A 144179-nucleotide genomic window follows, 5' to 3' on the forward strand; every position below is an offset into this window, starting at 1 on the left:
GAGAAAACTGATTAGTATTGATCACTCAAATGTCATAGTATAATTGGCTTTTTCTTCAAAATTACACCAAGAGAGATCAAATGAATCCTGCTTCAAACTTTGTTTTATAAGTCACTGTCTGAGTCATTAATTAGTCACTTTGTTATCAATACGGCAAGGTATATTCGCCTGAATTAAAAAACAAATAAATACAATTTGCCTCAGCGGATTGAAAACCAGAGGGTTTACTTTGGTGTTTGGATAGATTTAACTATTTCTAGTTTTTACAGTGGAGCAGTCGGTGGCATCTCGATGGAAGATTGAAACATTCAGCATAAAGAAATATTCTGTACAGCAGTCAGGAAAACCCTGGCACAAGACGAGAGAACATTAATTCATCTACTTGTATAATAAGAAAATATGCATGACAAACACTTAATGAATCTGTACAAAATATGAAGACTACCCCCTTCAAAAATACCTCATTACAAATAAAGCAACGATTACGCATTTATACGATCGTAACCCACTTAATTTTATTTATTTATTTTTTTGATGATCCTGGAGTGTTACACATACACACCTAATGAGGAAATCTTTGGAACAATGTTCAAATATTTATCATTCCATTTCCTTCTGTCTGTAACAGGCTCCACTACTGCCATGTGAAATCACTCTTTCAACACATATCCCTCCCAACAGCTTAGTCTTGAATACACTCACTCCCCTCCCCCTCCCCCTAAAAAAACAACACAAAGCTCTAAATGAGCAAACCCTTACTAACTTCACATATCACCATCTTATAGAATTTCATTTTACATTATTCATAACTTACCTAGAGGAAGATTCTCACAGATTTGGGAATGTAACGCACAGATGCTTAGCAAATAGTGCCAAAAAAAGCAGTTCTAAAACCATTTCATCCACATTTTGAGAAAATGGGATTGGCTTAATAATCACCAAAGAAAACAAGGACTACTCATAAACTACAAATTTTTATCTCCTTCATTTTACTATTTTGATATCTATCTACCAACATTCATAACATTAAAAAGAAATAAATATGTCAACCATGTCAATGTATGCAGGCAATCAGTCGAACCTTCAAATGCACAATCAAACGGTTTCCTGAGGTCTCCAGCCACAGTTGTTACACAATATCCCGACTCTGACAGACCTGTATTTAGCCAAGCTCTCTCAAAACTAAAACATGACAATTCTTTATTTCGAACAGGTCTCTCTGCACCAAAACATGGTAGTTCTATATGTGACCAAGGACTCTCAGCACTAAAACATGATAGTTCCTTATATGGCACAGGTCTCTATGCACCAGAACGTGATAGTTCCTTATCTGGCATAGGTCTCTCTGCACCAAAACATGACAGTACTGTAAGTGGTCAACTAAAACATGACAGTTCCTTATCTGACCATGTCACTCAGCTCCAAAACATGATAGTTCCTTATCTGGCAAAGGTCACTCATCACTAGAGGATGACAGTTCCTCACCTGGCCAAGGTCACTCAGCGCTAAAACATGATAGTTCCTTATCTGGCAAAGGTCACTCAGCACTAGAGGATGCCAGTTCCTCACCTGGCCAAGGTCACTCAGGGTTAAAACATGACATTTCCTTATCTGGCCAAAGTCATACTTATTACATCTATGCCTTTATCTAAAATTTGTTTCAGAAGTATTTGGTGTTACTACAGTAAGAACATGCTCATGAGTGTGAACAAAGTTGACTGACAATGACTCTTGACTAGTGTGAGATTTGCGGATCAAGCACATACATTTACACTACTATATAGATGGACTTTAGGGACTCGGGTTAACAAACTGTGTACATGTATAAAAGCCCTTCAGTGCTGTCTCTGGCTCCAGATTCAGCATTGTAGGACCATGTTAACAAACTGTGTACATGTGTAAAAGCCCTTCAGTGCTGTCTCTGGCTCCAGATTCAGCATTGTAGGACCATGTTAACAAACTGTGTACATGTGTAAAAACCCTTCAGTGCTGTCTCTGGATCCAGATTCAGCATTGTAGGACCATGTTAACAAACTGTGTACATGTATAAAAGCCCTTCAGTGCTGTCTCTGGCTCCAGATTCAGCATTGTAGGACCATGTTAACAAACTGTGTACATGTGTAAAAGCCCTTCAGTGCTGTCTCTGGCTCCAGATTCAGTTTTGTGGAACCATGTTAACAAACTGTGTACATGTATAAAAGCCCTTCAGTGCTGTCTCTGGCTCCAGATTCAGCATTGTAGGACCATGTTAACAAACTGTGTACATGTATAAAAGCCCTTCAGTGCTGTCTCTGGCTCCAGATTCAGCATTGTAGGACCATGTTAACAAACTGTGTACATGTATAAAAGCCCTTCAGTGCTGTCTCTGGCTCCAGATTCAGTTTTGTGGAACCATGTTAACAAACTGTGTACATGTATAAAAGCCCTTCAGTGCTGTCTCTGGCTCCAGATTCAGTTTTGTGGAACCATGTTAACAAACTGTGTACATGTATAAAAGCCCTTCAGTGCTGTCTCTGGCTCCAGATTCAGCATTGCAGGACCATGTTAACAAACTGTGTACATGTATAAAAGCCCTTCAGTGCTGTCTCTGGCTCCAGATTCAGTTTTGTGGAACCATGTTAACAAACTGTGTACATGTGTAAAAACCCTTCAGTGCAGTGTGACCGTCACCCCCATCCCATATCATCCCCTCCCCTCCCTTGCTTTCCAACACCCCAAGTCTTGTGTAGTTTTCTTTCTATCACAAGAAAATACCATTAGCTAACGAGCAAAGGAAAACTGAAGTCAAATAAAATATACAATATACATATTTTGTCACCATTTGTCACGTCTGTGTGTTTGAGCTTGTCAGTGAAACTGCGTAGATAACATAGTTTTTAGGTGCACTTTTACTACAACAATTACTAAAAGCAAACTTGCTTTAAGTGTAAAAATTTACGTCTCCCAAGGTCGAATTGATGAACAGATCATTGTGATAACTTGTACTCTCAGACTTAAAATCTCTTGCATTAACACTTCCAATCACAGACTAAAAAATGGACATTCATGTACATGTGAAACGTTTGAACCCCTCACTTTAAATTTAAATTCAATTTAAAGCAACATTATTCACAGCATCAGCAACCTATGAAAAAAAAATCCCATTTTAGTTAAGTGAATAGGCTGTCAAAATTTACCAATTTTCTCACTAAGCAAGATGTGTTGTTGTTGTTGTATCATGGGTACCAAATTTTGCTGAAGCTACTGTTGTTGTTGTTGCTGTCCCAAGGTGACGCATCATCTTCTCAGAAAGACTTCTTTTCGTTTCTTTTTTGTTTTTTTTTTGTTTTTTTACAGAAAGCTTGTCAACATCTCAACAAAATTCACATTTTCACAAATGCAGTAAATGCACTACTTATTTTTGTCCAATCGTACTCTCTTTGTTACACGGCCACATGAAAGGCCCATAATAAAAATAACCCCAATTATGGTCACCAAAACACCAAGGAAATAATTTCTGGATGGCGAAGTGGACATTCCTTCCATGACTTCCTTCAAACTCTCTGGTGGAGCAACCTGGGGACAAAAAAGACAACAAAAAGATAAAATAACAAATCAATTAATCAATTTGAATCATTTTTTATGTATTCCTGTTATTATCACAGAACATCTACAATAAAAAAAGTTACATTGTGTTGTCCAATTATTTTACTACCCTAATTCCTCAACCTTCTTTGCACACAAAAGGGCATTTCAGTTCAACTTATGCATATTTTTAACCTGAATTTCAAGGCAAAACCACTCTTTAGTTTGGCCAATTTCATGGCTTCACGGAATGTATCATTTTACAAATGAGTATACTCAGTATAATGCCTTCAGAATATTCTTGAAAAAACACCTTACAAATATGCAAAATGGCTGAAGAATTACAGTAAATCCAACATTTTTTTCTTCTTCATAAACTTTTTTTTTGTCTCCCACGTCATAAAATTATAGACAACACACCAAGTCAAAAAAAACATCCTCACAAGGTAAGTTGTTTTTTTTCCCTTCGGTGTAGGTGTTTCCTCGACTGTTTTCGATAAGGTAACTAGTTACGCCAAGTTTTGGGTTAGTCTTGTTTCCAAGTACCCTAATCCTACCAATTTTTGGGACAGATATCAGTGGTTCTAAAAGCAGAATATTATACATAAAGATATGAGTATGTTGTTCATTAGATGAACAAACCATGCGAGAAAACAGTAACTAAATATTCCTGCTACAATTAGATGTATAACGGCTAAAAAGAGCAGACCACGTGTCCCAAAAATTAGAAGAAATAGGGTAGGTCATCCTGTGAAATCTCTCAGCATTACGTTTAGTCACGTGATCATATAGACCACATTTCTAAATCAATGTTGTACGACGAAACCTAGCTCGAGTCTCCCTTGCACACCTAAGACAAACAATCTGATTGGTCACAACAGCCCCTCCTTACCTTTGCGGCTAATTCCCACATTTCTTTCCTCTGTTGTAATTTTTCTTTACAGGCTGGTGTTATTCTGACATTGTCCTCCAACAACGACAACAGACACGACATAACTGTAAAAATGTAAGGTAAACCCGGAGGTTGATTGTGAGAATACAGTAAGGCTTGCTGAAATTAACACTTTTATATCACCTGTACAAGAAATATTCATTTATTTCACAGTTGTTCAGCACCACACTCATGACACTGTTCTGGAAACTGTTCTGCCTGTAGCAGTAAATCACCAACCTTTGGTAAACGAGCTTCATGCAAGACCAGACAAGTGAGCACCTTCACCTGCTTATTGCCAATGAGCTCATGGAAACAAAGAAAGCAGAAGAATATCGAAAATGGCCCAGAATGAGACACTTTTAATAAATGTATGAAATATATGTGTAAAACAAGAAAAGTAATATAGGCAATCAAACTTTCTGACTATAAAGTCCATGACTTTTTTCACAAGTTTTAGTCAAAAATTCCAAAGCAAATTCTACCTTGAGTACCACAACATTGTTGGGTAATCTTCAGTGTGATTAGAGATAACACCACTGAAAATATATCTGGGCTTTACTAATACGAAAAGCATGAAATGCTTAGATGATATTTGTTCTTGATGGAGGTCAAAATTTCAGAGCTGGATATCTAGCTATATAAGACTTTTTCAGACTTGGAAAATCGGGAATCAAATTCCAGAGCTTTGCTGGACTTCACTACTCACCTTGCCCCTGTCCTGGTTTGACGTCAGAACAATGGTGTCGGATATCGCTGACGCAAGCCGAGTGTAACAGTGGATCTATGTGTACATCTATTTGTCCCTCTGCGATTATTCGGGACACCTCCTACAAAAGAAAAACGGTTTGTTTCTTGTTTAGGAATAACCCCATTCACCACAACAATTCAGTCAAACCAAATATTTAAGTTAGTTCTAATAAAAGTAACTCTCTATTTAGGATAAAAGGTAAATGCAGTTCTCAATCCTTTAAAGAAAATGTTTTTCAAGGATATTAAAGGACCAAACATCCTATGTTTTTTCAGCATTTACCATGCAGTTAAAGTATAAATAATCTTGTACATATTTATTAATCGTGGATACTATTTTAGTAGGTTATTTATATGACTTTTCAGGCTTAGGGCAATACGATATTTAATGTTAAACAATCATATACTTGCAACATGCTCAAACTTATCCCAAAATCAACTCTTTTTCAAGAACTTTTTCAAACAAATTTAAAGACTTTCATGGATTTCATGGACCAGTGGAAACATTATAATATCCCCAGATCCCTCATATTGAACTTGATGTTACAAAATATCATTAATCCTGTATTATAGGCCAAGAAAACTTGGTGTTTATGACAAGTATTACAAAAATAGGCTTATCTGTGTATAGGTCAAGAAGACTAGGGCCCAGTTGTTTGACAGTGTATTAGCTAATACTGGTATTAGGTCGCATTTTACATTTAATATTGTAGCCTAACTCAGCATCCAATCCAGTTCTCCAAAATTCAAGTATAACAGCAGCAGTTTTACTGAATATTTAATGCAATGGTACACGATTTGTTTAAGACTAAGTACAAAATTGAAGACTTGACAAAGTCAAATCTGGTACTGAGTTTAAAACCAGTTTTGAACAACCGGACCTTCGTGTTCATGACAAATTTTACAAAAATAGTCTTATTTGTGTATAGGCCAAGAAAACTTGGTTTTCATGACAGCCATTACAAAAATAGGCTTATCTGTGGCAAAGACAACTTTGTGTTCATGACAAGTATTACACAGGGGAGATGTGTCCTCACCATAGCACAGGTGTCCTCCTTAATCTTCTTCTGTTTGAGAAGTTTCTTCAGGCACTCCTCCACAGCACCTTTCTCATCAGGAACAGCTTCGTTTACCTTGTTATCAGGTTGCTGTACCAAGGCGTCAGCACACTGCTCCTTTATCTGAGGTAACATGTAGTCAACCACATATCTTGAGTATTGATAAAACAGACACATATATGTACATCTCTCTCAACTCTTGTGTTGTGAAAATGTACACAAGACAAGAGCTATCTTTCACTGTGAAAGTTTTCAAAATATTTTATGATCAATTCTAGTTACAAGCCATTCTGAGTTTGAACGTGATCTCCAACGAATTTTGTGTCAGGCCATCGGAAGAGACTTGTGAAAGCTGGCAACAACTTTTATGTTGCCACCAAGGCCAACACACAGTAAACGTTGGGGAATATACACTCGTGTTACTGCCGGTTGTGAAGAATATGTGTACTATTTTGAATGCTTTATAGAGTTATACTCATAGAAAAATAGAATGTACATACAAAATTTTAACTTTATATGTGTCATAGTCGTAAGGAAGGTGTGTACAAAATTTAAATTATGCTTACTTGACTGAATTAGTCATAGCAGTAGATGTGTTCACGGTTGTATTTTATCTATTTATCTGATTCATGTTTTATGCTGTAGTGAAGAATATTTCACTCATACGACACCAGCAATCATTATGGTGGGAGGAAACCGGGCAGAGCTTTGTAAATGTACTGAACTACCTTGGTTAAATAAAGATATTATTATTTTTACATGTTCAGCTTAAAACATTTGGAAACATTCAGTTAAATTAAATTTACCGTATCTTTACAGGCGTTAGCCAGCACAGGATCTTGCCTATAGTCCAGAGCTGCATCATGGATTACCTCCCTTATGTACATCTCACACTTTTGCGATAATCTCTGCAATGTAATAAAGTTACAGGTTTTAAACTGAGTAAGTGTTAATGAACGCGCAGCTCATCCAACTTTACAACCATTTGTGTGACTAATCATGCCAGAATTTATTTATTCATAGGACTGGTGTTTCACACCGCACTCAAGAATATTTGGCTTATAAGACAGTGGCCAGCATTATGGTGGGAAGAAACCCGCCACTACCCACAGGTTACTGCCAGACCTTCCCAGGCAAGAGATAGAACTATATTACCTCCATTGCCAAATTACACAGACATGTACATGTACTCATTTGGCCTGATTCTGAGGGTCTACTGATCTTGGAAGAATGTTTTGAGCTTCATTTGAAAGGTTACAAGAGGATACTCTCCTGGAAAAATTTAAGTTCCAGCATCAAAGGTAATATTTTGTTTAAAATACTTGTTAATAAAAGCACTTTTCTGGGGAAATTTTTAGCGTAACAGCAGTAGGGTGGAAGTGTTTGCTCAAGTCTTGATTCAATGACATTTCTTGGCTAAATGATTTTGTCATTTTCTAACAGCAAAATGCTTGCTTCCTGTTTAGGCATAAACAGGGGAACTATTCCGCCTGACTTACATTAATCTTAAACTGTTTTTTAAGACAGGCTATGACTTTGCCTTCCATCAAATCACTTGGTGTTTTGGCCAGAGCACTTCGACAAAACTTTGGTACATCTTGAGTGCAGGCTTCCTGAAGTTGTGGGTTGAGTCGATAATCTGCAAAACAAAATAGAAATCAAATGAGTAACATGTATACTATTTTGATTTAAAATTGTTATTAAACACCACAGTCAAGAATTTTTCATTTATACTACGGCTATCAATTTTATGGGTAAAGGAAACTGAAGCGAATGGGGTAAACCACCGACTGTTCATAATTTAGTGAATGTGATGTACAGATATGTACACCGCAATGGTGGAAGACAAGTGATCCTTAACGTACCTTAGACGGCGCAAATGACCTCACAAGTGATGTGGAGCGCTTATTATAATTAAGGTCCAACCAAATTCAGGTTTGAACTTGCACTTCATGCATCATACAGACTGTGAAGCAAGCCCCACTAGATCACAGCCCATCCCCATCTTTATCTTTGTCCTCTAATCTACTGACCTTTGTTTTGCATGATTTGTCGCTCTATGACAGTTCGATGACATCTCTGGTCAAAGTCGTCTTCTGTCTGATGTTGCTTCAGACAGTCCAGAATCTGATGAGGCTCCGAATGGGGGCAGTAAACCTGAGGGAAGAACACCACCAAACAACAGATGAGAACAGTAACCCTATGATAATAACATGAAACAATTGATGAAAACAGTAAACCTATGATAACAACATGAAACAACTGATGAGAACAGAAAAACTACGATAACAAGATGAAACAACTGCTGAGAACAGAAAACCTATGATAGCAACATGAAACAACTGATGAGAACAGACAATCTATGACAACAACAGCACCAAACCCTTTGATGAGAACTGTAACCCTATTAACACAGTACTACCAAACCTTTGATGAGAACAGAAAACCTATGAAACCAACAGCATCAAACAACAGATGAGAACAGTAAACCTATAAATACAGCAACATCAAACAACAGATAAGAATAGTAACTCTATGAACACAGCAACACCAAACATGAGATGAGAACAGCAAACTTATGAACACAGCAACACCAAATGTCAGATGAGAGCAGTAAACCTATGAACACAGCAACAGCAAACATCAGATGAGAACAGCAAACTTATGAACACAGCTACACCAAACATCAGATGAGAACAGTAAACCTATGACAATAACAACATCAACCATCAGATGTGAACAGTAAACCTATAAACACAGCACCACCAAACATAAAATGAGAACAGTAAACCTATGACAACAACAAAGATCAGATGAGAACAGTAAACCTATGACAACATCAAAGATCAGATGAGAACAGTAAACCTATGACAACATCAAAGATCAGATGAGAACAGTAAACCTATGACAACAACAAGTACACAAAACATCGAACAAGAGCAATAAACCAATAACACCATCAACATCAAACAGATGAGAACAGTAAACCTATGACAGCAACAATATGAAACAGATGAAAACAATAACCCTATAAATACAGTAACATCCAACAACAGTGATCAATCATTCACCATAGGCCAAACACAATAACCACGAATAAAAACAAAATTGCAACATGATTTTACAACTATGGAGAATTGATGCACAGTCTGAAATTTGTGTGAATTTACAGAACAGAATATATCAGAAAAATGTGCATATATTTAACCTAAAGCTAGCTTATTGAGTTACTGGGAATACTAGTGCTACAGAATAGTGAGAAGACCATAAATTTCGTCCATAGACTAACATGACCATTTTCCTGATTCTGAGAGTTCTAATGATATAGCAAGGTGTATTGAGGTTTGTTTGGAACATGGGATGATATTCTACTGGAAAATTGTAAGTTTCAGCACCAAAAATAATATTTTGTGACATTCACTTGCCACTAAAAATGCACTTTTGCGGGCGTAGTTTTATGTCATTTAGGGTACCTTAAGATTTCAGACTTTTTGCCTTTTTCCACATATATAGTTGTAATCTATTGTTCCTTAAGACACAAGCCGCCAAATTACAATTTAAGTTAATTATAAGGACATTCATTCTTTCAAACACATTCTGTATCAAAAAATACAATGAGCTTTGTTACCTTTATCATTTTTTTGCAGTTATTCATCAGAGCATAATCTGCTCCTTCTTTTACCTCCACCTCCTGTAAATACAACAACAGACGAGGATTGCTCACTGATCAAGTAATCGTTTGATCTCTGTGACTGATGACTTCGATTCACCACTTACAGATAAAACATGACAGCAACAATAATATACATTTATTTTGTTATTTGATTTATAGTAATGGAAGCATGGGAGGTAACTCAGCACAGTTTGGTGGGGATAACGGAAGTATGGGAGGTAACTCAGCACAGTTTATATAGGAAACTTGGAACCACATATCAGTCAGTCGGGCAGGTTTATGGGTGAGGACAACGCAAGTATGGGAGGGAGCCCTCCACAGACCAAAGGAAACTAGGAAGAAACCTTTTACCACATATCAGCCAGTAGGGCAGGTTTATGGTTGGTGATAATGGAAGTTTCGGAGGTAGCCCTGCACAGACCAAAGGAAACTAGGAAGAAACCTTTCACCCCATATCAGCCAGTCAGGTCGGTTTATGGTTGGTGATAATGGAAGTTTGGGAGGTAGCCCTGCACAGACCAAAGGAAACTAGGAAGAAACCTTTCACCATATATCAGCCAGTCAGGTCGGTTTATGGTTGGTGATAATGGAAGTTTGGGAGGTAGCCCTGCACAGACCAAAGGAAACTGGGAAGAAACCTTTCACCACACATCAGCCAGTTCGGTAGGTTTATGGGTGGGGATAACGGAAGTATTGGAGGTAGCCCTGCACACACCATAGGAAACTGGGAAGAAACCTTTCACCACATATCAGCCAGTCGGGCAGGTTTATGGGTGGGGATAACGGAAGTATGGGAGGTTGCCCTGCACACACCAAAGGAAACTAGGAAGAAACCTTTCACCACATATCAGCCAGTCGGGCAGGTTTATGGGTGGGGATAACGGAAGTATGGGAGGTTGCCCTGCACAGACCAAAGGAAACTAGGAAGAAACCTTTCACCACATATCAGCCAGTCGGGCAGGTTTATGGGTGGGGATAACGGAAGTATGGGAGGTTGCCCTGCACAGACCAAAGGAAACTAGGAAGAAACCTTTCACCACATATCAGCCAGTCGGGCAGGTTTATGGGTGGGGATAACGGAAGTATGGGAGGTTGCCCTGCACAGACCAAAGGAAACTAGGAAGAAACCTTTCACCACATATCAGCCAGTCGGGCAGGTTTATGGGTGGGGATAACGGAAGTATGGGAGGTTGCCCTGCACAGACCAAAGGAAACTGGGAAGAAACCTTTCACCACATATCAGCCAGTCGGGCAGGTTTATGGGTGGGGATAACGGAAGTATGGGAGGTTGCCCTGCACAGACCAAAGGAAACTAGGAAGAAACCTTTCACCACATATCAGCCAGTCGGGCAGGTTTATGGGTGGGGATAATGGAAGTATGGGAGGTTGCCCTGCACAGACCAATGGAAACTAGGAAGAAACCTTTCACCCCATATCAGCCAGTCAGGTCGGTTTATGGGTGGTGATAATGGAAGTTTGGGAGGTAGCCCTGCACAGACCAAAGGAAACTAGGAAGAAACCTTTCACCAGATATCAGCCAGTCGGGTAGGTTTATGGGTGGGGATAACAGAAGTATGGGAGGTAGCCCTGCACAGACCAAAGGAAACTAGGAAGAAACCTTTCACCACATATCAGCCAGTCGGGCAGGTTTATGGGTGGTGATAATGGAAGAATGGGAGGTAGCCCTGCACAGACCAAAGGAAACTAGGAAGAAACCTTTCACCACATATCAGCCAGTCGGGTAGGTTTATGGGTGGGGATAACGGAAGTATGGGAGGTAACCTTGCAGAGAAGGAAGGAAACTAGGAAGAAACTTTTCACCACATACCAGTCAGCTGGTCAGGCTTAAGGCAGGACGAAACAAAAGATATAAAAGGTATGTGTACCTTCTGAGGGAAACTAGGAAACCTTTCATCATATATCAGCACCAGCTGGTCAGATGTATGGGACGTACATGTAACAAAGTATTTCTTGTGGAAATATAGGATCAACCTTTTAATAGATAGACAGCACTAGCTGATACGACAATTAAAACGTTTTTATCATCAAATAAAAATAATGTATAAACTGAAAAGGCCACTGCACAAAATAAATGTACACAAAAAGGATGTCTTTGTGTCTGTGACACAACAAACAGGGATATATCAAAGGAGAAACTAAAATCTTTGATATGCACATGAATTTCACAGAACTCAAATTTTTGTATGCACATCAGCTTACCTCTCTCACAAACAACAATTTTTTGCAGGGTTTTGTTAATTTCTTCTGGTGCTTCTTTAGACACTCAATCACCTAAGAAAGAAAATCAACACCTGAACAATTAAGGTAAGTTTTTGGTGCATAAATTTCTACTACACATGTACACGCAGATGTATAACTAACTCTAACAGACTGTATTATATTCAACAAAGTTTTGTGACCATTAGCAGTATTTTTTCTCTTTGCTCTGGCAAAATTCTGCGAACACCTAATTCAAAATGTATGTTTCATATGTCTTAGTCCATGCTGAACATTGTTCACCACCACAAAACACTGCCTTCAAAATAGCTAGAGGCTACATTTTTAACAGTACAAGATTTAGATCAAGTTTGAAACCTGGCCAAGCTCTGTCAGAATATCTGATGGTTCACCCAATGGCAACTGGACATCTGAAAGTGTCCACCTAACATCAGAATATCTGACAGTGTCCACCTAGCATCAGAATATCTGACAGTGTCTACCTAACATCAGAATATCTGACAGTGTCTACCTAACATCAGAATATCTGACAGTGTCCAGATGACATCAGAATATCTGACAGTGTCCACATGACATCAGAATATCTGATAGTGTCTAGATGACATCAGAATATCTGATAGTGTCCAGATGATATCAATATATCTAACAGTGTCCACCTAACATCAGAATATCTGATAGTGTCCAGATGACATCAGCATATCTGACAGAGTCCACCTAAAATCAGAATATCTGATAGTGTCCAGATGACATCAGAATATCTGACAGTGTCCACATGACATCAGCATATCTGATAGTCTCTAGATGACATCAAAATATCTGACAGTGTCAAACCTAACATCAGAATATCTGACAGCGTCCGGATGACATTAGCATATCTGACAGTGTCCACCTAACATCAGAATATCTGATTGTGTCTAGATGACATCAGAATATCTGACAGTGTCCACCTAACATCAAAATATCTGACATTTTCCACCTAACATCAGAATATCTGATTGTGTCTAGATGACATCAGAATATCTGACAGTGTCTACCTAACATCAGAATATCTGAAAGCGTCCAGATGACATCTGCATATCTGACAGTGTCCACCTAACATCAAAATATCTGACAGTGTCTAGATGACATCAGAATATCTGACAGTGTTTACCTAACATCAGAATATCTGACAGCGTCCAGATGACATCTGCATATCTGATAGTGTCCACCTAACATCAGAATATCTGATAGTGTCTAGATGACATCAGAATATCTGACAGTGTCCACCTAACATCAGAATATCTGACAGTTTCCACCTAATATCAGAATATCTGAAAGTGTCCACCTAACATAAGAATATCTGACAGTGTCCACCTAACATCAGAATATGACAGTGTTTAGCTGGCATCAGAATGTCCAGCAGTGTCCAAAAAAGAGGCTTAATTTCACTTTTGACAAATGCATTGACCTCATTTAGGGTGCTTAAAGATGGACACATCTAAAAACATTTACATGTAGTGTGCATCCTTGAAAATGTAGCTTTTCTAACATCCCCCTCAATAAGATTTACATACATTATTTGGGACAACAAAGTAGCCTTGTAAGACCTTAGGGTTGCCCTCTGCCCTCAGATAGCTCAACACTTTTTCTATGATTTTATACATAACAACCTAGGGTCATGTTTGAAGTTTGGAGACAACTATATCCTTCATGTAAGACTAACCTTGGCTCTACCAGGCTCAATATGGTCACAGAATTCTTCCTTATCTCTCTGACAAGCCTTCTTCAGGTCAGGATCAAGTTCAATATTTTCAGACTGCAAAGACAAACACAGTTAATTAATACACCTGCATCCATAAAAAATCTTGTTTGTTATACAAACAAAGTGAGGCAGTTCAAAATGATGCACTTCCTGCAACTTTTTACACGATCTGAGCAAGAATATGGACAACAAACTTTGCTATAAACATAAAAATTAAATTTTTATTGTTTAACTCATTACATCTATGGCTATTATCAATCTGCAAACTTTTTGTCCAATGAAGAACTTAAAAACATCCCTAGTGAGTACAAAAAATAGACCTGTCAGATAAACTAGGGTTACTATCACTTCTCTCGCCCTCCCTTTATCACTTCCCCCTCTCTCCCTCCCTCTATAACTTCCCCCTCTCTCCCTCCCTCATTCTATCACTTCTCTCTCCTCCCCCCTCACCCCCACTCTATCACTTTCCCTTCCCCTCCCTCCCTCCCTCACTCTTGCGCACACACTAAATCCACCATGACCACACTGCCCACTGCTGTTTGGTACTAGATACACTGTCTACTATGTCACCATACACATAATTAACCCAACATGGAAACACAAAACAAAGTTCTCACCCTCTGCAGAAGTTCAAACCTCAGCTGTCTGCGACATGGTTTTGTTATCCGATGCTTTTCCTCAAACAATGTATCATTTCGCACGATTTCGCTCAGGCAAGACACAACATTATATCTTTGGACAGAGGAATTGAAAGTCATATAACATACATGTATCTGATGACATATGCTAAATGATTCAGTGAATTAAGAGTCACACAGAGCCACTTCATTTTGCAGAGAAATACAACAAATCACATACAAATACCTACTTATAAAATGTTCTATAATATCTTCTACATCCTGCCCCCCTCCCTCCCACCATGATGTACAAGTTTTCAAATATTATAGATGGAAATATATTATATCTGATGGCAATCATAAGCAAAAAATTATGTCTTATTTCAAGTGCTTGGGGGAAAATAACCATATTAAGGTCAAATGCAGTGAACTGATCCGGCACTACACATACAAGTGATGAGTAGGAAATTTTGCTCCACTGTTTTATCACTGATCTATATGAGAGGACTTACTTGGTCTTTTTATCTTTACAGTAAGTCAGCACTGACGTTTTACAGTTCTCCTTGAACTTGTGGTTGAATCGAAAATCTTTCAATGATGTCTGAAAAAAAAAAAAAGATGAAACTTTTTTTCAGTTAGTTAAATTGAAAACCTTTCCATGAAATATGACAAAAGAATAGACAGCTTGCAGAGTGTATAGCCCTATCATACTTATGTAAGGTTTCAAATACCCTACATCCTCACCAAAAATGCATGAAGCACATGTTTTGCTATATAAGAGAAATATTATCTGACCTAGACAGGTTATTTTACAGTTCATATGTGCCCATACCTGTACAATACATTTGAGTCTTGCAAATCACATGAATTATCTTTACAAACTGTGTCTAAAGTTCTACTTTACGCGCTAAATTTATTGAGGATTTAGAGCATCTCCTGTACAGATTAACAGGAAAGTGCCATGATGTATTGGCCTTCTTTATTTTGGGAATAAGTTGAGGCAGCAGATACAATTGCTATTAAACATCGCTGATAGATTTCCTTATGTATTTATTTATTCAATAATTTATTTATTTATTTGATTGGAGTTCTATGGCCTACTGAAAAACATTTCAATTTGTGATATGCGACAGCGGCCAGCATTGTGGTGGGAGGCCTAGCATTGCATGGGGAAAACCTATGACCATCTGCAAGTTGCTGGCAGACCTTCCCACTTAAATGTATGACCAGAGATGAAGTCAGCATGAGGATTTCTACATAGCCAGAGTGTAAAAAAACTAACCGGAGGGAGGGAGGAGGGGAGGGGGGGGTCGGTCGGACGGATTGTGGCCCAGTGGTTAGCGTGCTAGAGCTGCAGAATGACCCTGGAGGAGTCTCTAACCACTGCAACTCGTGAGTTCAAGTCCAGCTCATGTTGCCTTTCTCCCCAGCTTAATTCGAGGCACAGTCTCATAAGTTAAATATTCCTGAATACAGCATAATCATATAAGTGCTTAAATAATTTAATCTGCCAGCAACTTGGGGATGGCCGTGAGTTCCTCCTGTGCTCTGAAAGGTTTCCTCCCACCATAATGTTGGTCGCTGTCGTATGCGTGAAATATTCTACAGTGTGGCATAAAGCACCAATCAAATAAATAAATAAAAATACTCTTATCTCAAGTATCCAAAGAATTATGTCAACGGACACCTGAAACAAGTCTATTTACATGAGAACATTAGTGATGAGGCCAAGCCAAAACAAACCCAGGTGTGTTGCATGGTTTCAAAAGGTCAAACTTGTCTAGTGGTGGCAGTGATGTGAGTGAGTGTAGGGAGCGGAACTTCACTATGTTGTGAAGAGTATACTTATTGTTATTATTATACTAATACACAGCCCTGAGAGCTCTCCCTTGCTCTTGGACATTCTCAACATCTACAGCAACCAACATCAAGGAAGAAGGAACTATTAATGTAACACAAAAGTTCCCATTGACGCTTTCTCAGTCGATACTTATTTATTTATTTGATTGGTGTTTAACGCCGTACTCAAGAATATTTCACTTATTTGACGGTGTCCAGCATTATGGTGGTCTTAAATAATACAATATTTAATTCTATTCTCAAGCCATGCTTTTAGTATCTGTTCTACGTTTCTCACAAAGATGTTGCATAGGGAGAGGTTTCAAGTAAATATGAACTCACAAGTTGATGGTGTTCTATCCCAGCAGCACATTTGCCATTCATTTCAGCATGGTTTTTGTTCTCAATAAGACACTCCATGATGTCCTCCTCATCTTCCTCATCCAACATATCCTGTGAATGTAATCAGAACATCAAAGTAACATATCTGGTGAATGTAATCAAAACATCAAAGTAACATATCCTGTGAATGTAATCAGGACATCAAAGTAACATATCCTGTGAATGTAATCAAAACATCAAAGTAACATAACCCGTGAATGTAATCAAACATCAAAGTAACATATCCTGTGAAAGTAACCAGAACATCAAAGTAACATATCCTGTGAATGTAATCAAAACATCAAAGTAACATATCCTGTGAAAGTAATCAGAACATCAAAGTAACATATCCTGTGAATGTAATCAGAACATCAAAGTAACATATCTGGTAAATGTAATCATTTCTGTGAAAGAAATCATTAAATCAATTCTACATATCCTGTCAATGAAACCTATAAAATCAATCCAACATATTCTCTGAATGTAATCAAAACATCAAACTAAAACACTTTGTTAATGAATCAAAAAATCAATTAGCAGACACAACAATTCCTCAGTGATTACGTAACAAATCTGGAGGACTTCATCTGGGTCGGTATTTTTTTTACCCAGACACTTTAGCCACTCATCAAATTTTGAAGCCAATACTATTTTTCTCAGCCATACTTTATCAGCAGCCATGACTTAATCTTTCTGACCAACTGATTGAATGGGAGCAGAATCCATATGACTCTTGTAGGCCTTCATCCGTAATTCGTCTCATATGTCTTGGTGTACCGCAGACTTGGTTTCTACTAGCTATATCTGGAGTTTATTCCATGCTACATTTAGAACAATTGCCCTCAAAATAATGGGCCAATGTTTGGGAGCGTGTTTTTTTTTTTTTTCGTTTTTTTTTTTCAACAATCAACCAATCTGTGTAGGGTCCTACTAAAATGTAATTTCCTCCATCAGTTTGAATTTGTTAGAAAATAAATTCGTAAAATTAGTTCATTTAAATGGAGAAATATGATCAATACATTGAAGTAACACAGTGTGACAGGAGAAAACCAGACTACGTACACATTTATGTGACTGAAAACATTTTGAAACATTTAATTTTATTTGTAGATTTCTGTCAAGTAAAATCGCCGTGTGACTGTGTTGTTGTTGTTTCGCCGAGACAAGGACGTTTGAAATAAGAGTAAATGAACGTTTTCACGAGAAAAAAAATTCACTAACAAACCCAGAAAACTCTCATGCCTGAAAAGCACTAGGAGAACTTCGCCAGGTAGTTTTTGTTTAGCACTAGTACATTTCTTAAAGTAACTTTTTCTTTTCGCCAAAAACGTTCACACTTTTTCAAAGTTCATCGACGTTTCAAAAAACTGTTCTAAATTTGCGACAAAGGAGAGCACCAACAGAAGCCCTGAGAATGTGCATCAATTTGGAATGAAAATGGTTCTGGACAACACCAGGTTCTGTTCCAAATTTGATTTGATGCTCACTGATTTCAATCCCTATTAAATTTATTCTGCTACCCTCACACCAGTGTAAATGGAAGAGTGAAACAGATAATTATTGTTTTGATCACTCACTGTTTTAGCACTTCAAACAGGGAAGAGATTGGAAAAAAAATAAAATAGCCTCTCAAAGGGCTGTTTGGACACTCTCCGCTCCCAGCTTACACTGGTCTAAGTGGAAGAGTGAAATTATTGCTTCCATCGCTCACTGTTTTAGCACGTACTTCAAACTAGAAGAGATGGAAAGAAATAAAATCTGGGCATACAGCTCAAATAAAATAGCCTCCCAAAGGGTGGTTTGGACACTCTCTTTCACATTTCTGGCTAACCACCTGGTGTAATTGAGAGAGATATTTTCCCACCTGACAGAAGATTTTAATCATGGGCATACATGCCCTCATCAGGATAACGTCCAGGTTAATGTCAGCGTCTTCTGCCTCTGTGAAGTTACTGACGGCCTCCTGACAGTCCCCGGTCAATTCATCATACCTGTCCTGTAGACAGCGCAGCTCCTGAAAACACAGCAGTTAATAATATGTATCTTTTTTCATTTAAATGTTCAGATTTCATTTAAATCATTAGTGTTTTATACTTGAACTATATGAATTCTATTTCACTGTTTAAATAAAAAAATAAAACAGATGTAATGCATATTATTTATTTATTTTTTTTTAATAATTTATGTTATGCTCTGACAACATGAAAGCCTTTTTATCTTTTGTGGTTCAAAAGAAGCCACTGGCATAGCTGTCAATCACTGTAGAGCACACAAATCAAGATTTACCTCTCCCTGGCCAGTTCCCTCAGAACAGAATTGACCTAGATCCTGTATACACTGTTCTTCTATCTCTGGCATCAAGTTGATGCTCATGGCTCTCGTCCTCATCACACGTTTCACCTCGTTACGACAGCTGCGCTCCACCTGGTGCAACAACAACAACATTGGCAACGTGCAATCAGAGATACATTAGACTGATTGAATAATTGGTATTTAATGCCGGGTTCAAGAATTTTGCACTTAAGAGCAGTGAGAGGTGAACACAAAAATGCAGCATCCTTCTTCAAGGACAACACAGTCTCAGTGATTCAGTGCATCCAACATCTGGGCCAGCAAAGGCCAGGAATATATCAGGCAGTAGGTACATGTAACTGACACAGACAGTCTCAGTGATCCAGTGCATCCACCATATGGGCCAGCAAAGGCCACAAATACATCAGGCAGTAGGTACATGTAACTCACCCAGACAGTCTCAGTGATTCAGTGCATCCACCATCTGGGCCAGCAAAGGCCAGAAATACATCAGGCAGTAGGTACATGTAACTGACATAGCCAGTCTCAGTGATCCAATGCATCCACCATCTGGGCCAGCAAAGGCCACAAATACATCAGGCAGTGGGTACATGTAACTCACCCAGACAGTCTCAATGATCCAGTGCATCCACCATCTGGGCCAGCAAAGGCCACAAATACATCAGGCAGTGGGTACATGTAACTCACCCAGACAGTCTCAGTGATCCAGTGCATCCACCATCTGGGCCAGCAAAGGCCAGAAATACCTCAGGCAGTGGGTACATGTAACTCACCCAGACAGTCTCAGTGATCCAGTGCATCCACCATCTGGGCCAGCAAAGGCCACAAATACATCAGGCAGTGGGTACATGTAACTGACACAGACAGTCTCAGTGATCCAGTGCATCCACCATCTGAGCCAGCAAAGGCCACAAATACATCAGGCAGTAGGTACATGTAACTCACCCAGACAGTCTCAGTGATTCAGTGCATCCACCATCTGGGCCAGCAAAGGCCAGAAATACATCAGGCAGTGGGTACATGTAACTGACACAGACAGTCTCAGTGATTCAGTGCATCCACCATCTGGGCCAGCAAAGGCCACGAATACATCAGGCAGTGGGTATATGTAACTCACCCAGACAGTCTCAGTAATCCAGTGCTTCCACCATCTGGGCCAGCAAAGGCCACAAATACATCAGGCAGTGGGCACATGTAACTGACACAGACAGTCTCAGTGATCCAGTGCATACACCATCTGGGTCAGCAAAGGCCACAAATACATCAGGCAGTAGGTACATGTAACTCACCCAGACAGTCTCAGTGATCCAGTGCATCCACCATCTGGGCCAGCAAAGGCCAGAAATACATCAGGCAGTGGGTACATGTAACTGACACAGACAGTCTCAGTGATTCAGTGCATCCACCATCTGGGCCAGCAAAGGCCAGAAATACATCAGGCAGTAGGTACATGTAACTCACCCAGACAGTCTCAGTGATCCAGTGCATCCACCATCTGGGCCAGCAAAGGCAACAAATACATCAGGCAGTGGGTACATGTAACTGACCCAGACAGTCTCAGTGATCTAGTGCATCCACCATATGGGCCAGCAAAGGCCACAAATACATCAGGCAGTGAGTACATGTAACTCACCCAAACAGTCTCAGTGATCCAGTGCATCCACCATATGGGCCAGCAAAGGCCACAAATACATCAGGCAGTGGGTACATGTAACTGACAGACAGCCTCAGTGATCCAGTGCATCCACCATCTGGGCCAGCAAAGGCCACAAATACATCAGGCAGTGGGTACATGTAACTCACCCAGACAGTCTCAGTGATCCAGTGCATCCACCATCTGGGTCAGCAAAGGCCAGAAATACATCAGGCAGTGGGTACATGTAACTCACTCAGCTAATGACATCTGAGCTTGTGGTAGTCTGTGCTCAAACCAGCATATACCATAATGGTATGTTTCTTACTTTACTCATTATAGTTTTTTTAACCGGTATTTCAAGAATGTTTCAAGAAAGCAGATTTTATGACATTTTCTTGTCTCTAATTTACAAGTTTTTGTTACAATATTTTGCTCAACTGATCTTTCATCTGACCTTATCGTGGTGTACGATATGTCTGTACAGACAAGGTAGGACAAGAGGGCCCGGGTCCAAATCCGTAGATCCCTGAACAACCCATTTGTCTTGTGCTCCACACAGTCGTGCAGCATCTTTGTGACAGTGCTTGTACACACGGTGATCCAGTCTGTAACAACAAACACAAAACAATGATGGATTGACAGACTGGCTGAAGTAATGTCCCCTAGGACTTCCTGAGAATTAATGGAGAGTAGAGAAAATCGTGTAGAGAAAATATTTCAGCACTTTCATGGATTCTACAGAGATCTTACCAATCCAGAATGTTCATTCTCTGTTAGTTTTAGTCTCAGTGTCTTACGTACATGCAAACAGCCCTGTCCTGTAGCCTAGGTCATGTCTAGTCACAAAGCACTGTACACACAAACACAAAATAGTCCTGCCTTAAAGTCTCTGGTCACAAAAGTACTGTATTTACACACACAATATTGTCTTTTCAGCTGCTTAAAGTCTCTGGCCACAAAGTAGCGTATTTCCACACAAACAACAATACAGTTATGTCACCTATTTGAAGTCTCTGGCCATAAAAGTACTGTATTTATGCACACAACACTAATGTCTTATCACCTACTTGAAGTCTTTGGCTACGAAGGACTGTATTTTTTACACATATAGAAAAATTCTGTTTTTCCACCTACTTGAAGTCTCTGGCCACAAAATACTGTATTTCCAGCAAATGTTCAGCACACTCATCATCATTGTCCAGAATGTCTTTCTCCAGTTTCTCCATCAAACAACCCATTACTCTGAAATAAAAATTACATCCATTTAACAAGGCATTCAGACAACACTGGTAGCTCACCTGATTGAGTACTGCAAAATGTTCAAGTCAGGTGATCTGTTCCAATACTGACCTTTAAACCAAAATGCGGTAGAATTATACTGTCATACACAGATATTATTCTCTAATAAGATCTTGTCATAAAATCAACAAGAAAGGCTGTTTACTGTATGCAAAAAGATTGTACAGCAGTGTCTTTGTATGTTATAGAATTCTGTATCGTTGCTATGGCAAAAAACGTCATTGTGGGCAGCGGTCTTTGATGTGCAATTTGCAAACTGCATTTGGCAATCCGTGTACTATGGGGGAGCAATCGCAACCCTGTGAATAGCTGAGCAAATGTTGAGCTATGATAGTAAAAAAAACTTCCTTATGGGAAGATCAAGCACCAACTCGCTAGAGTGACCCTTCATATACAAATCACTATCCACAACTGGCTATGATTGGCTTAGCAAATACTGACAACAGTCACTGCCACAAATATCAGTTAAATTTGGCAAAGTACATGAACATAAACCTTGTACAAAATAGTTTCCTGAAAACGTAGCTATAGAGACACTGTGCCAGAAACTGTAGCCCTGCATAGAGGGTTTCTAGAGAAGATTCTACTGAACATCAAACACAATCAAGTTTATATAACAGGTAAATGTTTACATTAAAAGTCTATCAATCGAAATGGACTACAAAACATTCAGAAAGCCACTAAAAGTTCAACCCTTCATCAGTAGGTCCTTAACCCTTCATTTAAGTACATGTATGTACATTACACACCACACTATACCTGAGACTAGAGAGCTAAAAAAACAAAAAAAAAAGTTAAACCGTGAATCCATGTATGAGAGCTCATTATACAGGAGCTGAAATAAAACAGGTTAACCGAACACCAACACAATTCCCCCTCTCACGCTACTTCGTACCGGCGAGGTAAAATTGTCAATAAAGCCTGCTTTTCTTTGTAGTGAGCATCTTTTTGACCCAATGGAAGTCCATACAATGAGTAATTGATCACTTCACTTGTTTGAAAAGCGTTAGAAGTTAGTGTTTGTTAATGAATTTATAACTGTAACGCATGCTACATTAATAAATTACTTACATGGGTTTTATATTCGATGGCACTTATTTTTGCGGAAATGTGTTTGCCTCCAAATCCGCGAATGTTAGTACCACGCGAATAAAAAGGCATTTACAGTATTTGCTTTCAGCACTACTAATTTCCGTCCTAAAAATGAGAAGAATTAGGGTATACATATTTGGTTGTGCTGTCTTTTCTATAAAATGAGTACCACTGACCTAGCATCCCCTGCTGGTATGTCCCCACAGTATTTGATCACAGAATCACTACAAGCCTCTACCAGGGATTGGTCGATGCGAAAATCCTCTCCAACGTCAGCCTCCTTTAACAAATCCTCGATCTAGGAACACATAAGAAAAAAAACATGTTCTTCATCTAAGACCACATACAAAACACAAATCTCAATCTGACAACAGATACAAAGCACGCGTCCTAAACCTTCTTACAAATACAAAATGCAAATCCTCAACCTGATAACACAAAAAAATACATTTCCTAAATCTGCAAACAATCTGCAAACAAATAATGTACAAAACACTTGTCCCAAATCTCCTTACACATACAAAACACAAGTCCTCAATCTGATGACAGAGACAAAAAATACATTTCCTAAATCTGCAAACACATACCAAACAAGTGTGCTCAAACAAAGAACATGAAAAATCTCTTCTTATAACATACACACCAAACAAGTCATCAACTAGCAAACAAAAACTAGGTCTCAATCAGACAAAAGCTCATTCCCTTCTGAAAGAAAGACAGAAAAAACATAGCTGAAAAAAAAACAAGGAAAGAACCACAGCTGTTTAACACAAATGATTAAATGACTGAAAAAATCACACATGTTTAACGTTTCCATATTTGAATGTATGTATATAGGCTTGGGTTTAACATTGTACTTAACAATTTTTCAGTCATATGACGATGAGGAGGCGGACCCTCTAACCATTAGGCCACAGAAGGGGTTGATTCAGTATTTAACACACTCACTGCTCTCATACAAATCTCTCCGAGTACATGGTCATGTCTCTCGCCTGGTTTTCGCCGTGCCTTGCTCATCAGGCAGTGAAGAGTTTTACCTCCCGCCCCTAGGCCATCACAGAGGGTTCCGATCTCGTTTTGACAATCCACAACAATTTCTGGGCTGATCTGGTAATCAGACATCAAACTTTTTCGCCACTCGGTCATCTCTGCTACACACTTACCAGCGACATGTCCACCTGAAAAGTATGACAGTAATGAGTGTTGACATATCATGCAGGCTTCATACAAGTATGCCCGGTAGATGTACTTAAATAAGTCAAAACTTAAAAGCAAAAACAACAAACAATGTAATCTGACATATTCATGAATAGGGGAGAAAACACACCTAAACAACCACAGCCATTTCTTTCTGATGTGCTTGGTAATTCAACAAATCAATTTTTGCTAAATGTTAGAATAACTGGAAACACAATGTAGGGAATTCACACCCCAAGCACTTAAGACAAGACAGTGTTTGGGTGACACTGCAAGTACACACAGCTACGTTCTCGGGTTATAGAGATACCTCGCACCCAACTGATCTAAATTGATAGCATGGTAGCAATTTCGATTTTCTCACCCTCTGAGATGTCTCAATTATGCCATATAACAAAGACAAAAAGTTCTGTTGGTATGTGGGATACCTTATCAATGCATATATACATTTAGTCCAGTGTTGCTTTCTTTTTAGTTCCATTTGTTTACTTACCTATTTCCCTGGTACTTAACTTCATACTCAATAATTTTCAGTTTATTAAACAACAGTGGTCAACAGAGACTCCTGATTTAAAGTCTAATTGGGCAGGAAATGATCTGCCGTAAAGAGATCAAAATTAGTGCTGAATTTGCGCATTTTTCAAGTTCCACTTTCAATGTATTATGATGAAACTGATATCAGAGTTTAATGTGAAGTTACTTTTTTCACACTTAAGGTCCGGTTGGCCTCCGTGATCTGTTGGTTCCTGTTTTCTTAAGGCCTATTGGACGAAGCTTCAGGACAAATTTGTATGAAGATACTGAGCCATTAGTTTCGAAGATCCTGTGGACAAAGTTATATTACATCTATATGATGGCTGATGGATAACAGACAACAAACAGGACACACTAGCATAATACATCTGCCCTATTTCATTGTTTGGTGGGGGTGGAGCAGAAGACACAATGAACTGATCAGCCCGGCTAACCTGTTTTCTGGACTCCTTCCAGACACAATAAAATGGCAGCACGCTTGGCAAACATCAGGTTAGGACCTCCTCCTAAACACTTGTACTGCTTGATATCCTCGTCACAGGCATCAGATAACGTCTTGTCTGCTTTGTAGTTTTCGCCAATCAGTCTCTGTCGTATGATTAATCGCTGCCGACACTGAAAGCATAAAATCCACAGGTTACTTTATTTATATGATTATTTACTCAGTACATTACCTGGCAAAGTCCATGTGCCTCGTGTATAATTGTTCATTGCTGTATGTATATAGGGTCCCGCCGAATTACCTCCCCTGTGGTCACTCTTACGTTTGCAAGGTGCATATTCAAGAGTAAACCTCAGAAAATGGCTAAGGGCTGGTTTCAGAGTTAAAGATAACATAAGCATAAGCTAGCTGAAGACTCTGATTAGTTTGGGACAGATTTTAATTTTGTAAACTTATTCGGAAAGTCCAGGATAAACTGTACAATATTTCAAAAATAGTTTCGCCTAATATTCTGTGATTCCTTGTGTCTGGCTGTGATTCTTGGTAACTTGGCGCAGCTGGGGGGCAGTGAGAGGGGGTGTGTGTTCTCGTGATAGTGCACACGTGACAAAACAAATAAATACACTCACGCTTCAATGAGGAACAAGTACCATATCTACATGTCTACTACCAGAATGCACGTTTGACATAAGGTCCCCATAACCAAGTCGTACCAAAACACACGGAGGGAGGTTAGACGATGGGTCGGTAAACAATAGGCCTGCACTGACAAGTGAACAAGTCTTTCACAGCATTACCACAAAATGTGTTTAGTCTAAAGTAAATGCGTGTTTGAAGATAATTCACGAAGATAAATACAACACTTAACTGCTTCAACTTACTAGGATTAGGTTCAGCTCTTCAGGTTTGTTGTATTAAGAAAATCCTTTTTCTCGCAATTTGTTCTAATCAAAAATCGTGATTATCAGAAGCCCTGACGATCTAACAACTGTGTTCATTATACTGAAACTTGGGAGGGGGAGATGTCAAATTATAATCAACTGAGTACCGGTATTCAGATATAAATGACTGAGTTGCACTAATATCAGGGTTAATCCCACCTTTCACACAGCTCTGGCTGTACTCTTTGAAGTATTTAGACCCGTCAATAACAGTAGAGGTCCGACCCGATCACCTGGTGTTTTATGCAATTATTTTAATTTCTTTTCATTGTGAATGAATTACGTGGGTTGTATAAATGACTAAAATACGTCACTATATGACTTTACTGAAATGGTTTAGTAGAAATAAAATCAGTCAAAATAAATCTCAAGAAAATGTATATGTTTTTCACTGGGCACATGGCTGTAAGCAAATTTATAGACCTCGGTCTGCTAGTCTAGATTTGGTGGGAGATTTGATAGGCCACTATTTCAAGGGGGCGGGTTCATGAAAATAAATTCATCTGATTCATCAGCATTGAAATCGGTAAACTGTCAGTTATGTCTAGGCATCATCTGATTCATCAGCGTTGAAATCTGTAAACTGTCAGTTACGTCTAGGCATTTACGTGCATGTGACTGAGTTCTCGGTCAAGTGCATCGCAATCGGTTGCCACAAAAATGCGAAAAACAAAGCTTGAACACATGGTACATGTAGTTTCGGAAACATTGTCAAAGTGTGTTTTCTGTGTTTTGCTGAAGGTACCTGATTTGGTAAGGTGATAAAATAGAATTCATCTGAAATGGGAGGAGACTTCGATTGTAACTAAATAACCTGTGTGTGAGCCGTGGTAAACTTCGCTGCCATTTTACAGAAAAATCAACGACTGATACTTACCACTCAGACCTATATACCGCTGAAATACATTTGTATGCCGATTTGTTAAATCTATTTAAGGGGGGGAACACAATTCCCAGGATAACTCTATTGCTGGGCTACCTCAACGAAATCTGAACAACTAAGCATTCATCCATTTAACTGAGGCATGCAAGTGTTTTTAATTATTTATTTGATTGGTGTTTTATGCTGTACTCAAGAATATTTCACTTATACGATGGCGGTCAGCATTATGGTGGGTGGAAACCAGGCAGAGCCCTGGGGAAACCCACGACCATCCGCAGGAATCCTGCAAGTGTAGCCTGGCAAATTTAGCCTGTCAGCCAAGAGGTAATACGTCTGTTTGCTGACAAGCGTGGACATGCTTTAACAAATTTTCGGAATTTACAGGTTTATTGCAATTTTCGCTTGATACTGTCTTCATCATAATTCAGGAGTAAAAAATAAAAGTGTGAGTGATCGGCAAATCTTCAAGCCTCTCTGTCAAGTAGTTGACCCCATGCGATGCGGATTATCAATACCTAAGCCTTGATGAAATTTAAATGAGGGATGTCAGGGGATGTTGAGTAGTTATCCTCATATGCCATGCTGCCTCAACTCAGCCGGTGTGACAGTAGATAATGGGAAAGATTTCATTTACTGCAAATTATTTCACGGGCCCAAAAAAAAAAAAACAAAAAAAAGTCAACGACCAACTGATCCAACCTTGAGAACAATGGCTTGTTACACACAAAAAACACTGTTTTAATGACGGTATACGTGGACTAGTGAAAGTGTAAACACCCTTATCTCAGTCCCTGCCTAGGGAGTTCACCGCATGTGACGAGGGGCAACAGCTATACCATCACTGGGGATTACTGCACAGCTGGGGGTTTATCACTTTCCCTTTTCATCTCCACCAGCAACTCAAATCGAATGAATTTTACGGCTAACTCTATGTGAAAGACGGTATGTGTTTTATTACATCCATTTTGAGGTAATTTAAAAATGCTGGAGCTAATTAAAAAGACAGCTAAAAGACAGCTTCGGTGAACTCCGTCAAATAAATTTATTCTACCTAAGCTGAAAAATATCAATTTCATTTTACATCCCTCAAACACTGATATGTTCTTTTTATAACAATCCTTTGCCTAGAAAAATATTTTTTACAGTCATGATATAACCTCCATAATACATGCTTTAATAGGCCAGGTTCAAACTAATCTCGCATTACGTCATGGTCGCTGTCCTCTAACAAGGAAGGTAATTCAGAGCCGGCCTAATAAAGTGTTTAACACAAACCTTTAAACCTTAGAAGCATTCCTCACAATGCCTCACAATACACTATATACAACAGCAGTCCGTTCCATCAATGAGCCACAAAGATAATTGAATTGCTGTTTTACCACATAATACTGAATCAAGGAATTGTGTAACGAAAAGTCTGCAGAATTTGATGTTTTAACACGTAATACTGAATCAAGGAATTGTGTAACGAAAAGTCTGCAGAATTTTATCTACACCATGGTGAAAAGTTGCCAATATTATGAAACAGAGACCATCACATGAAATAAGGTCAGGTTAACAACCAAAGAAACAAAATGTGATCTGAAACATGATTTCAGTCACACACGTCAATCCATTGATTCAGGAAATTTATTTTTTTTAACTCTGGTTTCATAGGACAATCTGACAAATATATCTGAGGTGATTTTCAAGCTTTACATGGTTAGCTTTCATTACATGTACATACACAGAAATTTGCTTGTTAACAGCTAGAAACTAAAACTGGTGTATAATATTTATGATTACTGTACCTCCTCAGACATGTCTCGCTCAAACTTGTGTCTGAACAGACACTGGTAGATTCGTCCCCCACCACTAGGTGTCTCTGGACACAATCGCTCTCTATCATCACGACACGCATAAAATAGCGGCCGGTCAAGATGATAATCGTCTGCCTGAAGCTCTGCGATTCGCATCATCTGGAAGCGACAGCTGCCATTCAGTTTCTTGATGTTGTCTTCCAAACAGCCTATCACAGCCCCATGCGAGTGTAATTGCTGGAACAACAACAATAACAGCATGTTATAGAAGTACGTATGACGATGGGCTTTAGGAACCACATTCTTATTGTTAAGGAACTAGAACATCACCAAAAATTCTTGCATGACCTCATGCTAATTAAAAGTGGAAACAATAGAAAACAAAATTGTTTTGACAATTAAGGAAAGCAATTTGACTATCTTGATCGCGGTCATGTAACCCTGCTTTCTTGACACTGGGCCAGCTCTTTGAGGCTAGGATTTGGGGGTTTTCTCCAATTTTCAAGAATTCAGATAATCCGTGAATTGGATAATTTGGGGCAAATACTATCCAAATGAACCACAGAGTCACCCAATATAGGGCATCAAACTGTCCTGCATGTCAGGTGACACGAATTCCCTCATCCAACAGAGAACTTACAGCTTCCTGCTCAGCTTGCAAGGAAGATCCAAACCGGCCACATTTTGTAGCAACAATATCAGTGTGACAGCTGTCCAGCAATGGTTTCAACAAGCGATAATCACTGAACACGATACTCTCCATCTTCACTAAAAACTGTCTGCAATGTTGCCCAGAAATATTGTGCTGATTTTCCATTAAGCACGGAATTATCTGCCCTTCTCCAGCTTTCAGTTTGCGGCATTCTTCAAGCTGAAACAAAAGACATATACTGTATGAATTCAAACAAGGCACTTTTAAGGTGAAAATATCCCAGTATTCATAATTAAATGCTATGTACAAAAACTCTGACTTTATAAACCAGTCCTTCACACATGTATCTACATGTATGTGATGCATTTAGCTTTATGTGTTATTGTTTGGCTGCCACTGGTTTAACGTCGCTTTCAACATTATTACAATCATATCACGACAGTGTGTCCTTGTAGCAGGTCGAACTCAATACCAACATGATCTAGTGCTGGGTCACTGGAACACCATGCCAAGGACATCAGCTAAGAAGCCCCAACAAGTCACTCTATGACGATAGCGAGTTGACCAGGTACTTCATCCATTTCTATAAGATGAGTGCCAAGCAAGGTGGTACTAAAATTACGAAAGTTACAAAAGTTCTAGGTATGACTTGATTCAGAATTAAACCCCAGATTCACTGTTTGTCAGGCACATGTTCCATCCACTACGTTAAAGCAGCCAGAGTGTTTTGTGAAATATTGCCAACAAAACAGTATTTCAGATTCAAAAAAGACAGTTTGCATTAAGGAAATACATTTTAAAAAGAAATGTACAGGAAGAGAAAAAATTCTGTTTCCAATCATGAGAATCCTTGCATCGTCTTGACTTCCATGCATCAAGTTCCACGAGATCCATGCATCAAGCCAACACACTTGTCAAACCATATAATGGTGCTTAATGATGTTGTTGTTATGACGTTTAAGTCATGCAGCAATAGTAACCATTTTAAGAGTTCATAACTCAGGGTGAAAAAAACCGGTGAAGTGTCGTGTCTGATGTCGTTATCATTAGGTGTTAGTAAAACAGCAATAGTAATCATAACTAAGAGTTCATAACTCAGACTGAAGTGTCATGTCTGGTGTCTATCCTGATGTTCTAGTTACGCAGCAATAGTAACCATATCTAACGGGCCCTATAAGGACAAACGCCATTTGACCCTTATGGCCCAGTATTACAAAGATGTTGCAGTGCTTTACCAAGAGCATTTACATCTACCATTGTGATGTATTTCTTCACTCTATTTAGTCATGGGAGTTAATAATGCCAGGTGCATGTTGCAACTGCTTAATGAGTCAGGGACCTGGCAACCAAACAGACAAACAGCAACAAAAACAGCAGCTTTCAGTGACTGGAATTTTTGGAGACACCTTCATACCCCTAACAGTGCATGAGCTTCTCTCAACATTTGTGTAGAAAAACACAACTTTTCAAAACAAAAGCAACTTTCACCCAACAACTTTCACTTTCACTTCAATAAAACTAGCTCATGCTGGCTTCCTCTTTGGTTGGAAATGGGAAGGTCTGCAACCTGCTGATGGTCATGGGTTTCCCCCGGGCTCTGCCCGGTTTCACCATAATGCTGGCCACCATCGTGAAATATTCTCGAGCAGAGCATAAAACATCAATCAAATAAATAAATAAATCAATACACCTAGATACATGAACATGTGTTGTAGCCGACTGCAATTGCAAATTTTGAACAAATTTCAGCATGTTTCAATAGTAAAACCTCTGAGTAGAAGGTGCTATCCAATTAATAAGTGAATACCATGAATTTACCTGTCCTCATTAAAGCCACTCACCATTTCAAGGTCATGTTTACACACTTCCCAGGAGGCCGACTCAAACCTGATGTCTGTGGTCAAGTTCTTTTTGTACTGCCACAGAAACTGTCCACAAGAGAGAGAAAATGGATATGATGCACAATTACACAAAAAAATTCGGCCACAAATACGCTTTTACTTCGTTATATTACCTTTTTATTACAGCAAACCATTCAATGTACTATTCTGCACTTAAAATCTTTCAAACATTTCAGCTCTCATAGCCCTCTGATTTGATAATGGTATCTTCTCTGCACTCTGACTAAGAGCTTTGTCTATCTATATGATTTTATTGAGATTTATAGTTTTATAGTGATTTGGATTATAAAATTACATCCAATATCCAACATCGAATGATGTTTATTTCATTGTCATAGATACCATGCCTCAGACTCTCAGCAGCTAACAACCCTTTAGTAAAATCTTCCATGCATTACAAATATAACACTCAAGGTATCCTGCTTTTTCAACCTTTTCAGGAACCTCAGCAAACAAAATTTTGAAACATTCTGAGAGAACTATCGGGTGTAGAGAAATATTGTGCACAGTTTTATGAAACTTGCAGCTTTACTGACACAAACTACTCATTTTAGTGTTATTGTGATAATAATAGTTTGTATAAATTCCACTGTAAAAAGTGCTTTAGTTTGAAAATGTTAAAGATTAACAGTAGTTATATCTCCTAACAACAATGTTGTAATGGGGCAGGTTTTCGATGTCAATAAATACACAAATCATACTCACATGCTGGCATTCTAATGTGACTTCATTGGGCTGTAAAAATACAAGAAAAAAAATTCAATAAACATACTGACTGATTTCTTTCTTCATTTGATAACTACTTCAAATAGTTCACTTATAAGATGGTGGCTGAACTAAAAAATAGTTCACTTATAAGATGGTGGCTGAACTAAAAAATAGTTCACTTATAAGATGGTGGCTGAACTAAAAAATAGTTCAGTCATATGACTGAAAAATTGTTGAGTGCGACGTTAAACCCCAAGAACTCACTCACTCACTCACTTATAAGATGGTGGCTGAACTAAAAAATAGTTCACTTTTAAGAAGGTGGCCAGCATTATGGTAGAAAGAAACCAGGCAGAGGATGGGAAAACCCAAGACAATCGGCAGGTTGCTGGCAGACGTACAGCCTGAGAGGAAGCCAGTATGAACTGGACTTGAGCTCGCATCGAGTGCCATGGTGGGAGACTCATGGGTTGAACATACTGATCTGCCTTCAATCAAACCACAGGGTTTACGCATAAGACTGTACAGTCAATTTTTGCTCAGTGCTAACTACTTTCTGGTAGTATTACACGCAAGTTTAGAACGGGATGGACGAAACCAAGCAATGCTACAGACAAATCTCGCACACGATGCAGATGGCAGTGTATTACCACTAATACAAGTAATCAACTATGAAACCATACCCGACTCAAAATGTAATGTTTAGTGACAAAATTACAGAACAGAGCACCGTGCTGCATTACATAGAGCATCAGGTGGCTTGTAGATCTTGGCGCCATCTTGGTGGCCTTCTCTTAATACTCTGCACATGTACTAATATGCTTAGATACTGTAACTGAGCCCACTTTCAAAACATTTGCTACTAGATTTTGACAACTTGGATGCTAATTTTGAATCCTGCACAATCATTCTCTAGAGAAGTAATTTTGTGACTACAGCTCATAATATTTATCAATTCTTATAAAAAAAAACAATAGCAACTCTAACCATTAGACCACAACCCGCTCGCTGAAAGCCCTCATGATGTTACATGTGTGTTTATGCAACTAGGTTGTCTTTATTAAAACACTGTGTATTGTCTGAGTTCATCTCTAGAAGGGTTAATTGAGAAACTCACTATTCAAATCAGCTGAACTCTTTATGTATACACATGACAGAACACCTTATATGGGCATCCAAACTTTTTATACATGGATCATTTCACACTCCCTAGAGCGTATATGTCACTCTCTACCCTTCGCTTCACTGACACCAATAGTAAATTTTGTCCAGAAATCTTTAATAACACCAAGATCACTGGGATCACAGTGATGAGGCAGGAAGTGGTGTCAGAGAACAAAAACAATCCGTCTCAGCCTTTGTCTCTAATAATACTTTGTACACTTGACATTATCTTTATCTACAGTATGTACAGTATGATTCTATAAACCAAAAACCAACATCACACTCAAGGTATGCAGAATTTGCCAGGGAACCAGATTACAGTAATATGTGTACATATGTATACATGGTCATAAATTTATTATCTGTCAATCACACTATCTGTAAACCACAAACAAGAAAATGCCTCTTCATTACTCTACTACAACAAAACATCAGACTGTATGACGACTAAATTATGATTTCTGTAAACTTCAGCAAAATACAAGTTAGGGTTGTGATTCAGAACAAAGGTTACGAGAAATCTGGCAGTCAGCTAACAAGCGCTTTATTTTAAATGCCACCTTAAAATGACATCAGGTAAGTTTTATGGCAACTGCACAAAATTTTGCTTGAAATGTCTTTTGTTATAGGGGTTAAATATTACTATTCCTCACTCAGCTTCATAGAATTTCTTTCATGATACAGGTGAGGATATTAAAATTTTTCACACACATCATGATCACGTAATTTCTCTTAGAACTGGAGTCGCTCATTAAATACAAACATTTAAGTCCGAATAGGGAGTTTTAAAGAGACTACATTTACTCTATTAGAAACATTAAAATTTCGCCCGAGTATATTTTTAGAGACAAATAAAATATTACTTTTGATACATGAATAGGTAGTTCTGAAGCTGAAACTGACAATTTTGTCACTAGGGAAACAATCAACATTCTTGAAATTTGTAATAAGACGAATATTTTCGTTCAAAGAGGCAGATCCAGTGGTTTCAGTATTTCATGTAGGCTTTATAGCAATGAGCATGGTTTCTAGTTCTTTAACATTTTTAAAACAGGTTGATATAATCCCACCAAGTAAACATGTACATGTACATAAACACAACACATACCATCAGCTCTGTATGTAGATTGTGACTGCACATGTCAGAAATGTCAGGTCAGAATTCATGAATGACAGAACAGTAAAAAAAAAAATAAATAACTGTAATGATCTGTCACACAATACAGTTTTCAATGATGCATACAAAAATAATAAACAATGTAAGAGAGTCACTCTGAACAATAAAGCCATCTGGGAGATCTTGCTATGGATAAATGTATTCAATAGCATCTATTACAGGTGATATACATCTACATGCAGATACAACTTCACACACATATAGATTTCATTTATGACACAGTTATCGGTTTTAATACATCTGCTTTACACAACGAATAACTGGTAGTCACTACCTCTATAGTTTCATGCATCATCACTGATAACGATGCTGTATTTAAATATGTACATGTATATTATACCAATACCTGTATACATAATGCATGGACATACATGTATACACCTGTGTTAACCCATACTTCCTGAAACCTTTGTTTTATTTTTGTGAGATTTTTTCTTTGTGCCACTGGGTGAAGTGTCAGAATGGGCCACGTGGCAGCAGTGGAGCATTTACCCATATCCTGGACTGTCAATATGTGTTCATGTACGTGTGTGCTGAAAGCGTGTCTTCCTTCTTGCTGTAATATAGACTACAGCAGCCCCTGCATTCTGTGAGGTACTTTTATAATAAGGAATGTGGACTTTGTTCTTGTATTCATCAATACATACATGAAAAGTAATACAACACTACACATCCTTCTCCTTCCAGTAAATAGTTTTTTGTCTTTTAATTTGATTGTTGTTCAACACCAAACTCTAGAATGTTTTACTTCATCATGGTTGTTAATTTCATGGTTGAGGGAAACCCAGAGTGTCTGAAGTGATAAAACCACCAACCTTTGACAAGTTAATGACAAACCTTGCCACAATGACATATACAGTCCCTTAATAATCCAATAACTGGGACCTAACTCAAAAACAGTACTGAAACACATACATGTATGACAGTATCTTGTATCTTTTTGTCAAGATTAACCAAGGCGTTGATCCTAAACAAGGCCAATATTAATATTTTTTACATTCACATTTGTACGTGAATGCAAGATTATGACTGCACATGAAGTAGGCAATATTACAAAAATACTGTGTTGATACACAGGAGTCAGAATCCAAGCATGATGTGTTTGCTATGTGGTAGACACAGTATACAACACTCTGGGCTTGTTAATGCCTGACATGCACCACCTGTGGCCTATCGCTCAAATAATGGACACAATCATCATAAATGTGACTCAAATACTAACATGTATTTATTTATTTTATGGTAATTTAATAATGTGATCCTCGAGAATGGTTGACTTTAATATATCACCTTTAGGGGGTGAAGAAACTAAAGTGCCTGGCATAAACTGACGCACTTTTCCACTTATACATGTAAGTGATGTAAAAATTCATGTATGCTCAGAAAGAGAGTGGTCTTCAGGAGAACACAGCTGACTCCTTATTGTCATGAAGGTCCCACAAGCCATGAGAGCGGCCCAATCTACGAATTATCTGCCCAAGGTTAGTTTTGAACATGTAACCTTATCTGTTCTAATGACTGACAGCCTGCTTCCTTCTAATTCTAAACGATATGTACACAATAAAATAATAACGGATGGAACCACATATGATGGTTAGGCTCATAAAATAACATATTGAATTTAAGTTCATACTATTAATTAAGAAAAATTGTTTCTCAAATACTTTCATCATCCCAACATCCTATGATTTCCACCACTTTCAAGGATGATCCAGTTTTAAAAGTTGTACAATCTTCATGTGACGATTGATCTATGATAAATATATTTTCAATTTTCTGTTCATTTGAATGTACATGTATAAAAGCAATAAGATATTTAATATCGATAATTCAGTTATTTTCTAGGACCAAAATACACTCTTATGCAAGGCCTTTGAAAGTCTTTAAAATCTTTTAACAGAATTCAAACACTTGACTAGGATTTCAATGGCCAATGTTAAACTACAGTATATCAAAAGGGCAAAGTATGTTTTTTTTTAATTTAACCACCAAAACTGAAATTTTAAAAAATTTACATAAAGCTACACATAATAACTTGTTTCCATCTTAGTATCTAGAGAGTAAAAGTAGACAAATATGGTCACTGGATTTCTGTAACATATGCAAGGCCTTCCCAGGCTTTAATACATGTTCAATGAATGTACATTCTGCACTGACAACATCAAAGAAGTCAAAATCCTTATCAAGCAATCGGCCGTGAGGGGGAAGGTCTGGTTGCAACCTGTAGATGGTCGTGGGTTTCCCCTGGGCTCTGCCTGGTTTCCTCCCACCAAAATGCTGGTCACTGTCGTATAAGTGAAATATTCTTGAGTATGGCGTAAAACACCAATCAAATAAATAAACAAATATAAATATAACGCAATCTGGTCTGGGATGTACTGTAATTCTTCAACCATTTCACATGATTGCAATGTGTGTAGTCAAGCGTACTCTGATAGCATAATTCCATGTAGGATGATAAGCTTTTATCTACTGGGAAGCCCTGAAATTGGCCAATCCAACCAATGTAGTTTTGTCTCCAAAATCAAATTAAAAGTGTGCATGAATTGCACTGAAAGTTGCTGTTTCATATTAAGGTAATCTATGACCCTTGAACGTGCATCCTCGAAATAATTCAGAAGCTATTACATTTTACAGGAAGACCTGATGTACGATACTGATAACATTAATCTGCTACATTCTTTCACAAACCTTTACAAAGGACAGGTTCGGAAACAGGTTGTTAAAATGTTATTTCAAACCCTCTTGCAGCATGTTCAACGAAGCAGAAGTTCAATAATTTGGCTGATCTAATAAAGCTGTAAATATCTGGGCAACTGCTTCATGCAGCTCTGTTTCTATAATACTGATTTCATAATTTAATAGTCACTGTATTTTGTGAAAACATAATTGCTGTCCTATATTGCTGTTTTGTTTTTTTTTTTTGTTTTTTTTTAAATGTGTACAATATACAAATACATATGTAAGGTGAGCTCTAAGTACAGGCAACAACTTATTAAATTTACCTTCAGTTGTGAGTGTCCTGCATGTATGTACAAGAACAACAACTGTACTTTGTTCACTCAGTGCCACAGGCCAAAAGTACACGTACCTCGAATTCACAACAAATTTGACCACGTATCCAGTGAACATTTTGCTTTGTCAGAGGAATGTTATCTGATTTGGCCTGATTGTTCAGAATTTTCTGTGAAGTTCACATGTGCCCTTACCCTGAACAATACATTTGAGTCTTCAAAACTGAATAATGAATTCCATCTCGTGTTATATTTACCTGGTTGAATTTGTTGAGGATTTACGGTATTATAGAATGGATACGTTTGAGCTCTAACTGTTTGTCCAGAGATATAATACACACTGTGCATAATGCATGCACATCTTCTTAAATTACATAACTCCCTTTAATACCGGTATAAACCCTAACTGCATGGTTGTAAGTTCCCTACTTTTATAACAAAGACACAATACACATACACGCCTACTCCAACTTGATGGGGTCATTCTCAATGAAGCCCGATGAACAATGAAGTCTCAATGAACTCAATGAAGATAGTACCCAAACTTACCTCCACTACACATACAAGTCTTTTTTAAGTGTCCTAAGGACGAACTAAGAAGATTGAAGTTGTTCTTGCAGACAGCAATTGAAATATAATAATTCTCTCAAGGATTTCAATGCTAAAACTCAGTTGCATTTCAAACCCAGAAGTAGGTCAGAAGACACTTCAAAAGGGCTATTGACAGGGAGTTACTTGTTACCGCCTAAGTTCTAGCAGTCAATGTGACCACAAGTTAATTAGTTTTATTGGTGATGATAGTAAAATAAGACGATAGTAAATTAAGAGAATAGTATTACAGATTCCATCATAAAATTACACATAAATGAGCAGAGATTGCCATAAAAGGAAGGAGATGGGAGTCTGAAAACCGCACCAAGTTCGTTAAGAGACACTGATGGACTCAGTGTTAAGATGAATGTCAGAATTTTAAAACAGTACACTGAGTCTATCTAGATTGACTACCTAACTCCCTAACAGATTTAGTTGAGATAAGGTGGGGGGCTCTCGCAAATGAACGCAGCTGAAAGACATGACTTTACACTAGCTACCAACTGAGTCAAACATGACTGCAAGATGCATACTCAATCTACCCCTATAGGGTTCGCCCCTTTTAGGTAAGCATGACTGAATTGACGTTAGTCGCGACATTGAAAGTTACACAGCAACCTAATCTTTACTTAGTCCGAATATTCTGACTAAAATTTGCAGCAGATATTTCGATAGGCCTAATGGCATGCTCTAAAGTTAGAAAAAAGCCATTTGAAAAAACTTAAGAGTTTCCAAACAACGTTGCTGACGCTAAATTACTCACTTTATCCTCTTCTCATTTGATTACTTCAATACATAAATCAGTTTTTACAACAATTATCAAATTTTCAGTTGTTATTTCTATCGATGGGTTTAATTACAGTGACTACTGTGGTTGCATGCCCTACTCAAAGAGCATTTCAGCATAATATGACGGCCGGTGAGTATTTCATTATCAACTAGGAACTGAACCCAGCACCTCTCTGTAAGCAGTCTTAGGTGCTGACCACAGTGCGCTCAAGCCAATTCCAGCTCCATTTATTTTTGACACTGTTATCAATAGCCTTCACATCCTGCTTTCCCCTTTCAACAATTTGCCAATCGAAAGACATGATAAATACCAAAACTTTTTAACCAATTATCTGAAAAGTAAATAAATGCTACCTACATGCATAATTGAAATTTTTTAGTCTTCAGTAGTTTTTACTAAAAACTCATATAGCAATCTGATAGGACACGAAATTTGCTCTTTGTGATTTTAACAAAATTTCATACTGGTTTAAAATTATAACAAAACAAGGTAAAAATGGCACCCCCTTGATCACTCTCATCATCACATGTATGATAGTCTTGCCCTGTCTTGTAAATCGATTAAACTTAACCCACTAAAGGGGAACAACTTTGCAAAACCTTTCCAGCAAGGGAACACCGGCAGTATAATGGTATAATAGTATAATGGTATAATTTCACACCACCAGCACAGTTTAGTTAGACAAAAGATATGATGGGCACCCGACGTGACTACATACAAGTACGTCAAATCAATTATTAAATGATGGCCCCTCTTGCCAAAAATCCACCAGCCCCAAATTTTCTTCTTGGATTTGCACAAATCTTAGAAACAATTTTTTCAGCCCCCAAAAAGACGGAAAATTCCCATGCCTCGGCGAAGGCGCATGTTTCTCTGGATGTTCTCAAGGCAATGTCTATGATGCGTGTGATGCAAAGAGTCTGTATATGCACATTTGTGGCCATCCTGATAAGCGTGAATGGAGAAGAAGTGTGGCAGACTTTGTTCGTCAAAATATCCTTGACAATGGACAAAGAAGGGAGAAATTAGATTTTAGATGAGGAGAGGACTACATGTGCTAGTTGCAGAATGTAACCCTGAAATCAACGAACACAAAGTGTTAGGGGAGTTACGGAAAGAAACTGCTTCTAATATGTCGTTTTTTTTACTGCATCTTCACACTCGCATTAAAACTTCCCTAGAGTAAATCCTTACTCAACCGAGGGGTACGAAGTGTCTGAAAACGTATTTATCTTGTGAATTTGTGCAGTTGTCATACATCATTTTTGGTTCTGTAAGACTCCGAACAGGATAGTTGAGTGGGGACCACTCGATTGACATGGATTTACGCTAAGGAAATTTTAATGCGTGTGTGAAGATGTGGTAAATGTGGCTTACCACTGATCTACACATTAGAAGCAGTTTCTCCCTGTACCTGTCCCAACACTTTGTGTTGATCGACTTCAGGGTTATATTCTAAAACTTTGTACGGGTTTGAATGTCATTAAAACAAGAGGGTAGGGTGGGTAATTTAACATCATCAACATTGTATGGAAACTCTTAAGTTTTTCAAATGGAGTGATTTCTGACTAACTCTGCAGCATGCTGTTAAGCCTATCACAATTCTGTAAGACGGGTTAGAAGTTGGGATCACATGATCACCCTTTTGTGTCAAAAACAAAATGGCCGCCCAATGTTGAAGCATTGGGGAAAAGGTCACTTTTTGCCACTTCGTTAGCGACCAGTAAGGCCTAGCTGTACAAAAATAGCGTCACGAAAGCTCTGCAGAAATACTCAGACTATCAGGAAAGCCACAAGGCTACAAGATCACTGACAGCGATTCAAAAACAGGCATTTTGCTATGCAATAACGTTGGGAGGACCGCTTTCGTCACCCACGCAGTTTGTTAATAAGGAGATCTTGAGGTCTCTAGCTTCCGATCTGTCTTACAGAATATCTGCTGCAAGTTTTATTCCGAATAGTCCAAATATTTGGACTAGTCTTTACTTATCCAAAGGATCACCACAGTTTTCACAACTGCCAAAGCCTCCTATCTTCCATGTGTCCGGCTACCAGACCCCACTGACTGCTCAATGGTAGAGACAACATCTATCACGGAGGGTCCAGTTTACGCAAATACTACGGCGACATACCTTCACTTCGTTTTGGAGACAATCCATCAGACCGAAGTTATTCTGCGCAATGCTTGACCCACAGAATCTCTTGACGTCTCCTCTACATTCCGGAGACTCTGCAATCCGGACTAAGGACCCTGTGCCCGCGATACGGTGTTGTTGGGGCTGAGCAGGCTGTTGTGGTTGTTGTTGCTGCTGGTGGTCCACAACAGCTGGTCTGGCTTGAAAAGGTCTTTTCTGATTCATGCCGTTGTTGGCATTATTAAAACCGCCATTTATCATCGGATCCTTGTTCAAAGTCTTGGAAGTGACACAAGAGAAAGTTTGCAAAAGTGTCAACGCTGACAGACATAACAAACCGACACGTCGGTAAGCCGCCATCTTGTTTACTGAGACCGGATATTCGTGCTGCGGTTAATTCATCCGCAACTCACGTGTGCCATGGGGCCTACTCAGCATAGTTAAGCTAACCCATACGCATATCGGTAGGCTGTAGGCTTGAAATGCTAGTGAATACAAGAAAAAAAGGCATTGTACTTAAACGGAATCTACAATTTAAATGGCGCAAATGCAACATTAGCTTCAAACCGGGCTGTGTCCGATTTCTTTAAAGGAACTTCTAACTGCCCGCAGTCCAAAAGCTCATGTGAATTTCCTCCCATGCACCATAGTTACAGCTCTCCGCTGTCACAGGCTACAATAAATCTGGACAGTTAACCTCTAAATCAAATCTCAATCAATAAATAAAAAAATATTTCTGTGAATGTTAGGCCTAAATATGAATGAAGCAAAGTGAATATAATAAACTATACTGCGGTCGATTTCCACCTAAAAAGGCACCCCATATGCTACACAGGCTAATATATTTCAGTTGGCCTATATACATGTACGCCGTTATACAACACCCTCGGGCCACTCGTTTGAACGTATATTAGCTAATACTCAGCAGCCAGTGTAGTTCCCCAAAGTCAAAGTATTACAGCACCAGTTTAAGTTCATATTTAATATAATATGTTACACTATTTTTTTTCAGGCTAGCGATAAGTACAAACTTGAAGACGTGGCATTGACTTACACCTGGCATTAAAGGAGTAGTGACCATATTTAGCTACTGGTCCTAATTAAGAAGATTATAACCTGTTTAAGCGGTATGCTCTCGGGAAGGCTTCTGACAAACGTAATAATGATTTTAAATCAACCAAAAACAATAGATTTACTGAAATAGCCTCTCTCAGCCGGCCGCCCGATACGGTTCAGCAAGTGATGTCATAGATGGCCGACACAAACCTAACAGGCCGAAATAAACTGGCAATTCGTATCAAAACGTGCAATTTTCGAGATGGATTTTAGCCACTCGGAAGAAAATATACTGCCATATCAATTTGAACCCATAGTGGACGACGTTAATGTTCCGATTTATGACACTGCCATGTGTGGCCAGACTTCAGATTCCGAGTTTTCAGACGTTGAATTTGATCTTAATTTGTCCAAGCATTTCCGAACACAAACACGGACTGGTAAGCTATAGCTTAATTTATCCTGTGTTACACTGTGCATTACGCGTGTTTATCTTAAGATTTAATATTTATTTGCTGTTCTCTCCCTCTGTCCGCTTCACAATAAATGTCATTCTGTCCCCCCTCACCCCCCCCCCCGCCACCCACCCCAAGGGATTCTAAATCCATACCTACATGTAATGACAACTACATGTTATGGTCGGCATTCCCAGTAGCCCATGCCGATAGTGGCATATTGTAGTATACAATATAATTACATATACGATGTGGACGTCGGCGTTAGTGTACAGATATTTACCATCTAACCCTTTTCAGTTCAGCTAATAGTATTTTATCACCACTGTGTAAAGTGTTTTTTGGAAATTCAGCTGTATTGCTCTCGTAGCTTTCACCTGTATAATGACGAGAGCTGGTATACGGCTGTTTTTGTTGGGTATAAGATCCTCCCGCCTTGTGCTGTAAATCCCTGCACGCCTTCCTGAGGGCCAAATCGTCTGCAAACTTTTAAAAAAAAAAAAAAAAAAAAACCTCTAACTTTTCTTCGACGACCTGTTTTTACAACCGTATGCAGAACCATGTGCTTGTTGTCATCCTTGTAGCTTTTTTAACACTGAACTAAATGGCAAAGCATTGACAGCTGCATGGTATTGGTTAGACTTGTACATGACGTACTTTGGCGGAGACTACCGGGTGTTGGCGGAAAAAATGCGTAAAACCAGCCTCATTATCTTGTGATTTTAAAGTGCCATATTACTTAGACTAATGTACCCTTTTACTACATTTTTTCACACTCAATTTAACAATATATACAGTGGTAACTAATTATGAATAAATAGTAAATCACCAAAACTTTGAGTCTTCAACAAGTTTTGAACAACCGGGTCGTGTATATTACAACAATACGACAGACTATACAATAAGCATGTGTGCCGTAAGAATGACTCGATCGATAGATCGAGATTTCGTTTTAGACGGTCCAAAAGTGGCCGAGAACAGATTTCACCAATAACCGACCCTTTATACCAAATACCGAATAGGCCTATATTTAAGTAATGAAAAAATGAAATAATGAAATAAAATATGAATCAGTTTGGCAGCTGAAGTTTTGTACAGTTTCTTTTCTTGTCAATTCTTGAAAAAGATCACTGCTCGCCAAATCTCAACTCATTCTGAGCATCTATAAAGATTTTACAAATTACATCATCCCCATCCGATCGACCGTATGTTTAAGACCCCGCCCTGTATATCATGAAACGCCGTTTGTTTGTTTTTTTTTTCTTACGTGCACAAAATCACTATTTTAAAGAAATTATATAAATCGCAGCATCTTACAGGATTGAGATGGTAAATGCGCCTGTAAAAAATTTTCCGGCCTGCATGGCGGTAATGTTTGTGCCCCTTTTGTGGATTGTTTTTTTCATTTAGACCAATGGTTTTCGGCCAAAAAACGGCCGCATCAACGGCTGCATATGTGTTAAATACACGGATTTGGATTCTGCGATCTTATCCAGATCAGCACCCCTGCCCTGAAACTAGTGCAGGTCTGCAGAGTCTGGGAGCAGGAATTATATAACGAATAAGAAACCCATATATAGGACATATTCTGAAAAATGAGCATGCATCACTCTTACATGTACACAGCGCATGTGTTTCATACGAACTCTATATAAATCCACCGTTTTGTACGTAGGAATCTTCATTTTCGACCATATTTTCATTTTGGCATCAGAAAGTCATAAAGAGCAACATTTCTTGCCATCATATAGTCTGTTGATATAGTTATTTATTTAGGCTTATTTACTTCATTGGTGTTTTACGCCGTGTACTCGTGAATATTTCACTCATACGTCGGCGGCCAGCATTATGGTGGGAGGACACGTGTTAGAGCCGGAGGGAAACGTCGTAACTTCAAGCCAGAGTAGGCCTACACAGTTATCAACTACGACTTGAGCCAACGCGATAGATTCTTTGTGTTTGTCATGTTTATGGTCTCTTGCATCTACTTCGTGAAGTATATAGCCATCTTGATTAAAATGTTCAAGCGTTTCCTCTCTCCGCTTTTAAAGTGTCTCTTCTAAATTTTTCAGAGAGGATTGTTTCATCGGTAAGTTTTCCGTTCGCATTATCACTACACTTTATCATTATGCATTATTAATCATTATTTATTAAGTGCGATGGGTTAATTAGTAGTTAATACTGGGAAAAAGAATGTGTCAATCTTTTGATGGCGGTCAGGGTTAGTCAGGGTTAGCCATGGTGCAGGGAGTTGGTGTGCCTGGGGTAAAACACCGACAGACTTTGATCTGTAAACGGCAGACCTCCAGACTAAAGGGCGCAGCCGCGAGAGCTGGATTCGAACTCGGAATCTAATAAGTAAGGGTCTACGTGCAGCGCGCTTACGTTTTGAAAGAACATTTAAATGTATATATGCACTGATAAAGTATTCCACATCAGGAAGCTTAAAAGCATAACCGTTTGGTTTTGTGATGTTGCACAACCGAGATATCGCAGTTCGAAATAAACAAAATTTCGCGCACGTTGATGCAATCAAACTCACCGCAGCGTTATCAGTTTTAACAAATCTAAATGACTTTACATTGTAAGAGGAGCGCATGTGCTCCGGTCGGATGATGTCCGTGCTGAGGACAAGACTTGCTTTTCCTCCCACCCCCGGCATCGTAATGACACCCTACTTCAGTAATTGGCCACTGACCATTCCATGAAATCTCTACTGAATTTGATTGTCATGTAGGTTCTATATATATATATATACCCAGGGGACGCAACCGATTTTCCCCACACCAATTTTGGTACTTGAATTCAACCAGGAACTAAACTTCAATTCTAAAATATATTTATTATAGCGGCTCTCCGGCCATACGTGGGAAGGTTTGCCAGCGGATGGTCGTGGGTTTCCCCGGGGTCTGCCCGGTATCCTCCCACCATAATGCTGGCCGCCGTCGTGTAAGTGAAATATTCTTGAGTACGGCGTAAAACACTAATCAAATAAATAAACAAAACTATAGTGGCTTTATTAATACCTAAATCCAAAGTAACTTTTCCTTGGTCAGAAGTTTTCCCACCGGAATCCATTGTCATCAAGTCAGATATTTACCTGCTTGAGTTGGCAAAGGATTTACGCAAATAAAATACAATCAAATGCACAGTATAGGGCCTATAGTGAAAGCACCTAAAACACATACGGCCCCGCGGGAGGAGGCAATCAAATTTGGCTCCAGGAATGTTCTGACGTCACGTTTTGTCCTCTCTGACCACCATTATAATGCATCTACACGTGCACCGTATGATTATCCTTACCTGTTGCATCAAAGCAGAATACATAGATCTCTGAATGCAAAGTGTCTGAGTTGATATATATACAAATCAATGAAGATGATTTCGTGTGGTTGACGCTGAATGACATGCTTGCTCCACATCACAAAACGTTACATTCGACTTGTTGCTGCATGCGTGATGTATGACGTCACCCGAGGAAATGATTTTCTGGGTGTTGATAACACGCTTATGTAACATGACGACTTATAAATGGTTAACTGTATTTGCTTTGAAATAATATGAACATCTAATATATCGAAGTGCTTAAAAAAAAGATTAGGCCTATAGATATATAGTTTCCTCTGTGTAAATGTGTAAAATCGTGATTTAATTGTACCCCCAACTTCATGTCGTCGTTTCGTCGTTTTCTGGAAAACTTTCAACCAAAAATCTTTCTTTCGGGAAAATGGCCAATGCATAGCGAAAGTGTTCAACATAGCATGCAGTCGACACTCTTTGAGAATATATTATGGGTTCACACGCACGGAATATATATCGCCACAATATGGGTGCAAAATTGCCGACGTGGCGATAAGCCATAATCATTCATTTCATTCACAGAATATGTTTGAGATCGTTTGTTATGTCAGCGAATTTATATTTCTGTTTCAAGTGTGCAATAATGACTTTCTGAAAGTTTACGAAGCACCCACGCGTGGTCACACACGTGACTCTCCTGGTTGTATATTTGGCGGTATTTTGTAGGGTGACAGCCTTATGGTTGGCTTGCACCTATACGTGACAGTGGATGCCGTGGGACAGCGTTTACATAGGGCATCATTAGAAATTTATGTCACATTTTCAATAAAAATACTCTAATTGTATCAGAAAATGAAATTTTTAAATCATATTTGAAGGACCCATGTACGCGTGAATTTCAGACGATCAACGGCGACAATTTCACTAAACGTTTAAACATCTGGATTACTGTTGATCGATGGCTTGCCAATTCTGGTTTTAACATTTTACATTTCTGGTGTTTTAGGGAATCGGTGAGTAGCAAACATAAGGTAGGGTTCGAGCCTGTTTTTTTTGTTTTTTTTTTTGTTGTTGAAATTGTCCGCCTGGAAGTCTACATGACCTAGGGCTAGTTGTTAGCACAATTTTAGGGCTAAGTTTGGGCTAGTATTTGGCACAATTCTAGGGTAATGTAATAGTCCAAGTCTAAATTCAGCAAGGGGAGTTTCAGTGGAGTATCACCTGAGTTCTAGAAAGAAATTAATTGCACCTCCAGCTGTACCGTAGATTACGACACGTTTACACGTTATGTAAATGTACACATATAGAGGCCTATGTAGGTCACTTGCTACGCATGACCTACGGATGCTCAAATACGTAATAGAACATAACTGGAAGAATATGACAGATTTTATACTGGCTAGCTTACGCCTGTTTATCCCAGGTACAGATTAACTGACTCAGTTTTACTAGACTTAACAAAATGTCGGCTTACGGATTTGTTCTGTTATATCTGTTAGCACCGACACTTTTGCAACCACCTGCTGTCATTGGGCTACAGCATCAACAACAACTCCATCTTAGCAAAGGGTCCTTTGTCAGCATTGCAGAGTCTCCAGAATGTAGAAGGGACGTTAAGAAATTGTGTGCATCCAGCATTGCGCAAAACAATTTAGGCCTGATTGAATGTCTTCAAAATGAAGTAAAGGTAAGCCTAGGCCTGGTTCAGTTTTTATTGTACTTAAATGTGGGCAAGGTGACATTTACACAGATCAGATATTGGACAGCTGAGCGCTCCCCTAGCGCCCCTACACCCGCCTTCATCTGGTGTGTTCCCCGCACCATCGCTCCAATTCGGCCAGACCCGTTTAGTCTGTCACCCACAGTTTATTTTGAACAAGGATCATCGTTGATGTCAAGGCTGAGAGCTATTTAATTTCCGGAATGACTGCTGAGGCCTTAAGAAAACTGATCTTTGAAGCCATTTTTAGCCTCCGAAAGTGAAAGCTGAAAAATTTGTTTGTACTGTTATATGTTATTGCACGTGATAATCCGTGCATTAAGGAATAAAACCAAAGCGTTTCCGATATCCTTTAAATGAAACCTGGGATCTATAAATCCCAGATGAAACAGAAAGACAAACAGAGAGTTCATCTTTCTTATAATCATGAATTTACACTGCTAGCACTAAATATTCCTGATGAAAACGAAACTTTTATGTAGAAATTTTTTTTAGTTTTTTTTTTATCTTATACCTGTTCGTCACAACAGAACGATCAACTTTTTACTTACATGTAGATGAATACGTCATATCAGTGTAAGACCGGGATTGGATGATGTAGACGTGTTATGTAAGTTACACCTGAGCATGTTTGTGGGCCTGCTTACATAAAAGTGCTACACAATGGCGATGATACTGAGTAAAAATCATTGTAGTGACATGATTTTCAGAACTTATAACTTTTATAACTAATAATAGGCCTACACATTAACGCTGGCAATATTCTGTGTATTAGGATACAATTTATATTGAATATGATCATTGTTAATAGTATGACGTCTCTTCAAAACAGCTGAAAACATTAATTGAATCTGACATCTTGTGCTACTACTGGCATATAAAATATGCCTGAAGAGCAAAATATTTTGTAAAAACTTTTCCTCATTTGCAATAAACCATGATTTTCTTTTTATTTACCTTTTTAACTCTCTGGAATTTAATGAAATTTTTAAAGATTTTTTTTATATTTTTTATTTTTATTTTTACAGCCCAATGAGGTCACTTTGGAATGTCAGCATGTGAGTATGATTAATTGAGTATTTATCACAATCCACTTCGATCATCACAAAACTCTTGGGCGAAAGGACAACATTCCTGTTATATTTATTTATTTGATTGGTGTTTTACGCTGTAGTCAAGAATATTTCACTTATACGACGCCGATCAGCATTATGGTGGGAGGAAACAGGGAAAACTCACAGCCATCCACAGGTTGTTGCAAGAACTTCCCACGTACAGCCGGAGAGGAAGCCAGCATGAGCTGGACTTGAACTCACAGCCACCGCATTGGTGGGAGGCTCCTGGATTATTGTGCCGTGCTGGCGTGCTAACAACCTTCGGTCACGGAGGTCTCCTGCCTGGTGTAAATGTGCATCACACCCTACATTTTCTCTCTTTCTCTTGTGGACAGTTTCTGTGGCAGTACAAGCGGAACTTGACCGCAGACATCAGGTTTGAGTCGGCCTCCTGGGAAGTGTGTAAACATGACCTTGAAATGGTGAGTGAAACAGATAAAATGACCCGTGGTTTTGTATGTTTGTTTCGTTATCAGAGAGTTAAATGATTTATTTCATATTACAATGGTCAAAATACGTGTATTACCTCTTGATTTAAATATTAACATAATTAGTCAGTAATTTTGGTGGGTATCTTTAATTTACTGAAACTCTTCATATTGCACATACCACTAAAGTGATTAACACAAAGCTCTAATTGTTGTATATTGTTGACGAATTTTTGATACAGGTTTGAAGACTGAGATTTAGAACCCCTAATTACTATTTCTCAGATCTTAAACTCAGATGGGTGAATATTAATTTTGTTGGCCATTTTTAATTTACCTAATTAGAAGGAGCTACTTAAGTGATCGCTACAAATCTTGTATATGTTATCAATGCATTGATTAACACGCTTTAAGATACATGTGGAAATCTGCAGCTCAGGTTGCTGATGAATAATGGTGGCAATTTTCAATGTACAGGAATTTCTTACCTTTCCCTTATTGCACTGGTAGTCTCGTCAGTCCGTCAGTCCGTAATAAATCAGTGTTGTCATCATGCTCGAACTTTTTCCCAGATGTTCGTTAAATTATACATGTATTTATTTATTTGATTGGTGTTTTACGCCGTACTCAAGAATATTTCACTTACACGACGGCAGCCAGCATTATGGTGGGGGGAAACCTGGCAGAGCCCAGGGGAAACGTGGACCATCCGCAGGTTGAAGGAAGACCTCCCTAGCTGGAAATGAACTCACAGTGATCACATTGGTGAGAGGCTCCTGGTTCATTACACTGCGCTAGCGCGCTAACCAACTGAGCCACGGAAGCCCCCAATTATACATGTATTATAGTTGATAGGCTACATTGCTTACTAAATGACGACTTATAGATCATGTTCGAGTTTTGGGCCATTTTGTCTGTTTTGGTTTTCCACGTTTTTTTGTCAGAACAGCTCATGGTATTGAATTGAAACTTTAATTACCATAATAACACACTGAAACACCATGTATGAAAAGACTGTCCACAACAGATACTTTTTTAAATGCATATAGCTTTCATGTTGTATTATCATTATTCTCAGCTGGAAGAATGTCGGGAATTGGAACCTGGAGAAGGGCAGATAATTCCGTGCTTAATGGAAAATCAGCACAATATTTCTGGGCAACATTGCAGACAGTTTTTAGTGAAGATGGAGAGTATCGTGTTCAGTGATTATCGCTTGTTGAAACCATTGCTGGACAGCTGTCACACTGATATTGTTGCTACAAAATGTGGCCGGTTTGGATCTCCCTTGCAAGCTGAGCAGGAAGCTGTAAGTTCTCTGTTGGATGAGGGAATTCGTGTCACCTGACATGCAGGACAGTTTGATGCCCTATATTGGGTGACTCTGTGGTTCATTTGGATAGTATTTGCCCAAAATTATCCAATTCACGGATTATCTGAATTCTTGAAAATTGGAGAAAACCCCCAAATCCTAGCCTCAAAGAGCTGGCCCAGTGTCAAGAAAGCAGGGTTACATGACCGCGATCAAGATAGTCAAATTGCTTTCCTTAATTGTCAAAGCAATTTTGTTTTCTATTGTTTGCACTTTTAATTAGCATGAGGTCATGGAAGAATTTTTGGTGGCGTTCTAGTTCCTTAACAATAAGAATGTGGTTCCTAAAGCCCATCGTCATACGTACTTCTATAACATGCTGTTATTGTTGTTGTTTCAGCAATTACGCTCGCATGGGGCTGTGATAGGCTGTCTGGAAGACAACATCAAGTATCTGAACGGCAGCTGTCGCTTCCAGATGATGCGAATCGCAGAGCTTCAGGCAGACGATTATCATCTTGACCGGCCGCTATTTTATGCGTGTCGTGATGATAGAGAGCGATTGTGTCCAGAGACACCTAGTGGTGGGGGACGAATCTACCAGTGTCTGTTCAGACACAAGTTTGAGCGAGACATGTCTGAGGAGGTACAGTAATCATAAATATTATACACCAGTTTTAGTTTCTAGCTGTTAACAAGCAAATTTCTGTGTATGTACATGTAATGAAAGCTAACCATGTAAAGCTTGAAAATCACCTCAAATATATTTGTCAGATTGTCCTATGAAACCAGAGTTAAAAAAAATAAATTTCCTGAATCAATGGATTGACGTGTGTGACTGAAATCATGTTTCAGATCACATTTTGTTTCTTTGGTTGTTGACCTGACCTTATTTCATGTGATGGTCTCTGTTTCATAATATTGGCAACTTTTCACCATGGTGTAGATAAAATTCTGCAGACTTTTCGTTACACAATTCCTTGATTCAGTATTACGTGTTAAAACATCAAATTCTGCAGACTTTTCATTACACAATTCCTTGATTCAGTATTATGTGGTAAAACATCAATTCAATTATCTTTGTGGCTCATTGATGGAACGGACTGCTGTTGTATATAGTGTATTTTGAGGCATTGTGAGGAATGCTTCTAAGGTTTAAAGGTTTGTGTTAAACACTTTATTAGGCCTGCTCTGAATTACCTCCCTTGTTAGAGGACAGCGACCATGACGTAATGCGAGATTAGTTTGAACCTGGCCTATTAAAGTATGTATTATGGAGGTTATATCATGACTGTAAAAAATATTTTTCTAGGCAAAGGATTGTTAAAAAAAGAACATATCAGTGTTTGAGGGATGTAAAATGAAATTGATATTTTTTAGCTTAGGTAGAATAAATTTATTTGACGGAGTTCACCGAAGCTGTCTTTTTAGCTGTCTTTTTAATTAGCTCCAGCATTTTTAAATTACCTCAAAATGGATGTAATAAAACACATACCGTCTTTCACATAGAGTTAGCCGTAAAATTCATTCGATTTGAGTTGCTGGTGGAGATGAAAAGGGAAAGTGATAAACCCCCAGCTGTGCAGTAATCCCCAGTGATGGTATAGCTGTTGCCCCTCGTCACATGCGGTGAACTCCCTAGGCAGGGACTGAGATAAGGGTGTTTACACTTTCACTAGTCCACGTATACCGTCATTAAAACAGTGTTTTTTGTGTGTAACAAGCCATTGTTCTCAAGGTTGGATCAGTTGGTCGTTGACTTTTTTTTGTTGTTTTTTTTTTGGGCCCGTGAAATAATTTGCAGTAAATGAAATCTTTCCCATTATCTACTGTCACACCGGCTGAGTTGAGGCAGCATGGCATATGAGGATAACTACTCAACATCCCCTGACATCCCTAATTTAAACTTCATCAAGGCTTAGGTTGATAATCCGCATCGCATGGGGTCAACTACTTGTTAAGACAGAGAGGCTTGAAGATTTGCCGATCACTCACACTTTTATTTTTTACTCCTGAATTATGATGAAGACAGTATCAAGCGAAAATTGCAATAAACCTGTAAATTCCGAAAATTTGTTAAAGCATTTCCACGCTTGTCAGCAAACAGACGTATTACCTCTTGGCTGACAGGCTAAATTTGCCAGGCTACACTTGCAGGCTTCCTGCGGATGGTCGTGGGTTTCCCCAGGGCTCTGCCTGGTTTCCACCCACCATAATGCTGACCACCATCGTATAAGTGAAATATTCTTGAGTACAGCATAAAACACCAATCAAATAAATAAAAACACTTGCATGCCTCAGTTAAATGGATGAATGCTTAGTTGTTCAGATTTCGTTGAGGTAGCCCAGCGATAGAGTTATCCTGGGAATTGTGTTCCCCCCCTTAAATAGATTTAACAAATCGGCATACAAATGTATTTCAGCGGTATATAGGTCTGAGTGGTAAGTATCAGTCGTTGATTTTTCTGTAAAATGGCAGCGAAGTTTACCACGGCTCACACACAGGTTATTTAGTTACAATCGAAGTCTCCTCCCATTTCAGATGAATTCTATTTTATCACCTTACCAAATCAGGCACCTTCAGCAAAACACAGAAAACACACTTTGACAATGTTTCCGAAACTACATGTACCATGTGTTCAAGCTTTGTTTTTCGCATTTTTGTGGCAGCCGATTGCGATGCACTTGACCGAGAACTCAGAGTCACATGCACGTAAATGCCTAGACGTAACTGACAGTTTACAGATTTCAACGCTGATGAATCAGATGATGCCTAGACGTAACTGACAGTTTACCGATTTCAACGCTGATGAATCAGATGAATTTATTTTCATGGACCCGCCCCCTTGAAATAGTGGCCTATCAAATCTCCCACCAAATCTAGACTAGCAGACCGAGGTCTATAAATTTGCTTACAGCCATGTGCCCAGTGAAAAACATATACATTTTCTTGAGACTTATTTTGACTGATTTTATTTCTACTAAACCATTTCAGTAAAGTCATATAGTGACGTATTTTAGTCATTTATACAACCCACGTAATTCATTCACAATGAAAAGAAATTAAAATAATTGCATAAAACACCAGGTGATCGGGCCGGACCTCTACTGTTATTGACGGGTCTAAATACTTCAAAGAGTACAGCCAGAGCTGTGTGAAAGGTGGGATTAACCCTGATATTGGTGCAACTCAGTCATTTATATCTGAATACCGGTACTCAGTTGATTATAATTTGACATCTCCCCCTCCCAAGTTTCAGTATAATGAACACAGTTGTTAGATCGTCAGGGTTTCTGATAATCACGATTTTTGATTAGAACAAATTGCGAGAAAAAGGATTTTCTTAATACAACAAACCTGAAGAGCTGAACCTAACCCTAGTAAGTTGAAGCAGTTAAGTGTTGTATTTATCTTCGTGAATTATCTTCAAACACGCATTTACTTTAGACTAAACACATTTTGTGGTAATGCTGTGAAAGACTTGTTCACTTGTCAGTGCAGGCCTATTGTTTACCGACCCATCGTCTAACCTCCCTCCGTGTGTTTTGGTACGACTTGGTTATGGGGACCTTATGTCAAACGTGCATTCTGGTAGTAGACATGTAGATATGGTACTTGTTCCTCATTGAAGCGTGAGTGTATTTATTTGTTTTGTCACGTATGCACTATCACGAGAACACACACCCCCTCTCACTGCCCCCCAGCTGCACCCAGTTACCAAGAATCACAGCCAGACACAAGGAATCACAGAATATTAGGCGAAACTATTTTTGAAATATTGTACAGTTTATCCTGGACTTTCCGAATAAGTTTACAAAATTAAAATCTGTCCCAAACTAATCAGAGTCTTCAGCTAGCTTATGCTTATGTTATCTTTAACTCTGAAACCAGCCCTTAGCCATTTTCTGAGGTTTACTCTTGAATATGCACCTTGCAAACGTAAGAGTGACCACAGGGGAGGTAATTCGGCGGGACCCTATATACATACAGCAATGAACAATTATACACGAGGCGCATGGACTTTGCCAGGTAATGTACTGAGTAAATAATCATATAAATAAAGTAACCTGTGGATTTTATGCTTTCAGTGTCGGCAGCGATTAATCATACGACAGAGACTGATTGGCGAAAACTACAAAGCAGACAAGACGTTATCTGATGCCTGTGACGAGGATATCAAGCAGTACAAGTGTTTAGGAGGAGGTCCTAACCTGATGTTTGCCAAGCGTGCTGCCATTTTATTGTGTCTGGAAGGAGTCCAGAAAACAGGTTAGCCGGGCTGATCAGTTCATTGTGTCTTCTGCTCCACCCCCACCAAACGATGAAATAGGGCAGATGTATTATGCTAGTGTGTCCTGTTTGTTGTCTGTTATCCATCAGCCATCATATAGATGTAATATAACTTTGTCCACAGGATCTTCGAAACTAATGGCTCAGTATCTTCATACAAATTTGTCCTGAAGCTTCGTCCAATAGGCCTTAAGAAAACAGGAACCAACAGATCACGGAGGCCATCAGGACCTTAAGTGTGAAAAAAGTAGCTTCACATTAAACTCTGATATCAGTTTCATCATAATACATTGAAAGTGGAACTTGAAAAATGCGCAAATTCAGCACTAATTTTGATCTCTTTACGGCAGATCATTTCCTGCCCAATTAGACTTTAAATCAGGAGTCTCTGTTGACCACTGTTGTTTAATAAACTGAAAATTATTGAGTATGAAGTTAAGTACCAGTGAAATAGGTAAGTAAACAAATGGAACTAAAAAGAAAGCAACACTGGACTAAATGTATATATGCATTGATAAGGTATCCCACATACCAACAGAACTTTTTGTCTTTGTTATATGGCATAATTGAGACATCTCAGAGGGTGAGAAAATCGAAATTGCTACCATGCTATCAATTTAGATCAGTTGGGTGCGAGGTATCTCTATAACCCGAGAACGTAGCTGTGTGTACTTGCAGTGTCACCCAAACACTGTCTTGTCTTAAGTGCGTGGGGTGTGAATTCCCTACATTGTGTTTCCAGTTATTCTAACATTTAGCAAAAATTGATTTGTTGAATTACCAAGCACATCAGAAAGAAATGGCTGTGGTTGTTTAGGTGTGTTTTCTCCCCTATTCATGAATATATCAGATTACATTGTTTGTTGTTTTTGCCAGGCATACTTGTATGAAGCCTGCATGATATGTCAACACTCATTACTGTCATACTTTTCAGGTGGACATGTCGCTGGTAAGTGTGTAGCAGAGATGACCGAGTGGCGAAAAAGTTTGATGTCTGATTACCAGATCAGCCTGGAAATTGTTGTGGATTGTCAAAACGAGATCGGAACCCTCTGTGATGGCCTAGGGGCGGGAGGTAAAACTCTTCACTGCCTGATGAGCAAGGCACGGCGAAAACCAGGCGAGAGACATGACCATGTACTCGGAGAGATTTGTATGAGAGCAGTGAGTGTGTCAAATACTGAATCAACCCCTTCTGTGGCCTAATGGTTAGAGGGTCCGCCTCCTCATCGTCATATGACTGAAAAATTGTTAAGTACAATGTTAAACCCAAGCCTATATACATACATTCAAATATGGAAACGTTAAACATGTGTGATTTTTTCAGTCATTTAATCATTTGTGTTAAACAGCTGTGGTTCTTTCCTTGTTTTTTTTTTCAGCTCTGTTTTTTCTGTCTTTCTTTCAGAAGGGAATGAGCTTTTGTCTGATTGAGACCTAGTTTTTGTTTACTAGTTGATGACTTGTTTGGTGTGTATGTTATAAGAAGGGATTTTTCATGTTCTTTGTTTGAGCACACTTGTTTGGTATGTGTTTGCAGATTTAGGAAATGTATTTTTTGTCTCTATCATCAGATTGAGGACTTGCGTTTTGTATGTGTAAGGAGATTTGGGACAAGTGTTTTGTACATTATTTGTTTGCAGATTTAGGAAATGTATTTTTTTGTGTTATCAGGTTGAGGATTTGCATTTTGTATTTGTAAGAAGATTTAGGACGCGTGCTTTGTATCTGTTGTCAGATTGAGATTTGTGTTTTGTATGTGGTCTTAGATGAAGAACATGTTTTTTTTCTTATGTGTTCCTAGATCGAGGATTTGTTAAAGGAGGCTGACGTTGGAGAGGATTTTCGCATCGACCAATCCCTGGTAGAGGCTTGTAGTGATTCTGTGATCAAATACTGTGGGGACATACCAGCAGGGGATGCTAGGTCAGTGGTACTCATTTTATAGAAAAGACAGCACAACCAAATATGTATACCCTAATTCTTCTCATTTTTAGGACGGAAATTAGTAGTGCTGAAAGCAAATACTGTAAATGCCTTTTTATTCGCGTGGTACTAACATTCGCGGATTTGGAGGCAAACACATTTCCGCAAAAATAAGTGCCATTGAATATAAAATCCATGTAAGTAATTTATTAATGTAGCATGCGTTACAGTTATAAATTCATTAACAAACACTAACTTCTAACGCTTTTCAAACAAGTGAAGTGATCAATTACTCATTGTATGGACTTCCATTGGGTCAAAAAGATGCTCACTACAAAGAAAAGCAGGCTTTATTGACAATTTTACCTCGCCGGTACGAAGTAGCGTGAGAGGGGGAATTGTGTTGGTGTTCGGTTAACCTGTTTTATTTCAGCTCCTGTATAATGAGCTCTCATACATGGATTCACGGTTTAACTTTTTTTTTTGTTTTTTTAGCTCTCTAGTCTCAGGTATAGTGTGGTGTGTAAATGTACATACATGTACTTAAATGAAGGGTTAAGGACCTACTGATGAAGGGTTGAACTTTTAGTGGCTTTCTGAATGTTTTGTAGTCCATTTCGATTGATAGACTTTTAATGTAAACATTTACCTGTTATATAAACTTGATTGTGTTTGATGTTCAGTAGAATCTTCTCTAGAAACCCTCTATGCAGGGCTACAGTTTCTGGCACAGTGTCTCTATAGCTACGTTTTCAGGAAACTATTTTGTACAAGGTTTATGTTCATGTACTTTGCCAAATTTAACTGATATTTGTGGCAGTGACTGTTGTCAGTATTTGCTAAGCCAATCATAGCCAGTTGTGGATAGTGATTTGTATATGAAGGGTCACTCTAGCGAGTTGGTGCTTGATCTTCCCATAAGGAAGTTTTTTTTACTATCATAGCTCAACATTTGCTCAGCTATTCACAGGGTTGCGATTGCTCCCCCATAGTACACGGATTGCCAAATGCAGTTTGCAAATTGCACATCAAAGACCGCTGCCCACAATGACGTTTTTTGCCATAGCAACGATACAGAATTCTATAACATACAAAGACACTGCTGTACAATCTTTTTGCATACAGTAAACAGCCTTTCTTGTTGATTTTATGACAAGATCTTATTAGAGAATAATATCTGTGTATGACAGTATAATTCTACCGCATTTTGGTTTAAAGGTCAGTATTGGAACAGATCACCTGACTTGAACATTTTGCAGTACTCAATCAGGTGAGCTACCAGTGTTGTCTGAATGCCTTGTTAAATGGATGTAATTTTTATTTCAGAGTAATGGGTTGTCTGATGGAGAAACTGGAGAAAGACATTCTGGACAATGATGATGAGTGTGCTGAACATTTGCTGGAAATACAGTATTTTGTGGCCAGAGACTTCAAGTAGGTGGAAAAACAGAATTTTTCTATATGTGTAAAAAATACAGTCCTTCGTAGCCAAAGACTTCAAGTAGGTGATAAGACATTAGTGTTGTGTGCATAAATACAGTACTTTTATGGCCAGAGACTTCAAATAGGTGACATAACTGTATTGTTGTTTGTGTGGAAATACGCTACTTTGTGGCCAGAGACTTTAAGCAGCTGAAAAGACAATATTGTGTGTGTAAATACAGTACTTTTGTGACCAGAGACTTTAAGGCAGGACTATTTTGTGTTTGTGTGTACAGTGCTTTGTGACTAGACATGACCTAGGCTACAGGACAGGGCTGTTTGCATGTACGTAAGACACTGAGACTAAAACTAACAGAGAATGAACATTCTGGATTGGTAAGATCTCTATAGAATCCATGAAAGTGCTGAAATATTTTCTCTACACGATTTTCTCTACTCTCCATTAATTCTCAGGAAGTCCTAGGGGACATTACTTCAGCCAGTCTGTCAATCCATCATTGTTTTGTGTTTGTTGTTACAGACTGGATCACCGTGTGTACAAGCACTGTCACAAAGATGCTGCACGACTGTGTGGAGCACAAGACAAATGGGTTGTTCAGGGATCTACGGATTTGGACCCGGGCCCTCTTGTCCTACCTTGTCTGTACAGACATATCGTACACCACGATAAGGTCAGATGAAAGATCAGTTGAGCAAAATATTGTAACAAAAACTTGTAAATTAGAGACAAGAAAATGTCATAAAATCTGCTTTCTTGAAACATTCTTGAAATACCGGTTAAAAAAACTATAATGAGTAAAGTAAGAAACATACCATTATGGTATATGCTGGTTTGAGCACAGACTACCACAAGCTCAGATGTCATTAGCTGAGTGAGTTACATGTACCCACTGCCTGATGTATTTCTGGCCTTTGCTGACCCAGATGGTGGATGCACTGGATCACTGAGACTGTCTGGGTGAGTTACATGTACCCACTGCCTGATGTATTTGTGGCCTTTGCTGGCCCAGATGGTGGATGCACTGGATCACTGAGGCTGTCTGTGTCAGTTACATGTACCCACTGCCTGATGTATTTGTGGCCTTTGCTGACCCATATGGTGGATGCACAGGATCACTGAGACTGTCTGGGTGAGTTACATGTACTCACTGCCTGATGTATTTGTGGCCTTTGCTGGCCCATATGGTGGATGCACTAGATCACTGAGACTGTCTGGGTCAGTTACATGTACCCACTGCCTGATGTATTTGTGGCCTTTGCTAGCCCAGATGGTGTATGCACTGGATCACTGAGACTGTCTGGGTGAGTTACATGTACCTACTGCCTGATGTATTTCTGGCCTTTGCTGGCCCAGATGGTGGATGCACTGAATCACTGAGACTGTCTGTGTCAGTTACATGTACCCACTGCCTGATGTATTTGTGGCCTTTGCTGGCCCAGATGGTGGATGCACTGGATCACTGAGACTGTCTGGGTGAGTTACATGTACCTACTGCCTGATGTATTTGTGGCCTTTGCTGACCCAGATGGTGTATGCACTGGATCACTGAGACTGTCTGTGTCAGTTACATGTGCCCACTGCCTGATGTATTTGTGGCCTTTGCTGGCCCAGATGGTGGAAGCACTGGATTACTGAGACTGTCTGGGTGAGTTACATATACCCACTGCCTGATGTATTTGTGGCCTTTGCTGGCCCAGATGGTGGATGCACTGAATCACTGAGACTGTCTGTGTCAGTTACATGTACCCACTGCCTGATGTATTTCTGGCCTTTGCTGGCCCAGATGGTGGATGCACTGAATCACTGAGACCGTCTGGGTGAGTTACATGTACCTACTGCCTGATGTATTTGTGGCCTTTGCTGGCTCAGATGGTGGATGCACTGGATCACTGAGACTGTCTGGGTGAGTTACATGTACCCACTGCCTGATGTATTTGTGGCCTTTGCTGGCCCAGATGGTGGATGCACTGGATCACTGAGACTGTCTGGGTGAGTTACATGTACCCACTGCCTGATGTATTTGTGGCCTTTGCTGGCCCAGATGGTGGATGCACTGGATCACTGAGACTGTCTGGGTGAGTTACATGTACCCACTGCCTGAGGTATTTCTGGCCTTTGCTGGCCCAGATGGTGGATGCACTGGATCACTGAGACTGTCTGGGTGAGTTACATGTACCCACTGCCTGATGTATTTGTGGCCTTTGCTGGCCCAGATGGTGGATGCACTGGATCATTGAGACTGTCTGGGTGAGTTACATGTACCCACTGCCTGATGTATTTGTGGCCTTTGCTGGCCCAGATGGTGGATGCATTGGATCACTGAGACTGGCTATGTCAGTTACATGTACCTACTGCCTGATGTATTTCTGGCCTTTGCTGGCCCAGATGGTGGATGCACTGAATCACTGAGACTGTCTGGGTGAGTTACATGTACCTACTGCCTGATGTATTTGTGGCCTTTGCTGGCCCAGATGGTGGATGCACTGAATCACTGAGACTGTGTTGTCCTTGAAGAAGGATGCTGCATTTTTGTGTTCACCTCTCACTGCTCTTAAGTGCAAAATTCTTGAACCCGGCATTAAATACCAATTATTCAATCAGTCTAATGTATCTCTGATTGCACGTTGCCAATGTTGTTGTTGTTGCACCAGGTGGAGCGCAGCTGTCGTAACGAGGTGAAACGTGTGATGAGGACGAGAGCCATGAGCATCAACTTGATGCCAGAGATAGAAGAACAGTGTATACAGGATCTAGGTCAATTCTGTTCTGAGGGAACTGGCCAGGGAGAGGTAAATCTTGATTTGTGTGCTCTACAGTGATTGACAGCTATGCCAGTGGCTTCTTTTGAACCACAAAAGATAAAAAGGCTTTCATGTTGTCAGAGCATAACATAAATTATTAAAAAAAAATAAATAAATAATATGCATTACATCTGTTTTATTTTTTTATTTAAACAGTGAAATAGAATTCATATAGTTCAAGTATAAAACACTAATGATTTAAATGAAATCTGAACATTTAAATGAAAAAAGATACATATTATTAACTGCTGTGTTTTCAGGAGCTGCGCTGTCTACAGGACAGGTATGATGAATTGACCGGGGACTGTCAGGAGGCCGTCAGTAACTTCACAGAGGCAGAAGACGCTGACATTAACCTGGACGTTATCCTGATGAGGGCATGTATGCCCATGATTAAAATCTTCTGTCAGGTGGGAAAATATCTCTCTCAATTACACCAGGTGGTTAGCCAGAAATGTGAAAGAGAGTGTCCAAACCACCCTTTGGGAGGCTATTTTATTTGAGCTGTATGCCCAGATTTTATTTCTTTCCATCTCTTCTAGTTTGAAGTACGTGCTAAAACAGTGAGCGATGAAAGCAATAATTTCACTCTTCCACTTAGACCAGTGTAAGCTGGGAGCGGAGAGTGTCCAAACAGCCCTTTGAGAGGCTATTTTATTTTTTTTCCAATCTCTTCCCTGTTTGAAGTGCTAAAACAGTGAGTGATCAAAACAATAATTATCTGTTTCACTCTTCCATTTACACTGGTGTGAGGGTAGCAGAATAAATTTAATAGGGATTGAAATCAGTGGGCATCAAATCAAATTTGGAACAGAACCTGGTGTTGTCCAGAACCATTTTCATTCCAAATTGATGCACATTCTCAGGGCTTCTGTTGGTGCTCTCCTTTGTCGCAAATTTAGAACAGTTTTTTGAAACGTCGATGAACTTTGAAAAAGTGTGAACGTTTTTGGCGAAAAGAAAAAGTTACTTTAAGAAATGTACTAGTGCTAAACAAAAACTACCTGGCAAAGTTCTCCTAGTGCTTTTCAGGCATGAGAGTTTTCTGGGTTTGTTAGTGAATTTTTTTTCTCGTGAAAACGTTCATTTACTCTTATTTCAAACGTCCTTGTCTCGGCGAAACAACAACAACACAGTCACACGGCGATTTTACTTGACAGAAATCTACAAATAAAATTAAATGTTTCAAAATGTTTTCAGTCACATAAATGTGTACGTAGTCTGGTTTTCTCCTGTCATACTGTGTTACTTCAATGTATTGATCATATTTCCCCATTTAAATGAACTAATTTTACGAATTTATTTTCTAACAAATTCAAACTGATGGAGGAAATTACATTTTAGTAGGACCCTACACAGATTGGTTGATTGTTGAAAAAAAAAACGAAAAAAAAAAAAACACGCTCCCAAACATTGGCCCATTATTTTGAGGGCAATTGTTCTAAATGTAGCATGGAATAAACTCCAGATATAGCTAGTAGAAACCAAGTCTGCGGTACACCAAGACATATGAGACGAATTACGGATGAAGGCCAACAAGAGTCATATGGATTCTGCTCCCATTCAATCAGTTGGTCAGAAAGATTAAGTCATGGCTGCTGATAAAGTATGGCTGAGAAAAATAGTATTGGCTTCAAAATTTGATGAGTGGCTAAAGTGTCTGGGTAAAAAAAATACCGACCCAGATGAAGTCCTCCAGATTTGTTACGTAATCACTGAGGAATTGTTGTGTCTGCTAATTGATTTTTTGATTCATTAACAAAGTGTTTTAGTTTGATGTTTTGATTACATTCAGAGAATATGTTGGATTGATTTTATAGGTTTCATTGACAGGATATGTAGAATTGATTTAATGATTTCTTTCACAGAAATGATTACATTCACCAGATATGTTACTTTGATGTTCTGATTACATTCACAGGATATGTTACTTTGATGTTCTGATTACTTTCACAGGATATGTTACTTTGATGTTTTGATTACATTCACAGGATATGTTACTTTGATGTTCTGGTTACTTTCACAGGATATGTTACTTTGATGTTTGATTACATTCACGGGTTATGTTACTTTGATGTTCTGATTACATTCACAGGATATGTTACTTTGATGTCCTGATTACATTCACAGGATATGTTACTTTGATGTTTTGATTACATTCACCAGATATGTTACTTTGATGTTCTGATTACATTCACAGGATATGTTGGATGAGGAAGATGAGGAGGACATCATGGAGTGTCTTATTGAGAACAAAAACCATGCTGAAATGAATGGCAAATGTGCTGCTGGGATAGAACACCATCAACTTGTGAGTTCATATTTACTTGAAACCTCTCCCTGTGCAACATCTTTGTGAGAAACGTAGAACAGATACTAAAAGCATGGCTTGAGAATAGAATTAAATATTGTATTATTTAAGACCACCATAATGCTGGACACCGTCAAATAAGTGAAATATTCTTGAGTACGGCGTTAAACACCAATCAAATAAATAAATAAGTATCGACTGAGAAAGCGTCAATGGGAACTTTTGTGTTACATTAATAGTTCCTTCTTCCTTGATGTTGGTTGCTGTAGATGTTGAGAATGTCCAAGAGCAAGGGAGAGCTCTCAGGGCTGTATATTAGTATAATAATAACAATAAGTATACTCTTCACAACATAGTGAAGTTCCGCTCCCTACACTCACTCACATCACTGCCACCACTAGACAAGTTTGACCTTTTGAAACCATGCAACACACCTGGGTTTGTTTTGGCTTGGCCTCATCACTAATGTTCTCATGTAAATAGACTTGTTTCAGGTGTCCGTTGACATAATTCTTTGGATACTTGAGATAAGAGTATTTTTATTTATTTATTTGATTGGTGCTTTATGCCACACTGTAGAATATTTCACGCATACGACAGCGACCAACATTATGGTGGGAGGAAACCTTTCAGAGCACAGGAGGAACTCACGGCCATCCCCAAGTTGCTGGCAGATTAAATTATTTAAGCACTTATATGATTATGCTGTATTCAGGAATATTTAACTTATGAGACTGTGCCTCGAATTAAGCTGGGGAGAAAGGCAACATGAGCTGGACTTGAACTCATGAGTTGCAGTGGTTAGAGACTCCTCCAGGGTCATTCTGCAGCTCTAGCACGCTAACCACTGGGCCACAATCCGTCCGACCGACCCCCCCCCTCCCCTCCTCCCTCCCTCCGGTTAGTTTTTTTACACTCTGGCTATGTAGAAATCCTCATGCTGACTTCATCTCTGGTCATACATTTAAGTGGGAAGGTCTGCCAGCAACTTGCAGATGGTCATAGGTTTTCCCCATGCAATGCTAGGCCTCCCACCACAATGCTGGCCGCTGTCGCATATCACAAATCGAAATGTTTTTCAGTAGGCCATAGAACTCCAATCAAATAAATAAATAAATTATTGAATAAATAAATACATAAGGAAATCTATCAGCGACGTTTAATAGCAATTGTATCTGCTGCCTCAACTTATTCCCAAAATAAAGAAGGCCAATACATCATGGCACTTTCCTGTTAATCTGTACAGGAGATGCTCTAAATCCTCAATAAATTTAGCGCGTAAAGTAGAACTTTAGACACAGTTTGTAAAGATAATTCATGTGATTTGCAAGACTCAAATGTATTGTACAGGTATGGGCACATATGAACTGTAAAGTAACCTGTCTAGGTCAGATAATATTTCTCTTATATAGCAAAACATGTGCTTCATGCATTTTTGGTGAGGATGTAGGGTATTTGAAACCTTACATAAGTATGATAGGGCTATACACTCTGCAAGCTGTCTATTCTTTTGTCATATTTCATGGAAAGGTTTTCAATTTAACTAACTGAAAAAAAGTTTCATCTTTTTTTTTTTTTCAGACATCATTGAAAGATTTTCGATTCAACCACAAGTTCAAGGAGAACTGTAAAACGTCAGTGCTGACTTACTGTAAAGATAAAAAGACCAAGTAAGTCCTCTCATATAGATCAGTGATAAAACAGTGGAGCAAAATTTCCTACTCATCACTTGTATGTGTAGTGCCGGATCAGTTCACTGCATTTGACCTTAATATGGTTATTTTCCCCCAAGCACTTGAAATAAGACATAATTTTTTGCTTATGATTGCCATCAGATATAATATATTTCCATCTGTAATATTTGAAAACTTGTACATCATGGTGGGAGGGAGGGGGGCAGGATGTAGAAGATATTATAGAACATTTTATAAGTAGGTATTTGTATGTGATTTGTTGTATTTCTCTGCAAAATGAAGTGGCTCTGTGTGACTCTTAATTCACTGAATCATTTAGCATATGTCATCAGATACATGTATGTTATATGACTTTCAATTCCTCTGTCCAAAGATATAATGTTGTGTCGTGCCTGAGCGAAATCGTGCGAAATGATACATTGTTTGAGGAAAAGCATCGGATAACAAAACCATGTCGCAGACAGCTGAGGTTTGAACTTCTGCAGAGGGTGAGAACTTTGTTTTGTTTTTCCATGTTGGGTTAATTATGTGTATGGTGACATAGTAGACAGTGTATCTAGTACCAAACAGCAGTGGGCAGTGTGGTCATGGTGGATTTAGTGTGTGCGCAAAAGTGAGGGAGGGAGGGAGGGGAAGGGAAAGTGATAGAGTGGGGGTGAGGGGGGAGGAGAGAGAAGTGATAGAATGAGGGAGGGAGAGAGGGGGAAGTTATAGAGGGAGGGAGAGAGGGGGAAGTGATAGAGGGAGGGCGAGAGAAGTGATAGTAACCCTAGTTTATCTGACAGGTCTATTTTTTGTACTCACTAGGGATGTTTTTAAGTTCTTCATTGGACAAAAAGTTTGCAGATTGATAATAGCCATAGATGTAATGAGTTAAACAATAAAAATTTAATTTTTATGTTTATAGCAAAGTTTGTTGTCCATATTCTTGCTCAGATCGTGTAAAAAGTTGCAGGAAGTGCATCATTTTGAACTGCCTCACTTTGTTTGTATAACAAACAAGATTTTGTGTGGATGCAGGTGTATTAATTAACTGTGTTTGTCTTTGCAGTCTGAAAATATTGAACTTGATCCTGACCTGAAGAAGGTTTGTCAGAGAGATAAGGAAGAATTCTGTGACCATATTGAGCCTGGTAGAGCCAAGGTTAGTCTTACATGAAGGATATAGTTGTCTCCAAACTTCAAACATGACCCTAGGTTGTTATGTATAAAATCATAGAAAAAGTGTTGAGCTATCTTTATGGAGAGGGCAACCCTAAGGTCTTACAAGGCTACTTTGTTGTCCCAAATAATGTATGTAAATCTTATTGAGGGGGATGTTAGAAAAGCTACATTTTCAAGGATGCACACTACATGTAAATGTTTTTAGATGTGTCCATCTTTAAGCACCCTAAATGAGGTCAATGCATTTGTCAAAAGTGAAATTAAGCCTCTATTTTGGACACTGCTGGACATTCTGATGCCAGCTAAACACTGTCATATTCTGATGTTAGGTGGACACTGTCAGATATTCTTATGTTAGGTGGACACTTTCAGATATTCTGATATTAGGTGGAAACTGTCAGATATTCTGATGTTAGGTGGACACTGTCAGATATTCTGATGTCATCTAGACACTATCAGATATGCAAATGTCATCTGGACGCTGTCAGATATTCTGATGTTAGGTAGACACTGTCAGATATTCTGATGTCATCTAGACACTGTCAGATATTTTGATGTTAGGTGGACACTGTCAGATATGCAGATGTCATCTGGACGCTTTCAGATATTCTGATCTTAGGTGGACACTGTCAGATATTCTGATGTCATCTAGACACAATCAGATATTCTGATGTCATCTGGACACTATCAGATATTCTGATGTTAGGTGGACACTGTCAGATATTCTGATGTCATCTAGACACAATCAGATATTCTGATGTTAGGTGGAAACTGTCAGATATTTTGATGTTAGGTGGACACTGTCAGATATTCTGATGTCATCTAGACACAATCAGATATTCTGATGTTAGGTGGACACTGTCAGATATGCTAATGTCATCCGGACGCTGTCAGATATTTTGATGTTAGGTTTGACACTGTCAGATATTTTGATGTCATCTAGAGACTATCAGATATGCTGATGTCATGTGGACACTGTCAGATATTCTGATGTCATCTGGACACTATCAGATATTCTGATTTTAGGTGGACTCTGTCAGATATGCTGATGTCATCTGGACACTATCAGATATTCTGATGTTAGGTGGACACTGTCGGATATGTTGATCTCATCTGGACACTATCAGATATTCTGATGTCATGTGGACACTGTCAGATATTCTGATGTCATCTGGACACTGTCAGATATTCTGATGTTAGGTAGACACTGTCAGATATTCTGATGTTAGGTAGACACTGTCAGATATTCTGATGCTAGGTGGACACTGTCAGATATTCTGATGTTAGGTGGACACTTTCAGATGTCCAGTTGCCATTGGGTGAACCATCAGATATTCTAACAGAGCTTGGCCGGATTTCAAACTTGATCTAAATCTTGTACTGTTAAAAATGTAGCCTCTAGCTATTTTGAAGGCAGTGTTTTGTGGTGGTGAACAAAATGCATGGACTAAGACATATGAAACATACATTTTGAATTAGGTATTCACAGAATTTTGCCAGAGCAAAGAGAAAAAATACTGCTAATGGTCACAAAACTTTGTTGAATATAATACAGTCTGTTAGAGTTACTGGAACATCTGCGTGTACATGTGTAGTAGAAATTTATGTACCAAAAACTTACCTTAATTGTTCAGGTGTTGATTTTCTTTCTTAGGTGATTGAGTGTCTAAAGAAGCACCAGAAGAAATTAACAAAACCCTGCAAAAAATTGTTGTTTGTGAGAGAGGTAAGCTGATGTGCATACAAAAATTTGAGTTCTGTGAAATTCATGTGCATATCAAAGATTTTAGTATCTCCTTTGATATATCCCTGTTTGTTGTGTCACAATGATATACTTTTTTGTACATTTATTTTGTGCAGTGGTGTTTTCAGTTCATACGTTATTTTTATTTGATGATAAAAACGTTTTAACCGTCGTATCAGCTAGTGCTGTCTATCTATTAAAAGGTTGATCCTTTATTTCCACAAGAAATACTTTGTTACATGTATGTCCCATACATCTGACCAGCTGGTGCTGATATATGATGAAAGGTTTCCTAGTTTCCCTCATAAGGTACACATACCTTTTATATCTTTTGTTTCGTCCTGCCTTAAGCCTGACCAGCTGACTGGTATGTGGTGAAAAGTTTCTTCCTAGTTTCTTTCCTTCTCTGCAACGCTACCTCCCATACTTCCGTTATCCCCACCCATAAACCTGCCCGACTGGCTGATATCTGGTGAAAGGTTTCTTCCTAGTTTCCTTTGGTCTGTGCAGGGCTACCTCCCATTCTTCCATTATCACCACCCATAAACCTGCCCGACTGGCTGATATGTGGTGAAAGGTTTCTTCCTAGTTTCCTTTGGTCTGTGCAGGGCTACCTCCCATTCTTCCATTATCACCACCCATAAAGCTGCCCGACTGACTGATATGTGGTGAAAGGTTTCTTTCTAGTTTCCTTTGGTCTGTGCAGGGCTACCTCCCATTCTTCCATTATCACCACCCATAAACCTGCCCGACTGGCTGATATCTGGTGAAAGGTTTCTTCCTAGTTTCCTTTGGTCTGTGCAGGGCTACCTCCCATTCTTCCATTATCACCACCCATAAACCTGCCCGACTGGCTGATATGTGGTGAAAGGTTTCTTCCTAGTTTCCTTTGGTCTGTGCAGGGCTACCTCCCATTCTTCCATTATCACCACCCATAAACCTGCCCGACTGGCTGATATGTGGTGAAAGGTTTCTTCCTAGTTTCCTTTGGTCTGTGCAGGGCTACCTCCCATTCTTCCATTATCACCACCCATAAAGCTGCCCGACTGACTGATATGTGGTGAAAGGTTTCTTTCTAGTTTCCTTTGGTCTGTGCAGGGCTACCTCCCATTCTTCCATTATCACCACCCATAAAGCTGCCCGACTGGCTGATATGTGGTGAAAGGTTTCTTCCTAGTTTCCTTTGGTCTGTGCAGGGCTACCTCCCAAACTTCCATTATCACCACCCATAAACCTACCCGACTGGTTGATATGTGATGAAAGGTTTCTTCCCAGTTTCCTTTGGTCTGTGCAGGGCAACCTCCCATACTTCCGTTATCCCCACCCATAAACCTGCCCGACTGGCTGATATGTGGTGAAAGGTTTCTTCCCAGTTTCCTTTGGTGTATGCAGGGCTACCTCCAATACTTCCGTTATCCCCACCCATAAACCCACCCAACTGGCTGATGTGTAGTGAAAGGTTTCTTCCCAGTTTCCTTTGGTCTGTGCAGGGCTACCTCCCAAACTTCCATTATCACCAACTATAAACCGACCTGACTGGCTGATGTATGGTGAAAGGTTTCTTCCTAGTTTCCTTACTTCTCAGCTGGGCTATCTCCTATGCTTCCATTATCCCCACCCATAAACCTGCCCTACTGGTTGATATGTGATAAAAGGTTTCTTCCTAGTTTCCTTTGGTCTGTGCAGGGCTACCTCCCATACTTGCATTGTCCTCACCCATAAACCTGCCTGACTGACTGATATGTGGTTCCAAGTTTCCTATATAAACTGTGCTGAGTTACCTCCCATACTTCCGTTATCCCCACCAAACTGTGCTGAGTTACCTCCCATGCTTCCATTACTATAAATCAAATAACAAAATAAATGTATATTATTGTTGCTGTCATGTTTTATCTGTAAGTGGTGAATCTAAGTCATCAGTCACACAGATCAAACGATTACTTGATCAGTGAGCAATCCTCGTCTGTTGTTGTATTTACAGGAGGTGGAGGTAAAAGAAGGAGCAGATTATGCTCTGATGAATAACTGCAAAAAAATGATAAAGGTAACAAAGCTCATTGTATTTTTTGATACAGAATGTGTTTGAAAGAATTAATGTCCTTATAATTAACTTAAATTGCAATTTGGCGGCTTGTGTCTTAAGGAACAATAGATTACAACTATATATGTGGAAAAAGGCAAAAAGTCTGAAATCTTAAGGTACCCTAAATGACATAAAACTACGCCCGCAAAAGTGCATTTTTAGTGGCAAGTGAATGTCACAAAATATTGTTTTTGGTGCTGAAACTTACAATTTTCCAGTAGAATATCATCCCATGTTCCAAACAAACCTCAATACACCTTGCTATATCATTAGAACTCTCAGAATCAGGAAAATGGTCATGTTAGTCTATGGACGAAATTTATGTTCTTCTCACTATTCTGTAGCACTAGTATTCCCAGTAACTCAATAAGCTAGCTTTAGGTTAAATATATGCACATTTTTCTGATATATTCTGTTCTGTAAATTCACACAAATTTCAGACTGTGCATCAATTCTCCATAGTTGTAAAATCATGTTGCAATTTTGTTTTTATTCGTGGTTATTGTGTTTGGCCTATGGTGAATGATTGATCACTGTTGTTGGATGTTACTGTATTTATAGGGTTATTGTTTTCATCTGTTTCATATTGTTGCTGTCATAGGTTTACTGTTCTCATCTGTTTGATGTTGATGGTGTTATTGGTTTATTGCTCTCGTTCGATGTTTTGTGTACTTGTTGTTGTCATAGGTTTACTGTTCTCATCTGATCTTTGATGTTGTCATAGGTTTACTGTTCTCATCTGATCTTTGTTGTTGTCATAGGTTTACTGTTCTCATTTTATGTTTGGTGGTGCTGTGTTTATAGGTTTACTGTTCACATCTGATGGTTGATGTTGTTATTGTCATAGGTTTACTGTTCTCATCTGATGTTTGGTGTTGCTGTGTTCATAAGTTTGCTGTTCTCATCTGATGTTTGCTGTTGCTGTGTTCATAGGTTTACTGCTCTCATCTGACATTTGGTGTTGCTGTGTTCATAAGTTTGCTGTTCTCATCTCATGTTTGGTGTTGCTGTGTTCATAGAGTTACTATTCTTATCTGTTGTTTGATGTTGCTGTATTTATAGGTTTACTGTTCTCATCTGTTGTTTGATGCTGTTGGTTTCATAGGTTTTCTGTTCTCATCAAAGGTTTGGTAGTACTGTGTTAATAGGGTTACAGTTCTCATCAAAGGGTTTGGTGCTGTTGTTGTCATAGATTGTCTGTTCTCATCAGTGGTTGATGTTGTTATCATCGGTTTTCTGTTCTCATCAGTTGTTTCATGTTGCTATCATAGGTTTTCTGTTCTCATCAGTTGTTTCATCTTGCTATCGTAGTTTTTCTGTTCTCATCAGTTGTTTCATGTTGTTATCATAGGTTTACTGTTTTCATGAATTGTTTCATGTTATTATCATAGGGTTACTGTTCTCATCTGTTGTTTGGTGGTGTTCTTCCATCAGGTTTACTGCCCCCATTCGGAGCCTCATCAGATTCTGCACTGTCTGAAGCAACATCAGACAGAAGACGACTTTGACCAGATATGTCATCGAACTGTCATAGAGCGACAAATCATGCAAAACAAAGGTCAGTAGATTAGAGGACAAAGATAAAGATGGTGATGGGCTGTGATCTAGTGGGGCTTGCTTCACAGTCTGTATGATGCATGAAGTGCAAGTTCAAACCTGAATTTGGTTGGACCTTAATTATAATAAGCGCTCCACATCACTTGTGAGGTCATTTGCGCCGTCTAAGGTACGTTAAGGATCACTTGTCATCCACCATTGCGGTGTACATATCTGTACATCACATTCACTAAATTATGAACAGTCGGTGGTTTACCCCATTCGCTTCAGTTTCCTTTACCCATAAAATTGATAGCCGTAGTATAAATGAAAAATTCTTGACTGTGGTGTTTAATAACAATTTTAAATCAAAATAGTATACATGTTACTCATTTGATTTCTATTTTGATTTTGCAGATTATCGACTCAACCCACAACTTCAGGAAGCCTGCACTCAGGATGTACCAAAGTTTTGTCGAAGTGCTCTGGCCAAAACACCAAGTGATTTGATGCGAGGGAAAGTGATAGCCTGTCTTAAAAAACAGTTTAAGATTAATGTAAGTCAGGCGGAATAGTTCCCCTGTTTATGCCTAAACAGGAAGCAAGCATTTTGCTGTTAGAAAATGACAAAGTCATTTAGCCAAGAAATGTCATTGAATCAAGACTTGACCAAATGCTTCCACCCTACTGCTGTTACGCTAAAAATTTCCCCAGAAAAGTGCTTTTATTAACAAGTATTTTAAACAAAATATTACTTCCCACCATAATGCTGGCCACTGTCTTATAAGCCAAATATTCTTGAGTGCGGTGTGAAACACCAGTCCTATGAATAAATAAATTCTGGCATGATTAGTCACACAAATGGTTGTAAAGTTGGATGAGCTGCGCGTTCATTAACACTTATTCAGTTTAAAACCTGTAACTTTATTACATTGCAGAGATTATCGCAAAGGTGTGAGAAGTACATAAGGGAGGTAATCCATGATGCAGCTCTGGACTATAGACAAGATCCTGTGCTGGCTAACGCCTGTAAAGATACGGTAAATTTAATTTAACTGAATGTTTCCAAATGTATTAAGCTGAACATGTAAAAATCATAATATCTTTATTTAACCAAGGTAGTTGAGTCCATTTACAACAAAGCTGTGAAACTGAAAAATTTTCAGAACTCTATATTAAAAGAAATAGCAAATGTATAACACCACTTGATATTTGAAGACGGTGTCCATGAGCTTGGTAGAATTGTTGTCTGCCTTTATTAAGGTCTCATGTGTGCCTTTCTCATCAAATCTTCTCGGATAAACTGCCTTCAGTGCAGTATCAGATATTGTTGACACAGTCTCTTTACCACTATAACCTACTGCATGTAAATTTTGTGAAGACATTTGTTGCCAAACTTAAATTTACAACATATAAGTTATAAACATAATTTTTTTACTGCTCTGACTGTTTCATTTAGAATTTGTGACTAATTCAGTCAGATAGGTATAATGTAAATTGTGTACACACCTTCCTTACGACTATGACACATATAAAATTAAAATTTTGTATGTACATTCTATTTTACTAAGAATATAACTCTATAAAGCATTCATAATAGTACACATATTCTTCACAACCGACAGTAACACAAGAGTGTATATTCCCCAACCTTTACTGTGTGTTGGCCTTGGTGGCAACATAAAAGTTGTTGCCAGCTTTCACAAGTCTCTTCCGATGGCCTGACACAAAATTCATTGGAGATCACGTTCAAACTCAGAATGGCTTGTAACTAGAATTGATCATAAAATATTTTGAAAACTTTCACAGTGAAAGATAGCTCTTGTCTTGTGTACATTTTCACAACACAAGAGTTGAGAGAGATGTACATATATGTGTCAGTTTTATCAATATTCAAGATATGTGGTTGACTACATGTTACCTCAGATAAAGGAGCAGTGTGCTGACGCCTTGGTACAGCAACCTGATAACAAGGTAAACGAAGCTGTTCCTGATGAGAAAGGTGCTGTGGAGGAGTGCCTGAAGAAACTGTTCAAACAGAAGAAGATTAAGGAGGACGTCTGTGCTGTGGTGAGGACACATCTCCCCTGTGTAATACTTGTCATGAACACAAAGTTGTCTTTGCCACAGATAAGCCTATTTTTGTAGTGGTTGTCAGGAAAACCAAGTTTTCTTGGCCTATCCACAGATAAGCCTATTTTTTGTAATGCCTGTCATAAACACCAAGTTTTCTTGGCCTATCCACAGATAAGCCTATTTTTGTAATACTCATCATGAACACCAAGGCCCAGTTATTTAAAACTGGTAGGAGGTAGGGAATGGAGACTATTAAAAAAATAATAATATTAAAATAGTAAGCTCTTTTGTTCTTTAAATATAGTCCGTATGTAGTTTTTATACCAGGTCACCATTCTATGAGAATTGTCAGCAACAAATTGCTGCGAAAAGTGATTAAATTCATTACCGATATGACGTACACAGCAACACATATGTTTTGTATCATTTACTGACCATTACAGATGTGAAACCAGTTGACAAGCCACGTAATATTCAATGACGGTATCCAAAATTTTGTCCGTAGCATTTTGTCTCAACCCAGAGTGCATTCATTCTTCTCAGCAGGCCTTACTCAATGCGTAAAACAGGAATGCTGTTGACAGAAAGGATAACAAACCGCTGACCGTTGAATGTGTAGATGATTTGCCCCAACTCAATGTATTGTTTCTGTTTTCAAATTGAGCATGAACCCAAGCATAAGTGTACAACAATACCTTTGTTGTAAGCAGCCACTAAAGTCACCAGGACAACCCCTCCCATGTTCCCATGCATCTGCTGGTGATTTGAACTGGGCTTCAGGAGATGCCTTTTGCAATCAACGGTTGCAGGACTTTACAATAAAGGGTTGCAGCGCTTTGCAATCAAGGGTTGCAGGACTTTGTAATCATGGATTGCAGGACTTTGCAGTCGCGGAAAGGCTGTGGCGAATTTGCAGATACTAAGCTGGTGATCCATGTAAATGGTAATAGGCCTACTGTATGAAGAGTTCAAGAGCTGAAAGAAAGAAACTGTCCTATCCTTCCAATGTGTTTAATTTCCATGAAAACATCTACAATTCAATAATCACTGGAGCCTTCATTACCAGTGTCCACAACTTTTCTCTGCCATAGGCCACTTCTCAGCCTGTTACATGAAAAGTACCTTTGACATTAGGGACATTACAGTTTTTAACGCTGTCTTATACTTTAGTATGCGTCTTAAATTCATGATTATTGACATTCTATAACATCCAGTTCAATCTCACCGATGTGGTGATGTTCACAGTGAAAGTCCTTTTTTGTTGTTATATTTTCAAGACCGTGAAAGTCCTTAAAAAAACTGTTTATTTTGGGATAAGTTTTTGAACGTGTCGAAGGTGTATGATTGTTTAACATAAAGTATTGTATTGCTCTAAGCTTGAAAATATACGATAAATATCCTACCCTGGCTTCCACCTCGGCCGTATGTGGGAAGGACTGCCAGCAACCTGCAGATGGTCGTGGGCTGTGCCCGGTTTCCTCCCACCATGATGCTGGCCACCCTCGTAAAAGTGAAATATTCTTGAGTACGGCGTAAAACACCAATCAAATAAATAAATAAATGTCCTACCAAAAGAGTATACACAATATTCCCAGCATTTTTTCGTGTACCTTTCCCCTACATTGATAAAAGATTAAAATCTAAAAACCAATTTAAACTGGTGTGGTCGAAGTACACATTGTACAGTAGAGCTTATATGTAAATCTGTTTTTCTGTCAGCTTAACTTAAAATACAATTTATCCTATGACATACTTAAGCTGCGTGGAGAGACACTTTTACCAGAACTGACTGAAAGATTTAATTTGATGCTAAATGGGGCTATAATGCCTGAACATAAATTCTGGTTTCTCTGTTGTAGGAGGTGTCCCGAATAATCGCAGAGGGACAAATAGATGTACATGTAGATCCACTGTTACACTCGGCTTGCGTCGTCGATATCCGACGCCATTGTTCTGACGTCCAACCAGGACAGGGGCAAGGTGAATATCACAAATGTTAGAAGTGTAGGATAGTCTGGGAATTTATGGACTGGTTTCCACGCCTGAAACACTATTGAAAGTTGATAACCAAGCTTTGAGATTTTGTTGTACATTCACAGACAAAATATCATCCAGGCATATTATCCACGTATTTCTTCTACACAGTCAACTCTAGATGTGATTTATTTGACGGCATTGCTAATATTTGACGGCCATTGTTCTATATCATACGACATAAATTTTAATTATAATAAATATTTACAGATAAAAAGTTATACACATATCGATTTCTAGATATAATATTTTTAAAATATGGTGGTTTTCGAGTTTTAACTCTTGTTTTTCTTTAATCTGATTTTAAACATGTCTGAATATTTATATTTCATTCTTGATGTTCTCACTATCCTATTGAAAACCTCAACCGCCTCGTGTTTTCACCTTGTTCTCATTACGATGTGGCTGAAATATTGCCGATGTGGCGTTAAGCCATACTCATTTATTCCTTCATTCCAAGTATTTCATATGCTTCAGTGGTAACTCAAATAAGTTAATTGAGTGTTAAGTTCAGTACGGTTGTGGTAAGGCTTTTGGTTTACCTTGCTTGTTTACAGTTATGTCATGTCTGTTGTCGTTGTTGGAGGACAACGTGAGGATGACACCAGCCTGTAGAGAAAAATTACAACAGAGGAAAGAAATGTGGAAATTAGTAGCAAAGGTAAGAGGGACAAAAAAAGAAAAGCATCGCCTTTGTTGGCCTGTATAAAGTGTCTAACGCATCAATTCATTATGTAAAAGCAACCTGCGGATGGTTGTGGGTTTCCTCTGCCTGATTTCCCCCCAGCATAATGTTGGCCACTGTCGTATAAGTGAACTATTATTGAGTATGGCATAAAACACCAACCCAATAATAAATAATTTATAATGTAAAAATAAAAAAAATGAAAATGAAAACTGACAATTCGTGGTTTGAAACCAAACTTTCTGCAGAATCTGTAGAAGTACATAGAAAATGATCAAACTTGATGATTATGTGTTATCTTTTTATCATTTGTTTTCAGGTTGCTTCACCAGAATCTTTTAAGGAAATCATGGAAGGAAATTCCACTTCATCTGCAATAATTTACTACACCTGGTGTGTTTTCATGACCATGGTTGTTGTTGGTGTTATGTTATGTTTTCTGTGGAAGGCGAAACGGAGAGTCTACTCTCTGCTGTAGTGTGGTAGGTGGATTATGGGATTTCGTGAGTTGGCTGATTGAGGGGCCGGCCGTAAAGCACTAACTGATACCTTCATAGTGGGAGGAGGGGAGAGGGGAGGGGGGGGAGTTTGTGTGTGCTTCACATGCAAGGAGCATACAGGGGGAAAGTTGGAGGGTGTCATCTTTTCGTTGTAAGAACAAAACAAAATATATGTTAATGTGCAAATATGATACTATTATACTGATTATGATACTGATTGCTACTGAAATTTTGTACAACATTAACATTTAGGGATGGGGTACACCCTCAGTAGAAAACATCATGGCTGGCATTTTGATTAAGGTGATATTGGATGTCCGCTTAGTAAAGTTATCAACGGAGAAGTGTGTAACGCTGTGTTATGCTGCGAGGGAAACGTGAGTCGTCAGGTAACGTGGAATCAGTCATTTTCAAGTCACAAGAGCGTGGGACAACAAAGTATTTTCTTCCCACCAAGACCTTAAGCCAGTCTTCCCACTGAAACCTGAAGCCAGTCTTCCCACCAAGACCTGAAGCCAGTCTTCCCACCCAGCCCTGAAGCCAGTTTTAAGCCCTATTTACAAGATAAGATAAATATATTTCAGTTCTCGTACTCTGCGCCGAATTCTTGTGTGTTTCATACATATACAGATAACTATTTTGAATATTGTATTTTGTGAATGAATTTATTGTTTTAGTGCTTCAGACATGTAAAGTGGAAATAAATGCAAAGAGAACAAAAAAAACAACATATTAATGTCATATGTATCTATTGTTCTGATGTCTAATCTGGTTATACAGTATGTAACATTTTCCCTCTGTTTATTATAAGGCGAAACAGATTATTTTTTGTATTTTATGGGAGTGCCTACACTAAAAGCAATGTCCGATTTTGGTATTTTTATGTTTTTTCTGTTTTTCAGTGCTTTCCTGTGGTGTAAATGTATCTTCAACAGGAAACAAATGGCTGGCACAGTCCACATTTCCCACATATTAGACGATATTTACGGTTTATTTGTATACTCTCAGAGGACACTGGAAAAAGATCTGTTCTACTTGTAAAACAACAATTGGGGCCTCCGTGGCTCAGTTGGTTAGCGCGCTAGCACAGCGTAATGACCCAGGAGTCTCTCACCAATGCGGTCGCTGGGAGTTCAAGTCCAGCTCATGCTGGCTTCCTCTCCGGCCGTAAGTGGGAAGGTCTGCAAGATAGCTGCGGACCGTCGTGGGTTTCCCTCGGGCTCTGCTCGGTTTCCTCCCACCATAATGCTGGCCGCCATCGTATAAGTGAAATATTCTTGAGTACGGTGTAAAACATCAATCAAATAAATAAATAAATAAAACAACAATTTAAATTGGTGTGGCCTATTGTCACGCTGTCTAAAGTTTGGCTTATGGTTATTGGCCTCCTACTGGTACCCAGGAAAGTCAGTCATTCTCTCATTTCATCACACCGGTTTTCCGGAGACTTAATGATTAAACAACTTTATGATTAAATACTATATATATATATATATATAATGATTATATACATATGTATATTTTGTTAAAACAGTTCAGGCCTACGTGTACCCTTCTTCAACTATAAAACAGCTACTAGCTTATTGAATTCACATGAAATGTGTTGAGTAGGTCATATAAATCCGATTTGCCTTGCAGCCTGCCCACTTCATACGAATGCTGGTCATCTAGCATTATGTTTGAAATGGACTGATGGCAGTGCCATCATAATTTTGTTCATTAATGTATTTTAAGCGTTAAAAGCCCTTGAAAACATTCCTTGTCACGGGTGGAAACTGTTAATTTTGTGTGATAATCTAGTCGACAGCAAACATTGGTGACAACCTGAACATTGTTTCTACCCAAGTTTATTACACCTGCTTTGAATCTATGCAAGCGTATATGTTTTATAACTAGTTATGATTCTGAAATAGACTTCTATGCATTATTACAAGAGTGCAATAGTCTTTTTTTTTTAGATTTTAACTGTGTAACAGTGACCAATCAGTTTGTCATGCTTGAATTTTGATAATTGTATATTGTGCATTGGAATTGGCATTGGAATTGATAAAGGTTTTTAATGTGTTTTTCTTTTGTTAAGCAAATTTTTTTATCAGTGTCAAAAAAAGCGGTGGCATTTTATGGGGAAATAATGACCCTTCATAACTATGACAAGAGGCAGTGTAACTGAGATTAAAAGTGCGTAGAACATAATAGTTTGTCCAACCATGAGAATGTCCATTCATTGAGAATTTTACGTGTTTTTGCGACTATTGCTTGTAATTGTGTAAGCAGATTCTTAATGTGTTTTCTGTAATGTTTCGAAACGTCTTTGTTTATCTGTTTGGAATAATACACTGCTAAAGAAATCTGTTTCGCGGTGTTCTCTTCATTTCGATCCCAATTGACCTCCGGAGTGCACACCTTAGGATATGTTCCGTGAACAGTCATTTTATGCGATACACAAATGGTGCTACATTGATAAGATGCCGGATATTCGCCGGTTGTGTATGACCATTTGCCAAATAGTGGTTGCGTGTGACCATTTTGCCAAATACCGGTTACGTGTGACAGTTTACCAAATACCGGTTGCGTGTGAGCATTTACCAAATACCGGTTACGTTTGACCATTTGCCAAATACCGGTTGCGTGTGACCATTTCCCAAGTACCGGTTATGTGTGACCATTTACCAAATACCGGTTACGTGTGACCATTTGCCGTTCATGTACATGTATCACACCGTCCTCTATAGCTCTTGTCTTTTGTATTGAATTATATAACTCAATAAATTATACAAAAAAAGATAATAATAAAGAAGTGCTGAACCCACCAGCTCTAAATTTGCATGCAAACATTTGAAAATGTCGTATATTTGACGTATCTGAAACTTACGGATTTTTCTGGCTGCCTGTCGGTCTTATGAATTCTAATGAATGCCCTTGTCTCTGAATGTTCAAAGAACACTCTGTCTCGTACCATTCGCTTTAACCGTCACTGACGACATACAGGTCAGCTAAAGCAGGGCATACTATCTGACGATTTTAATGCGATATTTGGCATGTTAATAACGGGATCGGGAAACCAACATTTTATTTGAAATGTATTTTCTACAAAATGGCATGGTTATGCTGATGCCCAGCAAATGGGCATTTTTAACTGAAAAATAATAGGGAAAAAGCGCGACATGCCGTGCTGTGTTGAATGTTGTTATCTGTGGCGGTGCAGCCAGAAAATCTAGACTTCACCACAGACGTTCGTACACCGGGCGTTCAATAATCACAATGCTAATTTCCAAAATAAACAAAAACAAAAAAAACGTTCAACTCAAAGTACCAAAGAACTAAGAAAGTACATAAATTGACCTATGTGTAGAAACAGACGTTCGTCTTAAACCAAAATGGACGTTCCAGGTAAATAATCGCTAGGCCAATTCCCAAGACAAGGTTCAACACAAACCACCACACTTTGATGATTGCTTTCGAATATGGACAATTTGTTGAGATTCCGTGACAGAAATCTACCGTATCACTGGTGGACATTTTAAGGCAACTTCTATGTGTATGTCAAATCTCCTAACTGTAAAACCGTATTCTCACTAGAAATGAGCTCATTGGTCAACGGCTGATCGGCGTCAGCAAAGTGACGTTAGTGTACTGGGCCCGCTTTCATACAGATATAGTAGCTATAATCTGTTGTAAACCAAACAATTGACGTCACAATGGATTGTAAAAATAAGTAACCTCACTTACACAAATTAAGGCATGGTAAAGTGATTGTAATTTTCCAGAGTTACGATGGCAATCCTACGCCAAATTTAACTCGTACATAACGGTAGTCTGTATAAATAGAATGTACTTAGATACGTACTGCATAGAGAGTAAGACCAGAGCAGCGACGACAAATGTGACAGCTGGCAAATGGTCACACATAACCGGTAAAAGACGGCTTCTTGCCATTTTACCTCTGTTAAAGTTTTATTCCAACTTTTCATGAAAATGCTTAAACAGTAGCAAATTAGCCCTCCCCCCCCCCCCGCCCCTTGCACCATGGCTTAAACAGAATTAAGGGAAAAAATATGCAGTGATGTTAATTATACAACTTATTAGAGGTCACACGTGTAGAGTTACTCAAAATGATGTGTTGTCATCACACAAAAAGCACCAGTCACTAACTCTTCTTGCCTTCATTTTCAAAAACGTTCTGCATAATAATAATTCAGAAGCTAACAACAACAACACGGGAAATAATTCTGGTAACATATTTTTGAGAGAATTAAATTGTACATCGTTGCAAACCGAGTCGAAAATTAGTCTACCTAAGGCGTGCAATTGGGGAAATTGTAAATATTTACAACTGGGTCGACCCGACTGTAATTTTTGATTGTAAGCTGGACTGTCGTGGCTTGCAATCCCTTAGTGCACTAGTGTACGTATTGTGACTTAAGACTACGATCGCGATCTTTGTGCAAGCGGCCCCTGAAAGTGCAGCCAATGCCCTGTCATAGCCGTGGACTAGGAAATACAAGTGTATCACTACAATTAAGAACGGTGTGATATTTGTAGCTAATAACAGACCACTTTTTACGTCCAAAGTTCAAGGGTTTATTGCATCATGCAATCGTAGTGTGCACAGTGTCTTTGATTCTTTGATAAGAATCCAAGCCCTCCACATCCAGTTTACATTTGAGTTTCATATCCGAAGATAGGCATAGTCCAAAAAAACATTTTACAGATGTAATTGTGTTTCATTCATGCTGAATACCACAAAACTTATGCTCTTTCTGATTCTTCTTGTCGATGAGCTGATTGACAGGTGAAATAAATTAGCCCCGACAAAGTGCCTGGCATAGTGATGAGCTAATATATCCATCTCTGCACATGATGCATGCTCCGTTTGAAAAACCATCTCCGTCAGCATCATCAGGTGGAATCTTTAAGAAGACTTTCCGATCCGCTGTAATAATAGACATAAACATAATTTGATAGAACAGTGTAATTAGCTGAGTTTGTATCACTTCACAAAGAATACTTATATGGCTGTACACACGGCTTTGCCTTCGTACATTTGCCTTTATGACGTTTGTACCTTTTGTAATTCATACCGCTTCAACTCATAAATTCTAAGGCAAAGTACAATGGCTGTCTGGAGAACGAATGCTCTTGTTCCCAAGACCGACAACCAAACCAAGATATTGCAGTACAAACAGTCGGTGGTAAGTTTACAGGAAGTCCTTTCGTCGTCTTACTACGTACAGAGAAATGTTTATCCCTGGTAAATGACAACCTCACTGTTATCTCTGACAACACATGTTTCTATGTTTCGTCTTTTTCATAAACCATGAAATCCACGAAGATGAGGTTTTAAACTTTTTATTTGTCTTACGGAATTAAGGTACCTAAAAAATCTAGAAAAATATTTTTAGATTTTATACGGCTTTACCTTCAGAGACATAGTTTTCCCAAATGTGGCCATTTCTTTTAAGTAAACAACATATTTGTGGCATTTTTAACACTGTACAGTATATTTAACAGGTCTTCACTCCATGGGCTATCAATGCAATCGAACGAATAGATGAAGAAAATACATAATAAATATAAAAGTAGAAAGGCATTTTACCCTAATTAATTTGTGATTAACGACGCACTTAATTTATCACTCAGATTTATTCATAAAATTTTAGGGGGTTCTACACCAAATTATCGTAGCCAAAACCATAAAACGTATGCATTAACTTACGTAGATCAACAGCCTCGTCCTCTGCTGTTACCTCGGTGGGTCTGGCCAGGAAGATGACAGCTCCAGTAATGAGAGCGAGGGAGATCAGCGACATTTTGTGATCGGCTACCATTGCGATAAGGTGAAATCTAGGCTGGTAACAGATAACACCTGTCTTAAGTAGTGGCCACGAATAACAGAGCATTCATCTCCTATACCAGCTGTTAGTTGTTTCGTTATTTATAGTTAGTGCACCTTTTGCAATCATGATTCAGTGCTGAGCGGCATACGTAAGTGGGTCTGCTCTTTATATAACTGCAGATCATGCAATTGACATTGACTTAAAAAAAATCAAGTAATGTAACAAGATAAATTAGGCAACGAAGCTTAGTTCACCAAATCAGTGCCACAAAAACAACAATAATTCGTCACATTGGAGAGAAGCTTGCATTATTTTAACGGCAGAAATACATTTGTCTCAACCATTAGGCCTACGTTTTCATGAACTGGTAAGATTAAGCAATGATGACAAAGAGGTCTTTCAGTGATAAAGTGATATGGATCAGTGGCACTGACGTGTCGTCTTTTTTGGTCTTTTTCTTGTTTACTGCATTGTTCATAAAGGGCCTGGTGTGGTAAGGCGGGGAATCTATCCCAGTGCACATCAAGAAGCTAAACAGGATTTAGCTGTGACTGACAGCTGGTGAAGGGCACTTCTTTTTTCATTTCTGTTTTACTCCTTTGACAAATGGGATGGGACTTATATAGCTGTAAGCATGCGCTGATGCTACATGTTCCTTTAGGCATAATTTAAGTATTATCGATTCTAAATCTTGATAATACTTATTTATTACAAGTTGGTCAACATCTTTATCACACAAAAGCAAGTTTCTAAACAAAGAAAAATAGAACCAGTATGATTCTAACTGTACTATGAAGGATTCCTCAAAGACTTAGGAAGAAATACGGATGTTAAGTTGCCAAAATTTAAAAAAAACTGTTTCAGTGAAAATATTTTTCTGGTTAACGTTGATCTTCATACAGTAAATTGAAACACGGAGCCTCATTTGACCCAGAAACTGACCAATTTGTACAGGAGGGCATTTTTGGTGGGGTTAGCTGTCGTTGTGAGTTCAAGTCCAGCTCACGATGGCTTCCTCTCAGGCCATACGTGGGAAGGTCTGCAGTAACCTGCCGATGGTCATGGGTTTCGTGAACCAAACTTCGCCGATTATGTGGGGCACAGATACTTCTTATTACATTGACTTATCACATTTCACTTTGTCGTGGCAACTGATATGATCGCGATTAACCAGTTTTGCGTGCATTGATTTTCGCTTGTCTCGATTTAACAATTGCATGCTCATATATATATATATATATATATATATATATATATATATATATATATATATATATATATATATATATATATATATAAATATTATCATATTTTGATAAAATTTGGTGTACAGGTTCATTTTATGATATTTCAGAAAAATTTGAAAGCCAGTCGGCTTCGTACCTAAGTTCTGTATATTTAACGATTTTGGAAAAGATGATTAATCATTGGTCCCCGTGCAATAACGGCATGATTGATTCAAGATTTTGATCAAATTTTGCATGCAGATTCATTTAGTACCTCCTCAGATATTTGACGTGGCTCCTCGGATATTTAACGTAGCTTCTCAGATATTTCACGTAGCTCCTCAGATATTTCACATAGCTCCTTAAATATTTCACATAGCTCGTCAGATATTTCACATATCTCCTCAGATATTTCACGTAGCTCCTCAGATATTTCACATAGCTCCTCACATATTTCTCGTAGCTCCTCAGATATTTCACGTAGCCCCTCAGATATTTCACATAGCTCCTCACATATTTCACGTAGCTCCTCAGATATTTCACATAGCTCCTCAGACATTTCACATAGCTCCTCAGATATTTCGCGTAGCTCCACACATATTTCACGTAGCTCCTCACATATTTTACGTAGATCCTCACATATTTCACATAGAATATAAATCATCCAAGTTTGGTCCTGGACAGTCTTGGTAAAACCTTGACCGATACTTGAAAGTGCTACTTTTGTGAAAATGCTGTTATGACTAATTCACTTATAACTTACTGATGACATTTGAGTTTTAAAATACAAGTAAATATATGATATAACGAAAATTTAATTTAATTCAGATCTTTTTTCTGCACGCCAAGGGTTTATTTTATATACCGGTATTTTATTTTTATAAAATGCAGTAAAGTTTTACCAGTGCGCATACTACAGGAGGCCCGCGATCGTCAGTTGAGAAAGGAAGCTACCGGTCAATACTTAGATTTCGCCAGCTTACATTTATCTTCCAAACGAGATGGAATTACTTAGTGAGGATTATGCTTTTAAAAATAGTTTTTACGACCGTTGTTATATGCGGTGTTGTATAGGGCTATCGTAGCATAACTTACGTCTGTCATTCTTATACTGTGTAGTTTTTTGGCTCGTCTGTTGCTGGCTTCCACGGCTGTCTATATGGCTAACTAACTAAAATGTTTACTGGTAATGTCATTAAGTTTGAACTAGTTTTGCTCTAAATCTCTCTTTTGACAAAAACACTAAAAAACAGCATTAAATTTTACAAAATCAAGTTTTTAATCTACTTGCTATGAAAAGCATATGCCAATCTTTCACTTTTTGGTGACGGTAATTTTTGGTAATTTCGCTGAACTTGTAGGGTAATATAGGGCAATGTACCAGTGACTGTTACACTCCAGGAACAGCACCCTATTAGCACTTCCGTTTATCGGGAATGTAATTCTGGGTATTTTAGGGTGTAAAGTCTTTTTTCGTTGCCAGCCTGCCATTTTGGTGTACAGGTGCATGGTTGCTATCAAAATGATGGAAATTGTCTAAGCTTTTGGTAGATATGAGTTTTAATGAAGAAAGTTTGAAATTCTGGGTCAGAGGACACAAGGAGACAGGTGGTGATGAGGCTGCGAGTAACGTTCTCTTGTCGCTGCCCGACACCCCTCCCAGCTGCCGGCATAGAAAGGCCCAGATTTTGACGGTCAGCGTATGTGAAGATATCAAGATTTTTATGGCTTCTTCTCACAGGCTGGGTCAGGTATGGCAGGGATTTCCTGCCACCACAATGCTGGCCACCGTCGTATAAGTGAAACACCAATTAAATAAATAAATTACAATTCACGCGTGGCTTTGATTTAAGGGAAGCACTTAGCATATATGTCCATTATATGTTCTGACTGCCCTGTATAACCACAGCTAAATTGTTAATTCACAAACCAGTCTGGATGGTTCATGAACGGCTAGAGTTAGAAAGATCTGACTTTATAATTTTACCTAACACGCCTTGTCTTATCTATTTCCTGCGATATATATATATATATATATATATATATATATATATATATATATATATATATATATATATATATATATATATATATATATATATATGTTGTTTCTTTCCCACGTACATCAGCAAATGTCATGACAGGGGGATGTGCCGTTTTTGTTCACGAATATATATTCCCATTAAACTGGTAACATGACATCCGGTATGTCTTTTTAAGTCATGGTGTAAATTGTTACTACCCATGTAATTACAATAGGGGATATTTCACCGGTGTGACCATTTACCCGCTCTCACGCTGTCGTCGCTGCTCTGGTTTTACTCTCTATGCTGGACGTCTTTAATTATATTCTAGTCGTTTCTAATTTAAAACGAAAATAAGAATATGACCTAAATGTATTATACATGCATAGGTAGCCCGGTGCATACTAATTCCTTTGATATGAGATCGTTTGGCGTTAATCTAATGTACAGCAACAAAAACACAAATCTACCGCGCACACATTCCAGACATACCTGAGGAATCAGGTAGAAAATGTGTCCCTTGTTCAGTTATATCCCACTGTAATCGTACAATCACTACTAGTCTTCGATGGTGATTGTCTTCAAATTAGGGCAGTGTGTTAGGATCATCTGACGGAAATCTACCGTGTTAAGCTCCGCATACATGATCGTTTAGGACACGACTAAACTCAACTCGAGTGGTCGTAGGGAGTTCGGCATACATGAGAGCTTAGGGCGCGACTCAACTCAAGTGGTTGTTGGGAGCTCGGCATTCATGAGAGCTTAGGAGAAGACTAAACTCAACTCAAGTGGTCGCAGAGAGCTCGGCATACATGAGATCTTAGGACGCGACTCAACTCATCTGGTCGCAGAGAGTTTGGCATACACGAGAGCTAAGATTGCGACTCAACTCAAGTGGTTGTTGGGAGCTCGGCATGCATGGAAATCTGTCGTGTTAAGCTCCGCATATATGATCGGTTAGGACACGACTAAACTCAACTCAAGTGGTCGCAGAGAGCTCGGCATACATGAGATCTTAGATCGCGACTCAACTCATCTGGTCGCAGGGAGTTTGGCATACACGAGAGTAAGGACTCGACTCAACTCAAGTGGTTGTTGGGGGCTCGACATGCATGCAAATCTGTTGTGTTAAGCTCCGCATATATGATCGGTTAGGACACAACTAAACTCAACTCAAGTGGTCGCTTAGGACGCCACTCAACTCAAGTGGTTGTTGGGAGCTCGGCATTCATGATAGCTTAGGACGCAACTAAACTCAACTCATCTGGTCGCAGTGAGCTTGGCATACACGAGAGCTTTGGACACGACTCAACTCAACTCAACTGGTCGTAGAAAGCTTGGCATACAGGAGCGCAAAGGACCCGACGCAACACTGTACCGTCGCTTTATCAACTCACATCCACAGGAATACAAATTTTAAACTTGCCAAAATATGGCAAAACTGATCACGTTATAAGGTTTTACATATGAAGACAAACGTATGTTTTACATATGAAGACAAACGTATGTTTTACATATGAAGACAAACGTATGTTTTACATATGAAGACAAACGTTAACCACGACGAAAATTTGACAGTAAGCGGAAAAACATACGTTAAAGTTTCAGCAAAAATATTTTCAATGTTAACGTCAATTTTCATATAGTAAATTAAAAACACAGTGCCCTATTTCAACCAGATTGACTGGGAGAGCAATTCTGACGGTTGAGTATTGTTCAAGCATCTCTATGACCTTGAAACATTTAGGGTCGCTTCGATCAAGTTTTGTACTTCTCTTTGGAAAAGTACAGAATCGTGCTTTGGTTTTGAATTTAGCACTTTCTTATCACATCTTATACTCTTTCCGATTCCCCTCCTTACTGTACCATGTCATTTAAAAGTCGCAGCAATTTTTTTCTAAATTTTCGAATGAAAAGAACAAAAGTTGATTGAAGAACGTTATATGGCTATATGGCTATATAAGCGAAACATTCTTGAATATTGCGTGAAGTAGCCGTCAGCCATGGTAACAATTTGAATTCTTCACCAGAGGCGGGTATGACCTATGGTAAAAAGGCGTCGTGGACCTATAACTGTATTTAGATTTTCAGCGCTGTTGCCGTGTACATACACTGCAGCACTCATCCACTATACACTTACTAAGGAAAGAATAAATTATTCCAGCATTTGCAATTATGATTTAATGCTTTACGAGGCTGAGCAAAAAAAATGCAAGTAACGTAACAAAATAGATTCAGTAATAAAGTATATACAGTTCACGGGTTCAATGCCACAAAACCCCTTATTTATCAGATTGAATAACTTTTTGTAATCTTTAAATGAGACCAGTTTTATAGTGTTATCACTGTAGTCACGCTTGTGAGCGAAGAAATCCGGACAGATCCCGAAGGATACCACCGCACCTCGGTAGTGCCTGACAAACGTATTAACTTATGTTTTTTTCCGTTAAAGTTTTTTAGGAAAATAATTGACAGCTAGGGCCTCCAACACCTTCCGAGAGGTGTCATGAAAACCTTCGGCTCAGGAGCATCTCATCACTGCGGCCGCTGTAAGTTCTAGCCCTGCTTATGCTGTCTTTCTCTCCAGCAACGTGCGAATATTTTGTATCAGTATAATGAAGAAAACGCAAATGTGAAGAAGTACATAGATACAATCTGCCTGGAGAAAGTATTGGTTGAAATGGCGTCATGCACATCTCACTCCTCGTTCCCACATAGCATTCGTAGTCAATTCATGTGTAACAGAGGCTTTTGTTTGGTCCACGTGCCGCTATATGCACTGTTACTATACATATTCTCCAGACAATGTGTTTAAACTGAAAAGTATTTGATTTGTTTTCGTATCATTACTTCGTATGTACATGTGGATTATTGTGGGAACCATTTGTATATGATATACCATGTGTATATATATATAACTGAAGCCCAGCGAAATGAAAGATAAGAACGCAAAACCTGTGTCATGTGCGCTTGTAGACGAAAGACACAATGATCAAGGGTTTACTTTTTCCTTGTGTATTTATACTCATCTACTGTACAGTGCGAAATTAAGACGGATTCAGCAGTCAGTCAAGCAGTCAACAGTAATGTTTGAAAGACGCAAAGATTGCTTTAGGCGAAAGAATGAAATCAGGATTGCTTGCTCATAAGTTGTCCAAAGTGCAGCCAGGAAAGCTGTCCACGCCTTGAATATATAATCGCTCAACGTAGATTTATTTATTTATTTGATTGGTGTTTTACGCCGTGCTCGAGAATATTTCACTTATACGACAGCGGCCAGCATTATGGTGAGAGGAAACCGGGCATAGCCCGGAGGGAACCGACGACCATCCGCAGGTTGCTGAGAGACCTTCCCACGTGCGGCCGGAGATGAAGCCAGCAGGCGCTGGACTTGAACTAACAGCCACCACATTGGTGAAAGCCTACTGTGTCATTACGCTGTGCTAGCGCGCAAATCAACTAAGCCCCCCTCAACGTAGATAGAACGTTAACATAGACATTGGGTCATGTATTTTTGGTACATATTTGCAGGGATAGTAGATACATTTAGAAGGTCATGAGGCCAGATATGGAGAAACAGATGGTCTTCTGTGGTCTAATTTTAATATGTTTCAAGTTAAAACACTTTGTGTCTTCTGTGTCATTTCAAAGAACGGTTGTGTTTATACGTGTTGAAACTCTACTAGGAGAGAATGTGTTTCTTCGTGGAGGTAAGCCGTAAGTTGGTCTTGAAATTTTGAAGGGTTGCTCCATTGAATATTTATGGGTCACCGAGAATATGCTTCCTGTCACACAACCGTAGACAGATTAATAGGTTTAGAAATGGCCTTTAAAGTTTCATTCCCATGTGTAGCTTGCCAGATATCCTTGGAAATTAACATCTGCGTTTACATAACATTGGTTCACTTGACATACCAAGGTTGCTGTAGTGTAATGTATTGTAGTGTAGTGTAGTGTAGTGTAGTGTAGTGTTGTGTAGCGCAGCGCAGCGTAGCATAGCATAGCATAGCATAGCATAGCATAGCATAGCATTCTGGAAAAGCACCTAAAGGCTCTTACATTACCGGAGCCCGACCTGATCAAATTTCTGCTGAATGGGAAACCTTTTTGACAACTCAGGCCAAACCAGGATGACCATTGTTGTATTGATATACATGAGTACAACGTGAACTTTCAAGGTTTGCCCGTAAGTCGTCATCATAAATGTAACAATGAATAGAGTGGTACACAACTTTAGCCTGTTATGTACAAAGGTTACAAATTTGAATACTGATTTCACTCAGTCGTCTAGAACCATGGAGGTATATATAGATATCCATATATACCTCCATGCCTAAAACATATCTTGTGTCTTTCCAACATCATTGAAAACTGTTGACTGCTTCTCTTTTCATGATTCCGTCCCAATTTCTTAATTTATATACTTGCTTGGTTCTTTGGTGGTTTGTGTTATACGTCGTTTTGGGAACTGACCTTGCGATTATTGACCTGGAACGTATTTACTGGTAGTCCCGAAATATTTGCAAAGCTGTACAGAAAATCAAAGGATAACTGTGAATGTTTTACACTCCTTTTTGGGGTTCTTTCCGGCATCTGTGAGTAACTGTATGGCTTCTCGTCATAATATATGACACTTTGAATACATTCTGCAGGACGTTTTTGGTTGCAGCTCAACGTTTTTGGTTTCAGTTTAACGTTTTTGGTTTCACTGAGCTGAACGTTTTTGGTTTTAACTGAAATATGTTGGTTTGTGTTGAACTTTTTTCTGGTTTCAGCTGAACGTGTTGAACCTTATTGCACTAGAAAGACCATTATACGGTTGATAATTGGTATTCGATTAAATGGTACGACACATAGATTTACAGAAGTTATCACCTTGCTTCTGAGCGTGGTGTGGAAGTGGCATTCTAAGGCAGAGGAGATAAAACGTCTTCATTTGTGGCTTCAAAACGATCAACTTATGAACTAGCACGATACATGTTTTGGATACTAACTTAATTCATTCGCCTGTATAGCGCTCTTTGCGAATTTCCGTCAGGAGTGGAAAATTCCTGACTTCATGACTCCTCCCTTATTTATTACTTCATATATACTTTCTTGGAGCTTATAAAGCATTCCTTCCGTCTTTCTGTCATCAGTGGAAATGGTTGATAGCGTTTCTTTGCCTGAATCCGCCCTTATTTGTATGAATCCGCCCTTATGTCTTACTTCATATACTTTCTCGGAGCGTATAGAGCATTCATTCCGTCTTTCCATCATCAGTGGAAAAGGTTAACTGCTTTTGTTCTTATTCTATACTTTATATACTTTCTTAGCTATTCGGTGGTTTGTGTTCAACTTTTTTTCTTGAAATAGATTTTGAGATTTTGAGGCAAAATATTTTTTTCGACGCCCAAATTAACACATATAATGGTAGCTTTGACATTACCGGTAGTTTTTTAACATCCAGTTTGTTGGGAATTTGACTTCGAATATTGCTATCAGCTTTTCGTTGGGAATTTATTCACTTTCCCTTTTTTACTGCCTTTAATATGAAAGGGTACAATAGACATCCATTTAATTGTCAACAGTTGATCTTTCGAAGAATGTAACTTGCCGGGAATTCAAAACAGGCCAAATAACAATTTGCTGAAATACTGATGACGTTGTAACCTTGACCTTGCTTTATAATATAAGAAATATAATTACTCATTGGCTTCATGCCATTGCGTTGACTAAATTTATTCTGTTAAACTGTAAACTTTATCCTTGCATGGTAAATATATTGCAGATCTTTTTGTAGATTGTGTAAAATCTACAACTCCCGGTGAATGGATATTTCATGAACTAAACCATTTATTCTACCTCCGTAGGTAGGAGAGCTGCGTGTTCGCTCGACGTATCCAAAGACGCATGCGCCATTCCTGTTAAGCACCGATTGGCTAACGTCATCCCTCATTCAAGCTCGTTTTATCATTGGTCAATTGGGGACAATTACATTGATTGGCATGGTACTGAACCTGGACAAGGAGAGTATGGGGGCGTTTCGGCCAGCGGAACACCTCTTATCTGGACCACTTCAGAGTAAATTCATACATACACATGTATACATCTTCACACATTGTGGAATCCCATATGGTGTCCATTCGTAATCTTTACCCTTTCCAAAATTTCACAAGAGTTAATATGGCGACAAACTGTAAAATGTGTGTCAAGAAAGGATGATCTGGTTTGCTTAAATGTAGTTGACATTGCTTCTATTAAAAAAGCAAAAGCGTGTTTCCAGTCGAAAGATACTTATGTTCAGCATTTTCTAATTCACCTTTATTAGCCACAGAAACGTTGTTGGTGAACCCATGACGCCGGAAGGCACTCCGAAATGTGTATGGTTCAGATAAAAACGGTTCTATTTTTAATTGCAGCCTTTATTTATTTATTTATTTGATTGGTGTTTTACCCTGTACTCGAGAATATTTCATTTATACGACGGCGGCCAGCATTATGGTGGGAGGAAACCGGGCAGAGCCTGGGGGAAACCCACGTCCATCCGCAGGTTGCTGGCAGACCGTCCCACTTACGACCGAAGAGGAAGCCAGCAAGAGCTGGACTTGAACTCACAGCGACCGCATTGATGAGAGGCTCCTGGGTCATCACGCTGTGCTGCCGCCTTTATCACTGTCCTCCATCAATATTGAATTAAATCAGCCTAAAAGTGTAGAAGACCACAGTTGCAAATTTTTACGTGGTCATCTCTTTTCTTACCTTTTTGTACATGTAGTCATATAAGACATTTTTGTATTAATGATCAACTATAAAGTGATAGTTAAAGAAAGCTGTGGTAGAATGAGTCCAATTGCAAATAAAGCAGACATTGTCTCTGTGGAACCACGACCAAATTAATAAATGCGGTGATATTCTTTTCAAAAACTGGTTGTTACTTTTGTTACAGCAATGACGTAAATTTTCAATACCTCCCTTACGTAAGAATCGCATTTATCAGGCGATATTCAAATTTTACATTATCCAGAAAGGGAGGACCAGTGCTAGTAGACAGTGGTTTTGGATATACCGATCTTAACCATTTCGGATCACATTTCTGGATGATGGACGTCGATATGGATTGTTCTGAGACGGATCAAGGCTGGTTCGAATTTAAGGCAAGTTTCTGTTGATTGGCTAATTAGATACTAAAGCCTAAACTGAATTAATATTGAAGTAATAATATACTAAATCTTCAATGTAAATATATGTTATGTGTGATAACTCTGATAGCTTCACGTGAGGAAACAACGCAACAAGACGACCAACTCCCGTCATACCCGCCTACTGCTGATGCCTCCTGTCTGAGGCTTCACGTACATGTTCTTGTGACTAAACCTGAGGAAACTTTGACCACTTTCCACTATTAAGTTTCAATCTGATTGTTTTGTTCAAGGTGTTTATTACTCCGCAGCGAGGATGGGAATCTGACATTCTTCAAACTTCGACATGTGGTGGACAACCCTCAACAAACCGACCATATTCTGGACAAAACCACATGGCGATGTGTGGAAAGTTTAACGTATTTTATTACGACAATGGTGGATGTATTATTGACAACGTCACGACAGCCTTATCGATATGGGAACACCCAAATGGTATGGACTGCATTACTGATTTGGCAATGTCTGAATATCCCACTGGTATTTAGCTTTCCATTACTGACAGCATCACGACAGCGGGACAAAGGGCAAAAGGTCACCCACCGGACTACTTTCACTCCCGTCAAGCATCTCGGTACCGTGACGATGTTTGTTTAGCCATTGATCGAGGCGAGAAAGCAATCACCCAACCCACCAGTACGGCTCCGTTTCGAGATTCGATCATACTATGTAAAAGTGGCAAATTGCTGGATCTCGAGAGCAGCTGGGTTCAATTGGGGTGATCGAAAGGGTCGATGAATTACGGTAGTCATTTTGCGATTAGCTGAAATATATATATGGCCGGTCACAGTCGACAACGTTACAACAGGTCACTATCATAGATACTATATTATAGATACTCAAGTTATAATTGGCTACATAAAAGCAGCTATTACCAATGTCAGATTACCCATGCATTACCAATATCAGATAACTCATCAGATATTTGGCAGGTTAAAAATTATTGAAAACATTACTAATGCATTGCCACTGCTTTGCCAAAGGAAGATTACCCAACGGGTAAGTGGTTTGTCAATATTTGCAGCATTAAAGAACGTCACCAATTTCAGATTACTCAACAGAATTTGACATGGCATTAGTTTGAATATTACGACAGCATTACCAATGTCAAAAGGCTCACACAGTGGTTATACTGTAAGTTGCTCGTCATAAAATATTTCCTTAACAATACTGGACATCTACGACAGAACCATTCAGGAAGACAGCATGCTAAGTAATGAACGCATGGATTACTATACTGAAAACCCACTTCCAAGGGATTCATATTTCATGAAATTACTAAAGCTACGGATAGTATTCTTACCCAGATAAAAAGCTTTTGTGTAAATTTGATGACAGATGGACTGTTGTGTTTTTGGTTAGCTTTTAATACAAATTACTAAGTTCAGCATTTAGAGACTTTAGCCTACATATTTATTTGAACATTGTGATGAGCAACATTGAAATTATGTAATACTAAAACTAAAATTCTCCTTTGTTATATGCAAAGTGTAGCTTAAAGAACGAAATGTTCAGTCTAAACTATGACTTTACCAATGGCATTGTCTTGCCCGGTTTCCTCCCACCATAATGCTGGCCGTCATCGTATAAGCGAAATATTCTTGAGTCTTGAGGCGTACCAAATAAATAAATAAATAAATATATAAATAAATAAATAAATTGTCTTTATTTTTCCACTCGGAGTGCCCCAGGCCTGTGGACACCGCCTACATTTGAAAGTCAAGAGTTCCTCTGCACAATTTGTTAATCCTCAGCCGTCAAAGGCGATCGAAGAGTCTGGGAAAATCAAAGACGTTTTTCAGGACAGCAGACCCTTGAGCTCACTCCTTGAACAAATCGATCCCAAGAGATCAAGTACTGGGAATGGGGCCTTCAATGAGCACATCAAATCTTCTTCCAACAGCCGCTTTGATCATCACAAGTCTGCACTCGGTCACATGGAAGCGTCTCCCCGAATTCTGCATGGTCACCCAGCTACCAAAGGACGATGGCCCTGGATGGGGGAGATACTGTATAAGGGTAATCACGGGTGCGGGGCAGTGCTCATTTCATCGACTTGGGCTATTACTGCTGGGCACTGTGTTAGGACGTAAGTTTGCTTTTTACCTATATATTTATATTTAGCCACCAGTCTACGAATGCCGTCATAACTTTATGGGTGGAGGAAAACAGGGTTTTTTCCTAAACCACCGACCTTTGGCAATTTACCGATGAACGTTTCCACCTGTGACACAGAAACTTGCAATCCGCATTGCAAGGCGAAAGACAACTAGTCTTAAACGAACATAATACTCCACGAAGATTAAAAGCGCAGGAATGTAAAAATTACTGAGAGTAACAGATTAGGCCGCAACATCTGCATCAAACTTATGACGTTGTGATTTACAGGGCCGAGGGCCTTGAACGTTCCCATCAAACGCCTTCACGCCAAGTTTCTTAAGTTTTACAGTGAGTATTATTCTCTTGTAAGTAAAGAGAATCTCTGCCGCTCTGCTTCATGATTGTGTCTTATTCCGCTTAACCCTGGGCTAGGGGGCTGTATATTCATCGTGTTGAATTAGATCGCCAAGTGGGATATATGAACTGTTGCAGTTAAAGCGCAAACTGAGATACATATTTTGTTATCGACAACTGCTATTCTAGCATGGTACACAATTTGAATACTGATTTGGCCTGGTATACGAATGCCTGTTTCAACGCATAAATCCTGAGATTATGTCACGTTTAAAGTCATATATATACTGAAGAATTGTTCACTTGTACATGTCTATAGGCGGCCAGGTTTATGGATGGGGGAAACAGGCGTGTCTGAAACTGCCCTTCGCCATCTGTTTCTGACAAACCTCAAGATTTGCAGCCGCAACAGAAATAGCGAGAGTTTGATGCGAACACGCAACCTCAGTGGCCGGGAGCGTGATAGCTGCAGCGAACTTTAGTGCTTTATTACAACTGTCTGAGCAAGCGAGGAGCCCTCGTCTATACCTTCTAGTCGGGTGACAAAATGACCTCCACCTAGATGTAGAGACATCTAGGCGCCGAAACAGACATTCGTATACCCGCCGTCAACCAAAAAGGACGTTTTCGGTCAGTTATCGCAAGACTACTTCCCAAAACAACGTTCAACACAGATCACCAAAGAACTATGAAATTTGTACTATAAAGAATGAAATTAGAACGGAATCATGTAAAAGAAGCATGCAGCGAACAGTTTTCAGTGATGCTGGAAAGGTGCATGTATCCAGGTCGTGTACCATGCTAGTATGTAAGTTGTCGATAATCCAAATATGTATATCAGTTTCGCTTTGATTCCAAGTGTTCATATATCCAAAGTTGCGATCTAATTCAGCATGACAGTTTTTCCAATGTAGTGCCACAGCGTTTGGAAGTTGGGGACTGCTGCTCAGGGTTGGGGAACTGGACAGACAGTCAATCAGTGGATCAGAAAGGGACTACTTTGTGAAACGGATAATTAAGGTATGGGTAACTTTAGGGTCTTGATGACGATTTCCTCATATTTATATTAAAGCCTTTAAGAGAATGGCAAACTCAGTTGCCAATGTAACACTGTACCAGTTATAATACTTTCACCACTGCTTAATTTGCTGTCTTTAAGCTTTACGTCCATTTGTATTGAAAGAAGAAGGCATATTTACTCTCCATGCACTAGTAATAATGCCAAGAAAGGGAAAACACTCTTCCCACAAGTAATAATGTCATGAAAGAGAAAACACTCTTCCCACAAGTAATAATGACTTGATTCATGTATTTGATTGGTGTTTTACGCCGTAATCATGAACGTTTGACATATACCAAGGCGCTCAGCATTACGGTGGAAGGAAATCGGGCATAGCCAGGGGTGGGGACCCTCGACCATCCACCGGTTGCTGCCAGTCCTTCCAACGGAAGGACCGGAGAGGAAACCACTAGTAGCTGGACGAACGCACAGCGACCGCATTTGTGAGAGGCTCTTGAGTCAAACCAACCGCTGATGACCAGGACATGTTGAAAGCAGAGGACAATCTTCCCGCCATGCGTTGATAGAGAAAGACAATTTCCTCACAAAGCAACGATCTTCTGGGTCATTGCACTGTTACGTTTTTTTCTTATTCTCTATTAGTTTTAAATGATTTGATGTCATCATCGTACACAGACAGTTGCGAAGACGTCACACATTTAGGCAGATCGAGCATGAAGTGGTTCCAGTGTGAAGCCTTGAGGAACCCAGAGGTTACATGTACCCACGAGGAAGAGCTTATTATTACTCTCGTATTATTGAAGGGACACCGGCACAGCAAATTTGATCTTTTTAAGAACGAGACTTTTGTCTCTCAAACGAGTGCTTCTGGTATTCTTATTTTACAGCCATCTACCCTTTTGAAAATGGCCTTACGATCATTGACCCGGAATGTCCATTTTAGTTGACCGCTGGTATATGATTTATTTATTTATTTGATTGGGGTTTTACGCCGTACTCAAGAATATTTCACTATTACGACGGCGGCCAATCTTATGGTGGGAGGAAACCGGGTATCCGCAGGTTGCTGGCAGACCATCCCACCAACGGCTGAAGAGGAAGCCAGCATGAACTGGTCTTGAACTCACAGCGACCGCATTGGTGAGATGCTCCTTGGTCCTTACGCTGCGCTAGCGCGCAAACCAACTGAGCCGCGGAGGCCCAACGACTTGTATATGAATTTTTGAGGCATAGATCTAAAACTGCAAAAGCCCGCAGTTTTAAGGGCTTTCTTTGGAACCTCAAATGGCATATACATGTATATATTCCATTTTGCACTGACTGATTATCCCCTTTTGTCTTTCAGCATCCACTATTCGATAAAGACGATGGAAGCGATGTGGAAAACGATAATGACATAGCGTTGCTGGAATTAGCTTACCCAATAGCAGATATCCCTGGGGTGACTCCCATTTGTCTGCCTGGTCCCGGGATGGTGGATCAGTTTGCGGGCGGCGACTGTTGGGGTACTGGTTGGGGCAAAACCGACGGTAATTAACTTTGTGGTGCACTGTATCTAATTGATAACTAGATGGGATAATGTGTCTATTTCTTTCAGAGAATCGCCCATATTCAGCTGTGTGTAAAATCAGTCATATTCACTACCAAAGTTGTCTTCAGCGAATGACACGTAACGCCCCAAGCTCTATACATTAATATGTTGAACGTCCATATTATTACAAAGAAAATGAAGATAGAATACTTTTTTCTAATTCATGATTTTGAAGTCCATAGACCTAGTTTCGTCATCAAGAGCTCATTACCTCGGCTGACGTCATAATTATTCAAAAGCATGTTGCATGCTGGACAATGAGCGTGAACAGTGATTTGTTTTACAATGGCTGTACCAACAAGCGGTTAGAACAAACTCCACCCAGTGACACAGCCTACACTACTGTCTCTGCGAATAGAATACAGGGGTTTAATTTCCTAACTCTTATCCTTAAATCTATACCGCCGTGAGATCATATACCACAAGAGATAAAATAAAATTCATGTATTCATGTTATATCATACTAAAATGTTTAAACAATCTCAACAATGCTAGTGTCAGTAACAGGGTTTACAGTTAAGTCGATACCAGTTTTGGTAACTGGTGCCCAATAGCCCTGGTGCCGTTCTCCGTCAAAGCATGTTGAACTCTACCCAATATCCAGTATGCCACTGGTCTTTGAATAATTATGACGTCACCCGAGGCAATGGGCTCTTGTCATGGAAACCGAGCCTATGGACTTTTACATTATGCATTAAAAAAGGCGTTCTAATTACATTTTCTTTGCGATAATATAGACTTCCAACATATACATAATACAGGTGTAGAACTTGTGTTGTTGCGTGTCACTGACTAAAGGCAATTTTGGTAGCGAGTTTGACTGATATTACAGAGAGCTGAATATAGGCGACTCTGAAAGAAATAGACTGTAGTGGGGGGCTATATGAGCTATATGTAATCGTGGTAACTAAATAAAAGTCATCGCATGTCAGTGGCAACTGTATGCGCTGTTTTTTGTTGGCTGTAACGGCATGATGTCGTAGATGAGTGGTAATTAAAGTACATGTATATGGGTCACTGTGTGTATTAATGGAAATTAAAGGATCTATATGGTATATCAGTGTTAACTATTTTGGTTGTACGGTATAGAAGCGATCACTGATGGCTATATATATTGAGGTGCTGTATATTTAGTTGTAACTTTACTTGTAATGTGTATCAGTGGTAACTGTATGGGATACTGTATTTCAGTGGTAACTAGATGTGCTGCTGTATATATAGGTTGTAACTATATGTGATGTTGTATAAGAGTGCTAACTATATGGGATTTTGTATTTAAGAGGTAACGATACGGAAAAATTCTGTCAGTTGTAACTTTACGATGTGTACCGTACTGTACATCAACGAACTGTACATCAGTGTCTGTCTGGGTCTTGTATAACAAAGATGACTGTATGGATAGACCAGCTAGAGGTAAAACTGAAAAGGGTACTGTATATTGTGGGTATTAACTACTCCAAAAGTACTGTTGGTCAGTCTGAGGTCCCGTGTATTCATAAGGTGCTCCCACCGTAATGCTGGCCGCCGTCGTATAAGTGAAATTTTCCTGAGTACGGCGTAAAACACCAATAAAATAAATAAATAAATATTCATACTGTACTGGAGGAGTCGGGCACATTGTAGTTCTATAGGCTATGTGTATCTACACTGAAAAAAATTAATCTGTTAACTACAACAGAAAGTCGGGGCCTCCGTGGCTCAGTCGGTTAGCGCGCTAGTGCAGCGTAATGACCCAGTAGCCTCTCACCAATGCGGCCGCTGTGAGTTCAAGCCCACCTCATGCTGGCTTCCTCTCCGGGCATACGTGGGAAGGTCTGACAGCAACCTGCGGATGGTCGTGGGTTTCCACCCACCATAATGCTGACCGCCGTCGTATAAGTGAAATATTCTTGAGTATGGCGTAAAACACCAATCAAATATATAAATAAATCAACAGAAAGTCTGTTATCTGAGGGATGCTAGAATGTATTACAGAAGATTATTCTGTTAAATATAACACACATATTCTATTAATTCAACACAAAGATTCTATAGGATATTATGTTGAATGTTGAAAAAAAAAAAACAATTCTTTCTCAATACAAGTAGTTTACCTCCCTGTCACACCGATATATCACAGCTTTACTGCATTTCAAAAATGCATAAATTCTCAAAGAAAGTTTGCTTTATTGCGTGATCCAGAAGCTGTACCACTAAACTCGTGTTATCTCTCTTAATGAATTTATTAAGGAGTGCAGTCATTTATGAAAAAGTTAGTCTTGTGCATGTGCAGAAAGTTCAGGTGCCAACTTTAGTACGTGGATTCTTAAAAACTCTAAACATCTCTTTGGACAACTTTTGAGTAAATTCAGTAATACATATGGATTTGAATATTAATAACGTTTTGCAGGAAATGATCCCAGTAAACTGCAGGAAGTGAAGATGACGGTTCACACGACAGCCGCGTGCTCACGTGATTACGGTGGGCGTGTGTCTGGACGACAGCTTTGTGCCGGAGGGGGAAACGTGTCGGCGTGTTCAGTAAGTATGAGGGTTTACCAGCTCTTTGGCGGCATGGACCCGCCGTCACAAGAAGACACAGCATATAGGCCAATGTACATAAACCTAAAGTTGTCCAAGTCGTCATATTACTGAAAAAAAAATTGTTAAGTACGACGTTAAACCCGAAGCATACGTAGATACATTCTGTAGGTAAGAAAATTTATTTATTTCATCGGTGTTTTACGCCGCACTGAAGAATAGTTCACTTATACTATGGCGGCCAGCAATAATTACGGTGAGAGGAAACCGCGGGAAACCATCCGCAAGTTGCTCACAGACCTTCCCATGTCAGCATGAGCTGGACTTGAACTCACAGCGCCTGCAATGGCGAGAGGCCTCTGGGTCATTGTGGCGCGCTTACCCCCTAACCACTTCGGCCACGGAGGTACCTCAAGCATCAATAGGCCTAGGTTTTAACGGTTGGTACGGAATGAAATGCATGAAAATTCGATCACGTCCACAGAACGAATGTTGGAATATCAAGACGATTAAGGGTGAATCTATAGACTTTGAAACCGACTTTTCGTTATTGAATAGATCAACTAATGTATAAATTTTCCTCTCGTTTATTTTTCTCATTTGACTGGATTATCTTAAACCACACAAACTAAACCAACCACGCTCCAAGCCTGACACGCCGTCGCAATATGAAGTGAAAATTTTTCAGTATGGCGTCTGTCCATCTTCTCTAGCCAAGGTATGTTTGAGTAGAATTTCGGATCTCTATCGCTTGGCTATAAAACAAAGATGGCGCTTGTCAAGAATCAAAGAAATGAATCGAATCTTAAGTGAAACTTGTTGTGCAATTCGTATTTAAACCTGGTTAGTCAACAATAAACCCTAAATGCGACAATCCTCTAATCGCAGGGGGACTCGGGTAGTCCGTTGTCATGTGTCAAGGACGGATGGTGGCACGTGGCCGGCGTTGTCTCCTGGGGAGATGATTACTGCAGAGGGCGGCCGTCAGTTTACACCCGGATTTCCGCGCACCTCGACTGGATCCGCAGAACTACCGGATTAGGAAAAGTATCCGCACCAGTTGTAGGGTACTAAAGTTGGCAAAGAGATTATATTTTCCGATAAAGTCGATTGTGTGGATATTCTCTCGAAATATATCACCAGTCATCAGTGTTCGGCAATGTTTGTATCCCAAAGAAAGAAGTTATCAGTCATCAGTGTTCCGCAATGTTTGTATCCCAAAGAAAGAAGTTATCAGTCATCAGTGTTCCGCAATGTTTGTATCCCAAAGAAAGAAGTTATCAGTCATCAGTGTTCCGCAATGTTTGTATCCCAAAGAAAGAAGTTATCAGTCATCAGTGTTCCGCAATGTTTGTATCCCAAAGAAAGAAGTTATCAGTCATCAGTGTTCGGCAATGTTTGTATCCCAAAGAAAGAAGTTATCAGTCATCAGTGTTCCGCAATGTTTGTATCCCAAAGAAAGAAGTTATCAGTCATCAGTGTTCGGCAATGTTTGTATCCCAAAGAAAGAAGTTATCAGTCATCAGTGTTCCGCAATGTTTGTATCCCAAAGAAAGATGTCATATCATCAGTCACAGGCATGGAGCTAGGCCTATATACATTTTTAGCAGTCCTATAACATTGATCCAAAATATATTTCCAAAAAAAAAAAAAAAAAATAACAATAATTGTGTGAAAAAGGATGAATTCATCCAAAAAAGGGGGTCTGGTTCTTGTGCAGTGCAATTACAGGGTTACAATGTATTAGCCGCAAGAATGCGGGTCAACTGATCGAACGATGCACTGGCGCACCGATCCGTAACATTGACTAGTTGTAAATAAACGGTAGGTCCAACGGATCTGTGGCCATCAGCTGCAAAACATTACGTTTTGCCATTGTTAGATTTTTAGACCTAGATTCATGGTGTGAAGATAAATGTACAGTTACGTAGTGGCTGAATTGAAAATTCTTATGACACCGGCGAGAACAGAACTGTAATACTGAACCTAATTTCGGTAAATCGGAGCAGTGCAATGGTTTGTGTTCGGCCATGTTTGTATCCCAAACTAATAAATGTTCACATTTCCCAAAAAAAAAAAAAATTGAGTCTGCTCGAATTTAACGAGTCGGTCATGTTACCCTGTCCAAATTACTGGAAATACGAGCAATTTGTATCAAGCTGTTAAACAGTGCGAAGAGATACCCATAAGAGCAAAAAAAAAAAAATCTCATGCCTGCGTAAAACCGACGGCCTGTATATAGGCCCACGGTCATTTCCTCGAAATGCTCCGACACATCGGACTAGATGGAATTCACAGGCTGCAGACCTCACGAGGTGCGACGAACCGTGACGAAGATACCCTCTGAATAAAATACTCCACCATCTGTAAAACCCAATGCCAAAAAAGTCAATTTCAGTGGCAAATTTTTAGAGTCTTACTTTTAGTACAGGAACTTCTCCCCCTTGGATATCGTCCTACCTTCCATTCAGACAAACATGAAAACACCGTTACAACAACAACAGAACTCTCCGATTCAACAGAGAAATAGGCTTATAACGTCGTCATGGACGTCACTCTATACGTCAAATGCAGAAGTCGTCTCAAAAAGTTCAAAAACTTTCCTGCACTAGAAAGCATTATCACACTCCCCAGTCTTCAATGGATCAAGTTCAGATACAATGCGGCAGCTCTCCAACTTAGATGACAATGGATACAGAGTAAAAGTTGTCACAAAGAGGTGACTTCGCTGTTCAACCATCGAACATTGGCTGAAAATTTGTATTTCACTTATACCGCGGCACACCTTCTCACGGCTGAAGAAGCCAGCATGATCTGGACTTGAACTCACAGCGACTGCATTGGTGGGAGGCTCCTGGGTCATTGCACCGCGCTGGCGTGCCCAATAAACAGGAACAGCGAGAGAGAGAGCGAGATCTTTCCTGTGTAAGGCTGGGGAATAAGGCTGGGTCTGAATTCGTACCCGGCGAGTCTTATCGATTAAAAGGCAAATGCCACGGTCGGAAGCGAGTCCGCTTTCTAGATTCAGATTTATAGGTGGAGAAAGCCGGAGTGATCAGAGTAGATTACTGGCCTTCGCCTCGCACATGGCAAATTTCTCTAAGGCTCCATCTAAAGCAGCTATATCTGGATTCGAACCACTCCATCCCACAGGTCAAGAGCCCGACAGTATCAGCGACCCAGTGCTTTAATCATCTGAGCCAGTGGGGGAAATACCTCTTCATCTTCCATTATGGCACACTATTACGCTCATAAAGCTAGGTGTGGAAATTAAAATTCACAACTTTTAAATAATAATTAATTAAACTCGAAGGAGGCCTTTGGAACTAAATCAATGTCTCCAATGATCAAATTATATGTGATTGCATGAGCATAAGCTAGAACTCTTAGTTCAGAAGATATTGCATGTATATTTATTTATTTGATTGGTGTTTTACACTGTACTCAAGAATATTTTACTTATATGACCGCGGTATTGCATGTATAGTGATGTAATCTAACATAATGCCAAAACAACAACATAAAAGCTAAAAATAGACATACCCTAAAAATTGACCAGTTTTACAGGCCCGTGTAGTTAAAAATGAAAACAAATCAGCTTATTACAGTTATTCTGGAGATAAAATGCAAACAAGGTTGTAGTCCGTTAAAGTGCTAAAATTTCCCACAACCAGAAAAACATGCAGACATACTCTCCTAATTGATCTGACAGCTTAACTCATTTTTTTTCTCCGTATATCGCACAGATTTCACTACAACGCTGTCGCAATGTGCATTACCACAGTGACGTATCGCTTCCCTATACGTCGCCATGGACGTTAATTTAGGTGCATGATGCGATTGCACAGAAACATTCAAAACCATCAATGGGGGTAATGTCTGATGTCATAGCTGCTCTGAGCCATTCATCAATACAATCTTTAGTCACGTGGCAAGAATACAGGAGGTGAGAACACAAACCGAAATTAATCCAGGCGAGATAAGCCTTGAATAAGATTTTAGCACTAATAATGAAAAATATGGATTTTAGGTAAGAAATTTTTCTGGAGAAGAATGTGCCTAGCCTTCAAATATGATAGTTTCATTGTTCTGTAGTTTTTTAAACATTAGGCATTGGGAAAAATAAGCATTTCCCCTCATTTAGCTCTGTGCTATTTATCACCTCCTGGCCCTTGCCAGGAACCCGGATACTCAAGTTATGAATATTTTTCATATATCATTCATACAACTATAACTGCTTAAATACAATATCCATACTTTTTGCCAGAAATAATTTGTTTCAAGGTCAAATCGGAGAATGCATTTATAGATCTATATGTATATACATTTTGAATGATGAAATGTAGAAGCCTTATGTGATGTCACCGGTCCTTTACTAGGTTGAACAAATTGTAAAAAAATTTCCTGAGCATTTTTTAATGATCTTTCATCTGATATATACTTAGTTTAGTGTTTTCTTTGCCTTTAATAAAGCAGACGCACGCTGCACACATTTCACCTTCCTAGTTGAACCACTGGCGACACTATATGATTACCTCCTTTGGGTGTCACAAAAGGAATATCGTACCTGCCAATGAATAAATTAATAACTAAACTGCTTTAACACAATCTTATTAATTGCCCTTGTTTACATGTTTTATAGTGCTATGTCTCTGGGTATAAATAAATTTGACTCACTGTTCTCATGTTGATCCCAAAGAAAACCAAGTTTCCGAATGCCCAAATTTAGCACGAGATCACTGATCGTGAACAAGAATTCTCAACTCTCAGGGGTTGGAACATCATGTCACAAGAATGTTGCTGAAATAAAGCACCCTCTGTGCTCTATTGTGCACTTACATATTCGTATCAGCTGACACATGAACAGTGCACTCAGGCTATACACTAATGTGGGTTCATATACAGCCAAAGGAACTCCTTTTTGAAGCCACCAGACACGATGCCCCATACTGCAAGGAACTTTTTGAAGCCACCACACACGATGCCCCATACTGCAAACAGCATACTGGCACCATGCCTATCTGTCCTTCATCTATCTTTTTCCAGAATACCAAGTAAGATATGATAAAAGTCATGTCGTCTCAGGCATGGCTTGTTTCCACCCTTAACCAGGCTGCCCCGTTTAAGAGGCAGACACTCCGCATACCATTCAGCAATAACACATGTAGCAGGGCAGTATTACAGGTCAGTGATAAATTAGACAGTCTCCTGTTTTCAACCATTGGTACACCATTATCGGCAACCTGACACACCTTCACCATGCCAATGATTTCACTGCGGCAGATCCCTTAACTAATTTGAAAACTGCACACAGTTCAAACCAGTTGGTTTTAACTAGGTCTTCCAATGAAATCTCTAGGGGAGTAGTTGACTACTTATTGTCACCAATTAAGAAACAATGAGAGCCAGGGCATCTACATGTAATGAATGCACTGATGTTGTCGAACTGACACAAACTGGGCATCTGTCAGCTGCAGTTCAACTGTATTTTGGAAGGCAGTTATTGATCAGTGACAGTTGGTGCAGTCTGGATGACATTTCTGGTTGTTCACTTTACATCGACACCCGCCACTCGTATCACCTTCACCCTGTAATCAGAATAAAAAAAAAATTATGTACTCTACAAATAAAAAAAAAAAACAACAAATGAAACAAACCCCCACAAACCCCCACCCCCTATCCCCAGCAAAAATAATGCCTGGTACAGTAAGACAGGGCATGTATCATCGTATCAAGGGACTGACCCCGACAGCACAGTTGGTAGAGCGTCTGTGGCGGCAGCAGTAGATCCAGGATTAATCCTGGGTTGAGTCACACCTAAGTCCTTAAAAGAGGAAGTTGTGACTTCCTTGCTTGGCGTTCAAGGGGGATAGGGGATAGAGCAAAGACTGGTTGACCCATATCAGTGTAATGGCTCGGGTGGGTCTTACTTGCCTTTGGTAAACCGCCTCAGTGAAGCAGCAGTAGATAAAAGAGCAGTGGAAATCCATCCTGCAACAAGGAGGCACATTACATGCACTCTAAGGATTCCTTCCTTGTCCTATGACTGAAAAACTGTTAAGTATGACGTTAAAACCCAACAACTCACTCACTCACTCACTCACTCACTCATATCAAGGAAGCAACATGTGAATGGTGGTGGGTCCCTGAGTGCTTTGCCAGGTTTCCTCTCACCATATAATGCTGCCCTGTAACTGTAAAATTCTTAAGTGCCTTGTAAAACCCCAATCAAGAAAATAAATAAATAAATCATATCCAGATTACTCCAAGTCCTGAACAAATTCTAAAACAGGCATAATGCATGTTTTGGCATTGGGAAAAGTTATATCATCAGAACAAGTTATTTTATAGGGTATATAAAGAATAAAAATAAAATTGAAAAAATCATCTAATCGGAGGGAAATCTGAAAGTTTCTAACACTTTAAGATATTTATTTCAGGTATTTACATGATTGGCAAGCCTTGGAAATCATGGAAAACTTGGAAAACATGAAAATCATGAAAGCATCAAGATCAAACAAAATATAAATATGAACTTTTTTTCTCTGTTCGGCATTTCGACTTGCCTATAAAACAAAATAATATAATTGGAGCCACCTAACTTATTCATTGGTGTTTTACACTGTACTCCTGAATGTTTCCAGGCATCATCAATATTCCTAAATTTTTTTATAAAAATCCAGGCTTTTGTCCCTTAAAACAGAAAAATTCCCCTCTCATCTACTTACAGTTCTGGTCTGACGTCATAAGACTACTCTAAAACACGCGTGATATACATTACATGAAATGCAAGGTAAATAAAGAAGTCGAAGAACTAAACAAGAAAGGACTTACATTTGGACCCCACCTGGGTCCCTTAGTCACCCAGCAGATCTCTGTTTTACAAATAGAGCAGCAGATCCAGTCACAGCCTTCTTTCTTCTGGACAATCACCTGACAGGTTGGACAGTGCATCGCCTCTCCTCCGACAAGCAAATTCTGTAGGAAGAGGGGAAAACATCGCATAATTTCTAAATCCTGTTCTGCTGGTTTTAGGAAGATGCCTTATAGTTTGTTTGGAAGGTGGCATAATATCTTAGTGGAAAAATGTAAAATTCATCACCCAAAAGTATCATTTCATGCAGTTTTTTGGGCTGGAATTTTAGGCCATTCAAATTTGTTTTACTGCATGTAATTAAAGACAAAGAAAATACCAAAATGAAGAATATATGAGATGAAAGACTATTAAAAACACTGTCCTCGAAAGCAGATCAAATTTGTTATCATAATCATTTTTCTGACAAAGAATTAAAAGTCTTCTAAAACATTGGACTGTAGAGCGATCAGAGTCTACAGTTTAAAACTGTTGAGATTGAGTGGGTGCCTATATCATTAGATCTATATTTTTTGCTTGAAATGGTTTGTTGTAAGGTCCATTCAACGAATACAGTCATATCACATGTATGTGCATATATATGTCTTGAATCCAAAAGTCAAGTTTCCATGTGATTTAAGTGAAAAAAATCTGGTACATGTATGCGACATCGCTGGTTACATTAGAGGGATTGCACTGGACATCATCACTTTCACCGAAATTTGCCAGTCCGCCATATTGGAGTCCTGCTAAATCTAAAGTACTCCAATATGGCTACTACAACTAGGTAATGCAACCTCTTGTCAGAGGTCATCGTAGACTCTGCATACACGCTTATTACGCTACATGATTCTGTCTAGGCTGAATATTTTACCTGTAAAACCAGGTGTGTCTGCTGAGCAGCTACGTCATTCTCTGCTCTGATCCGCAGGTCTGTTTGGTACTGTTTACAGTTCATGCCCTCGTGGATGGCCTTACACGTCAAGCAGTTCTGCTTTCCACACACCGGGCAGTCAAAGAAGTTGACCAGGTCTTCATAAATGCACCAACCAGTGCAGTCTGTTGTCTTACAGTGGTAGCTGTTAACCGCCTGACTCTCTGCTGTCTGCAGCCCTCTCTGAAGGAATCTCTCAAACACTGTAGGCTCCACTAGCTATAGGCACAGTAAGCAAAGCAGTACTCATAAATGAATATACACTGGTGTATTCAGGTAACCATGCTTCAGACAGCTTATTGCCTTATGATTAATGCAGTGTAGTCTAGGACATATAAGTACACATTATATATAAAGGCACACATTAATTTATGTATCCTATATTATATATAGGGGCACACAAGCACAACACAATGCGCCAGCAGTTATCCAACAATGCCGTCGCCGTGGTAACCATTTCCAGCTCATACTGGCTTCCTCTCCCGCTGTACATGGGAAGATCTGTCAGCAAGCTGCAGATGGTTGTGGATTTTCCCCGGGCTCTGGCCGGATTCCTCCCACCATAATGCTGGCCGCAGTCATATACAATGACACAAACAAAAGAAATATTCTTTCACGGCATTGAACATGAATCAAATAAATAATGTTATATAAAGGCACATTGTATGTATCCACATGTGTAGTTCGAGAACAGGGAAGAACAGACTTGCCTATTCTTCCACAAGCTACGCTTCATCATGCCTACTCCTCCTCTTTGTCTACTTTTCTTCGTGTCTATTCTTTCTAATGTCTACTCCTCATCATGACAATTTCTCATGTGACATCTCCTCATCATGCCTACTCCGCATCATGTCAACTTTCTCATGTCTACTCTTCCTCCTGTCTCTTAATCTTCTTCTCCTTCATGCTTACTCCTTAGGATTACTACTCCTGTCTTCATCTCTCCTTGTGAGTACTCCTCATCATGCCTAAACTTCCTCATGCCTACTCTTCCTAATGCCTACTCTTCCTGATGCCTACTCTTCCTCACCCATCATGCCTACTCTTCCTCACACATGTCGCGTCTACTTCTCCCCATGCTTACTCTTCCTCACTCATGTAAAGCCTACAATTCCTCAGGCAAGTTATGCCTACTCTCCCTGACACATGTCATGTCTACTCTTCTTTGTACCTGCTCTTCATTATGCATGTCATGCCTACTCTTCCTCACACGTCATGTCTACTTCTCCTCATGTCTACTCTTCCACATGCATGTCATATCTACTCTTTCTCAAATGTCACGTCTACTTTTCCTCCTGCCTACTCTTCTGTAGGCATGTCTTGCCTACTCCTCCTCATGCCTACCCTCCCTCATGCCCACTTACAGCTCTGATTTCTCTCTGCTGTAGAAGGGCTGGACAGGAATAGTTGTCATCCTGGTATGGACATTTGAGAGCAGCTTCATCAGTAAACTGCACAGCAGCAGCCAAGCAAGACCTACAGTGTGAAAGCAAAGCAAGATTGTTTTACAATTTATTTATTAAATCAAATTAATTCTAATACCTCTACATGGGAAGGTCTTCCAGCAACCTGCGGATGGTCGTGGGTTTCCCACGGGCTCTGCCCGGTTTCCTCCCACCATAATGCTGGCCGCTGTCGTATAAGTGAAATATTCTTTAGTACAGAGTACAACACCCATCAAATAAATAAATAAATAAATAAATAATTATAACACACAAAGGTCAAAGTAATTCTTTTTTGTTTCGTTTGTGATAATGATGAACAACCTTCTTCACAATCAGGAAAAAGCTGCACCAGCAGAAGGGAGACTTGTGATATTAAAACTAACTTGCTATTGACAATTCCACAAAGTGAAAAAGCTGCACCAGCAGAAGGGAGACTTGTGATATTAAAACTAACCTGCTATTGACAATTCCACAAAGTGAAAAAGCTGCACCAGCAGAAGGGAGATTTGTGATATTAAAACTAACTTGATACTGACAATTCCACAAAGTGAAAAAGCTGCACCAGCAGAAGGGAGATTTGTGATATTAAAACTAACTTACTATTGACAATTCCACAAAGTGAAAAAGCTGCACCAGCAGAAGGGAGACTTGTGATATTAAAACTAACTTGATACTGACAATTCCACAAAGCGAAAAAGCTGCACCAGCAGAAGGGAGATTTGTGATATTAAAACTAACTTACTATTGACAATTCCACAAAGTGAAAAAGCTGCACCAGCAGAAGGGAGACTTGTGATATTAAAACTAACTTGATACTGACAATTCCACAAAGTGAAAAAGCTGCACCAGCAGAAGGGAGATTTGTGATATTAAAACTAACTTACTATTGACAATTCCACAAAGTGAAAAAGCTGCACCAGCAGAAGGGAGACTTGTGATATTAAAACTAACTTGCTATTGACAATTCCACAAAGTGAAAAAGCTGCACCAACAGAAGGGAGACTTGTGATATTAAAACTAACTTGCTATTGACAATTCCACAAAGTGAAAAAGCTGCACCAGCAGAAGGGAGACTTGTGATATTAAAACTAACTTGCTATTGACAATTCCACAAAGTGAAAAAGCTGCACCAGCAGAAGGGAGACTTGTGATACTAAAACTAACTTGCTATTGACAATTCCACAAAGTGAAAAAGCTGCACCAACAGAAGGGAGACCTGTGATATTAAAACTAACTTGCTATTGACAATTCCACAAAGTGAAAAAACTGCACCAACAGAAGGGAGACTTGTGATATTAAAACTAACTTGCTATTGACAATTCCACAAAGTGAAAAAACTGCACCAGCTAAAGGGAGACTTGTGATATTAAAACTAACTTGTTATTGACAATTCCACAAAGTGAGTTTTGAAAAAAATTAAATTAAATAAAACTAATCATATGAATTGAGAACACCCAACTTGTGTAATGTTAAAGAGCTAGTTCAGAAGTCAAGTTCTAAGAGAAACTAAACTGAACTTTGAAAATGTATGATGGAAACTTGAAAATATGGTATTGGTATGTCATTCAAAACTGGTTTACAACAATCAACATGTCTAACGGAAGGCAATTTTGCTGGAATAACATCAAAAGTATTTTCCAGGTAAAGTGGAAGCCATGGAAAAACTTGGTTTATGCTCAATCCTTTAAAAGAAGTATGGATACACCATACACTGAAAAGTGGTTTTAATTTAGGAAAACAAGACAGATTATTTAGATCTTTATCATTTAACCCTTTGTTAAACTACATAAGTTCTGGAACTTAAAACATTCCCAAGAAATGATCAAAACAAAATAACTTAATGAAAAATGATATCTGTTTTTATTACATAATGCAACTACTACCTTCAAATAAAAAGAGAAACTTTTTGACAACACACTACCTGATACTTGGAAATAACCGGGAACTTATAAAGCTTCCTGTTTTTGACAAAACAGCCATGTAATCGCTTGTTCTTTCCTATACTATGTCACAAATTTTCATGTATCAGGACATTTGCTACTTAAACATTGTAGTACACAAGCAGTGTATCATTATAGTAAAAAAAACAGAGCGATTTTACCATTTCATTAAAAACTGGTCACTTTTAAGAATTAAGATTTTAAGAAATCAAACAATAGTGATTATCCCGCATCAGACAAAATACTCCGCTTTTCACTGGAAAACAACGGTTACATTGGGGAGGCGTACAGGTCTATTCTTGTATCCTACAGCTGCCAAATGTGCATGCTGACTAGGTTATCTCCCTTTTTTTCATTTTGAGAACAATAGTAACATGGCTGCAGGGATTCGACTATGCATCGCTCTTTTGTGTTGAATTGTCAGGTCTTTGCACGATAAATTTGTTACACTGTACAAGGATATGGAAATATATGGTTGTCACTAGCCCTGAAAAACAGGAAGGTCTTACACCATGTATTTCTGTATCCTGTGACCTAAAACTTCTCATGGGCAAAATGAAGTTGTACTCACCTACAAAATGAGTGGAGACATTCTCTGAGCACCACTCCATCACCTGCAGGGATGACATCAAAACAGATTGGACAATCAAACTGTTCGGGGTTCGGAATGAAGTCTTGATCATCGGCTGCCAGGAGCTCCTGGTAATTCCTTATGCTGGACTCTTGCTGTATGAACTCTTGATTCCTCTGAGCCTACAATATGTCATTACACAGCAGTTTTTCAGATGTTTAGTCAGACTTTGGTGTAAAATCCTGATTTATTAACAGTAGACAGCATTATGGTGGGAGGAAACCAGGCAGAGCCTGAGGGAAACCCACGACCACCTGCAAGTTGCTGACAGACCTTCCAGAAAGGATGCCATACATGCAGCATAAACTGGACTTGATCTCATAACGACCACACTGGTGCACGGCTTGTGGGTCGTTGCAATGTGCCAAAGCGGTTGCTACAGCTTGTATGTTTACAACATAAACAATATAAAGATGCCAAAACTGTTGGTGTCCACAAAACTATTTTCACTTATCTAGTTCTTAGAATTTTTGCCTTGTCATACAAAGCATTAAAAAAAAAATTAGAATAAAATATGGTGGACTGTGACGTCCTTTTAGTCATAAGTACTCCCCAAACATTTTGAGAACACCGTCGTTGTTTTCTGTACAACAATATGCCATGAACCACTGCAGTGTGGTAGATTTACATTACGCAGTTTCCTTCTAATAAGTCTCAACAGATTTCTGGTGGCTCAAAATGATGTGAAGAGCCTTTGAAAATTTCAAAAATGCACCTTGGAAAATTATTATTTTTGCTGAATTTCCAGGTAAAAAAAACAACAACGTAAAACATCGTAATTTAATGCATTTCTGGACATAGTTCTCTGTTCCCTTTCGTTTGAACCAAACAATATTTTTTACTACACGTACATACATGTACTGAGTCCATCGGTTTCTGACGTTATAGGTATAACCTCAGCCAAGGGGCAACAGCTGTTAAAGTGAGAGGAAACCAGTATGAGATTGACTTGAACTCATTGCAATTGCATTGATGAGAAGACTCAAGAGCCATTGTGAATAGTATGAGGTATTTCACTTACACCAAAGCAGCCAGCTTTATGGTGGGAGGGCAGAGGTCATGATCATGCCAAGGTTGCTAGCAGATCTCAAAAAAAGTCAGCATGAGCTAGACTTGAACTCACAGCGGTCCGCATTAGTGAGATGCTCTTAGGTCACTGTGCTGCACTAGCTGATACAACTAACCATCACGAAGGAATCAGTACCTCATGTGTAAGCTGTTGGGGCAAATATTAAGCTTCAGGTTCCTAAGTGGACGAAACTGGATATCAACATCTTTGTCCAATGGGGCTATCACAGAATCATGTTGAATCAATATACCTACACGTTCCAGGAGTGCCATAACTCTTCAGTCTTAATACTACTGTCCTTTCCTATGTGGTGAATATCTCATGTTCATTCATGATGCTAGGTGGTACCAATTTTATTTCATGTTTTAAGGGCGAGCAGACACAAAAAACTCCAAAATGGAATAAAACAGGAAGTCCACACTTTTATTTTGTCTAATCTTGATGTTCTTATTCTTTTCTTGTTTTTTCTAATTAGACAAATATGTCTCCAGCAGGACAAAATTGCTAAGTCCACATTTTCCACAAAATAGGTGATTTTTCTCATTTTTATTTTAGACCTTCTTTCGACATTGAAAAAAAAAAACCGATTTATTCTGCCCTGTAAAGCAACAAGTTAAATTGGTGTGGCCTTATGTACATCAAAAATGAGGTGTGTTTAAATTCAATGAAAGTGAAAGTGAAATTTAGAAGCTTATGTGGTTTTCCTCTTTAGATCAGGAACACTTTTTAACTCCAAAACGAGGGATAGATAATCTTGCATACTGGAAAGATCAATATATGCTGAACTAGTTTCTTCACATTACATGTAGCTTGCCTAACATGTCCAACCAATGATTTTGCAGTTGTTACTGACATAAGTAAGCTCAAACGCCAAACAGAAGAAAATGTCACTCACATGACAGCCATTGTGGTTTATGGTTGGGGGTAATCTAGGCTGAGTATCTTTGATGACAAAGGTCGCATCCCTGTTACATTATTTGAAACGTTTATACCTTAGCAAGAGCGGAACAAGGTCACATTAATTTGTACAAACTGCAAAAGCTTTATTTAAATTCTGTACTGAACAAACAACCAAAAAACAACTTTGAGGAATAAACACAAATATAAAACATTAACAAACATTTTACAGGTGTTTTGTCCACCTCTGCTAAATTATCATGCTAGTCACTTTACAAAAAGTCAATACACATATACCTTGTATCACAACCAGGACACCTAAAAAAAACAACAACAACAACAACAATGTATTGTCTTGTGATGTTTCAATTCAAACTAACCCAACCTTGTCACAGGGTTCTCACCTGAGCAAGCAGATGTTTTTCAAGGACTTTCAAGGACCTCATAACCTAAATATTTTCTAACTCTTTCAAGGACAATTCAGTTTTGCCAGTTCAAGTACACACTTTCTTGTGGAGATTAACGGATACTACAGCTGGATATCTTACAGTGCTTGTACTGTGCGCTCACCCTGATCCACACCCTACTATGACCTTACGCCCATGGTGGCCCCATCATGGTTCGATCATGCCATGATATGGCAGGATGGTACACCCATGTTTCATATGCATTCATGAATCCATTCTGATCCAAATCTGACACACTTTTATGCTGTGTTTGTTACAATCCCAAGCATTTTTTTCTGCTTGACATCTGCTTGCAAAATGTGAGCCTACAGCACTACTGCTTGGTACGTTTCTGATAAAAGCATGCATATATAATAAAATATAGATTTTTATCTTGCATGCAAATACGAAATGGGAATATACAGGCAAATGATGCTGTGATGTCATCATGAGCCACTGTAGATAATTCTGCAGACATGTAAACTGTTACGTTGTTGGCTTTTTCATTTCAACAGGATATTTGCATATGATCCAGATGCAACTAAAATGGGCATGGGATATTTGGATTGGATCCAGCTGTATTGTATTTTGATGGTGCATTTATTGGTTCATTTACAACAAAATGCAATACGATATTTTAACATTGAAGAAGGGCATATTCCAACTTATACTCCTTATAAAGAGGTTCCAATGCCTTGAAAACCTTGCAAAAACAAAAAATTTAAAGCATTTTTCAAGAAACTTTTTTCAGGACACGTGTTCTCAAGCTTTTGGATGAAGTTGTGGACGGGACTTGTGGAAAGCATGTGGTAAGGAACATATATTTTTTAGAATGAGGACAAGGTAAACAGAACAAGACAAAATGCAAAGGATCCAGAAATCAGGTACTGTAAATTTAGTGCGAGTCTTGCCTTAATCCATGTTGACTACCCGTAAGTACTACTGATAGCACATTTTTGCAGAGATTGAGATTTTCACATATGGGGAAAGTACAAGTAATCTAAGCACAATTAACTTATTTTCATTATAGCTGTAAATACTATATTTAGAAGCCAAAGTTGCGCAAAAAGTCAGCTCCGACCAAATTAAACCGACAAAAATGCACAGGTAAAACCCCCTAAAAAATGCTTTAGGAGTTAATTAGAACTGGTGACAACTATATTGTTCTCGTCTTCACTCTCTGAGTGCTCTGTTGGAATGGACTCTGGTATTGGACTCCTCGGAGTGTTCGCTAATGATCCGAAAACGCTGGCAGAATAAGCGTTTGTGCGGTCGGGTCGATGTTGCACTGAGGCGTGTAGGGAGTCATTCAGGCGTAATAATTCATCCAGTTGCTGAGCTGATAGCGAGGTGTTGTTATCTGCCCCTGAATCCTGTCTTCTCCTCTGACCACTTGCATTCGCCTGAAAGGATCAAAGGAGAAGACTGAACCAGGGACTGGCGGCAGAGGCCCAAAACATAGTGACAAAATATTTGGGGTGAGCCAGGGTAAAGTTATTTTAGGGTTTAATACATAGTGAAAATTGTACGTTGTCATGGTAACTTGTCCGAATATACGCTCCAGGCACTCCACTGCCCTACAGTGTATCTGTACTCATGTTAACCCAGATCTGAGGTAGTGCATTTGCTTCTGACATGTCAGAATCACATGGATATAATGGCTGAAAATTGGTGCAGTCTTGCATGAAGGGAGTGAAGGTGACTTACGTCTTGGGCTTGCAGATCAAGCTGGCGCTCTCTTTGAAGCCTGGCTTCCTCTTCTTCAGGAACATGGAAGTTTTTAGGAACTTCGTAATTTACAGGACGAGACTCGGAACACATTGCGCAGCCTGGGCGGGTGGGCAAGTTGATAAAAGTGCACACTGGACATATCCAACCCTGTATCCAACAGAAAAGCACAGAAATGACCATTTTTACTAAAAGAGGAGAAAAAGTATGATACCCATTTCCATGCAACATATTCATTCAATTTCAATTGTTTATTTATTTATTTTATTGGTGTTTTATACCATACTCAAGAATATTTCACCTATACGACAGAGGCCAGCATTATGGTGGAAGGAAACTGGACAGAGTCTGAGGGACACCCAAGACCATCCACAGGTTGCTGGCAGACCATATTCAATTTTCACTGCTATTTTTAAAATGTTGTGACTTATGACACTTCTCTGCTTCAATGGCACTAATGAAATGTTACAGTTTGTGTGATGTTCTTGTCTTCCACATAAATGTGACACAAAAAGTTCTTCGCATATGACAAAAGCTAAAAGGCAAAAAGAAAAAAGAGTTTACAAGAATGCTGTTATAATTATAAAGAAACATTTTTACCTTATGAACATAATGTGTACAAAATTATCCACTGTACCAAAACCTTACAAGATGTTAAAAAAGAGCTCTGCAATTTACATATTAACAGTATATTAGCTTACTTCTGTTTCTGTAGAAGACCCAAGAGCTGTGCTCCTGCCTTGCACAGCTGATGGCTGACCAAGCATAACTTCTACAGCCGTCTGCCTGGGTGCCATCTGTGCAGATTCTGCACTGACCACATCAGCGGGCCTGTTGGGTGGATCAGAGAAACCCACTGCTCCCTGAGGTATGCGCAGTGGGGGTGGGGGAGAAGTGGGCAGAGGCGGAGCCTTGGCACGTTGGCTAATACCTGTGCTGGGCTGCCGGGGCCTTGGTCGGGGTCTGGTGTGTTGTAAGGGTACTGGACCCCCAGGGATAGAGCCTGCTCCTGCCCCTATGCCTCGCATAAAGTGATCCATGGACATGTAACCTGTAACAGAGAAGCTGGATGGAACATGGGATGGGAAAAGTTGGGAGATAGGTATGACACCTTGTCTTTACAAACTCTCTGTGTCACTTTATATGACTACATATTCATATCCATAAATTACTGTATATGATCTAAAATTGTTGCCCATTTTCCCCTGATTCCTGGTATCCTATTAAACTCAGAAAGAAGTCTTGAGGATTCTTTGGAAAATAAGAAGACATCCTACTGGAAAGATTTCATCATCTGGGAAGGTGCCTTCACCAAAAGTGACCTTTTACGACATTTATATTCCTCTAAAACTGTAGTTTTTTTAGGTCTTTTTCTGTACCACCATTTCCAATAAAAGAAAACCAAATTTCAGTGATTTCTTTATTTTGGTTTGTGATGAATCAGAATATGTCAATGAACTTAAAACAATGTCATGTTTTTTGTATTGGTCACTGATTATTGCTGAAGTGAAAAGGTCTCAAATGGGCCATAACTGAGATGTGCAGAAAATATTGTCTTAAGTCAAGCACAACTTCTTAGTCCTAAAACACAAATCAGTAGCTTGCTACAGAGTTTGAAAGCTTTAATGATTTGGTTCTTGAAGAAAATGAATCCAAGGAAAATATATTGCTCTAATCAAAATTGAACTTGTTATAATCATGCATGGATTAGATACAGTAATCAAAGGTCCTTATAGTGCTGGAGTGCATGAGTTAATTTATTTTCCTCCTTGCAAGTTGGTTGATTGCAGAATTTTGGTGTGCTATCAAAGACAGAATTTTTTTTTTGAAGATCAGCATTCCACTCCACCATTCCTTGTATGCATTTAAACCATAATTTAGCTTATCGACGTTGATTACAACTGTCTGTCGACCACATTGTGGCATCCTGACTGGATGCTTGCCACGTGTATGCTGTGTGCAGCATATCACCACAATAAACGACAATCAGTTACATTTGGACTAGTCCACTAGTCTACAGCCTACAATCATGTATCACAGGGGTATTTGTGTAGGTTACTTGTAACAATGTATCACAGAGGCATTTGTGTAGCCTACTTGTAACCATGTATCTCAGAGATACTTATATAGCGTACTTGTAATCATGTATCTCAAAATGATTTATGTAGCTTACTAGTAACCATGTATCTCAGAGGCATTTGTGTAGCCTACTTGTAATCATGTATCTCAAAATGATTTATGTAGCTTACTAGTAACCATGTATCTCAGAGGCATTTGTGTAGCCTACTTGTAATCATATAACTCTCATTCAAAGCATGCAGCCCACTTGTAATCGCACAGCTTATTTGACTACTTGCTTTTTCACCTTTTTCAAATGCCTCCGCAACCAAGATTTTGAAACATTCTGAGAGAACTATGGGGTATAGAGAAATAATTTGCACAGTTTTATGAAGCTTGCATCTTTAGTGACACAAACAAATCATTTTAGCTTCATTTTCAGACTAATTGTGTGCATAAATTCCACGGGAAAAAGTGTTTTAGTGGTCGAAAAGGTTGAAGGTTTACCGTACTTGAAATCATGTAGCCTACTTGTAATTACACAACTCACATGCAAACCACTTAACCTACAAGTACTTGTAACCATGTTGTTTATTTGTAACCGCAGACTATCTGTAATCATGTAGCCTACTTGTAATTACACAACTCACATGCAAACCACTTAACCTACAAGTACTTGTAACCATGTTGTTTATTTGTAACCACAGACTATCTGTAATCACGTAGCCTACTTTTAATTACACAACTCACATGCAAACCACTTAACCTACAAGTACTTGTAACCATGTTGTTTATTTGTAACCACAGACTATCTGTAATCATGTAGCCTACTTGTAATTACACAACTCACATGCAAACCACTTAACCTACAAGTACTTGTAACCATGTTGTTTATTTGTAACCACAGACTATCTGTAATCACGTAGCCTACTTGTAATTACACAACTCACTTGCAAACCACTTAACCTACAAGTACTTGTAACCATGTTGTTTATTTGTAACCACAGACTATCTGTAAATCACGTAGCTTACTTTTAATCGTATGATCCACATGTATATCATGTAGCCCTGTAATAACATAGCTCACTGGTGTTGATACGCCCTACTTTGTTTATTTGATTGGATTGGTGTTTTACGCCATGCTCAAGAATATTTCACTAAAACGATGGCGGCAGGCATTATGGGGAGAGGAAACCAGGCAGAACCCAGGGTAAACCCACAACCATCTGCATGTTGCCGGCAGACCTTCCTACTTACTGCCGGTGATGAAGCCAGCATGAGCTGGACTTGAACTCACAGCAACCAGGTGGGTGAGAGGCTCCTGGGTCATTGCACTGCCCTGGCAAGCTATTCTATTTTGTTGGTGTGTGTGATGTTCATGTACATAATCCAAACTTACCATTCTGATCATCCTCTGAATCTAGTGTTGGCACATCACCTACAGCAATAATCATTTATTTATTTCATTGGTGTTCAATGCCACAGGCAAGTTTTTTCGCACATATACGATGTCAGTCAGTTTTATGGGAAGAGGACACCTTGAGAACCAGGGATGTAAATGACCACTGACATTTGACAAACTTTTCCAACATCTGATGGGCACATATGCATCTGATACTAGCGGAAGACAAAGTGGTGACCCACGACAAAAGAGAGCGGGCAATACCAAAAATTCCTAGATCTTCAGATCGCGATTGAACCCACACCTTGTGTGCCCACCCAGCCACACCAGTGTCTTAAAGTAATAATTCAACTTGGGCACAGTTGTTCAAAACTGGTTTACAAAATCAGATTTACACCAAGTCTTCATTTTGGTACTTATCTTTAAAAAATTTGTGTAACATTATATTAAGTATAAACTAAAACTGCTGCAGTTATACTTTGACTTTGGAGAACTGCACTGGCTGATGAGTTTAGCTAAAAATTAAAATATAAAATATGACTTAATACCAGTATTAACTAATACACTTACAAACAACTGGGCCCAGAACTAATGATGGTGGCAAATTCTGCTGACCATCATTAACTTGATATTCTGTCCCTATAGATAGTCTACTTAACACAGGTAAAGTACAAACATAAATGTATCTTTGCTCTACTGTTCACATGTGCTTCCACCATGCATGCCACTGTTGTTTTCTTGTTATTATTTATTTCATTGGTGTTTTACACCATATTCAAGAATATTTCACTTACACAACAGCGGACAGCATTATGGTGAGAGAAAACCAGGAAAAGCCCCTGCAAAACTCATGAGTATCCGCAGGTTGCTGACATTTTCTATTCAAAACACTGTAATAATTTAAAAAAGCCATTAACTGATGTTAACTGATGACAACACTGGCCAGTGTCACGGATGAAGGAAACTTGAGGAGCCCAGAGTCAACTACACACAAATTTGTGGGGCCATCAATAAAGATATGTTCTTCAGCAGTCACCAAACTGACCCTCCATAAGATGAAGTTTATATTGGGTTTCTGATGGATTTTATTCTCCTTTATTTTTCTCTTGAAGTTAATTGTTTAAAAAACCTTATCTTTTTCACTAGCTTTTATTTTTTACAATAAAAACTATAATGTAACTATTATACGTAGAGGGTGAACAGTAAAATAAACCTTCACCTGAAGCTGCCTGTGCCTGCATGAATGCTTCCTTGGTAAGGCCGACAGATCTCGAGGAGACCAAGTAGAGGAAGAGTGTACAGCCAGGGCTCTTCACTCCACAGTTCTTCAGCACGTCTTCATCTCTCGGAATCCTCTGTCCGATAATCCACTTCTGTATAGCCTGAGGAAATCCATATTCTCTCTCTATCTGTACAAAAATCACCACACATGTAAAGGCTTTAACATTATGAGTTACATGTATCCCCCATTATGAGTTACATATATCCTCCATTATCAGTTACATGTATCCCCCATTATGAGTTACATGTATCCCCCCTTTCTTGGGGCTCTCTGATGTTGACTCAATACCACCGAAGATGATGTAAGTTGATGACTTGTGAAGACATTTTGGCCTACAGATCATCCCTCTGTCAGATGAGCCACTTTCGTGTGGCCTGAGTAAAACCACTGTCATTCATGTTGAGCGTTACCCCCCTTTTCTGACACTTTCTGATGGTGTTTTTCAACATGCATCAAAATTTGGGACCAGACATCATCATTCTTGTTCTGTATATAACATTACAGCATACAGTGAAAAATACATGTACTTCTTATTTTCTCTAATTATTCATAAACCTGTTACTCTACTTGGGAAAGTAAACACGCACTACATCTTACCAAGTTTTCTTGATTTAGTTCACATTAACACCATGTTAGGAGATCTGACCTCACTGAGATTGCAGACAATTCGTATCCATTGATTCGAAACACTTACTCTTTTTTTGAGATTTGCTACGGTGTCTGATTGACGGACCATCAGACTAATGGATCCTCCAGATGAGTCTCTATCTTCCACACAAACTTTGACGCTAAAACACAGAACAGAAAATCATTAATTTATGTCTCCAAACAGTGCACTGTAGCAGATCTGTCCAACAGAGCATGTCAGATAAAATTTACCCTATTCCAGTGAGAACAGTTTAAGTGAACTACTGTATACACCCAGTTTTCACCTATTTTTTTTATAAAAAAAATTATGATTTTTTGATGCTGACACTTGAGTTTTTCTGATAAGTGAGTGAGTGCTTCAGGTTTAACGTAATACTTAACAATTTTTCAGTCATGACGATGAAGGAATCCTGGGGGTGTATGTAATGTGCCTCCTTGTTGCAGGACAGATTTCCAAGGCTCATTTATCTAGTGCTGCTTCACTGAAACGACTTACTCAAGGCAAGTAAGCCGCCCCGCCCAAGCTATTATACTGATACGTGTCAACCACTCGTTGCACTTCCCCCTAATGCTGAATGCCAAGCGAGGAAGCTACAACTTCCTCTTTTCAAGTCTTACATGTAGATGTGACCTGACCCAAGACTGACCTTGGATCTCCTGCCCCCGAAGCGGATGCTCTTACAACTGAGCCATCGAAGCCAGTTTTTTATGATAAGAAATTACCCCAAAAGTTAGTGAATCACACAGGATCAAGCAAAATATGTCACTTAAAATGAAGTTAAACTTTAGGTGTAATACAGTCTTGTAAATATATAAAAGCCTTTATAGCTGACACATAAATATGAAATTAACCAACTCTTGGGATCTTCTGTACATTGTACATTATCCTAAACTTAAATGTTAACATTAAAATTAATCCACACTGTTTAAATAGAATTTAATTCTACTGCACATGTGCATACCTTATGCAGTCTGGAAAACTAATTGGGTCTAGTGTGTGTTGTAAAAAGTTGGTTAATGCAGACATAGCAATGGCTACACCCTAATTAGTCTATCAACTACCTTAATTCCTCCACCTTTGCGCACGTGGAAAAAGCAGAATATGCTTGATTAAACACCTTGCTAACATGTGAAAAGGTTTTTAGAATTCCAAGAAAAAAGCCTTTTAAGGATTGATCTCCTGAAAATTTTAAACACACTTGGGGATGAGTGGTGTTTGTGCAAGATCCATAGATTTATTTCTTAATTTTAATTTATTTACTGGATTTCTCCAACCTTTTCCACCTCCTCTACAATCAATGTTGGGAAACATTCTGAAAGGATGCCCAGGGTACATCTCCATCCTTTGGCAGCTTTCTGACAAACTTTCTCAGGTGTGACATGGATCTGCTCATCAAATTGCTGGGATATGAAGTGACCATTTTTACAGCTTTGTTTATACCTGAATTCCTTCTCTACATCTGCCGCTGGATGAACCACCTCAAAGTGAACTTTGACCTTTTGCCTGGCTAATGTGGCGGCCCTGCATTTGGCTTCTTCCACATCTCCAGTTTCCAAGCTTTTGGCCAGTTCTGACAAATTGTTTAGAATATCTGCCGGAGATAATGTCCCATTCTCCATTGCTGCTACAGGGGGAGGGTGCAAAGCTTTGGGCTCTTCTTTTACAACTGAAACAATAAAATGTATCCATGTGTAACCATTATTTATTTGACTGGTAAGTTTTCATTTAAAAATATCATTTTGGTGAGTTATCTGAGGGATGGGTAAAAACCTCGCTCTTTACCAGAAACCTGATGAATTTCCACAGTTAACACCTCTACCAAACCAGAGAGTAATGTCACAGTCACACAAAAGTCTAGATAGAGAAGCTTGTTAGATCAGCATCAAAATAAATTATGAATAAATGATTTAACGGTTGTACATTCAAATCCAGTGTAAGTCACACGAGTGCCAGAAATCTGTTTTTGACAAAATCACATGGCTCTGAGTCTTGTGAGATTTTCGCTGAGGTCAAAAATGACATATTATTGAACGAAAGTGACCACATTTGGTAAAACTGTATCTCAAATGACATAAATGAGGTACCCTGATTCTTCAACCTTTTCAACTGCCTTTGCATCCAATATTTTTAAACATTCTGGCCGAACTATGGGGTGCAGAGAAATAATTTGCACGGTTTTTTGAAGCTTGCATCATTAGTGACAAAAGCAAATCATTTAAGCGTCACTTTCGCAATAATTGTATGCTGAATTTCAACTGAAAAAAGTGCTTTATTGGTTGATAAGGTTGAATATTTACGGTATAACTTTAAACTTTGTATGCTTTCTGAGTATGTACCACAGTAATGTTTCCAACAGTGACTCAAGCCAAGATCTCGCAGTACGAGAAATCAGTGGACGGTTTACATGAAGTCCTATTGCAATGATCAGTGTCTTTTGACCTTGTTCAGTATAGAGAAAATACAAGGGAAGGCTGAGAAGTTATCAGAACCAATAAAGTATCCAACAAGAAGTTTAAAAAACATACACTTTTATTTCTGTAATGTTGCACACCCGAGATATCACAGTTAAAAACTGGAGCTCAATACATGCAGTACTGTTTAAGACACCACCCCTTAACATTTATTTTAACATTGCTTTCGATCTTATTTAGCTCATGTCTTTAACATATCGTTCTTCATGTTCCCTAAAACGATGCTCTGTTTAAGGCATTCATTTTTTGTCGAACGGGTTCAAGCATTTCATGGATCTTTGGCAAGTTACTGATGAACTTTTCCATATATGCTTGTACACTCTTGCACGGTGTATTTTGGTTGGTGGCAAATAATTGGTTGGTAGCCTTCTTATAGCTGGTCCCTTCCTGTGGCCTTCTTATACCTGGCCCCTCCCTGCGGCCTTCTTATACCAGGCTCCTTTCTGTGGCCTTCTTATACCTGGTCCCTCGCTGTGGCTTTCTTATAGCTGGTCCCTTCCTGTGGCCTTCTTATACCTGGCCCCTCCCTGTGGCCTTCTTATACCTGGTCCCTCCCTGTGACCTTCTTATACCTGGTCCCTTCCTGTGGCCTTCTTATACCAGGCTCCTCTCTGTGGCCTTCTTATACCTGGTCCCTCCCTGTGGCCTTCTTATACCTGGTCCCTCCCTGTGACCTTCTTATACCTGGTCCCTTCCTGTGGCCTTCTTATACCAAGCCCCCCTCTGTGGCCTTCTTATACCTGGTCCCTCCCTGTGGCTTTCTTATAGCTGGTCCCTTCCTGTGGCCTTCTTATACCTGGCCCCTCTCTGTGGCCTTCTTATACCTGGTCCCTCCCTGTGACCTTCTTATACCTGGTCCCTTCCTGTGGCCTTCTTATACCAGGCTCCTCTCTGTGGCCTTCTTATACCTGGCCCCTTCCTGTGGCTTTCTTATACCAGGCCCCTCTCTGTGGCCTTATACCTGGCCCCTCCCTGTGGACTTCTTATACCAGGCCCCTCCCTGCCGCCTTCTTACACCTGGTTTTACTAAGAACACTGTACTCACAAACAGCAAACAAAAATAAGCCTAAAAACATACACATTTCTTTCATTGAATCCTACCTTCTTTGACGGGACTTCCAGCATACTGATACCCTGCAGGGTAAAAGACAGCCACTCGTGCCAATGCTCTCTGGTTGTGCAGAATATTCAACAGATCATTGAAAAAGCTATGGAAGGATTCCTTTCTCTGTTTACTTGAATTTTGAAAATTGAGCACAATGGTTTTCTTCCTGCCACACTGCGTTAATTCAACCTCATGCCAAGTGTCAGAGCGGATGACGTACTTCGCGTGGTTCAGTGGTATTTTCAGGAACAACTGACAAGTAGAAAAAAAGAAACAAATACAGAAATGCAATTAATATTTATATTTGTAAAGGAAAGAACTTCTGTACACCTGTCCTTTGATTTCTCCACAGGGAGTCATCATAATAACTTCTAAACATGCCAGGTGTATTACAGGCTGTACATCCAATGAAATTTAGAGTCGAATATTAAAAAATTGACGCATTGCGTGCAAAAATAATTAAGCAATCACAGTGTCACAAACCCGCGCTGATCGTATATTTAACAAGTCCATTCCAAGAGATCTGGTATTAAACATGTCTGTACCAAGAGAACATAGAAAATCATTCAAGTAGATAAATGTGATATCCTCATCTCTCAGTTTCATTATATATCTTAATTTTACATGTTTATAACACAATGACATGACAGTCAGATTGTAAGTTTATCACACAAGTATATAAGGAGTTGCACCAAAAAACTTGACTTGAACAAGGAGTGAAAAGCTGAACATTTCGTAACAGGGTTGTTCTACATACATGAAATACTTTCAAACACTAGAAACAAAATTGCATCTTAAAATCACCTTTTATAAAACTACAAGGTTTAGTTTAAATCTAGTATAGTCCACTTTGGTTTCCAATCATTTGCGATTACGATTAGTAGAGCTAGTACAGACTTTAATGAAATTGTCAGACACATTGGGTCTCTGTGGCAAAGCGGGTTAGCACACAAACGGCTTAAAGACCCAGGAGTCTTACACCAATGTGGTCGCTATGAGTTTGAGTCCAGCTTATGATGGTTTCCTTTCCAGCCATACGTGGGAAGGTTTGTCAGCAACCTGCAGATGGTCGTAGGTGTCCCCCGGGCTCTGCCCAGTTTCTTCCGGCCATAATACTGGACGTCTTTGTATACATTGTAAGTGAATTATTCTTAAGTATGACGTAAAACACCAATCAAATAAACACATATTGCACCCATTTATCAGTCTATGGTAGGCCTATGCGTTCATCTGCTCTACAGGCATCACAGGAAAAAACTATTCTGGAACAGGAAATCCAACAAAACGTTTGCAATAATTAAAACAATTTATGCTGCAGATAATATTTCTAGCCACTGAATAAGCACAAGTATCAAATATCAAAATGAGCTGCATACAACTCAAGTTTAATGGTCCGCTTTGGGAGCGGTAGATCCAGGATTAATCCTGGGTTGAATCACACTTAAGATCTTAAAAGAGGAAGTTGTAACTTCCCCGCTTGGCGTTCAGCAAGAAGAGGATAGTACATTGACTGTTTGACCCGTATCAGTATAATGGCTCGGTAAGGTGTCTCAGTGAAGCACTAGATAAGAGAGTGGTGGAAATCCGTCCTGCAACAAGGAGGCACATTACATACACCTTAAGGATTCCTTCATCGTTATATGACTGAAAAATTGTTGAGTACGACGTTAAACCCCAAGCACTCACTCACTCAAGTTTAATGGGGACGCTGCAAATAATGTTTCAAACTATCAGTCTACAAATTATTTCAACCTTGCTCTACCTTCATTTCATTTTGTTACTAGTTGAGCATTCAAAAGTAGGTCAGGGTATTGTTGGTAGTTCAAAGGCCATACACAGACTAGTTGGCATGTGTGGGTTGCTATGTTAATGATAGGTCTATTTTCTGAATATGTGCACACATGTTACCACTGACAGCCCTGCTACATGTACAACAAGACACAAGCGACACAGCACTATAAATGTGTCGTCACTGACAGGCATTTTACAAGGAGGCACACATGTTAATTTGTATTGGCCAACCAAATTTATAATTTTTATGCCAAACCATGTCCACTAAGCTAAGTTGTGCTAACAAATGGAGGATACAATATATATTAAAAGGTTTGGCACTTGACAACAGAAATACATGAGCATTCTGTCTACAACTGGATCTTTTTGAATGCTTGCCAATCATAAAGAATGGAATGAGATAAAAAGAATGTACTAAGTACTCTACTAAGCACCTGCACTATTTTTAGATATACATGACATGCTGAGCATCACATTTTTAAATTGGCCACATTTACCATGGAGGGAAACCCATGACCACCCGCCAACAGGTTGCCGGCATGCCTTCCCAGTGGAGAGGAAGCCAGCATGAGCTGGACTTAAGCTTATAGCTACCACATTAGTGAGAGGCTGATGAAACATTATGCTGAGCTAGCATGCTAACCACTATACATTATGATACATGTACACTTACGAGTATTTGCATTAATAACTACGCTTGTCAAAGACAGCGTATCCATGTAGTGTGAAAACCATATACCTGTTCTCTTTATAGTTATCTATAACTAAATGTCAGTTGCAAAATGACAAAGTAATGACATAACTGAAGAGCAACACCCGGCTGTGACCACACAGAAGTGCCTATCATACATACATGACACAAGATTGTATACACATTCATAGAGATTGCATTACATTCACACATGCTGAACATTCATAATTAGTGTAAAATACCTTAAATTCTAATCGTCTTTGACCACCAAATTAACCCATCAATCACCGTGGACATCTACATGTAGGCACTTTCTTCTCACACCTAGAACCACTGCTCTTGCAATCATGGCAGTTTGTCTAAAATATTGTCTAAATAAATAAGAAATAAACCCATGTAACGGGTCATTTTGAACTCTTATAACTGTATTTACCTCGTCAGTGTCTTGACGCATCGCTACCAATCGATAGATGTTGTCTTTACAAAGCTGAATACAAACATCAAACTCGGAAGTGCACGGAATTAAGACAGGGTCTGTCTTGTGTGGAAAGTGAGGCAGATGCGGCTCTGGTTGTAAAATACAACACTTACAAGTCTGCGTCTGGGATTCACACGAGAGATCTAACATGGAGTCAGCTCTGTGAATTTTCAGCCCTGGAATCGGTTTTGAGGCTGACTTTTTGCGTTGTTGTCTCTGAGAATTCTCAAACTGTTCAACTCCTCCTTTGTTTGCAGACTTCTTGGAATCTTTCTTAAAGATGGACATATTTTTCTTTGGCTTAAAATCCAGCTGCCCAAAATACTAAGACTGCTGAGTTGTCTGTGTTCTTCTGTATAAAACCATCACAGCAGACAATTCCCCGTAACCTGTTTGAAGACGAAGTTTATCGACGGCAACTGAGTTTCTCCATCGGTAATCCAACATTCAGGAAACCGTAAACAATTGTAACAAATGACGCAATTCTTAAAAACCTATTTCACACTACCTTAGTGTTACATCAAAGCCGTATGAAGCACACAGTTGTAACACTCTACAACTCTGTCAGAGTCACTGTACACATTGACAGTAGTCTCACTACCCGTGTCTCAACATCAAGATAGTTGATAGCAGATCATTTTACATACATTTAAATGTCGGCAAACATTCATGGCTCAGCCATAATATCCTCACACATCAAGGCAATCAACAACTTCACCTACAAATTTCTAGATAACACAATCACAGTACCACTCCAAAAACGCCTGCCTACAGTAACTGTCAAAGAATACACCAGAATATATGCAAACTTGTATACATGCAGTGGTGAGTGATATAATGTAAATCCTGATTTATACACCAGCACGAATACACGCATACATGCACATGTATTCTTTTCACCCACGATTGAAACCTGATCTATCTGGAATTTCCTAGTCCAGTCATGGCAGTGCAGTAACATCGAGTCACTTCCAAAACTTCCTGTTACACCAGTCAAATCATACATTTTATGTCTATGCAAACATATCATGTAGGTCACAATTTGTAAAATACAGCACTTACAAAAAAAAAAAAAAGAAACAAAAAAGCTTAGCCTATTGACGACAACTTCAACCTTTCAGATCTGGGTCTACCCCTAATCCAGGGTTTTCGCTTAGAATTGGAGAAAGAGGTCAAAGCTTAAAAGTAGGCTGCTGAATTGAAAGTAACTATCTCACAATTTACTACCGATTTAAATAGTAAGAATATTCAAAGTAGGTGGCTAAGGGGACGGCGGTAGACAGCTGTCTGCAGCCTGCTACGGGGACGGCAGTAGACAGCTGTCTGCAGCCTGCTACGGGGACGGCAGTAGACAGCTGTCTGCAGCCTGCTACGGGGACAGCAGTAGACAGCTGTCTGCAGCCTGCTACGGGGACGGCAGTAGACAGCTGTCTGCAGCCTGCTATGGGGACGGCGGTAGACAGCTGTCTGCAGCCTGCTACGGGGACGGCAGTAGACAGCTGTCTGCAGCCTGCTATGGGGATGGCAGTAGACAGCTGTCTGCAGCCTGCTACGGGGACGGCAGTAGACAGCTGTCTCCAGCCTGCTACTTGCCCTTTTTGAACACCCTGCTGATCCTCAACGATTCTAAAAATGTAGTGTCAGCCAATCAATGCACTTTAGAAGGACTAAAATAAAATGTACTACACATGTAATGGTGCATGTAACTACAAAATTAAACGCTTAAACAGTTAATTTTTTTTTCCCCGGAAAAAGCTTTGAATTAAATTATTTTTGATAATGCGCTGACAGTTTTTTTTTTCAAATTTTTTTTTCTTACTTTCAGCACCTTTAAAATCCTTAATTTAGTGCATAATACAACACTCAGTGTATATTTTCATATCTGTATTTCTTCATCCAAATCCTAAGCCTCCAACACATTCAGGCTGAAAGATGTTTTGGATTACTTTATGCACTCGTTTCCACTAAAAATGTTCAGTGAGTTTTAATTTTACAACTCCTATATTTTTAATTTTTCAAATAAAACTGACAAACACCCATGCATACAGTACTAATACAAACCATACACATACAAACTATTAAAATGCAGATTCCATACTGAAACTACTTATGAGTTATATTATACAATAAACTGATGAACAAGTCACACAAACATATCCTTTTTAGGGACTATATATTTTAATGATCTAGTATGTAAAAGAGGGCGTGTTTGCATATTAATGATATGCTAATGAAATAATTATTGTAGCCTCAAACAAATCAACCTCGGTTAAATGCTATACATGTACTTCCCTGTCCAGTATGATGTGTTTAACAATGCACTGATCCAAGGTCACTTTCCTGTAACTCACATTTTCTGAGAAGTCACCTAATGTAGCCATAAATATATGTATTACTTTCACTAGCATGCGTTACTGTTTCAAAATAAAGCTTCACGGAAACACCTATTCACCTCTCACTCTCATCACACCGTTGTGAGAAAAGTCTGACAACTGTGAGGTAAGTGGTTTTATAGAGGTTTGTTCATTTGTTAGCCACGGATGGCCAATGACGTGAATAATGTAAGAATGCACGAGGTGCAGTGCGACAATGAATGATGATAACTGTGAGTCACCATAAACTAAAAACTATCACTGAAAAATTTCACAATAATCAAGCATATGAGTACAAAAAAGATACAAAAGTCTGAAGATTTTCTCTTTTTAAAACTTCTGACAGTACGTACAGATGTGTGCAATGGCAGCTTGGTGAAAAATCTGTTGGACACATTTATGACTGTATTATAATGATGGAGTCACCTGTTGTAATGAAGCGTGTTGTTATTTTATAATGAGATTTTGATTTTATTTGATTTGACTGGTGTTTTACGCCGTACTCAAGAATATTTCGCTTATACTACCCCTGGCCAGCATTATGGTGGGAGGAAACCGGGCAGAGTCAGGGGGGAACCCACGACCATCCGCAGGTTGCTGGCAGACCTTCCCACTTAAGGTTGGAGAGGAAGCCAGCATGAGCTGGAATAATGTGGGAGAGGTATATGTGAATATGTGTACATGCCAAAAATTAAGTGACAGAAGCCATGCTAATTCATGTTATTGTAGGGGCCACTAACCTAAAAGCATTTATTTCAGCACACTTGGAAAGTTAAATTCTAAATAATTAGACTGTATTATTTAGTATGGGTTACAATAAATAATTCATAGTTTATTTTTGACTAGGTGAGAACTTCCCAAAACAAATAATTATTTGTTCAAAACACCATACTGTGTGTCTCTATGATTTTGGAACATCATGATGTTATATTATCCTACCTGTTTTTCTCAACCTATTTGCAGATGAAAGAGTAACTTTCAGTGCAATTTATGCACATTTTTAAGTTGGTTCTGGAGACAAAACAATATTGGATGGATTGGCAAATTTGAGAGCTTCCCAAAAAGTGTAATTTTATCAGTTTACACACAATAATGCATTCAGACTATGCTTGAATAAGCACCTTGCAAACATGCGAAAACGTTGAAGAATTACAGTACCATTATCATCAGCCTGATCATTCATTTGGCAGTCTGAGGCATCAAAAACACCAACACATTTTATGACAACTGGACAAAGGAGAAAACACTACAACACTTAAAGTGAGATAAGTGAAGCGCAGTTTATGAGCGATACACTGCACTGGGTGAATATTTACATATAACCACACAAAAAGAAAACACAGTAAACTATTTTTACAATGAAACCTGCCACAGCCTTACTAGTATGCCAAAGCGAAAGAAGCCTTTGCATAGCAATGTTTCAAACATTTAATTTCATATTACCATTAAAACATACTGCAGTCACACCTCATTACTTCCTGCTGAGCCCGAAACAGATTTACATCTCCATGAATTACAAAAGCTGACAATACTGGTGATTCACAGTGCTGTACATACATATGGTAATTATGTGACAATTTTAACCTTAAAGTCAAAGCGATATTTCATTGGACAAACCTGACAAAACTACGTAATGGTTTTATGTCAATTTGTATCTTAAAGTGAACATAAAGTCTTCCAATATATATACATAGAAAAAATGATATAGGACACAGTTATCACAGAAAAATCTTAATAAAGTTTTGAAAGCCAAGTAAAGTTTTGAGAATAAACTACTGACGGGAATTTCCTCCGAGTAGCCATGTTGTAGAAGCCCTTATGAACTTGGCCAATCATAACTGGCTTTCATGTCAAAAAACCTATAAGCTCTCAATTGTCAGCGTAGTGTCCTCTAGTGGATAGACAGATATCGATGTAATAAATTGGATTTTGCAGTTAGTTTAAGTGTTAAACTGATGCATTTTGAATTAAATGTTCATGAGCTGGGAACTGAGAAGGTCTGCCCATGTCACAATGCGTACATGATGGACAGGATACTGCAGTAACTTGTCAGGGTGAGCTGGCATACAAACCACCTCGGGAGAGTCTTTGCTTGAAGAAAAATATTGTGACTTTGCATTATTTTTCCTTAGCAAAGTCAGATTTGTTCTGACCAAAATCTGAATGACCGGGTCTGTTATCAGACAGTCTTGCTATGTTCAGTAAAGTCCCTGAAGACAGTACAGCCAGCTTGGCCAAATGCTTCCACCCAAGAAGGACGAGGACGAGCAGGGCAGCTACAACACGACCCTTGTGTCCATGAACATTGCCCTGATCCAGCGGTAAACTAAAACAAACATCGGCCCTTTGAACACTGAACAGAGCTGATACGCTTTGGTTACGTATCAGGCAATTTTGTATTTTCTCATTGTTTAATACTGATGGTATGAGAGAGCTCCAAGGTTTTATTACGTCACTCTAAATACACTCGTAGCTATTACATGGCAAAATGACGATTGTTTGCCATTTACTTTGGTGATAAACGGCGTGGAATTTTTAAAATATTTTTAGAACACTTCTGGAATAGCACCTTTACTAACTAATTTAGCTTTAGTGGTTGACTTTATGTTCAATTTAAGCTGGGCGTAGATCGACCTAGCGACTGGGATCAACTGGGTTTTTGGCGACTGAAAGCAACTAGGAGCAACTGGGATCATACGATCGGACGCTGGTTTTAGTTGATCTACGTGTACGTACAACTGCGAACAGCTGCTGAGTCAGCAGTTGCTCGGAGCTCGGTTCCAGTTTTCTGCCACTGATAGTATCCCATTGTACCCAGTTCCATCGATCTATGCATGTTTGCGTCCTGTTGGTCAAAGTTGCTCTCAGTGATGCATCACATGGTGCATCACATGCATGAGTTTCACTATGAGAATGACGACCACCACGTGGGCCGATTAGGCACAAAATCAGTTCATCAATATGTGAAGATTTAACAGCCTGTGCTTGTGCTTGCAAGGCAAAGACAAAGTAAATAATGTACATGGGGAGTGTAACTAGTGATCATAATTACAACGAATTATGAAATCTGTCCATCCATTCACTGAATGGAGGTATAAAATTTAAAGTCAGAATAAAAGTACAAGAAAATTTTCCAAGAAACCTTAAATTTCAAAAGAAAAGACAACTTAAAGGTATATTAAACATTATATCAATTACATCCATGCATCGTGTAAAAGAACCCCGCCATAATGAACAGATCACATGACAGTCACGTTGCTAAGTATCTTTTCACAGTTGCTGCAAGAAGTCGACCTACGCGCACCGAAACTGAATCTGATCAGACGATGACAACTGCTCATGATCGTAAAGTAGGGCATAGGTCGACTACAACTGGCGGCAACTGTAAGCAGTTGCTTAGTCAGCAGTTGTCGGTGATCGTAAACTTGTGTAGATTGACTAAAGCCAGCGTCCGATCGTATGCTCCCAGTTGCTCGCAGTCACCTAAAACCCAGTTGTGCCCAATCGCACATTTGATCTACACCTGGCTTGAGGTTTTGTCAAACTTTTCGACATGAGCAATACGTGTAGGTTAACTACATCGAGTTGTACCCTGGAAGCTGTTTCTCAAAGGGACGTAAAGTTACGCCTGTCACAAATACTAATGTGGCGTATGCCGCCAGTATGGAACATCATTGTGATTAGGCCGGCGTAACGTTATGACCCCGTTGAGTAACTTGAGACACAGCCCGCAGTTCCTAACCATCCCAAGTCGACCGCCGTAAGTTATTTTATAACACCAGAAAGCATGCACAATTTTACACAACTTACTATGGCATGTGTAGTTGAAGTGTTGGTACCGATTGTTCGCTGCGAAATAAAAGAACATCACTGACTTTCAGTTTCAAATGTTACCATGGTTCGACAGATGTCCTGATGTCAGCGTGCCATGATCATGACGTGTTGGGGCTAGAAAAACGCTTTTGATTTTGAAACATTATAAACAACGTCTTCGAATGATAAATATGAGGCCAAATTTCACTTTCTGACAACATGCTATCTTTGTGCTTTTTAGTATGTCAGGAAACGCTTGAGTCAACCTTGAGATTACCTTTAAAACATTACATTACTGTGGGAAAGTTTGGCACCCTTTCTGACATCATCGGCCAAAACATCCTCCTCCGAATTTCCGGGTCACAGCCGTGAGATGCATGCCGGGAGATTCCCAAAACGAGGCTAGACAGCTGTGAAAATTATTTATCTGTGGGTTGCAAGTCAACAATTTGTGATTACCAGATAGTTATTTACAACGACATCTGATCGGATTCGATTGAAACGATTCATTGAGGAAGGCTACAGGCTGAGCACCGGAATTTTGGGATATATTCGGTGACACACATAAGCAAATCCTTGCGGAAAAACTCTCTCACTCGTTTGACGTTTGTTGAAGCGGGGTGTTTTTTTTTGTATTTGTTCTATGGCGGTAGTGCTCGGGAGATCAAACTTTGATTTATCAAGAACGATTGACACCCAAAACCAAATGCTTGTCCCGGATCAGATTCTTTGTGGAAAAATTAAGGCTTTACTCAGACATCCGAAGAGCATTTTGAAGAACTGTGTGTATCTTCCTTGTTAAGCACTTTCTTAAAAAACACCATTGTTCAGCAAGTGCAACGCTAGTGTCAAGGTCGAGTTTTGACAGTTCTTGTCATCATCAACACTCAGGGATTTTTGTCATACTGTTGCTGTACAGAGGTTTTAACAGCTGACAGAGCTTGTCAGTCAGCAATATATACATTCAACAGATATATAGTTCTACGTCCAGACTTCAAAGAAGCACAATGAAGCTCCTTGAGAACTCAAAGTTTGAAGCTATCAATGCAGCTTTGACAATGGAAATGGAGAATTGTAGAATTGAGGGAAGGTGAGTATATTCCAAGTGTTCAGACATGCAGATGCAGCCAAAATGATGTATTGTTTGAAATTGCTCAGACATTAGGCTAAGTTGCAAACTTTTGACCAAGGCTGATCCCAAAACAGTGTCAAAGTGCACTCCATTTAAAAATCTGATTATCTTTTTGACTGTCTATATCCAAGGCCGTTTAGGTGCAAGATTCGCTGGCAATGTTCAGAGCCACCCACTGCATGACGGGCCTTGACATGATTGACAAGTGCAGGTAACTCCATCAGTTTTCAGATCGAGTGATTTCGGACTAAATCACGCATATACAGCAGAACCAGCTTGCTCAAGATTGTCAATGTTGTCAAAAGTGAACTTGGTGTATTCGAGACTGGTTTTCACTGGAAAATCACCTTTGATTAACTGTGGAAAAATACTGTAGCAACACATTGTCAGTGGTTGTGACATAACTTTGATAAAGGAGTTTGTTTGCACAGCTAAAGCCATCACCTATGGAAGCAGTAGCTTGTCCACTAAAGTGGAATATAAAATTAACATTTCATTCTCACAGCATTGCTGTGACAGGTTTATACAGTTAACTCACTTGACAGTACAAATGGTTCTTATTTTTGTTACTTTATTTTAAAGTGGCAAATAGAGTCAGTCATAACTGAAATATGATTTCTTTAAATTCTGCCTGATTGAAGCATTGTTTATGGTTGATATTTTTACTGGCACATTCTCATTCAGAGTATACCACCTAAATCATGTATATTATAATTGGATACTGCCAGTGTGTTACTGTATAGTGTCAGGCGTTTTGTAACTTTGTGCTTTTGTGTTTAGAATGGAGAGCTATTCCTGTAAGATGGCAGGAAATGACAAGAGATTGTTCAAACTGCTGAGTGCAGAAGGAGGGGTTGGCCCTAATGATCTGCAAGCGCTTTCTCCACCACAGAGCACCATGCTACCTCACAGCCCCAACAGGTAATGTGCACCAATTTAAGCCAAGTGCAGGACTGAGGATTTCATCGAAATGATGGTTCCATTTCTGTGTCGGTTTCTAGGTTAAAAATACATGAAACCAAAAGTCAGTTTCCCATATAAAAAGGCTTGGCTACTCACTCAGTACTGCTAAGGAAACACTGAAGTCGAAACAAAGTGAAAAAAAACTCAATTTCAATTAAAAGAAAAAGTCATTTTGCTTGTGAGGTTGGTGATAGGTATGTGGAAATATTACTTCTGTTAACTTCTGGAACATTATGATGATCTGATGTCTATCTAGGGTATCTAGACTGACTGCTGTTTCTTCAGTGGTGTATATGTCAAGATTGGAGCAGTATTAGCCAAGTTACATTCTGTCTTTTCCAGTTACCTGTTATCTCTGGCCTAAAAATGATTTTACAAGATGGTGGTTGCCAAGTCATGATTGTTTTGCTCCTTTTAGTGCTTGTCTGATAGTGAAATAGCGGAAATAAATAGAAGTCAAGAATCAGTGCTTTGGCGTTGATACTTGTTGCCATTTTGTTAAAGACTTCAGACAGTCTTAACTTTCTGCATGGACGGTCTTTTTAAGCTTTGTCTAGTGACAGGTACATGTAGTTGTGGTGTCTTGGCAATGTCGACTGTGATTTGAACAGATAGTGTTACCAGTGAAGTGACTCATTGATGAGATATACACTGTGCCCTACTTTCATGTACTTTATTAAACGACTGCCTACTTGCCACAAAAAAGTCTTGCATGGACATGGAAATGCATTTTTTTGTGTCAGGCAACAAAAATTATTTACTGTATGTCTAGTTCTCTTAGAAACAATAAAATGTGACATTGTGCAAAAAGAAGGTATAGTAGGCCATGTCAGCATGTGTGCAAATGGATTATTGGTATTGTTTGTTTACCACCTAACACATTGTTTGTAGGTGAGATGTCGCAAGTAAGATCGTACGTTTCTAAAAAGGGTGGGTATTGTGTTTGTAGCATAGTGGAGGGTTGGGGTGGGGAGAGGGGGTGGAGTTTGAAGGCAAGACTTTTGTCAGCTTTGTCTACAGAATTAAGAATGAATTGTTCAACCATTTCTTGCCTTATGTTCCTTCCCATTGTGCAAAATCAAAGTTTATTATATTATCTAGCTTAGTAATGAGCCATTATGCAATGGTTTTTGTCATACATGTGTTGTATTCTGACAAACTGGTTAGATCATGCCTGGTGTGTACAATAAGACAAACTTTGTATTGCCCAGTGATGCTCATCTACAAGTATGATGTGAAGTGTTTTTAGATTATTTACACTTTTAACCCTTGTGATGACCTTGCTAAGAAAACATTATAGATTTCTCTAAGGTCATATGGGTTGAACTTTTGGGTTTTTCATACACATACATGTATCATTATTAAATCATGCATTGAAAACATATTCTCAGATATGAAATATACATGTATGTACATGTACATGTAGTCCTTTATATGATTATCCCCGAGTTTGAAAGAAATTTTGACTCCTCACTCACAAAATGGTGGCTCCACATTGACTTAATACGAAGGCTTGATCAGATTCATCACAGGCATTGGATCTCATTACAATCTTTTTTTAAGAGATGTTTGGATACCAGTAGTTTCAACAGCAACTGCCCCTTTTTCTTTTACACTGTATAAAGTCAAAATGAGTAATTCCTTTTTTATAGATATACTCGAAATTTTAATATTGGACATTGCATAGGTATCTGTAGAGTAAATTATAAAATAGACCACATTGTACCATAGCATGGGCATTGTCGGACTGTGAGGTGGAAGATAACCTGCAAGATTGGGTTATTGTTCATACCTCTTACAAGAATAGTATTTATGGTGTTCAGCCTGTTGTGTACAATATCTTATTTATATTGTAATAATATGATTTTGTGTGTTTAAACAGGTCTTGTAAGACGTTCGTTCGTTTTTTTACATTGTTGCAAGTAGGAGTTCACATGTGCTACATTATATGTGTGGGAAATAACTTTTTAATATATCACTGAAGGAAATCCTGCTATTTCACTATTACATATAAATAATAAAATACGTAAACTTTGTGTTCTTCAGGCAATACAGTCGAAGTCAGAGTGACGGAGAAGGTCACCTTTGTGACACAATCTCTACCAAGACCCTGTTTTACCTTATCACTACTCTCAATGCCTCCTTCAACCCAGACTATGACTTCAGCAATGCCAAGAGTGATGAATTCAGTAAAGAACCAAGCCTTCAGGTAAGAACACTTCTTAGCTTCAAAATTTGAACAGTAAAATAGGGTGTCAAGTTTGAAATTTGGCTTTTGCTGCATGTAACAGACAGTTCCCTTGAAATCATTAAATTTCATAGTAATGGAAGCTGGATTGGCTTACTTTATCATGTTTCTTATCTGGTGATATGTACTTACATGCACATATATATATATATATATATATATATGTATATATATCCACTTAAATGTTTGTTCATTGAGGGCTGTTTGAATACAGGGTTATGACGTTACTCACATGTAAGCTGGAGGTAAATAATTTGAATACTACTAAAACATTTGCTGAGTGGCTGAGTTTGTGTTACAGTGGGGTGGTGAATGCTGTGGATTCCCAGCTGTTTGCTGCAGCGGGTGATCTCTACACATCGCTGAAACAGCAGCTGTGGACGGCCATCGATGAGGAAATCTGCCTGGGGAATGCGACATATACAGGTACATGGTTCTTGCATTTTAATGCTGGTAAAATTGTTGTTTTTAGCTTGCCTGTAAAAAAGTTCAGCGGGATCTGATTTCATACCCTGAGTGTGAACAGTGAAAGTTTTGCATAGATGTTAAGCAACAATGATGCATGGAGGATGTTCCACTGCAGTCTCTTGTGGCATTATTCAGGGTACAGTTATCTCAAAAGGCACTGCATGTATTGAGCTCAGGTTTTGCATACTTGTAAAGCTCTATCACAAGAGAAGAATATTCCATTGCTGATACTCTGCATGCGTGTTATTTACTGTAACTTACAATGTATTAAGCTCAACATTTACATTTTGTGTGTCTAAGTCAGGAAAGATATTTGGCAGCCATGCTACCACATCTGTTGTATTGAAATCTTAGAGTAAAACATCACATCCAGAGTAAACTATCCCATCCCAGAATTGTGAGAGCTGGCTAGAATTGTAAGAATTTGAACCAAAGTAACTACATGTGAAAAAAAAAAGGAGAAATAACTTAATGGACATTTTACATTCCCAAAACTTTGATCTCGGTGTAAGACTAGGGCTTTTAAAGAGTATTTGTTTATTTATTTGATTGATGTTTTACGCCGTACTAAAAAATAATTCACTTATGCAACAGCGGCTATCGATGTAATGGGAGTAAACAGGGCCTTTTAATGTGTAGTAGTGTGATATAGAGCATAATATTAACATGTCTGCAAATAGATCATGTTGATACAAAGAAGCAATAGTCATTCATTTCAGGATGTTTTATTGACTTTTTTTTTCTCTAGGTGTTACAGTCCTAAATATAGTTTCTCCCTAGAAATGAATGTATTTCATCTGAAGGATTTTTGAAGTGACACATTTGGCTTGATTCTCTCCACATTATAGGGCCACTTAAATTATTTTTTTTGTCTTATCAGAAAAACCTAAGTGATGGCATCAATATTATCATTTTAAGGCCTTGGTGTGCTTCTGAAAGTGCAGTTTTACTGGCCCAGCTTTAGGTGGAATACTGTATCACCCCTTGTCCAAGTATTCTAGCTTTTCTATTTCATGATGTTGATGCAATCCATAAAATAACTTGAGACCAATTATTTAAGGCTGTCATGTTGGCAAATGCTTTCTGTTCTCAGCTATAACCCAGACCTTGCTTCTGATCCATATGGGGAAGAAGGATGCATATGGTCCTTCAACTACTTTTTCTACAACAGAAAAATGAAGAGACTCGTTTTCTTTACTTGCAAATCAACAAGGTAAATTTCAAATATAGAAATGCTGGTGCGTAGATAGCATTGTGTGAAACATACCCTCGAGAGGAGCCGGTGGAATAAATTAAACTAAGGAAATAAATATTGCTGTGTAAGAACTCTGTCTGTGTAAGTGCCTGGAGTACATCATGAAAATATGAATGCTGAAATAAAAATAAAAAGGAAATAAAAACAAAAAAAAAAACATTGATGTTGGCTGAAATGTATTATAAAGTACTCTGTAAACCAAGCTAAAGTACAAAAACTTGTACAAATTACAATGAGCCTTTGCTCATTTCTTTTTATTCATTGTTAATAGAGATGATCAGATTTTCAGTTCAGTTTGCAACTGTTTACTTTTGTTATCTATATTGGCTCGGATGATTAAAGTGCTGGCTCAGTGCAATTGACTCTTGACCTGCGATATTGCATGCTCAAATCTAGATGAAGGGCGACGGTTTACTCTGGACCATTTGATTTTCTCCCCCACCAAATCATTGATAAATAATTGTTATGTGAAATATGTGTCATCTTATTTACAGTGGATCAGCTCCCTATGACTCTGGGATAGGACAAGACAATAGCATGGACGTTAGCGACTTCCTTTTTGAGCCGTAGGTATCTTAACAATAGCCTTTATTACACTAGAACACACAGCCAAATGAGTTTTTAAAAATTTTTTGTCTGTTCATGAATGCTTCATAGCCAATAACATAGCTTGATTTTTTCTTGCATCAGATAATTGATGGTCATGGTCACAGGGGAAAAATAAGAAAAATTTGCTATGGTGCCATTTGGCCCCTAGACTGAAGTTGTCTAGGGGCCAAGTAACAAGATCAGGGGCCACAAATTTTTTCTTCTTTCAGACAATATGCAATTGAATATGTCTGATCCTAGTATAGACAATGAGAGTGGCTATCAATCTCATTACACAGCAGATAATATAGATGGCAATAATTTGAACTTCGTCTTGCTTGCATAGTAGAATACTCTTTAAACATTCCTCACTCTTTCCACAGACGGTATTTATTTTGTTGAAGTTTGCACAAAAATAATGGGGGCTTAATTACTACATGTATGTGCATTGTTGTTGTACTTTACACAGAGTGTGGAATTTAGTACATGGTACTTAACAAAAAAAATTCTGTCAAGCATATCTTTAGTGTAAGGTAAATGGTGCAGATAGTTCAATTATTCACTGAAAAGAGTGGAAATTTTGTGAAGCCTTTTGCCATAGTGAGACATATCAGTGTGTTGACAGGTGATCCGCAATCCACTGAGTTTTCAGCTTTCAAACTTGCAGTAAACAACAAATAACTTCTAAAAAAGCAATTCTGTCACTACTCTGCTAGTTTTTGTTTTAATGGTAATGAATATAAAGGATAATCAAATCAAGTTTCACTTCATTCACCGCCCAGCAAGATAAAAAAAAAGTTGACAGTCACACGCCAAAACGAAACTGTCTTTGCCACTCTTCTGTTTCGGAGGTTCTTTTGGTATTAGGTAAGCGGGATTTGTCGGTCATTCATCAGAGAAATGTGACAGAGATTAATGTCTGATGTTTGATAGGAGCTCAAGACATGACTTACCGAACTTGACATCTACGGGTAATGCTAGGTTGCGCTGTTGTTGTAGCTTTAAATCCAAACTTTGGGCAAGTTTTACATCCTTGCTTGAATTTCATGAAAAATAAACAAACATTGTTGAGACTTTACTCGTCAGAATGGAGACCATGAGAACACCAGGTACACACCAAAATGTTTCATACGGTCGCAGTTGGCAAGGGGCGACAGCTTATTTCATCCTCTAGTCTATCCCACAGTGATGGGCTTGGTTTGTGTAAAAAGATTATCATGTAGTTGTAGCTGTTATTTAATGATTATCATGAAGCGGTTATTATTATCTTGTTTTAACATTATCTGATTATTATCATTTTTGCTATCTTGGTAATAATACTGTCATCAGGCTGTGTCCATTACCTGTTGGCTATGACAGTTGCCATCACAGTTATATTGTACTAAGAGTTCATGGCAACAGTTCCATTATTACATGTATTATCCACATGAAGATCCTTTCATCTTGTCATTATTATTATTATCGTGTCATTATTGTTATCAGTATGAAGATTTTTTCATCTTGCCATTATTATCATTATAATGATGATTTCACCAAATTGGCATTATTATTATTATGATTGTAGTGGTGTTTTTACCATCTTGTCATTATTCTTATCAGTATGGTGATGATGTTTCAGGGACAGCGATGACTACTGAGTCAGAGGTCTGGAGACCTGCCAACCGTCCTTACCGCGCAGCTTTGTGAGACCAGGGGGACATGGCAGCTATTAACCCCATGTTTACACCGTTATTATAAACCATCTCTATTGTTTCATACGAAATGCCACCTACGCCATCTTCTTTTTTTACGTGTATTTTTTGGTTCATCAATTCATCATTTTGGTGTGTCATTTTATTCATTACTCCATATTGGGAATGTTATATGGTTGGATGTAACCATCCTAATTCTATAGTGATTGTCACAGCAATCGGAACTTCAACCAATTCTTTTTTTTTTTTTAAGTCTCAATTTTGGGGGGAAAAAATTCCTCTTTATTTTCTTGTGCACTGATTTTGTCTTATATTTTATCATGTGGCTATAATTAGTTTTCTGTTTTATGGATGGAAAAATTATTAACATTAAATGTGTTAAACAGATGTACGTTGAATATTGGGAAAGTGTGATAGTGCAGAGGCTGCTTTTAACTTGTATTATAGGTGTATTCAAACTTTTAGTCTATATAAGGTTTTAGTCTATATTACATGTATGTTTGCATTAACCCCACCGCATGACAAGCACTTTGTGACTTTTGAAGTTGTGCAGTGTGCGGTATGATCTGATAATTGGAAAGTATTTTAGCACGAAGCCTGTTTTGAACAAAGTTAATTACATTGTGAAATATGTCTTGCATTTCCACTTGATTTGCTGGTAAACTTGTGAGTATTCTGTTTTACTTATTATTATTTTGTGCATTTCAACATATCTGTGGTTTTGTGGATGAAACATGGGCCTCCTGTTAGAATGGCCTTAAAGAGAGAGTACCCTGTAAGCTTCTCACAGGACATGGCGATGTGTATGTTTTTTCTGTTTACCCGGGTATTTCGTGGTTAGCGGTTCATGCTGCACTCTGCCAGCCATGTGTTATTCTGAACTCTGTGTTGGTCCATTGCTGCTCACCTGCATGAAGCACATCAGACTAGCACTAGACAGTGCGAGTTGTACGGCAACATTGCCTCTCGGCTTATATGGCTACATGATCCCAGATAGGATTGGATTGATAAAGCGTGTGTTATTAACATGAGGAGTCCTGTGGTGAAATGTCAATGTGTGCATATGTAAATCTGTCACGCCATGATTTAGTGAAGAAAGGCAGACTTTGCTTATAAACTGCTTGTACATGTAAATGTACCCTGTGAGCCTATTCATGAATACACGTGTACATGTACCCTGTGAACTTATT

At 38.9% G+C, this 144179-nt stretch overlaps 5 protein-coding genes across 7 annotated transcripts in view; 3 read left to right on the top strand and 2 right to left on the bottom strand.

The window, feature by feature from the left end:
- Window positions 1–2436: 2436 nt before the first annotated feature.
- On the bottom strand, window positions 2437–41420 carry LOC135465572 (Golgi apparatus protein 1-like). Its single transcript, XM_064742824.1, has 25 exons — window positions 41058–41420; window positions 32187–32216; window positions 31422–31508; window positions 29569–29799; window positions 28920–29165; window positions 25298–25478; window positions 24081–24310; window positions 23309–23430; window positions 21876–21983; window positions 21196–21346; window positions 19079–19216; window positions 18657–18806; window positions 16754–16864; window positions 15085–15173; window positions 14573–14687; window positions 13917–14009; window positions 12197–12268; window positions 9932–9994; window positions 8337–8460; window positions 7803–7942; window positions 7110–7211; window positions 6283–6426; window positions 5205–5325; window positions 4457–4560; window positions 2437–3555 (listed from the first exon to the last, which is right to left on the bottom strand). Exons 1-25 carry the CDS (start codon window positions 41418–41420, stop codon window positions 3391–3393), a joined length of 3480 nt encoding a protein of 1159 aa, XP_064598894.1. The 3' UTR covers window positions 2437–3390.
- A 5811-nt stretch (window positions 41421–47231) lies between these two features.
- On the top strand, window positions 47232–76779 carry LOC135465562 (Golgi apparatus protein 1-like). The gene is made up of 25 exons (XM_064742808.1): window positions 47232–47558; window positions 48620–48649; window positions 49042–49128; window positions 50213–50443; window positions 50847–51092; window positions 54536–54716; window positions 55672–55901; window positions 56542–56663; window positions 57990–58097; window positions 58627–58777; window positions 60759–60896; window positions 61169–61318; window positions 63109–63219; window positions 64801–64889; window positions 65287–65401; window positions 65965–66057; window positions 67732–67803; window positions 69803–69865; window positions 71339–71462; window positions 71858–71997; window positions 72379–72480; window positions 73367–73510; window positions 75376–75496; window positions 76108–76211; window positions 76555–76779. The coding sequence occupies exons 1-25, from the start codon at window positions 47334–47336 to the stop codon at window positions 76711–76713; spliced, it is 3336 nt and encodes a 1111-aa protein (XP_064598878.1). The 5' UTR covers window positions 47232–47333; the 3' UTR covers window positions 76714–76779.
- Window positions 76780–85351: 8572 nt separating this feature from the next.
- On the top strand, window positions 85352–102144 carry LOC135466000 (chymotrypsinogen B-like). The gene is made up of 7 exons (XM_064743385.1): window positions 85352–85549; window positions 94758–95092; window positions 96372–96477; window positions 97824–98007; window positions 100459–100663; window positions 101074–101104; window positions 101478–102144. The coding sequence occupies exons 1-7, from the start codon at window positions 85352–85354 to the stop codon at window positions 101661–101663; spliced, it is 1245 nt and encodes a 414-aa protein (XP_064599455.1). The 3' UTR covers window positions 101664–102144.
- Window positions 102145–103988: 1844 nt separating this feature from the next.
- Window positions 103989–135014, bottom strand: LOC135465829 (ranBP-type and C3HC4-type zinc finger-containing protein 1-like). 3 transcript variants are annotated; one of them, XM_064743185.1, is made up of 13 exons: window positions 134922–135014; window positions 125496–125751; window positions 123364–123589; window positions 121969–122062; window positions 121212–121401; window positions 119990–120028; window positions 117234–117583; window positions 116512–116682; window positions 112333–112514; window positions 109741–109852; window positions 108317–108595; window positions 107424–107567; window positions 103989–106177 (listed from the first exon to the last, which is right to left on the bottom strand). In XM_064743185.1, the coding sequence occupies exons 3-13, from the start codon at window positions 123540–123542 to the stop codon at window positions 106097–106099; spliced, it is 1821 nt and encodes a 606-aa protein (XP_064599255.1). In that variant the 5' UTR covers window positions 123543–123589; window positions 125496–125751; window positions 134922–135014; the 3' UTR covers window positions 103989–106096. The 3 variants fall into 3 exon arrangements, 2 of the variants coding, with proteins under 2 accessions (XP_064599255.1, XP_064599254.1); XM_064743184.1 differs by lacking the exon at window positions 134922–135014 and adding an exon at window positions 128415–129415; XR_010444070.1 differs by lacking the exons at window positions 103989–106177; window positions 107424–107567; window positions 134922–135014 and adding an exon at window positions 128415–129412 and having other exon boundaries at window positions 108481–108595; window positions 109087–109852.
- Window positions 135015–135049: 35 nt separating this feature from the next.
- LOC135465830 (repressor of RNA polymerase III transcription MAF1 homolog) overlaps window positions 135050–144179 on the top strand; it is a 10432-nt gene continuing 1302 nt past the window's right edge. Inside the window, 8 exon segments of the mRNA XM_064743186.1 lie at window positions 135050–135734; window positions 136557–136697; window positions 138786–138948; window positions 139269–139392; window positions 139395–139413; window positions 140549–140668; window positions 141205–141276; window positions 142917–144179. The exon segment at window positions 142917–144179 is cut by the window's right edge and continues 1302 nt beyond it. Coding sequence (XP_064599256.1) covers window positions 135652–135734; window positions 136557–136697; window positions 138786–138948; window positions 139269–139392; window positions 139395–139413; window positions 140549–140668; window positions 141205–141276; window positions 142917–142935 — 741 coding nt within the window. The 5' untranslated portion in view covers window positions 135050–135651 and the 3' untranslated portion in view covers window positions 142936–144179.

The sequence above is a fragment of the Liolophura sinensis genome, chromosome 5 (assembly GCF_032854445.1).
Source record: "Liolophura sinensis isolate JHLJ2023 chromosome 5, CUHK_Ljap_v2, whole genome shotgun sequence".
Classification (NCBI taxonomy): Eukaryota; Metazoa; Mollusca; class Polyplacophora; order Chitonida; family Chitonidae; genus Liolophura; species Liolophura sinensis.

What these genes read in the sequence shown, in the direction of transcription:
- LOC135465572 (XM_064742824.1), bottom strand. Translation starts at nt 41,420, where the DNA reads ATGGCGGCTTACCGACGTGTCGGTTTGTTATGTCTGTCAGCGTTGACA. An exon ending in TTTGTGGCCAGAGACTTCAA is followed by an intron (nt 21,347 to 21,875) that starts GTAGGTGGAAAA and finishes TTGTTGTTACAG; the next exon opens with ACTGGATCACCGTGTGTACA. An exon ending in GGTTTGAACTTCTGCAGAGG is followed by an intron (nt 14,010 to 14,572) that starts GTGAGAACTTTG and finishes TTGTCTTTGCAG; the next exon opens with TCTGAAAATATTGAACTTGA.
- LOC135465562 (XM_064742808.1), top strand. Translation starts at nt 47,334, where the DNA reads ATGTCGGCTTACGGATTTGTTCTGTTATATCTGTTAGCACCGACACTT. An exon ending in TGATTAAAATCTTCTGTCAG is followed by an intron (nt 61,319 to 63,108) that starts GTGGGAAAATAT and finishes TTACATTCACAG; the next exon opens with GATATGTTGGATGAGGAAGA. An exon ending in AGGAGGACGTCTGTGCTGTG is followed by an intron (nt 73,511 to 75,375) that starts GTGAGGACACAT and finishes TCTCTGTTGTAG; the next exon opens with GAGGTGTCCCGAATAATCGC.
- LOC135466000 (XM_064743385.1), top strand. Translation starts at nt 85,352, where the DNA reads ATGAGTTTTAATGAAGAAAGTTTGAAATTCTGGGTCAGAGGACACAAG. An exon ending in GCTGGGCACTGTGTTAGGAC is followed by an intron (nt 95,093 to 96,371) that starts GTAAGTTTGCTT and finishes TTTCCAATGTAG; the next exon opens with TGCCACAGCGTTTGGAAGTT. An exon ending in TTGTGAAACGGATAATTAAG is followed by an intron (nt 96,478 to 97,823) that starts GTATGGGTAACT and finishes TTTGTCTTTCAG; the next exon opens with CATCCACTATTCGATAAAGA.
- LOC135465829 (XM_064743184.1), bottom strand. Translation starts at nt 128,747, where the DNA reads ATGTCCATCTTTAAGAAAGATTCCAAGAAGTCTGCAAACAAAGGAGGA. An exon ending in TTCAGAGGATGATCAGAATG is followed by an intron (nt 117,584 to 119,989) that starts GTAAGTTTGGAT and finishes TCTCTGTTACAG; the next exon opens with GTTACATGTCCATGGATCAC. An exon ending in TGTCTCCACTCATTTTGTAG is followed by an intron (nt 109,853 to 112,332) that starts GTGAGTACAACT and finishes TTCACACTGTAG; the next exon opens with GTCTTGCTTGGCTGCTGCTG.